The sequence below is a fragment of the Somniosus microcephalus genome, chromosome 13 (assembly GCF_052327205.1).
Source record: "Somniosus microcephalus isolate GS21.2 chromosome 13, FLI_Smic_1.0, whole genome shotgun sequence".
Taxonomy (NCBI): Eukaryota; Metazoa; Chordata; class Chondrichthyes; order Squaliformes; family Somniosidae; genus Somniosus; species Somniosus microcephalus.
The window spans coordinates 37,854,023-37,998,201 of record NC_140999.1 but is presented as its reverse complement, the minus strand read 5'-3'; the positions used below and the strand labels follow the sequence as shown (position 1 = coordinate 37,998,201).

Below are 144,179 nucleotides of genomic sequence, written 5' to 3'. Positions count from 1 at the left end.
TATTGATATTAAAACAGACACGTAGTTTGGATGAGAGAAAAAAATCAAGTTTTATTAACTAAAAGAAACTATAATCAAAATATCAAACTATCCCACACGAACACAGTAATTACAGTAAAACTATATAACAGGGGTTGCAGACGGCGAAAACGAGGGATACAATGGCTACAATGTTATTTAAACAATCTTAGCAATTCCCTTAAATCACCATCCCCCAAACTCCTTAACTAGGTTGCTATGCTGAGGAGTCAGAACACTCGGCTCACCTGTGGTCCAGCGAAGTAAGAGAGAGAGCTAGCTTCTCAGCCGCTATTTTTATACCTGGTGAGGTCCTGCCGTTCTGCCTTGCAAGGGCTGTGTGCAAAATTCCCCACCCAAAAGGGTCCAATACACAAGAGAAAGCTGTGATTGGCTAACTCAAAGTGGTTAGACTGGGTTAATGTGTCTTCCGGAGCTTCCTGGGCTGAAACAAAAGGGAGATACAACTGCTCTATTGTCCAGCGCTGGGTGATTGAAAACCCATTCAAATCTTAAACGTTTCCCATTCAAGGTGCAAAAGTCTCTTCTGCAGTTTAGATGTATTCACTCGATATACAAACAAATGCTAATAGCATTCAATTGCTTTGTAAACAAAGCATTGTCCTTTGTCTTCGGCCATGTGGTGACAGCCATTTTTATCCCTGGAAATTTAAAAGCACATCGCCCAGGGATTCTTTAATCAAAAAAAATGAATCTTCAGAACTGTAAATTATTGCGATTTCTTACAGTCCGCCCTTGGATACTTCCAGCTTGCTTGTAGTATCCTCTTGAAGAAATCAGCAATGATTTCTGACCCCCCACAAACAACCATCCCCTGTATTTACCTAATAGCTATCTGCCACTGATTCCCGTCCCGTCTAGTCCCCTTAAATTCAAGAAAAAAAAAGCATGGTACGGTAGGCATCTTACAGATACTTCAGTTTTCAATAAGGGGTCTCATACCCCTACACGCTTGTAAAATTATACAGTGTAAACCAAATTTACAATCACTTTTTTTTTACATCATAAGTTATTACAAAATGTTGCAATCTTAGTTACACAATGTACTCAAAAATTATCGCAAGCACAGAGAGGGTCCTACGCCTCTGCTCAACTTGGAGTTGTCACAAACTGGTCCCAAGCACGGAGAGGATCCGACGCCTCTGCTCAACTTGGGGCTGCAACACAAAATACAAAAAAAAAAATCATTAAACAACATGCTTAAATGAACCCCGATCACGTGCCGATGATGGGTCGCGAAATTCGAGTGGGTATTGCTCCTCCCACTCGGGCAGTGAAAGTACCTTCCACCCCCCTTTGATCGTCTTAAACTTTAAAACAGGCAGAATGGATTTACCGACCAGCCTGCTCTGCCAGCCCCGAACCGTTCCCTTGTCCCTTTGTGGAGGCGGGGTACCCCTCACGTTTAAAATTACCTTGGCACAGACCGAGACCGGGGAGTATGGGATCTCATGACTCCCAGTCCCTCCCCCTCCCGTCTTCCCTCGACTGGCTGCAGAAAATGATGGGTGCCTGTGTGGCGGCTCACCCTGGCCCCACACTGATCCGGCCACCCACTCATCCTTCCCAGCCACACTTATCCTCTTTGCCCGTGGGCCCCCGGGTGAGTTCCTCCCTCCCCCGACCGCACCCACGCGACTCTTGGGTCTCCCCCTCCTCTATACGATCTTTCCCGGGCCATCACCACCCACCCCCGGAGAACACGTCCCTATCACAAGGCGCCCGCGCTTCCCCATCGTGACTCCTCGACAGCGAGGTCTCCCGCAAGTGAACTTCGGTCAGGATAGTGCTGGGTTGGGGGCCGTGCCCCACCCAGCTGGAGCCATCTCCTCCCCGTAGGAGGAGTAGGCAAGTTCCTCCGGACTCTGTCCGGTTTTTCCCGAAGACCGCTGCGGGGTCTCTTGGATTCGTCCAGTGGCGAGGTGATCCCCAGCATTCCGTATCTTCATTCGATGTCCAGCTCGGGCTGGGCGAACATGGCTGCTTCATTTTCCAATCTCCTGCAAAAACTTAAAAGGGCATGCAGCCAGGTCTCACTGACCTGCTGCCTTAGGTGGAGACATAGTCGGGTCCCTTGACCTCGGACCAAAATACAAACATTCGGCACACATGTAAACTTAAAGGCCTAGAAATTGAGTAGCCTTAGCGCCGCATTTGAGGCGCTAGAGGGCCTAGCGCCGGAGTTATGGCCAGTTTAGAAATTCCCTGGGGCCCTAGAATCGGCGGTAGACCGGTTGCACTGCGCCGGCACCGATGACGTCATCGGTGTGCGCAGCGTCCCGGTTGCCATGCCGACGGGCCCCAGCGCCGAAATTCAGTTGCGGCCGCCTCGCCCGTGGCAGCCGCAACTAAGACTCTGGCAACAGAGTCTTACATCAGTTAGCGCCTGCGCCTTAAGGTCGCGCGGCGGCCGGCCGCTTTCCCGCTGGCCGCCTGCCCGCACCTCCCTCCCCGGACTCCTCCACCCCCCACCCCCCCGCGGAACAGATGCTTCCGGGCTGCGAGCCCGGCACTTCCCCGAGGTGCCGGGCTCATTTTTCTGATGAGTTTACCGGCCAGCGGGCGGGTGCAGGCAGCTCCTCCTTAACTGAAGGAGGAGGCCTGCACTTCCCGAGCCTGCCGCACCGCATCGGGCGCCGCAGCGCCGGAATAGCGCCGCAAAGCGGCAGGTTGCGCCCATTTTCAGGCGCAAACACCCTTCAGTAGCGCCGGCAGCCATTTGGGCGCGGCGCTACTGAATTTTTGGCGCGCGCAGGGGGACTTAGCGCCGGCGCTAACTTTCCGGCGCTAAAGCCCTGGCGCGGCGCCAACTGAATTTCTAGGCCAAACTCTTTGCACTTTAACTTGAAACTAGTTAAATCAACAAAACTTAAAATACACCTTTGGTACACGCTATATTCACACCCATAGCTTTAATACAAATGCCGCCCGTCTCCGGACGGCCAGGCTAATCTCTGGCACTGTCGCAGATTGCTGCTGGCTGCAGCGAAGCTGGATTGCCTCCTGTCTCTGGTCCCCCGCAGCTTATGGCTGTTGAGTGGGGGCCTCTGTTCTCTGGCTTCTCCCTGGCTTGGAAGACCGCCCTACTCCACTGTAAAGTGGGTGACCATGCTTTCTTAGGCTGGGGCACCCGCTGAGACCTCCTGAGGGGTGTCTCTATGGGGGAAACTTTGGCTGGCGGACCCTGAGCTTGGGTCACAGCCCCAGCTGGCTGGGAACCTTCTCCCCCATGTCCAAATAGCCCGCACTGTATAATGTACCTGGCAGCCTGCCGGTGCAAATCTCTCTCTGGGTTTGTCTGCTTTTCCCTGGAAACAAGTCACAGTTCCTGTTTTTGTAGGCTGTGAACTTGAACTTGCATGGACAGCAAACTCATGTTCCCTCACCCAGGTGGCTTTAACTGGGGAATCTTGGACCTGCCTTTTTCCTGGGGCCAAAACTATCCCCTGTGTGCCTCCCTTGTCCCGGATTTCTGCTACTGGACCTGCTCTACAGGGGTCCCAGAACTCTCCTTTCCTGTTCCCTGGCTTAAACAGCTTACTCTGAATATGAATGGCTCCTCCCCCCACACAAGCCACAGTGCTTGCCTGTGAACTCGAACATGCTGTGGGCTGAGGATTCCTATTCTCAGGCTCACTCCTCACGGGCGGACCGTACCTCCGTTGTTGGAGAGGGTACACTGGTCCTGGTCCCCGCCTGCCTAGCGGGACCTGCTGGTGATCTCCTACCACCCCATTGTCCACCCCTCCTCGCTGCCAGAGCTCCTCAAGACTCGGAGCTGTGGGCTGCGGTCTTGGAGTCTCTAATTCCCAATCCAGCACTGTTCTGGGTGCTGCCTGTGGGATGGTTCTACTTGGGCTGCCAGTAAAATCCGGCTGACCTGCCTTCGGGCTGATCATGCAAATCATTCCCTTTGATGCCTTTAAAGCCATGTTAAGGCTTTCTATCTCTGCCCTACAGAGGCCATGATCTGCTTCACCAAACCTGACATTCTCTTCCCGCAGTCTCATCTCATTTTCCCTGGCCTCAGTGATTTGGTACTTTAGGAATTCTATCTTGTTTCTCGCATGGCTCTCTCTCTCGCTAGCTTCTTGGGTGAGGTGTGCATTCTCCTCTTGTAGCCTCATCTCTCTGTCCCTCGCCTCTGTGACTTCCTGCACAAGGCGCTCTATAAATGCCTGGCATTTCGTGACCTCTAGTGTGAGGCATGCATTCTCTTCCCGCACCCTCATACCACTAGCTCTGGCCTCATACACCTCTCTGAGGCGTTCTACCTCCGCCTGGCATTTTTCAAGCTGGGACTCCCGATTCTTGGCCTCTTTAAACTCCTCCTGCTCTCCCATCTCACCCTTCCTAGCCCAGCCACCTATACCCCGATAGGTCAGCTTACACACTGCCACTACCTTCCGCAGGGCTGCCCACAGACTGAAAGCAAGAAAGACAATAACTGATGCTTTCTCTAGATCCAGACCACTTATCATATCAAAAACGGCCTGCAGTCCTGCCCACGGTCACCATTGTAAGGGTTTGGGGCTTCTTTAAACTGGTTTAAAGTAATTTTCCTGGTCTTGCAGCCTTTGCCTGCACATCAGACCAATTCCAATAAAACCAATTTTAAAACAGCAGTTTCGAATCGCTACCCCACCTTCCAGTTCTGACTGCAGGGCTTATAATTATTGATATTAAAACAGACACGTAGTTTGGATGAGAGAAAAAAATCAAGTTTTATTAACTAAAAGAAACTATAATCAAAATATCAAACTATCCCACACGAACACAGTAATTACAGTAAAACTATATAACAGGGGTTGCAGACGGCGAAAACGAGGGATACAATGGCTACAATGTTATTTAAACAATCTTAGCAATTCCCTTAAATCACCATCCCCCAAACTCCTTAACTAGGTTGCTATGCTGAGGAGTCAGAACACTCGGCTCACCTGTGGTCCAGCGAAGTAAGAGAGAGAGCTAGCTTCTCAGCCGCTATTTTTATACCTGGTGAGGTCCTGCCGTTCTGCCTTGCAAGGGCTGTGTGCAAAATTCCCCATCCAAAAGGGTCCAATACACAAGAGAAAGCTGTGATTGGCTAACTCAAAGTGGTTAGACTGGGTTAATGTGTCTTCCGGAGCTTCCTGGGCTGAAACAAAAGGGAGATACAACTGCTCTATTGTCCAGTACTGGGTGATTGAAAACCCATTCAAATCTTAAACGTTTCCCATTCAAGGTGCAAAAGTCTCTTCTGCAGTTTAGATGTATTCACTCGATATACAAACAAATGCTAATAGCATTCAATTGCTTTGTAAACAAAGCATTGTCCTTTGTCTTCGGCCATGTGGTGACAGCCATTTTTATCCCTGGAAATTTAAAAGCACATCGCCCAGGGATTCTTTAATCAAAAAAAATGAATCTTCAGAACTGTAAATTATTGCGAATTCTTACAGTGATAAGGAGTGAGAGCCATTCCTCAGTCCAACTTACAACCTCAGAGCCTGAGGTGGGATCCTGTGACACTCGAGAGCCCAACATATCGGCACCCCAGGACCAGATATCGTCATTACAATGCTCCACCTAACCCCATATTACTGTTTCTGTCAACGAGTGGCACTTCATTCAGTTTAACGCAGTTTAAATGTTTGAATTGCACAATGACACAGGGGGAGTTCCCACTGTTGGGCGGTGTCTACGGGTATCAGTGTTCAAAGGGGAAATGCAGCAAATGACAGAAATCCTAGGGGCCAGCACTGCAGTGGGGCAGCACCATCACCCTGCACAATGGTGGCTTTACTGCCACAGTTCCACCGCATGCAAAGTTCTTGACTAAACAATAGAGGAAAAGCAGTTCCATGCAGGAGATAAGGCACAATCCAATAGCAAATCTACCTTGGAGACCAACAGAAGGGTATCTCTGCCCACATCTCATTCAGGAAGGGAACTTAAATGAGGGTTAAAAGCAATTTTTGGAATATTTCAAACAAGGAACAGCTTTATAAAATAAATCAGCTCCGCACTACTGTCCTCGCTCAGAGCTCTTCATCCTGCAATGGCGCAGTTCTTTCCTGTATGGAAGACATGAGTAGGAGACGGTAGACACGAAGGCTGGCTAGATCTGGAGAATGATACGGGGCTGGTCAGCTCCAACAGAGTCACATCATAGTCAAGTGTAATCCGGTCAAATGAGGGATGAACAATGATCCTCTTAAATTTCCTTTTCAGGTTGTAGAACTTTGGTCATTTCTATAGATAGTTCCAAGCACTGCCTCCCAGATCATTAGGTCTTGAAAGTTGCAAAAAGCCAAATCAGAAAGATTATACTTGTGTCTTCATTCCTTTTTATTGAAGGTTTCCAATTTTTCTCCCCTCTTCTGAATCAAGTGACTCTCAATGGGGCACAGTTGTGTGGGTGGTGTTTGCCAATGGGGTACAGTTCCCTGGGTACTGAATCCCACTGGTGTACAGTTCCCCAGGCAATGACTCTCTCTGGGGTACAGTTCCCCGGGCATTGACTTTCTCTGGGCTACAGCTCCCTGGATACTGACTCCCACTGGGGTACAGTTCCCTGGGCACTGACCCTCTCTGGGTTACAGTTCCGTGGGACTAACTCCCACTGGGATACAGTTCCCCAGGTACTGACTCTCTCTGGGGTACAGTTCCCTGGGTACTGACTCCCACTGGGGTACAGTTCTCTGGGTACTGACTCCCATTGGGCTACAGCTCCCTGGGTACTGACTCCCACTGGGGTACAGTTCTCTGGGTACTGACTCCCATTGGGCTACAGCTCCCTGGGTACTGACTCCCACTGGGGTACAGTTCTCTGGGTACTGACTCCCATTGAGCTACAGCTCCCTGGGTACTGACTCCCACTGGGGTACAGTTCCCCAAGCATTAACTCCCACTGGGGTACAGTTCCCTGGGTACTGACTCCCATTGGGCTACAGCTCCCTGGGTACTGGCTCCCACTGGGGTACAGTTCTCTGGGTACTGACTCCTATTGGGCTACAGCTCCCTGGGTAGTGACTCCCACTGGGGTACAGGTCTCTGGGTATTGACTCCCATTGAGCTACAGCTCCCTGGGTACTGACTCCCACTGGGGTACAGTTCCCCAGGCATTAACTCCCACTGGGGTACAGTTCCCTGGGCACTGACTGCCACTGGGGTACAGTTCCCCAGGCATTCACTCCCACTGGGGTACAGTTCCCTGGGTACTGACTCCCATTGGGCTACAGCTCCCTGGGTACTGACTCCCACTGGGGTACAATTTCCTGGGCACTAACTCTTGCTGGGGTACAGTTCCTCAGGCACTAACTCTCACTGGGGTACAGTTCCCCAGACACTGACTCTCAGAGGTACAGTTCCACAGGTGCTAACTCCCACTGGTGTACAGTTCCCTGGGTACTGACTGCCACTGGGGTACATTTCCCTGGGTACTGACTCTCACTGGGGTATAGTTCCCTGGGTACTGACTCTCTCCGGGGTACAGTTCCCTGGGTACTGACTCCCACTGGGGTACAGTTCCCTGGGCACTGACTCCCACTGGGGTATAGTTCCCCAGACACTGACTCTCAGAGGTACAGTTCCACAGGTGCTAACTCCCACTGGTGTACAGTTCCCTGGGTACTGACTGCCACTGGGGTACATTTCCCTGGGTACTGACTCTCACTGGGGTACATTTCCCTGGGTACTGATTCTCACTGGGGTACAGTTCCCTGGGCACTGACTCCCACTGGGGTACAGTTCCCTGGGCACTGACTCCCACTGGGGTACAGTTCCCTGGGCACTGACTCCCACTGGGGTACAGTTCCCTAACCGCTCACTCTCTCTGGGGTATGGGTTCTACAGCTGCCACCCACCCTCTGGTCCCTCACCAAGTGGCCAATCTTGTGTGAGCCTCGATGGTGAGTGTCAGCCAGATATTCAAATGTAGGGGGCGGTACAGCCGACCTCAACACCTCCAGCAAGTGTCAGTGAACAGTAATCAGGATCAGGAGCCCAGGCTGATTTTCCCCTCCCTAGGCCAAGGTGATGAGGCCAATTGTAGTCTCTACAGCCCTCCTGGCTGAGATCAGCCAGCTCAGCACAGACCATGATTGGACCCAGGAACCCTCTGGCCTGTGTGGCTCGGTAATACACGGGGCTGCGATCAACTGAGCCAGCACAGATCAGGCATGGACCCAGAACCATCTGGTCCCTGTGGTTGTTACCTGAGAGCGTTACCAACTGAACCATTGGGAACTTGAGCATCAAACTACTCCGCAAAATGTCACTAAAAGAATCGAATGCACAGGACTGTTAGACATCCTGGAGAGATGTATGTTGGACATCTTGGGGAGTTAAAAGTTTAACAGTCGAACTTCTTTGTTAAACAGGATGACATTGAAGTGTCATAAAAGGAATGCATTGTCAGGCTCTCTGATATAAACAGGATGACTTTGAAGTGTTCTGAGAGACTGCATTGGTTGTTTGCTGATATGTGAAGTGCTTGTGTGAGGGAATAAGTGTTAGTAATGACATCACCCATGAATGGTTTAGTTTTAGTGTAATAAAACAGGGGTAACAAGTCCTTTTGTTAAAGATAACAGTAGGTAAAGGAAGTTTTGTTTAAGGGAATTGATTCTGAGGTAAACAATTGCAAACTGTTTCCACAGATAATCTGTTTAAAGAGGATTTGGGAAAGATACGTCATTTTGATATTTTCCTTTGATGTAGTTAAAATGTGGTGTATTAAGTATCTCAGAGTGTACTCGAAAGATACAGAAACCGGTAAAGTCACTCTCTGAATACAGTTAAAGGCCGATCTCCTTTCTGTGTATCAATAAAGTCTGTTCCGTATACTCCACTACGAAGTCTCCTGCTTACTCGAAACGTGTGGTTGTGAACCAGAGGAGAAAGGAGGTTGCTTAACAAGGACCCAAAGTCAGTAAAGTTAAAAGAACCAGATTCGGATTAGGTGGGTTTCGTGGTCTGGGATGCATGTCTGTACTTTAAAGTAACAATACCTCTACACCATGACCCCACTACCGAACATCAAACCACCGTTTCCAAGACTGTCACTGACCTCATCTCCTCTGGAGATCTTCCCCCCGCTGCCACCAACCTCATAGTTCCCCAACCCCGCACAGCCCGCTTCTACCTCCTTCCCAAGATCCACAAACAGGACTGCCCTGGTAGACCCATCGTTTCAGCCTGTTCTTGCCCCACGGAACTTATCTCTTCCTATCTTGACTCTATCTTTTCTCCCCTTGTCCAGTCTCTTCCCACCTACATCCGCGACTCTTCGGACGCCCTCCGCCACTTTAACAGTTTCCAGTTTCCTGGCCCCAACCGCTTCCTTTTCACCATGGACGTACAATCCCTCTACACCTCCATCCCCCACCAGGATGGCCTGAGGGCGCTTTGCTTCTTCCTTGAACAGAGGCCCGACCAGTCCTCATCCACCACCACCCTCCTCCGCCTGGCTGAACTTGTTCTCACATTGAACAACTTCTCCTTTAACTCCACTCATTTCCTCCAAATCAAAGGTGTTGCCATGGGTACCCGCATGGGACCTAGCTATGCCTGCCTTTTCGTGGGCTATGTGGAACAATCTTTGTTCCAGTCCTACTCGGGTCCCCTCCCTCACCTCTTTTTCTGATACATTGATGACTGTATCGGTGCCGTTTCCTGCTCTCGCCCCGAACTTGACAATTTCATTCACTTTGCCTCCAATTTCCACCCTTCCCTCACCTTCAAATGGTCCATCTCTGACTCTTCCCTTCCCTTCCTCGACTTCTCCATCTCCATCTCTGGGGATAGGTTATCGACCAATATTCACTACAAGCCCACTGACTCCCACAGCTACCTGGACTACACTTCCTCCCACCCCGCTTCCTGTAAGGACTCTATCCCATTCTCCCAGTTTCTCCATCTCCGCCGTATCTGCTCCGACGATGCCACCTTCCACACCAGTGCTTCAGACATGTCTTCCTTTTTCCGCAACCGAGGATTCCCCTCAACCATGGTTGACACTGCCCTCGACCGTGTCAGTTCTATCTCCCGCACTTCTGCCCTCACCCCTGCCCCTCCCTCCCGGAACCACGATAGGGTTCCCCTTGTCCTCACCTTTCACCCCACCAGCCTCCACATTCAACGGATCATCCTCCGGCATTTCCGCTACCTCCAAAGTGATCCCACCACCAAACGTATCTTCCCCTCCCCTCCCCTTTCAGCATTCCGTAGGGACCGCTCCCTCTGAGACACCCTAGTCCACTCCTCTATCACCCCAAACAGCCCTTCGCCTGGCACCTTCCCGTGCAAGCGGAGGAGATGTAACACCTGCCCCTATACCTCCCCCCTTCCCACTGTCCAGGGCCCCAAACACCCCTTCCACGTGAAACAGCGATTTACTTGTACTTCTCGCAATCTAGTATACTGTATTCGCTGCTCACGATGCGGTCTCCTCTACATTGGGGAGACCAAACGCAGATTGGGTGACCGCTTTGCAGAACACCTCCGTTCAGTCCATAAGGGTGACCCCGAGCTTCCGGTCGCCTGTCATTTTAATTCACCGCTCCATTCCCACTCGGACCTCACCGTCCTTGGCCTCTTGTATTGTTCCACAGAAGCTCAACGTAAACTCGAGGAACAGCACCTCATCTTCTGATTAGGCACTCTGCAGCCTTCCGGACTCAATATCGAGTTCAACAATTTCAGATCATAACCTCGGCCCCTATTACTTTTTTACTTATAACTTTTTCCACCCCTTTGTTTTGGGTCCTCCTTCCCCCCGCCCCCCCTCTTTTCCTTTTGTTTCTCTCTCTCACCTGGCAGCTGTCTCTTACCTGCCAGTACACTTCACACCTAATCTCAGCTGCCTTTTGCCTCCACGGGCCTATTACCAGCTCATCTGGCTTCGAATACCTTTTATTGTCTCTCTTCTTCTTTTGTTCGATCGCAGTCTTGCCTTCGATCTATTTTCTTTTCTTTCCAGTTTTGAGGAAGGGTTTCGACCCGAAACGTGGATTTCCAGCATCTGCAGTATTTTGCTATCATTATGCTGTACCTCACCTGGGAGTGTTTGATGCTGGCAATGGGTGCCTGAAATGGAAAGTGTTCCAATCCCAGCATTAACATCTCTCACCTCCATAAGCAGTAAACTCATGAAAACAATGATAAGCATTCAAGTCAGAAAGCTAATGATATCACAATTTATCCACTGTTACTGCAATTCCTGTAACCCAATGCACCAGCCATTTCAACAGAAGCGCTGAGTCATTCTGATATCTGTTATTAATGTAAATAATAATAATGATGGGGAAGGAAAGCCTCGATCCTTCACTTCAGAGTTCTACCACAATGTCTTTGTAAAAAACAAGTTATAAAAGTATGTGTTGCCTTTTTAAATATGGTGATAGGGAGCAACCAATTCAGATCTCCTCCTCTCAAAGCGGCTCTGGTGATATCCCTGACAGGGAGGCCCCCATCTACCCAGAGTATCTCTGTTCACTTTAATGGGGGCCACAGTTCTGAACGACAGCTGACCTCAAGCTGCCTGATCCCACATGGGGTGGTGCGGTTTCTCAGAGAGCCAGGAGGGAAGGATATGGTAAAGCTGATGACTAAGTGGAATTGTGGTTAAGGAGCCAGGAGGAGTGTCTCGTGCTGGGACCTGAATCTGGCAGCCTCACATAACTAATTTGGTTATAAATCGGGGTGGAGGAAAGCTGCGCTGCTAGACACATAGAACATAGTTACCATGTGACTAGGTTCTAGTTTATGGTGACGTATGGGTCTCTGAGATGCTGGTGATGAGTTGAATCTCCAATAGGCTTTAACCAAAAATATATTGAAGGGTTTGAAAGGTGTAATCTGAGCTGCCCTTGTGAGTCAGTTGGTTTATGTAGTAAGTAGCTGAGCCAAACATACACACCAGTAGATCATTGATCATTGAGATATTTCATAAATCTCAGCAAAGTTATATTCCAGTGAGAAAGAAAGGCTCTACAAGAAGAATGCACCATCCATGGCTAACTAAGGAAGTTAAGGATGGTATCAAATTGAAAACAAAGGCATACAATGTTGCGAAGATTAGTGGTAGGCCAGAGGATTGGGAAATTTTTAGAAACCAGCAAAGGATGACTAAAAAAATTATAAAGAGGGAGAAGATAGAGTATGAGAGTAAACTAGCAAATAATATAAAAACATACAGTAAGCGCTTCTACAGGTATATAAAAAGGAAGAGAGTAGCTAAAGTAAACATTGGTCCCTTAGAGGATGAGACTGGGGAATTAATAATGGGAAATAGAGAAGTAGCAGAGACTCTAAACAATTATTTTGGATCGGTCTTCATGATAGAAGACACTAAAAACATCCCAATAGTAATAGATAATCAAGGGGCTATAGGGAGGGAGGAACTTAAAACAATCTCTATCACTACAGAAAAAGTACTGGGCAAACTAATGGGGCTAAAGGCCGACAAGTCCCCTGGACCTGATGGCCTGCATCCTAGGGTCTTAAAAGAAGTGGCTGCAGAGATAGTGGATGTGTTGGTTGTAATCTACCAAAATTCCCTGGATTCTGGAGAGGTCCCAGCGGATTGGAAAACCGCAAATGTAACACCGCTATTCAAGAAAGGATGGAGACAGAAAGTAGGAAACTATAGGCCAGTTAGCCTAACATCAGTCATTGGGAAAATGCTGGGCTCCATTATTAAGGAGGTAATAGCTTGACATTTAGAAAATCATAAGACAATCAAGCAGAGTTAACATGGTTTTATGAAAGGGAAATCATGTTTCACAAATTTGCTAGAGTTCTTTGAGGATGTAACAAACAGGGTGGATAAAGGGGAACCAGTGGATGTGGTGTATTTGGATTTCCAGAAGGCATTCGATAAGGTGCCACGTAAAAGGTTACTGCACAAGATAAGAGCACACGGGGTTGGGGGTAATATTTTGGCATGGATAGGGGATTGGCTAACTAACAGAAAACAGAGAGTCAGGATAAATGTGTCATTTTCTGGTTGGCAATCAGTAACTAGTGGGGTGCCACAGGGATCAGTGCTGGGGCCTCAACTATTTACAATCTATATTAATGACTTTGATGAAGGGACCGAGTGTACTGTAGCCAAATTTGCTGATGATACAAAGATAGGTGGGTTAGCAAGTTGTGAGGATGACAAAAAGAGTCTGCAAAGGGATATAGATAGGTTAAGTGAGTGGGCAAAAATTTGGCAGATGGAGTATAATGTGGGAAAATGTGAGGTTCTCCACTTTGGAAGGAAGAATGAAAAAGCAAACTGTAATGTATGTACCTTTAAGGGGGGGGGAACTATGTTTTACAGCTCATGTATACTGCAGTACCGGCAGTGAACACACCTGTATATAACACTGAGTAGTAATAATCTGTACAGAGCAGTTGCAGTCTGAGCCACGTTGAGTAAACACCTGTTGTACCGTTCTCCGCAGTCTGTGTCTTATTATGCACGGACGTAACATTGGCGACGAGACAGGTTCGAACCTACCTGCAACTCTGCATCACCTCCCGGGGATTCATTCCTAGAGATCAGTGGATTGGAGGTCAAGGCCAGAGACTCGGGCGTCGACCACGGGCAACCGCCCAGTCATCCAGCAGAGACTCGAGAATTGCGGGGGAGGCTGTCGAGAGCCAGGCTTGGCTTTCTAGTCGAGGTGGTCCAGCGAAACGGGCTGGCAACAGGTAGTGCGCAGACCCTTCCCGGACAGCGGCGGGCTAGAGCCCAACCGAGCGGCACAGCAAAGGGCCGAGCAGCGTCGACGGGGGAGAGAGAGAGAGGGCAGAGCGCACAGGGCACAGCCGGTGTTCAGGGGCCGAGCAGCATCGGAGAGAGGGAGAGAGAGAAGCGCGCGAAACCTACAGGGCGCTGCCATTGCCACGAGAACCGCCGGGAGCGGCGTCGGCAACAGCGGGGGAGGAAGGAAAGCGCGGGAGACGCCATTTTAAGCCATTGGGAGATGCCATTTTAAACCACACCCAAAATGCCGAAGAGTGGCAGTATCACCGCATTTGACAATGAAGTCGGAAGATTGGACTACATATGTCGAACGAATAGATGTGTACTGCGAGGCAAATGAGGTGTCAGATGACAAGAAAGCGTCGGTATTGTTAAATTTAATGGGTGCAAAGACGTATGGTTTATTACGAAATCTAGTAACCCCAACAAAGCCAATGGAAAAGAGTTTTGAAGACATAGTAACGATACTAAAGGAACATTTAAACTCCACACCGCTGCTGATAGCAGAAAGATTCAAGTTTCACAAACGGAACCAGCATAAGGATGAAAGCAATGCTGATTATTTAACAGAACTGCGCAAACTATCGAAACACTGCCAGCTTGGAGCGGGACTGGCAGATACCTTAAGGGACAAGTTTGTGTGTGGACTTCAAAGTGAAGGAACCCAGAAACGGCTTTTATCTGAAAAGGACCTTACGCTGGAAAAGGCTTTCAGCATTGTGGTATCATATGAAGCAGCAGCACGGGGCGCTGCAGAGATACAACAGAGACCGCAAGAATATGGCACAAACGAAATGTCATATGGAACAGAGAAGTGCTATCGCTGCGGCAGAACAACACACGACCAGAATGATTGCTGGTTCAAAGACAAAGTGTGCAGACAGTGTGGAAAAGTAGGACACATAGCACGAGTCTGCAGGTCGGGAAAGAAAACCAGTAATAAGAAACCGACCAAAGGAAAGTACAAGAAGGTACATAAGATAACGGAGAATAGTTCAGATGAACAAAAGAGTGATAACGACTCCGAAAGCAGGGAACTGAGTTGTCTGAAACTACATAATGTGATCACAACGGAGGATCACCGAACCATTTGGGTCACTCTCAAGATAGCAGGAGTCCAGGTAAAGATGGAATTGGACACAGGATCAGCCCTAACAGTCATAAACCGACGGGACTACGAGCGGCTATTCTCACACATACCCTTGAGAGACACAAAAATTATTTTGAAGACGTACACGGGGCAAAAAGTCTACCCCAAAGGAAAAATAAGGGTGACCGTTATATATAACGGTAAGGAAACACCAAAACTAGACCTGTATGTATTGCAAGATGGAGGACCACCATTACTGGGACGTGAATTGTGGTGTATGTATCTTTAAGAGCCCCTGTGTACTGTAATGCCGGTAGTGGCCACTCGGGCTATATAAGCCTGTATAGTGTCTTGTATCTTTTAGTTCACCTCCAGACTTTGTTCAATAAACACCTGTAAACCAACTCCTGCATTCCGTGTCTCCATTAACACACGGATACAACAGTGGCGACGAATTGGAAACGGACTTACCTGCAATTCGGCAGCACCTCAAAGAGATCGATTCCTCAGACGAAGGTCGAAGAAAAAAAACCAAAAACAAAAAAACTGTGGTTTCACTAGCTAGCCGGGCTGGTGGCAGGTACTGCACTAATCCTTCCTGGATGGCGGGCTGGGGCTCGATCGGGTGGCTCTGCAGCGGGGCCAAGCAGCGAGTCGGAAGGCGGAGGCAAACAGAGACGGAGGGTGGAGCACTCGGGAGACGGCCGGCGCTGCAAAGCAGGTCAGCGTTTGGACCAAGCAGAGGGAGGGAAAAGTCCCAGAGAGTCCGGCGGGAACGAGTCTCCAACTATTAAAAATATCTGTGTAAATAAAAACCGTGGAGAACAGCGTTGGCAGCAGCGGCAGCGGCGGGAAAGCGCGGGAGGCGCCATTTTTTCTTGGCAGGGAAGAAAGGAAAGCGCGGGAGGCGCCATTTTTGATTTTCAGGATGCCTAAGACTGGCAATATTACTGCTTTCGATAGTGATATAGAGGATTGGACCACATATGTGGAAAGAGTGGAGGTATATTGCACAGCGAATGAAGTAGAGGATGATAAAAAGGCATCGGTACTTCTAAATCTGATGGGCGCAAGGACATACGGGCTGTTACGAAACTTAATCACTCCAGCCAAACCGATGGACAAGAATTTTAAGGAGATTGTTGATACCCTACACTGCCAATTCGGGGCAGGACTGGCAGATTCTCTGTGGTGTATGTGCCTTTAAGAGCAATTATGGTGTATGTGCCTTTAAGAGCCCCAGGTGTGCGTAATGCCGGTAATTGCCACTTGGGCTATATAAGCCTGTGTATTGTGTATATCCTTTAGAAACCCCCCCCCAGACTTGCTTAGTAAATACCTATGAACCAACTCCTGTCTTCAGTGTCTTTATCTACACACGGACACTACAGTGGCGACGAAGTGGAAACGGACTTACCTGCAATTCGGCAGCACCTCAAGGACATCGATTCCTCCAGCGTCCAGAAGACTCAAGGAAGTAAGAGAAACTGTGGTTTCACCAGCTGGCCAAGCTGGTGACAGGTACTGCGCTAATCCTTCCTGGGCGTCAGGCTGGAGCTCCAGCGGCGGGCTCTACAGCTGAGACAGGCAGCGAAATCGGAGGCAAGCAATAACGGACTGGGAGGGTGCACTCGAGAGACGGCCGGCGCGGCAAGCAGGTCAGCGTTTAGACCTCCGTCGGGAACGAGTCTCCAACAGTGAATAAACGGAAACCACAGTAAAACAGCGTTGTTATCGGTAGCAGCGGCGGGAAAGCGCGGGAAGCGCCATATCGTTGCTACAGAGAGAAAAAAAAAGCGCGGGAAGCGCCATATCTTTTCTGAAATGCCTAAATCTGGTAATATTGAGGCTTTTGATGGCGAAATAGAAGATTGGACCACATACGTGGAAGGAGTAGAGGTTTATTGCACTGCAAATGGAATAACAGATGAAAAAAAAGCTTCAGTACTTCTGAACTTAATGGGCGTGAAGACATACGGGCTGTTACGAAATTTAATCACTCCAGCCAAACCAAAGGACAAGACTTTTAAAGAAATTGTTGATACCCTGCAGGAGCATTTAAACCCAACACCGCTGCTGATAGCGGAACGATTCAAGTTCTTCAAGAGAAATCAACACAAGAATGAAAGTAACGCTGATTACCTAACCGAATTAAGAAAGCTATCAAAGTACTGCCAATTCGGAGCAGGACTATCGGATTATCTTCGAGACAAATTTGTTTGCGGTCTCTTAAGTGAAGGAACACAAAAAAGACTGCTTTCTGAAAAAGATTTAACATTGGACAAAGCTTTCAGTATGGCTGTATCATACGAAGCAGCAGCAAAAGGAGCTGCAGAGATACAACAAGAGACACAGGACTTCGGCACCCATAAAATGACACAGGAGTTCGGAAGATGTTATCGCTGCGGCAGATCCACCCATAACCAGAGGGACTGCTGGTTCAAGGGCAAAGCATGCAGGCAATGTGGTAAGATTGGACACATTGCACGGGTATGCCAATCTGGACAAAATAAATCCACTGACAGAAAACAAAAAATCAATAAAGAAAAGTACAGAATGGTACAAATGATGACGGACAATAGCTCCGAAGACCAGAATAGCGATAGCGACTCCGGAAACAAGAGACTAAGCTGTCTCAAATTACATAATGTACTTGCCAAAGAGGATTACCAAACCATTTGGGTTACCCTCACAATAGCAGGGTCCCCAGTTAAAATGGAGCTAGATACAAGATCAGCTCTAACCGTAATAAATCGACGAGATTACGAGAGGCTATTTTCGCATATACCTCTAAAAGACACATCCATTATCTTAAAAACATATACGGGGCAGAAAGTCTACCCCAAAGGAAAAATAAGGGTGCCTGTGGTATACAACGGCAAAGAAATACAAAAGTTGTATTTATACATTCTACAAGATGGTGGTCCACCGTTGTTGGGACGTGAATGGATAAGGAAGATACGTTTAGACTGGCACTCCATTCAGGCACTGACGGTGACCAGTAAGGAAAGAAACAATGATGACATCATACCTGAACGATTAAAAGACATCTTGGCCAACGCCAAAGAAGTGTTTCAAGAGAAACTAGGAACCTTGAAAGGCATCACCGCCTCAATAAAAGTGGAAGATACAGCAATTCCAAAATTTTTTAAGGCAAGACCGGTGCCATACGCAATACGTCCGGCAGTCGAGGCAGAGCTGAAGAATTTGGAAAAGGCAGGCGTATTATCCAAAATAGATTGGAGCGAATGGGCAACACCCATCGTTCCAGTCATGAAAAAAACATTGAAAAATAACTCTGAGGAACAGAAAAAAAATTCGCATCTGTGGGGACTTTAAGGTGACTGTAAACCCGGTCCTTCACATGGTACAGTATCCTCTTCCGAGGATAGAAGATATTTTCGCCTCACTATCCGGCGGGAAACGTTTCACAAAAATTGACTTGGCACAGGCATATCTACAGATGGAGGTTGAGGAGACCTCTAAAAAGTATCTCACAATAAACACACACAAAGGCCTGTACCAGTACAATCGACTGGTTTTTGGAATAGCATCAGCTCCAGCTATCTGGCAAAGAGCTATGGAGCAAGTCCTGCAAGGGATTCCGGGAACTCAATGCTACCTAGACGACATCCTTATAACAGGAGAAAACGACAACGAGCACCTTGCCAATTTGGAGCAGGTGCTCACTAGGCTGAAAGAACGGGGCCTACGAGCAAATCGCCCCAAGTGCGAATTTTTCCAAAATCAGATATCATATTGTGGCCACATAATTAATAAGGAAGGGTTGCATAAGTCACCTGAAAAAATTGAAGCAGTTATAAAAGCCCCAGCACTTGAAAATGTTTCACAATTAAGGTCATTCCTGGGATTAATAAATTACTATCATAAATTTTTACCGAACCTATCAACTATTCTACACCCTCTTAATGATCTTCTACAGACAGGAGTGATTTGGAAATGGAACGAAGACTGTAAACGTGCCTTCCATAAATGTAAAGACTTAATCACATCCGAGAAAATTTTGGCTCATTACAACCCATCACTACCAATCAGACTGGCGTGCGATGCATCCCCTTACGGCATAGGAGCGGTATTGTCCCATAGATTCCCTGATGGCTCGGAACGGCCGATAGCCTTTGCGTCACGCTCATTAAACTCAGCTGAGCGTAACTATGCCCAGATAGACAGGGAAGCACTCAGCCTGGTATGGGGAGTGAAGAAATTCAACCATTACCTACACGGACAAAAATTTACTTTGCTGACTGACCCTCAACCCCTCACCTCCATATTCAACCCTAAAAAAGGTGTCCCCATTATGACGGCATAAAGACTACAGAGGTGGTCCCTTTTTCTAGGGGCACACCAATACAACATTGAATACAAAGGGTCAAAACAACATGGGAATGCTGACGGTTTATCACGCCTACCGTTGCCAACGATAGAAGAGGCACCTACAGTAGACCCAGTAGAGATATTCCACTCTACCATAGTGGAATGTCTACCGGTGACAAATTCTGCCATTGAAAGGGAGACAAGAAATGACCCTACTCTCTCACGGGTCTACGATTTAACAGTGAAGGGATGGCCAGCACATGGCGAACCACTGTTGCCAGCATTCTCGCAAAGAAGAGAACAGCTGTCAGTGTGCCGAGGAACCTTGATGTGTGGATCCAGAGTGGTGATTCCACCCAAACTCCAGGATAAAGTGCTAAAGGAGCTTCATGAGGGGCATCTGGGTGGAGTGAAAATGAAGAACCTAGCTAGGGCGTTTGTATGGTGGCCAGGTATCGATGGAGACATCGAAGACATGACCAAGAGCTGCCTAGGATGCCAGAAGGTCCAAAATGCTCCGCCACAGGCCCCTCTACATCCATGGGAGTGGCCCTCATCTCCCTGGCAAAGGGTGCACATCGACTTTGCTGGTCCATTTATGGCCTCAATGTTCTTAATCGCAGTTGATGCACACTCCAAGTGGCCGGAGGTAATAAAGATGTCCTCCACCACCACGGAAAAAACCATCACAGTATTAAGGACCATATTTGCCAGGAATGGGCTGCCGGAGCAGATATGTTCTGATAATGGACCGCAATTTGTGTCCGAAGAATTCAGAAAGTTCTTAAAGAACAATGGGGTAAAGCACTACACGTCCGCCCCATACCATCCCGCCACCAATGGATTGGCTGAAAGGTTTGTCCAGACCTTCAAGATGGCCATCAAGGCCATGGGTAATGAAGACATAAAACTTCAGCACAAGGTGGATAACTTCTTATTTGCATATAGGAATGCAACGCATATGGTTACTAACCAAACTCCCGCCATGATGTTCTACAATAGAAACCTAAGATGCCGGCTGGATTTGGTCAAGCCCAACATCCGAAGGGACGTGGAGAACCGGCAGTTTCAGGGCATGAATAAAAGGCCAACTAGGGCCTTCCAGATAGGCCAACCGGTTTTGGCCCGGGACTACCGTACCGAGAAATGGCAGCCTGGAACTATCTGCACACGATTAGGACCACTGATGTATACCGTGGACATCGGAGACAGCATAATAAGGCGCCATGCTGACCAAATCATCAAGTCATCCGAAAAGGGACAACCTACACCACCACTCTATACATCTAACGATGAAGTAGAGATACCCATATCTACCTCCGATCCGGTGATACTGGAGCCCGATGAACCCGACACTGGCCTTCAAGCCGAATCAGCCTTTCCAGAAGAACCTACTACACCACCAGAAACTACTACACCCCCGAGGCGTTATCCGGACCGAGTCAGGAAGCCTCCTGAGAGACTAACTTATAATTAATTAATACAGCAATGTATATTATTTTGCATATAACATATAATTAATAATTACTTAAAATATGATGTACTAGTTAGCTAGAAGGGGAGGAATTGTGGTGTATGTGCCTTTAAGAGCAATTATGGTGTATGTGCCTTTAAGAACCCCAGGTGTGCGTAATGCCGGTAATTGCCACTTGGGCTATATAAGCCTGTGTATTGTGTATATCCTTTAGAAACCCCCCCCCAGACTTGCTTAGTAAATACCTATGAACCAACTCCTGTCTTCAGTGTCTTTATCTACACACGGACACTACATTCTCTACGAGACAAATTCGTCTGCGGTCTCCTAAGTGAAGGAACACAAAAAAGGCTACTTTCTGAGAAAGATTTGACACTGGACCAGGCTTTCAGTGTGGCTGTATCATACGAAGCAGCAGCAAGAGGAGCTGCAGAGATACAGCAAAAGCCACAGGACTTCGGCACCCATGAAATGACACGGGGTTTCGAGAGATGTTATCGCTGCGGCAGATCCACCCATGACCAGAGGGACTGCTGGTTCAAGGACAAAGCATGCAGGCAATGCGGAAAGATGGGACACATTACACATGTATGCTGATCTGGAAACAAAAAATCCACTGACAGAAAAAAAGTCAATAAGGAAAAGTACAGAAAGGTACAAATGATGACGGACAGTAGCTCCGAAGACCAGAAGAGCGATAGCGACTCTGGAAACAAGAGACTAAGCTGTCTCAAATTACATAATGTAATTGCCAAAGAAGATTACCAGACCATTTGGGTTACCCTCACGATAGCGGGGTCCCCAGTTAAAATGGAGCTAGATACAGGATCAGCTCTGACCGTCATAAGTCAACGGGATTACGAGCGGCTATTTCCGCATATACCTTTGAAAGACACATCCATTATCTTGAAGACATATACGGGGCAGAAAGTATACCCCAGAGGGAAAATAAGGGTGCCTGTTGTATACAACGGCAAGGAAATACAGAAGTTGTATTTATACGTTCTGCAAGATGGTGGTCCACCGCTGTTGGGACATGAATGGATCAGGAAGATACGTTTAGACTGGCACTCCATTCAGGCACTGACGGTGACCAGTGAGAAAAAAAATGATGATGACGTCAAACCTGAACGATTAAAAGACATCTTGGCCAACGCCAAAGAAATGTTTCAACAGGAACTAGGAACCTTGCAAGGCGTCACCGCCTCAATAAAAGTGGAAGATGCAACAATTCCCAAGTTTTTTAAGGCAAGGCCGGTGCCATACGCAATTCGTCCAGCAGTCGAAGCAGAGCTGGAGAATTTGGAAAAGGCAGGCGTGTTATCCAAGATAGATTGGAGCGAGTGGGCAACACCCATCGTCCCGGTCATGAAGAAAACGTTGAATAATGATAAATCGGAAGAACAGAAAAAAATTCGCATCTGTGGGGACTTCAAGGTGACTGTAAACCCGGTCCTTCACACGGTACAGTATCCTCTTCTGAGGATAGAAGATATTTTCGCCTCACTATCCGGAGGGAAACGTTTCACCAAAATTGACTTGGCACAGGCATATCTACAGATGGAGGTTGAGGAGGCCTCTAAAAAGTATCTCATGATAAACACACACAAAGGCCTGTACCAGTACAATCGACTGGTTTTCGGAGTAGCATCAGCTCCAGCTATCTGGCAAAGAGCTATGGAGCAAGTCCTGCAAGGGATTCCGGGGACTCAATGCTACCTAGACAACATCCTTGTAACAGGAGAAAATGACATCGAGCACCTTGCCAATTTGGAGCAGGTGCTCACTAGGCTGAGAGAACGGGGCCTACGAGCAAATCGCCCCAAGTGCGAATTTTTCCAGAAACAAATATCATATTGTGGCCATATAATTAACGAAGAAGGGTTGCATAAGTCACCTGAAAAAATTGAAGCGGTCATAAAAGCCCCAGCACCTGAAAATGTCTCACAATTAAGGGCGTTCCTGGGATTGATAAATTACTATCATAAATTTTTACCGAACTTGTCAACTGTTCTGCACCCTCTTAACACATTGTTACAAACGGGAGTAATTTGGAAATGGAGCGAAGACTGTAAACGTGCCTTCCATAAATGCAAAGGCTTGATCACGTCCAAGGAAGTGTTGGCTCATTACAACCCATCACTGCCAATCAGACTGGCATACGATGCATCCACTTACAGCGTAGGAGCGGTATTATCGCATAGATTCCCTGATGGCTCGGAGCGGCCGATAGCTTTTGCGTCACGCTCATTAAACTCAGCTGAGCGTAACTATGTCCAGATCGACAGGGAAGCACTCAGCCTGGTATGGGGAGTGAAGAAATTCAACCATTACCTACACGGACAAAAATTTACCTTGTTGACTGACCATCAACCCCTCGTCTCCATATTCAACCCTAAAAAGGGCGTTCCCATTATGACAGCGCAAAGGCTACAGAGGTGGTCCCTTTTCCTAGGGGCACACCAATATGACATAGAATACAAAAGATCAAAACAGCATGGGAATGCTGACGGTTTATCATGCCTACCGTTGCCAACGGTAGAAGAGACACCTACAGTGGACCCAGTGGAGATGTTCCACTCAACCATAGTGGAATGTCTACCAGTAACAAATTCTACCATTGAAAAGGAAACGAGAAATGACCCGACTCTCTCACGAGTCTACGATTTAACAGTGAAGGGATGGCCAGCACATGGCGAACCACTGTTGCCAGCATTCTCGCAAAGAAGAGAACAGCTGTCAGTGTGCCGAGGAACCTTGATGTGTGGATCCAGAGTGGTGATTCCACCCAAACTCCAGGATAAAGTGCTAAAGGAGCTTCACGAGGGGCATCTGGGTGGAGTGAAAATGAAGAACCTAGCCAGAGCATTTGTGTGGTGGCCAGGTATCGATGGAGACATCGAAGAAATGACCAAGAGCTGTCTAGGATGCCAGAAGGTCCAAAACGCCCCACCACAAGCCCCTCTACATCCATGGGAGTGGCCCTCATCTCCATGGCAAAGAGTACACATCGACTTTGCTGGTCCATTTATGGACTCAATGTTCTTAATCGCAGTTGATGCACACTCCAAATGGCCGGAGGTAATAAAGATGTCCTCCACCACCACGGAAAAAACCATCACAGTATTAAGGACCATATTTGCCAGGAATGGGCTGCCTGAACAGATCTGTTCTGATAATGGACTGCAATTTTTGTCCGAAGAATTCAGAAAGTTCTTAAAAAACAATGGGGTTAAGCACTACACGTCCGCCCCATACCATCCTGCCACCAATGGATTAGCTGAAAGGTTTGTCCAGACCTTCAAGAAGGCCATAAAGGCCATGGGTAATGAAGACATAAATCTACAACATAAGGTAGATAACTTCTTGTTTGAATACAGGAATGCAACACATGTGGTTACAAACCAAACTCCCGCCATGATGTTTTTCAATAGAAGACTAAGATGCCGGCTGGATTTGATCAAGCCAAACATCAGAAGGGACGTAGAGAACCGACAATTTCAAGGCATGAATGAAAGGCCAACTAGAACCTTCCAGATAGGTCAACAAGTTTTGGCCCGGGACTACCGTACCGAGAAATGGCAGCCTGGAACTATTTGCACATGACTAGGACCGCTGATGTATACCATGGACATTGGAGAAAGCATAATAAGGCGCCATGCTGACCAGATCATAGAGTCATCCGAAAAGGGACAACCTACACCACAACTCTATACGCCTAATGATGAAGTAGAGATACCCATAGTATCTACCTCCGATCCGGTGATACTGGAACCAGATGAACCCGACACTGGCATTCAAGCCGAATCGACCTTGCCAAAAGAACCTACTACACCACCGAAAACTACTACACCACCGAGGCGTTATCCGGACCGAGTCAGGAAGCCTCCAGAGAGACTGACTTATAATTGATTAACTGCAGCAAATGTGTAGATTATTGTTCTTGTAAACATGTTAATTAATGATTACTTAAAATGTTATGTACTGGTTGTCTAAAAGGGGAGGAATTGTGGTGTATGTACCTTTAAGAGCCCCTGTGTACTGTAATGCCGGTAGTGGCCACTTGGGCTATATAAGCCTGTATAGTGTCTTGTATCTTTTAGTTCACCTCCAGACTTTGTTCAATAAACACCTGTAAACGAACTCCTGCATTCCGTGTCTCCATTAACACACGGATACAACATGAATGGATCCGGAAAATACAACTGGATTGGCATTCCATACAGGCACTGACTGTGGCTGACAAAAAGGATGACGACGTCACACCTGGGCGACTGTCAAAGATCCTAACTGACGTGAAAGAAGTGTTCCAGCAAGGACTCGGAACACTAAAAGGCATGACAGCGACCGGGACCTTATGCGATCTGCCCAGCCGTCGAAGCAGAGCTGGAGAGTCTGGAACGTTCAGGTGTACTGTCCAAGGTAGACTGGAGCGAGTGGGCTACACCCATCGTCCCTGTGATGAAAAAGTCGTTGAGCAGCACGCCTGGGGAACCAAGGAAGGTTCGCATCTGTGGGGACTTTAAGGTAACAGTGAACCCGGTCCTTCACACCGTACAATATCCACTTCCGCGGATTGAAGATATTTTTGCCTCGCTATCTGGAGGGAAATGCTTCACTAAGATTGATCTTACCCAGGCGTATCTGCAAATGGAGGTAGAAGAAGCATCAAAAAAATACCTCACAATCAACACCCATAAAGGTCTCTACCAATACAACCGGCTGGTATTCGGGGTAGCATCAGCTCCAGCTATTTGGCAGAGGGCAATGGAACAAGTCCTGCAAGGGATCCCAGGGACCCAGTGTTATTTGGACAACATCTGGTCACGGGCGAAAATGACAGTGATCACCTTGCCAACCTGGAGCAGGTGCTCACTAGATTGCAGGAATATGGGCTCTAAGCTAACCGCCCCAAATGCGAGTTTTTTAGAAAACAGATCTCATATTGTGGCCACGTTATCGATAAAGAGGGGTTACATAAGTCCCCAGAGAAGATTGAGGCAGTAGTCAAGGCTCCAGCACCGGAAAATGTGTCACAACTGAGGTCGTTCTTCAGGCTGGTAAACTACTACCATAAGTTCTTGCCAAATTTGTCTACAATACTACACCCACTGAACACCCTACTGCAAACTGGGGTGCCATGGAAGTGGAGTGACGAATGTAGACAAGCTTTCCAGAAGAGCAAAACACTAATCACATCGAAAGAGGTATTGGCCCATTACAACCCGGCATTACCAATTCGGTTGGCATGTGATGCGTCACCCTACGGCATTGGAGCGGTGCTGTCGCACAAATTCTCGGACGGCTCAGAGGCCAATAGCCTTTGCGTCACGATCACTAACCTCAGCCGAGCGTAACTACGCCCAGATTGACAGGGAGGCCCTCAGCCTAGTGTGGGGAGTGAAAAGGTTCAATCACTATCTGCACGGGCAGAAATTCACCTTGCTGACTGATCACCAGCTTCTTGTCTCCATTTTTAATCCGAAGAAGGGCATTCCGGTGATGACTGCGCAACGACTACAAAGATGGTCACTTTTTCTAGGGGCGCACCACTATGAGATTGACTATAAGGGCACGAAACAGCATGGAAATGCTGATGGGCTATCACACCTGCCACTGCCTACTGCGGAGGAAGCACCAGCAGTGGATCCTCTCGAAATATTCCATTCGACTACAGTTGAATACCTACCGGTAACTAACGCTTGTATCGAAAAGGAAACCCGAAATGACCCGACACTGTCTCGGGTATATGATTTGACGGCGAAGGGATGGCCAGCACATGGCGACTCACTGTTGCCAGCATTCTCGACAAGGAGAGAACAGCTGTCAGTGTGCCGGGGGACCTTGATGTGTGGATCCCGAGTGGTAATTCCACCCAAGTTAAGGGATAGAGTGCTCAATGAGCTTCATGAGGGTCATCTAGGAGGGGTAAAAATGAAAAGCTTAGCCAGGGCTTATGTGTGGTGGCCGGGAATCGATAAACAAATCGAGGACCTGACCAAGAGTTGCTCAGGATGCCAGAAAGTCCAAAATGCACCACCACAGGCCCCTCTACACCCATGGGAGTGGCCCTCATCTCCATGGCAATGGGTGCATATTGATTTTGCTGGTCCATTCATGGACTCAATGTTTTTAATAGCCGTGGATGCGCACTCGAAATGGCCTGAGGTCATCAAAATGTCCTCCACCACCACGGAGAAAACTATTGCAGTCCTACGGACCATTTTTGCCAGGAATGGCTTGCCAGAACAGATTTGCTCCGACAAGGGACCACAGTTTGTGTCCGAAGAGTTCCGGAGGTTCTTGAAAAAGAATGGGGTAAGGCATTACACATCCGCCCCGTATCATCCAGCCACAAATGGATTGGCTGAGAGGTTTGTACAAACCTTTAAGAAGGCAATAAAGGCTATGTACAATGACAACATTCCGCTGCAGCACAAGCTGGACAATTTCCTGTTCGCCTACCGGAATGCGACACATGCAGTCACCAACCAGGCCCCAGCCATGATGTTCTTTAACCGAAGGTTAAGATCTCGCCTGGATTTGCTCAGACCAAACGTGCGAAGAGATGTTGAGAGTAAGCAATTCCAGCACATCCATGAGAAGCCAACAAGGAGCTTCAATGCAGGGCAACCAGTCTTGGCCCACGACTACCGAACAGAAAAATGGCAGCCAGGAACGATATGCACACGGCAGGGCCCACTAATGTACACAGTGGACGTTGGGGAGAGCATCGTGAGACGCCATGCTGACCAGATCCGAGAGTCACAGGAACAAGTCAACCCCATGCCTCGCCCATACGTACCTGGTGATGAACCCGATGTACAGGTCGCATCTACCCCAGAAACAGTAGCATCAGAAGCTGATGAACCAACAGACGACAGGGGGCCAGAATCGCCTCCGCACCAAGAGCAAGACACTCAGGAAAGGCGCTATCCAGAAAGGATCAGGAAGCCTCCCCAAAGACTGAATATATAAATAGACTATTTTCAGCTAATGTTGCATGTTAAAAGTGTTAATTGTAATTAGTTTGATATTTAATTGTTAAATGAGTGTTCTGGTACTGTTAATCTAAAAGGGGAGGAATTGTAATGTATGTACCTTTAAGGGGGGGAACTATGTTTTACAGCTCATGTATACTGCAGTACCGGCAGTGACCACACCTGTATATAACACTGAGTAGTAATCTGTACAGATCAGTTGCAGTCTGAGCCACGTTGAGTAAACACCTGTTGTACCGTTCTCCGCAGTCTGTGTCTTATTATACATGGACGTAACACAAACTATTATTTAAATGGAGTGAGATTACAAAATGCTGCGGTACAAAGGGATCTGGGGGTCCTAGTACATGAAACACAAAATGTTAGCATGCACAGCAAGTAATTAGGAAGGTTAATGGAATGTTGTCTTTATTGCAAGGGGTATGGAGTATAAAAGTAGGGAAGTTTTGATGCAACTTTACAGGGCGCTGGTGAGACCACACCTGGAGTACTGCATACAGTTGTGGCCTCCATATTTAAGGATGGATATGACGTAATAAAACTCACTACGCACTTGGTTTGAGCATAAAGCAAGGCTTTAATCAACTTGTTTCAGAACATGGAGGTCTAGTTGTACTTCACTAGTTCCTTGTCTTACAAAATGTCCCTGGCAAGCTGGGGCCGACGCCCGAGTATTTATACTCCTTGGACGGCGCCACCAGCTGGCCGTCCAGCGTTATTTCACGAGTAGTTTCTTGATGAATTATGAGATTTATCACAGGATATACTTGCATTGGAGGCAGTACAGAGAAGGTTCACTAGGTTGATTTCTGGGATGAAGGGGTTGACGTATGATGAAAGGTTGAGCAGGTTGGGCCTATACTCATTGGAGTTTAGAAGAATGAGAGGTGATCTTATTGAAACAGGTAAGATTCTGAGGGGGATTGACAGGGTGGATGCTGAGAGGATGTTTCCCCTCATGGGGGAATCTAGAACTAGGGGGCATAGTTTCAGAATAAGGGATCGTCCATTTAAGATGGAGATGAGGAGGAATTTCTTCTCTCAGAGGGTTGTGAATCTTTCGAATGCTCTACCCCAGAGAGCTGTGGAGGCGGAGTCATTGAATATATTCAAGGCAGAGATTGACAGACATTTGAAGTACAAGGGAGTCAAGGGGTATGGGGAGAGAGCGGGAAAGTGGTGTTGAGGCCAAGATTGGATCAGCCATGAATCGTGGAGCAGACGCGAGGGGCCGATTGGCCTTCTCCTGCTCCTATTTCTTATGTTCTTATGTTGATCCATCCCCAGTCTCTGCTGAGTTAGTTGATCACAGCTGGGGCAGCAGAGGGATGCTACAATTGGCCTTAGTGCTAGGGAGGAGGAAAAAAATTGGCCAAGGATCCCCTTCCTGATCACTCTTCAGTGAATCTTACTGGAAACCGTATGTGTGAACATCAGGTGAGTACAGGATCAGCTCATTTGTGAAGTTCACATGGTTGAATATCCTACCAACTCTCTGGCAGCAGGATGGGACCACCTCCATGACCCATCATATATTCTGGGCTCAGCCTCAGTTGTTCATTGCGGACGGGTTCCTGGTGGTAATATAGTCTGCCATTGGGAGCTTGCCACTGCAGCGGGTAGGAAATTGAAAGATGCTGCAGCATTGAAGTAGCTGTAGCAGGCCCGAACAACAATCCTAGTTTCTGCAATGGAATCTCTGACTTCTGCCACAGTTACCTGGGACACCACAGTGGAGGGAGTTCGCTCTTCCAGACTCCAAGTGTTTGTGGATGAGATAGAAGAAGCTTTTCTCAGGGTTTTAGCGATCTAATTGGTCTGCTTTCCCACAGGCCTTGCAGAGCTGCAGCCTGGTACCAGGGCATAACAGGCTTGGGCTCTGATGATGCTGTCTCTGAGGTCAGGAACACCTGTATGCACCCCTGGACAGCCTCTCAGATGCCTGCTAACGTGGAAGGAAATAGGCGGGACAGTCATAGGTGACATAAACAAAGACGTGCATTTATACAGCACTTTTCACAACCACCGAACATCCCAAAGAGCTTCACAGCCAATGAAATACTTTTGGAGTGTAGTCACTGTTGTAATGTCGGAAACACGGCAGCCAATTTGCACACAGCAAGCTCCCACAAATAATGACCAGATGATCTGTTTTTAGTGATGTTGATTGAGGGATAAATATTGACCAGGACACTGGGGATAACTCCCCTGCTCTTCTTCAAAATAGTGCTATGGGATCTTTTACATCCAACTGAGAGAACATACGGGGCCTCGGTTTAATGTCTCATCTGAAAGACGGCACCTCTGACAGTGCAGCACTCCCTCAATACTGCACTGGAGTGTCAGCCTAGATTTTTGTGCTCAAGTCTCATGGAGTGGGACTTGAACCCACAACCCGCTGACTCAGGCGAGGGTGCTACCCACTGAGCCACAGCTGACATGGATGGGAGATATGGAACATGGGAATGTATGTCACATGTGAAGATCTTTGCATTTCTAAGTGGGATGGGTAGGAGAAATAAGAAAGAATGACCTTGTATCTTTATAGCATCTTTCATGTCCTCAGTAGATCTCCAAATGCTTCACAGGCAATTCATTAATTTCAAATGTAGTCACTGTTATATAGGCAAACACAACAACTAATTTTGCATACACCAAGGTTCCAAAACAATGGCCAGTTAATCTCCTTTGATGCTGTTGATTGAGGTTAGAACATTGGGAGAATTCCTCTTCCCCTTTTCAAATGGTGCCATGGAATCTTTTACAGGCATCTGTCCAGGCAGCCAAGACCTTGGTTTAACATCCCATCCAAAAGATGGTACCTGCAACAATGCAGCACTCCCTCAGCACTGCAATGACGTTTCAGCCTAGATTTTCTGCTCAAGGCAATGCAGTCCCCATTGCTTATAGCTGGCACGTTCGTGTGAATGCGATTTGCCCCTTATACATGGCCAGTATAATGTGGTAGCACTATATAGTAAGAATGTTTTCAACTCCCTGAACCGCTACCTGAACAAACCTCCTTACTGCCGGACCCTAGACCTGACCAAGGATCCCGAGCTCCGCAGCGCCAGCCTCACCCTCTCCATGGTCATCAGGACATTGGAGGAGCAGGACCAGTCATTCAGAAACAAGCCATTACCAGGTAGAGCATCTCAGCAAGATCCAGAGAGAACATCCATTTAAACAACCCAAACACCTAATTAGACCACTAAATTTCAGCTTCTGGGATTATTGTGCATGAACCCTGTTATTTTTGTTAAATACAAATACATTTTAAAAAGCAGGCATTGGTTTTTCATGTTGACTTCACTCATACAATATCACAGGGATGATTCTGGAAACTGCTGGATTCTGTGCCAATAGCTGACCATGAACCCTTGTCACTGGCAGAAACCGCAGCACGAATCGCTACTTCGATAATAGTTCAAACCCTTTCATTTTTTGCTCTTTTACTGAAAACCATTCAATTTGTTATGTAATAAACACATGACCCTGAAAACCTGTGTAATTCGCAAGAATATAACAAGAATGTTGCAGATCAAGACTGTGAGTTGCGGCCCAGTGAGTAAGCGCAGCTGTTTCTGCCCGAAATAAACAGAAAACTTAAGACGCTACAACCGGCAACTTTGAGATTGACGTAATACAAATGGATAATGGTTACCGTTTTAAATGTGGACATTTTAAGTGGTGGGGACTGTACTTAAAAAAATATATCATTGTTACAACTAGAAAGACACACAACAGCTTTAACAGGCGAGTGGGCTTCCAGCTGCGTGCTCCCTGATCTGCCCTCACAGCGTGCAATCTCCACCTGTAGACATTCTAATATTAAAATAGGCTTTCAGCAGGAATGGATGCGCAGTCAGCAAGTTCAGCCAACTCACCGACATCAGCACCTGAAATTCCAAAGTGTCATCTACAAAGACCGGCTGAACTCAGTGAAAATGACAGTGCTTAAGGAAACAATTCACTAGTAATCAAATGCTATAGGAGTAATCTGGCGAAACATTGCGAAACAGCCCAACTTATGCAATAAGAGAAATTGTACTTACTAGCTTTCATGGCCAAGTGTTGCTGAGATGGGACTTTTTTTTGAGTTCCATGTATCCCTGTATTAAGGAAAAGGAGATGAATACAGTGAGTGTACAGTGAAAGCTTGACAACAGAAGCAGCACTTACAGGCTCTCTGGATGGCTCAGCGACTAAATTCACTGCCCACTATGGTATTCGGCAACACAAAGCAGGAAGGTCCCACATTCAATTCCTGGTTTGTGCTGATCTCAGTCAGAGCAGCAACGTGAGTACTGTAACAGGCCTCAGCATGCCTGGGTTAGGAGTAGGCCGAAAAGAAAGAAGACTTGCTTTTATATAGAGCTTTTCACGATCACCGGACGTCCCAAAGCGCTTTACAGCCAATGAAGTGCTTTGAAGTGTAGTCACTGTTGTAATGTAGGAAACGCTGCAGCCAATTAGCCAATTTGTGCACAGCAAGCTCCCACAAACAGCAATGTGATAATGACCAGATAATCTGTTTTAGTGATATTGATTGAGGGATAATATTCGCCAGGACTCCGGGGAGAACTCCCCTGCTCATCTTCGAATAGTGCCATGGGATCTTTTGCGTCCACCTGAGAGGGCAGACAGGGCCACAGTTTAATGTCTCATCCGAAAGATGGCACCTCCGACAGTGCAGCACTCCATCAGCACTGCACTGGAGTGTCAGCCTTGATTTTCTTTTGTGCCCAAGTCCCTGGAGTGGGACTTGAACTCACAACCTTCTAACTCAGAGGCGAGGGTGCCACCCACTGAGCCACGGCTGACAAAAGGAGTGCCTCCCTCTGTTATCCAGTGTCTCCTGGCCAAGATGCTGGGTGAGGACAGACTAGGCTCTGATACTCCCCATGATGGAATACTCTCTGATACTCCCCGTCTGTGCTCAGAGGTGAACAGTCCCTTGGGTGTGTTAGTTATCAGAGGGCAGCTAGCCCATGTGCAGCCTGTACATAAGCACATTCAGGGGAAGGGAAAAAACTAGACAAAAACATGAGATGGGGCAGGAACATAAAACCAAATGGAAGAGGAGAGGGTAGTTAATGAGAAATCAATGCACTGAATTCACAATCATCTTCAGAAAATAGGATTTTGTCAAACTCACCAAAATAAACCCCCAGGATGATGGCAGCTATGATGAGACACAAGGGCAGCACAGCCAAGAGTGCCTTAAAGTGAAGTGTATTCCTGAATTCTGTCTTCGGCTCTGTGATTGGCGATTTGTCAACTCTTTGTTTGGTTCCATGTTTGCACTGATAGTAGCAGCAGATACTCTGTAAAATAAACCGCCTTGTATTAAATGATAACCCAAGATTGGGAAGGAGATTGACAAACTGGGCAAATTGCTCATTGTGGTGAAAGGTCCAAATTCAAGGGGCACAAGTTGAAAATGAGGACATGAGTGAGAAGGAGAGTCAGGGAGAATTTTTTCACCCAAAGGGTAATAAGGTTGTGGGGATGGGCATTGAAGTGGATGGTATTATTGGATTTTTTAATAATTCGATCATGGGATGTGGGTGTCGCTGGCAAGGCCAGCATTTATTGCCCATCCCTAATTGCCCATCCCTAATTGCCCTTGGCAAGGTGATGGTGAGGAGCCTTCTTGAACCACTACAGTCCGTGTAGATTAATAGGCAATTAGACATATTTCTAGATTGAAGGGATTGAGGGATACATTGAAACATAGAAGAAACATAGACATAGAAGATAGGAGCAGGAGTAGGCCATTCGGCCGCTCGAGCCTGCTCCGCTATTCAATGAGATCATGGCTGATCATCCAAACTCAGTACCCTGTCCCTGCCTTCTCTCCATATCCCTTGATCCCTTTAGCCTTAAGAAATATATCTAACTTCTTCTTGAATATATTTAATGAATTGGCTTCAATTGCCTTAGAGTCATAGAGTCATAGAGTAATACAGCACGGATAGAGGCCCTTCGGCCCATCGTGTCCATGCCGGCCATCAAGCCCTGTCTAATCTAATCCCATATTCCAGCATTTGGCCCGTAGCCTTGTATGCTATGGCATTTCAAATGCTCATCCAAATGCTTCTTAAATGTTGTGAGGGTTTCTGCCTCCACAACCCTTTCAGGCAGTGAGTTCCAGACTCCAACCACCCTCTGGGTGAAAAAGTTCTTTCTCAAATCCCCTCTAAACCTCCCGCCCTTTACCTTGAATCTATGCCCCCTAGTTATTGACCCCTCTACTAAGGGGAAAAGCTCCTCAGCATCCATCCTATCTATGCCCCTCACAATTTTGTACACCTCAATCATGTCCCCCCTCAGCCTCCTCTGCTCCAAGGAAAACAAACCCAATCTGCCCAGTCTCTCTTCATAGCTGAAGCGCTCCAGCCCTGGTAACATCCTGGTGAACCTCCTCTGCACCCTCTCTAACGCGATCACATCTTTCCTGTAGTGTGGCGACCAGAACTGCACACAGTATTCCAGCTGTGGCCTAACCAGTGTTTTATACAGCTCCATCATAACCTCCTTGCTCTTATATTCTATGCCTCGGCTAATGAAGGCAAGTATCCCATATGCCTTTTTTACCACCTTATCCACCTGTTCCGCCGCCTTCAGGGATCTGTGTACCTGCACACCCAGATCCCTCTGACCCTCCGTCTTGCCTAGGGTCTTTCCCTTCATTGTGTATTCCCTTGCCTTGTTAGACCCCCCAAAGTGCATCACCTCGCACTTTTCCGGGTTAAATTCCATTTGCCACTGTTCCGCCCATCTGACCAACCCATCTATATCGTTCTGCAGACTGAGGCTACCCTCCTCGCTATTTACCACCCTACCAATTTTAGTATCATCCGCGAATTTACTGATCATACCCTTTACATTCATATCCAAGTCATTAATGTAGACCACAAACAGCAAGGGACCCAGCACCGATCCCTGTGGTACCCCACTGGCCACAGGTTTCCAGTCACAAAAACAGTGACTGTAGAGAATCCCACAGGTTCACCACTCTCTAGGTGAAGAAATTCCTCCTCATCCCTGTCCTAAATGGCTTACCCCTTATCTTTAGACTGTGACCCCTGGTTCTGGACTCCCCCGCCATCGAGAGCATCCTTCCTGCATCTAGTCTGTCTAGTTCTGTTAGAATTTTATAAGTTTCAATGAGATCCCCTCTCATTCTTCTAAACTCCAGCAAGTATAAGCCCAATCGACCCAATCTCTCCTCATATGTCATTCCTGCCATCCCAGGTATCAGCCTGGTGAATCTTCGCTGCACTCCCTCCATGGCAAGAACATACTTCCTCAGATAAGGCGACCAAAACTGCACACAATACTCAAGGTGTGGTCTCACCAAGGCCATGTACAACTGCAGCAAGACATCCTTGTTCCTGTACTCAAACCCTCTCGCTACGAAGGCCAACATACCATTTGCCTTCTTAACCGCCTGCTGCACCTGCATGCTTACCTTCAGCGACTGGTGCACAAGGACACCCAGGTCTCGTTGCACTGCCCCTTCTCCCAATCTATTGCTGTTCAGATAATAATGTGCCTTACTGATTTTGCCACCAAAGTGGATAACCTCGCATTTATCCACGTTATATTGCACCTGCCATGCTTCTGCCCAATCACCCAACCTGTCCAAATCATACTGGAGTTTCTCGGCATCCTCCTCACAGCACACACGCCCACCCAGCTTTGTGTCGTCTGCAAGCTTGGAGAAAAGGTGGAGTTGGTCTATCAGAAAGTGACTGACTAGTCAAGCCCCAGTCTTTCTCTGTCCCTTTTTTTAAAGTTTGAAGGAGCTGACTCTCGCTGGGATACGGCTCCTGGGCTTTGAATCTTGCCAGGATACAGTTCCCCAGGTGCTGACACCTACTGGGCAGAGCTGTTCTTAAAGAGGACAGACAGATTGCAAATTAAACCTATTCCTGTTGCGAATTGGAACCTTGTTATCAAAGATCCGGTACGGCAGTCCCACACACAACCTGAATTTCCAGATGTTGGGGAACGAAGCACTTTCTCTGTCCATGAGAAAAAACTACATCAGAGGAATAATTCGTTTCAGGCTAGTGTCATTCAGGTACATCACATTCACTGTACTCACTATGGCCTCTTTATCTCTGAGCCAGAGGCTGGTCAAAGGACTGTGCTGTTACTGGTAATTATGGAGAATTAGTCACCTTTTCTGATCCATTCCAAGTTTAAAGCCATGATGTTAATTGTATCAATTCTATGAATTTCTGTTGTAATTGAACTGATTTGGTACAAAATGACAAACTAGGATTAAATACAAGATGCGAAAGTGGGATAAAACACAAGATACTAAGGGGGATTTCTCCTCTTCATGCTGTTCAGGCAGGGTGTGACTTTCACTCATTTTCCTAGGTCAAGGCTCATTAGATAAGGTTGCGGGGTTGCAGCACCAGCAGTGTTAAAGAGGCAGATGTGCCCTGGAAATTAGAGGAGATGTCCCACTGAAGGCATTCAACGGTTAAGTATTGGGAGTGGAATGGAGGGACAGGAGGCCACTACAGGCCCTCTTCCTCCATTGGGGGCACCTCAGAGCCATTACCGCTCGCTGGGGCTGAAAGGAAACTTCCCCATGCCATAACCTCCTCCAGCCCTACAAACCACTGTGGTCTCTGTGCTCCTCCAATTCTGGCCTCTTGCGCATCCCCGATTATCTTTGCTACACCATTGAAGGTCGTGCCTTTAGCTGCCAAGGCCCTAAGCTCTGGAATGCTCTCCCTAAACCTCTCCATTTCTCTACATCTCTCTCTTCCTTTAAGACACTCTTTAAAACCTGCCTCTTTGACCAAGTCCTGTCCTAATAATTTGTTATGTGGCTCGGTGTCAAATTTTGTTTGATAATGTTTTGAATACTTTGGGACATTTTACTATGTTAAAGGTGCTATATAAATGCAAATTGTTGTTGTTGTAAAGGCCATTTCCCCATGGCAGCCCCAGGACGAAGGGGAGGAGATCCATAGTTTTGAGGCCTTGTGAAAGAATGAATTAGAGTAGGAGACTGTGTGAAGCGTGTTGATTTTAGCAGAGTGCTGATGCAGGGAGAAGGAAGAGTTGTGTGGAGCAGGGGATTTGGAGCTTCAGAGGAACAAGGGAGGAAAGTTCAGAGGACCACTGACTACAATTGCATCAACAAAATAGAGAGACATAAATGGAGCGAGAGAGAGGTTGGACACTAAAGGCGAGAGAGGTAGTGCCTCAGGTGACAGTCTTTTTTTGTATCCTGTGAAAGGGGGATTAGAAGAGTCTCCCAGATGTGGGAGCAGCAGTCAAGGCTTGGGATGGTTTAGAGTTAAGAGCTGTTGAGGAGAAAAATGTTACAGAGTGAAAGAAGTAACTGAGCTTCTTCGAGGCAGCTGTAATAACAAAGGAGATGTGGGAGGTCCATTAGAGATCAGTGGAGATAGTGAGGGCAGGAATGTGGACAGAAGAATGATTAAGGATGGAGCCGTCAAAGGTACAAATTACTCTACTCTGAAGAAGTGAAATTCCTCAAACATCACTGGCCATGGATATTCCCTGTAACATTCCCTGTATTCTCCGTGAGGAACGTTATCCTCCACATTCTCTGCTTTTGTTTCCTTCCTTCCACTGCTCCCCCCCCCCCCGCCCACCAATTTCCCCCCTCCCATCACCTGAAGGCATTGACTCTGGCTGGATACGAGGGTTGTGTGCAATGTTCCCTTTAAGCTGCACGTGTGCGCGGCCGCACAATAATCTACAAGGTCCCTGCGCAGGCCGCTCACAAACTTTTCCATTTGAAATACTGCGCAGAAATTTAAAGGGACAGGCCACGCACAACAAAGACAATTTAGCGGGACCATTGGTTGTGTGGCCTCTGGTACCCTGCCCAAGTGACCATTCACTCCATTTTGTTTCTCTCTCTCGCATGGCAGCTGTCGATCATTCTGCCAACGCCATTTACACTTCATCCAGAGCCATCTTTTGTTTCTTAACTTGTCCCATTACCATCTCCTTTTGCCTTGCACCATCATCCCTTTTGTCTCTTAATCCCTCCTGCCTTCCACCCTATCACAGACCTTTCCTTTTGTTCTTTCCTCCCCTGCCCCCTCTCCCTTCCCCTGCACTTGCTTAAAAACCTGTTCCATTTCCAGCTTTTTCCAGTTCTGACGAAGGGTCATTGACCGGAAATGTTAACTCTGTTTCTCTCTCCACAGATGCTGCCTGACCTGCTGAGTATTTCCAGCATTTTCTCTTTTTATTTCAGATTTCCAGCATCCGCAGTATTTTGCTTTTGTACTATATATTACCGAAACGGTCCTAACCAAAATCCAAAACAATATTCTCTTGTTTGCAGCGTAACCGATTTAGCATTTCTTTTTCAAAGCTGCAATGAAGCTGTTCTATCCAATAAAAAAAAACAAAGGTAAAGTTCACTCCATCGCAAATAGTTGCCCTGTTAACATTATATCTACAGCCCTATAATTTGCTGGTAACTGCAAAGTTATTATACCTTCCAGTGAACCGGCTGAGAGCATTATTTGGTGCTACAGGCACCACAATAGCCTCACAGTCCAGTATAATTTCTCTGCTGTTTTTTAACTGCTGTGATTGTGAGGAATGCTGATTTAATTTGAGATCAGGTTTATTATAAATAATGGCAGGGTGTGAGTGGGAGACGGGGCTGAGATACCATCACTGAACTACTCAAGCTTTATCTTCAGTTTATGATCCCCTCATGTTAAATTATACCATTAGAAATTCCAAATGACTTGAAATTCTTTCTTGTTAAATGAGGCTCCCAGTAGCTATGTTGCATTTGATTGTAAGTATCTTGTTAACGAGATTACAGCCTGGATATTAGCCGCTACAGTACCAGAAAGAGGAAAGTAATTCCAAGTGCGTTAAGTGCCTAATGTCACTGACAGTAATCTTTAGTATTGTACTTTTGAACAGTATTTCAAGAAAGACTTGCATTTATATAGCGCCTTTCACGACCACTGGATGTCCCAAAGCGCTTTACAGCCAATGAAGTACTTTTTGAAGTGTAGTCACTGTTGTAATGTAGGAAACGTGGCAGCCAATTTGTGCACAGCAAGCTCCCACAAACAGCAATGTGATAATCGCCAGATAAACTGTTTCAGTGATCTTGATTGAGGGATAGATATTGGCCAGGACACCAGGGATAACGCCCCTGCTCTTCTTCGAAATAGAGCCACGGGATCTTTTGCATCCACCTGAGGGAGCAGACGGGGCCTCAGTTTAACGTTTCATCTGAAAGGCGGCACCTCCGACAGTGCAGCACTCCCTCAGTACTGCACTGGAGTATCAGTCTAGGTTTTTGTGTTCAAGTCCCTGGAGTGGGACTTAAACCCACAACATTCTAACTCAGAGGCAAAGGTGCTACCCACTGAGCCATAGCTGACACACAAGGGCTCAATACCGATGGGAGTGTATGTCTAAGTCAGTGCGAGATCCTGGCGATCTATGACGCATCACTTGGCTCGACACCCTGTGGCGTGTACATCGAGGTCAGTGTGAATCCTGCTTTATAGCGTAATGAGACTTCCTCCTTGGTCTAACATTAGACAAAGACACAGATGCGCAGAGCTCTCAACTAGCAGACTGTTTGTGATTCGCAGCTCACAGCGTAATTCTGCTTGCCAGATGCATTTTGCACTCTTAGGCCAATAATGCAATATAGCCACAGCTAGATAGGAACATTGTACATCAGGTGCCAAGTGAGCAGCTGATAAACTTATTTTACAATGAAAGGGAATATGTTTAAATCTTGTGATTGGCAAACAAAACAAATTAAATATTGATTGACATGTTAGTCGGGTGGTTACAGAGGCTTCCACTGCACAAAGCACAAAAAATGTTTCCGATTTTAAAGTAACTTTAGTCAGAAGGTAATTAAAGCTGAAGGAACACAAAAGGAAAAAGAATGGCCCATTAATGAGATGACAGGAGTTGTCAAACCAGCTCCCTTCCACGTTACAATCTTTAACTTCTTTTTGCGGAGTTTTTCTTTGCAAACATTTAAACTTTTGTTTTAATTGCGAAATTAAGTTAGCCTGCAAGTATCTCTTACCCCCCACCCATCATAACCACCCTCTTCCCTCCCTCCCCCCATTATTGCCCCTCTTCTCTTCCCTCCTTTTCCACCTTCTTCCCCTTTCTCCATCATGCTCTCCTCCCTCACCCTCTCCCTCTCTCTCCATCATCCTCTCCTCTTTATCTCTCTCCACATAACCCTCTCTCCATCACCCTCTCCTCTCCCTCCCTCTCTCCCTCTCTCCCCATCACCCTCTCCCTCTCTCTCCATCACCCTCTCCTCCTTATCCCTCTCCCCATTACCCTCTCCTCCCTCTCCCTCTCTCTCCATCACCCTCTCCTCTCTATCTCTCATTCCTCCTCCCTTCCCACCATACTGCAATTACAAATTACTCAAGGTAGTAGATTGAAAACCCCTTAACTTGTTAAATTCATCGCAGTCCAAATGAACTGCCACACAACTGGAATCCAATTCTAGATTACTTCATTTCAATCCCTTTAATATGATTTCTAGTTTGTTTTTAATTACTCATTCAGCATGTCATACCCTCTCGCACACTGAATATTATCTGTAGATGTTTACTGTTGATGAACTATCCCGAGTAAAATTAAATTATAAAATTACTTTTCATTCACAAAAAATACAAAGTTGTGGCGGAGCCACCAGGGGGACTCTGATCTAATGTACATAATTATCTTTAACAAATTATTAGCTACAGAATGAATCTGTATCTTTGTTCATATCATTGCATGTACATAGCGCGGTCCCTTTAAGAATGAGACCAAACGCAATGACATCATCACGCTGATCACGTGATCCTCCAGCGGCGGGAAAACGTGATGACGTCAGGCTGGGGAGGCGCCCTAGCCAGTCCTCATGGAGCCAGCAAAGAGTACAGACCTGTAATGTAGTTCTCCTGTGATTTCGTTTTAAACTCTGTTGATTAGTATTAAATATCGTTTGTTTGATAGACTGACTCGACCTCAGTCCTTTAGTTAGGAATCTAGCCATTCCTACAAAGTTACAGTTTTTACAACTTGCTCTTAACTGGAGGAACTGAAAGAAATCAGTATTTGTAGGGAAATGGTGTTAGAGAAATTGATGGGATTGAAGGCCGATAAATCCCCACATCCTAGGGTACTTAAGGAAGTGGCCCTAGAAATAGTAGATGCATTGCTGGTCATCCTCCAAAATTATATAGACTCTGGAATAGTTCCCATGGATTGGAGGGTAGCTAATGTTACCCCACTATTCAAAAAAGGTGGTAGAGAGAAAACGGGGAATTACAGACCGGTAAGCCTGACATCGGTAGTGGGGAAAATGCTAGAGTCCATTATAAAAGATGTAATAGCAGAGCACTTGGAAAACAGTGACAGGATCGAACAAAGTCAACATGGATTTACAAAAGGTAAATCGTGCTTGACTAATCTACTGGAATTTTTTGAGGATGTAACTGGTAAGATAGATAAGGGAGAACCAGTGGATGTGGTGTATTTGGACTTTCAGAAGGTTTTCGATACGGTCCCGCATAAGAGATTAATGTGTAAAGTTAAGGCACATAGGATAGGGGGCAAGGTATTGACTTGGATAGAGAACTGGTTGGCAGACAGAAAGCAAAGAGTTGGAATAAACGGGTCTTTTTCCGAGTGGCAGGCAGTGACTAGTGGGGTACCGCAGGGATCGGTCCTTGGACCCCAGGTATTCACAATATATATTAATGATCTAGACAAGGGAACTAGATGTAATATCTCCAAGTTTGCAGATGACACAAAGCTGGGTGGGCGTGTGTGCTGTGAGGAGGATGCCGAGAAACTCCAGGATGATTTGGACAGGTTGGGTGATTGGGCAGAGGCATGGCAGATGCAATATAACGTGGATAAATGTGAGGTTATCCACTTTGGTGGCAAAAACAGGAAGGCAGATTATTATCTGAATGGCAATAGATTGGGAGAAGGGGAAGTGCAACGAGACCTGGGTGTCCTTGTGCACCAGTCGCTGAAGGTAAGCATGCAGGTGCAGCAGGTGGTTAAGAAGGCAAATGGTATGTTGGCCTTCGTAGCGAGAGGGTTTGAGTACAGGAACAAGGATGTCTTGCTGCAGTTGTACAGGGCTTTGGTGAGGCCACATCTTGAGTATTGTGTGCAGTTTTGGTCACCTTATCTGAGGAAGGATGTTCTTACCATGGAAGGTTCTACACTTGTACTGTGCTACACCTCAGTTGAGGGATCTAGGTAGTGAACTGGGTACTCTGTTTATGAACTCTGGGCCAGGCCAGAACGGACCAAAATGGCTTTTCCAGTCCTGTACATTCCTATTGTGTCTGTTCCATCAATATAACTTTCAGATGCAGAACGCCTGTCATTTGAAACCCAAATACTGACAGACACTTTGTTTATGTGATATCTAAAAGATCACCTCACCAATCACTAAATTCCAAGCTCTCCATCTACCGAACAAATGGCCCAGTGATGGTCACAGGAATCTTCTCCTCGCTGAGATGTCAGCTAGAAATGCACAACTTATGAGACGTTGCTATTTGATGAGACTTCCTTACCGTTTTAAGGATATCCTCAGTAAATGTACTCTTACAAAGGAGAGATTGTTCTGCCGTACAAACCTACGTATGGGTTCAGCAGTTTGTCATTTATGCCCAGTAGGAATCAAATTGGACAGTAGCTCTATAAATATTTGCGCAATGACTTACAGGCCTGCATGTTGCTGGTTGAAGTGATAATACCCAAAGGGTCCTGGAATGTGGCATTACAAGTTTTTCTAACAAATCATCCTTTACTACAAACATTTGGCTGTTTTAAGAACGGGGTCGTTGCATACCTGGCGCTGATAATTGGAGAGTGGAAGTAGTTTGAGTGAGGTCACTGTATAGCTGGCCCTGACAATGTGGAAGTGGGAATAGTTTGATAGACTGCGGGTCACTGTATAGCTGGCCCTGATAATTTGGATATAAGGATAGTTTGAGTGGGGTCACTGTATAGCTGGCCCTGATAATTTGGGTATAAGGATAGTTTGAGTGGGGTCACTGTATAGCTGGCCGTGATAGTTTGGGTGCAAGAATAATTTCAGTGGGGTCACTGCATAGCTGGCCATGATAGTTTGGTTGTAAGGATAATGAGAGTCCGGATAGTTGCATATGATAGTGTGGGGAGGTCACTGCATACCTGGCCTCGATAGTTTGGGAGTAACATAACAGGTAAAAGTGCACCCAATGCGGTTCAGTTAACACGTGCAGTACATCTATTCAGCTTTATATAAACCCACTATGAGAATAATTAAAAATTGCATCTAAGTACATTGTCAGCATTATGACTGGCTCGTCCCGTCTTTTGGCAGAAAGTTCTCACTAGATTCGACTTCATTTTTATTGGTGGATCCTGTGAATTCTGCTGATGGATTGGTCAGGGCTTCCTCCTCGTGGTGGGAAACAGTTGGAGTTGACTTATCACAAGGCTGTGGACAGCTGTCAGAGGCCAAAGACATTGGCTGCGGGGGGGAGCTCTTCCTGCAACATTCAAATGAATAAAAGTGATGGTTAGAACGGTACAGTCCTAATTGAACTAGCCATGATCAGATTCACCTAACTGTAATAGCTGTGGATCATTCTTCACAGGCAAACATTGCGCTCACACCAAACCAAAATTATATAAACAACTTTAACCTTCAAGCTCCTTGATGGTTCTGTGGGTAAATGCATTCTGAAGTACGGTGCGAAGCTGTACAGACCAGAAGGTCTCAGGCACCACTCCCTGATCTATGCTGAGTTAGCTGATGCCATCTAGGACAGTAGCTGGGGCACTGCAATTGGCTTCAGTGCATTACAACAGTGACTACACTTCCAAAAAAAAGTACTTCCTTGGCTGTAAAGCACATTGGGATGATGTGAGGTTGTGAAAGGTGCTTTCTTTCCTTGCAAGTCTTTCTTCTGGGTTAAGGAGAGGAAAATCGGCCAAAGTTTTCACTCCTGATCGCCATTAAGTGAGCCCTCCTGAAAAGTGCCTCTGTGTGGACATCAGGAGAGTACAGGATTGGGCTTTGTTCTGAAGTCTCCCTCAGTTAGATACTCTGCTGATACACATTGTCTGGGCTCATGTGTGAAGAATGGGCATTTGAGTGACAAGCCATAGCGTGGCCAGTATCCATGAAACTGTACCACAAGAATCAGCACCTTCAAGAGAGAAGGGGTGGGGGGAACTGGTGGAAAATTACTTTAAGAATGTGAAAAGAATAGCAGGTGTAGCATGTTGAAAGGCCAGAGAGCATGTCACCAATGTACCTATTATGTGGAGATGTGCAATGGTGTGCTGGAATTGGGCATTGGTAGAGCCAGGAATGCGGAATGGTGTGCTGGGATCTGGGATACTAAGAACTGGGAATAAGAGAGTTGAACCTGAGATGCATTACTCCCAGTTATGCTGAGCCATCAGGCCAGACTCTCTATAACTGAAGTCTACAACAGCCAGTGGAGCTCCAAGATAGCAGCTCAAAAGGTGCGTTTACATTGGTGCTCGTTTAGTTTGGATTGTTGTGTCCATGCGCCAGCTTCCCATGTTTACACTGCTCACACCGGCTCCCTTATCCTGGGGGCAGGCTCTTACTGTGGGTCTACGACTCTGGTGCTGGGATAAAAGCAGTTTCAGCAGTGAAAATGGGGGCAGCAAGTGGCATTGTTCGAGTGCCTCAAATAATCCAGCACTAAATTATGTTTCTAGAGCACGGATACCAAAAAACTTTGAAGTGGAATCCAACAAGGCAGCAGAGCCCCTCCCCCCCCAAACAGAACCAGGCTACGCTGCGTTATATAGCACTGAACATGCTGGGTTATATAGCACCAAGCCACAATGAGTTGTATACCACTGAACCCTACTGGATTAGACAGCACCAAGTTGTGCTGGAGTTGCACAACACTGGGTTACACAGCAGTGAGCTGCATTGCGTTATACAGCACTGAGCCCTGCTAAGTTATACCACACTGGGTTAGAGTACTGAACCCTGCTGGGCTATAGAGCATCAGAATGTGCTGGATTATACCACACTGAGCCACTTTGGGTTATGCAGCACTGGGTTATGCAGTACTAACAGAAGGGATATTACATAAGCTGCTTCCGCTTGAAGTGTATTCCACTGATCAGAAATTGTTTAAAATGAGAGTAAAGCGTTTACAGTTCCCTTGGCTTGCATGACTTCAGGCAGACTTACCAGCTTGGATGAAGTTGGAGGCGGTGAAGGAACACATAAGGCGACAGCAGGTGAACTGGTCTGAAATTTGGTTTGAAAGAAAGATAATGTTTTTATTGAACATGAGATGCAGTTTTAAAAAATGATTCCCTTTTCTCCATTCACCAAACACCACACACTACCTCAACTGAGATGGAGACTCACCGAGTGTATTGATTTGTATGTGGGTTCAATGACGACACATTCATGAAAGAGAATGTCTTTTAATCTAAAGCTTGTTCATCTATGTTAACAGCATTACAGGAGACACCATGTTAGAGATCCATCTAAAAACGAAACTAAAACTAAACTCTCTCTCTCACATGCCCTCTGCTGGTCAGGCATAAATAATCAAACAGGCAAATATGCTGGTAAGGCATAATAATCAAACAGGCAAATACCATCACTATTTGCTGATATCATTACATCTCCCTTTCTTAAAACAAAAGTATTTTACTTTTATCTAACAACATGTTTTCTTTGTATTATTCTGCATTTTAACTGTAACACTTAATGAACTTACATTATCATTATCAAGGTTTTTTAACCTTGTTTTGTGTGTTCACATGAAATATGAAAATCAACTAGAACTTGAAGAGAGAATAAGATAACATTACTTCCTTCTATAACAAGAGTCCTTAAACTTGCTCAATGAGTCTCTCAGGAGGCTTCACGTGTCTTGAGGATTTTCTGATTGATTGTCCTTGAATCTGAGTTGTTGCCTCAGATGATGATTTCTCAGCTGTGTGATCAGGTTGTTCAACAGTATCAGTCTTTTGACCTGCTGTGTGATCAGGTTGTTCAACAGTATCAGTCTTTTGACCTGCTGTGGCTGGTCCCATGAGAAGATCCCGATGATTTCTTCTCAGAACAGCACCCTCATCTGTCTGAATGGTGTATGATCTTGGTTGAACTTCACTCAGGACAGTTCCCTTCTGAGTCCATATGTTTGTTTTGTCTTTGAACCTTACTTGGTCACCAGTGTGGAGTTCAGGTAGGTTTTGTGTTCCTCTGTCATAGTAGTACTTTTGCTTTTCTTTCTGTTGTTCTTTGAACTTCCTCACTTTCTCCCCCTCTTTTGTTTTCAGGAGGTTCTCCGGGATGGGTAGGTTTGACCTTAGCAGACGTCCCATAAGGAGTTGGGCTGGTGACATACCACACTCGAGCGGCGTTGTGCGGTATACAAGCATGCTCTGGTAGAAGTCAGTTCCACTGTCTTTTGCCTTGTACATCAGTCTTTTCACTGTCTGGACCGATTTTTCCACTAGTCCATTGGACTGTGGAAAGTGAGGACTTGACGTTGTGTGGACAAAGTCCCACTCTTTGGCAAAGTGTCGGAAACTTGCATTGTAAAACTGGGGTCCGTTGTCTGTGAAGACCTCGCTTGCCACGCCATGTCTGGAGAATATGGCTTTCATACATGTTATCACAGCATCTGCAGTGGTGGTGTACAGTCTACACACCTCTGGATACAGGGAGTAATAGTCTGTGACTACAAGATAGTCCTTCCCTTGACATACGAATAGGTCAGCGCCTACCTTCTGGTAAGGTCTGTCTGGCGCTGGGTGTGGCTTTAGTGGTTCTACCGGATTGCTTGCTCGATATTTCAGGCATATTGTGCAGTTTGACACCTCATTTGTCACATCTTGGTTGATTCGTGGCCAGTACATCACCTCTCGTGCTCTTTTCTTACACTTTTCGATTCCCAGATGTCCTCCATGGATCCTTTTTAGCATCTCTTTTCTCAGACTCTTTGGGATAACTATTTTACTTCCTTTGTAGATGATGTCTTCGACCGCTGATAGTTCCGCCCTGCAGTTCCAGTACTCTGCCATGTCAGGTGAGCAGTCTTGCTTCATGTTGGGCCATCCATCCAAGATGCTTTTTCTCAGTCGTCTCATTGTTTCATCTTTGTTTGTCTCAGTCTTTATGAGCTCCATTTTTGCATCTGCTATGGGCAGTGCACTTGTGATCATGTCCACGTAGGCGTTCATTTTTTCATCCATTTTGGTGTTTGCGGGCTCTCTTGGGTCAACAGCTCTGGACAACGTGTCTGCTGTATACATCAGCTTACCCGGTGTGTACGCAACATTCAGTGTATAGCGTTGCAGCCTGATCATCATTCTTTGTATTCTAAGCAGACAGCTATTTAGTGGCTTTTGGAACAATGCAATCAAGGGCTTATGGTCAGTCTCTACACTGATTGCTTGTCCTGCCACAAACTGGTGAAATCTTTCACAGGCGTATGTGATGCTGAGCAGCTCCTTTTCTATTTGAGCATATCGCGTCTCCGCGTCTGTCATTGAGCGCGATGCATATGCAATAGGTTGCCAGTAGTCATATTTTTGCAGAAGAACGACACCGAGCCCACTCTGTGATGCATCTGATGATATCTTGATGGGTCTCGCTGGGTCATAAAACCTCAGAACTGGTTCCTCAGTGAGCAGTTTCTTTAGATCGCTCCATGACTTCTCATGCTCATGATTCCATTCCCATTCTATGTTCTTTTCAGTTAGTCATCTCAGTGGCGCCATCTTTTCTGAGAGGTTGGATATGAATTTACCCATGTAGTTGATCATTCCATTAAACCTCTGCACATCCTTTTTGCATTGTGGCTTTGGCATATTCTCAATGGTGGACACCTTTCTGGGATCTGGTCTGATGCCCTCACCGCTAAGGATATCTCCCACGAATGTCAGTTCTGTCACCCCGAGCTGGCATTTCTCTCTATTCAGCTTCAGGTTTGTTTTCCTTGTTGCTTCCAGCACTTTTTTCAGTCTCTCGTCATGCTCAGTTCTCGTGGTTCCCCATACCATGATGTCATCCATTGATGTATCAACTCCCTCCAGGTGCTCATAGATCATATGGATAGTTTTGTGATACACTTCAGGAGCTGAGGCAATGCCAAATGGTAACCTTAGGAATCTGTATCTGCCAAATGGACTGTTGAACGTGCACAGTCTTGAACTTGCCTCGTCCAGTTTCATCTGCCAAAATCCTGATGATGCATCTAACTTGCTGAAATACTTTGCATTTGCAAACTGTGACATGATTTCCTCACGTGTAGGAAGCTTGAAGTGCTCTCTCTTTATTGCTCTGTTTAGATCTCTTGGATCCAGGCAAATTCTGAGCTTTCCATTCTTTTTGTCCACAACGACGAGGGAACTCACCCACTCAGTTGGCTCATCTATCTTCTGAATCACGTTCAGGCTTTCCATCCTGTCCAACTCTGCCTTCAGTTGCTTTTGAAGAGCAAACAGAACTTTTCTGCATGGATGTATGACCGTTGGCATACTTTTATCTACTCTGATCGTGTGTTCTCCTGGAAGGCAGCCTAGACCCTGAAATAGGTTGTTGTACTCTTTCATGAGTTCATCATAGACTGTCTCTCCTTCGCTTTCCACAACGAGGACTCTCTTTACAAGGTTCAGTCTCTCACAGGCTTTTAAACCTAGTATGGCCTGCACATCCTTTGGCACCACGATGAGTGCTAGCGTGTGCTCTCTGTCCTTGTGTGTCACTTTGACAATGCATCTTCCTTTCACTGGTATATCAGTACCTGAGTATCCTGTCACTTTCACTTTTATTCCATGTATCTTTGGTCTGGGTCTAATTTTCTTAAAATCAGTCTCTGATATCACATTAACTTGTGCTCCAGTATCCAATTTAAATGGAATGTGTATGTCATTCACTTTTAGTGTCAACATCCAGTCTTTTTTTTCTTTTTTGTTTTCAGACACAACATCCACATTGAACTCCTCTATCTCGCTTTCATCTACTGCATGGACCTTGCTTTGTTGCGCTTGGTTCTTACAGCAACGGGCATAATGGTTGTTTTTGTTGCAACTATTGCATGTTTTACCATATGCTGGACACTTTTTTGGTGGATGCTGTGTACCGCATCGACTACATGACTTTCGATTGCCCCTTTCATTTTTGTTCGCTGGCCACGCCTCTTTTTTCACATTGGCGCTCTTTTTGTTAAACGGTTTGTGTCCATTCATTTTTACTGCATCCACATTGCAGCTACTGTCACTGAACAGCTCCTTTGCCTGCGACTTCACAGTCTCTGTGGCCCTACACAGTGCTATGGCTTTTCCCAGGTCTAGATCTTGCTCTCTCAGCAGTCTTTCCCTTAGACCATTATCTGGAATACCACACACCAGTTTGTCTTTTATCAGCGAGTCTGTCAGTCCCCCAAATTCACACGTTTTGCTTCTCTTTCTCAGTTCAGTCACATACTGATCAATATTCTCTCCCGTTTTCTGTACACATGTGAAAAATCTGTGCCTCTCAAACATCACGTACATTTAGGTATGCAGTAGGCCTCAAACTGTTCCATTATTTTATGCAGCTTCATTTTGTCTCCATCAGCAGCGAATGTGAAGTTATTATACACCTCCAGCGCTTCATCACCCACGACATGTAAGAACACTGACGCTTTCATTTTATCACTTTTCTCGTCAGCTCCGATTGCCACTAAATACAACTCCAAACGTTGTTTGAACATCCTCTAATTTTCAGCCACATTACCTGTCAACTGAAGCTTCGCCGGTGGGTGTAAACCTTCCATTTTTCACTTCGTTAGCTATTCTCCAATGGTAAGTAACGATGTTCTCTTTTGGCTTGCTAATATGTGGAGAGCTGATTTAACTTCAGATTTTTCCTCTTCATCTCTTTCAATCACTTCTGACACCATGTATTGATTTCTATGTGGGTTCAATGACGACACATTCATGAAAGAGAATGTCTTTTAATCTAAAGCTTGTTCATCTATGTTAACAGCATTACAGGAGACACCATGTTAGAGATCCATCTAAAAACGAAACTAAAACTAAACTCTCTCTCTCACATGCCCTCTGCTGGTCAGGCATAAATAATCAAACAGGCAAATATGCTGGTAAGGCATAATAATCAAACAGGCAAATACCATCACTATTTGCTGATATCATTACATCTCCCTTTCTTAAAACAAAAGTATTTTACTTTTATCTAACAACATGTTTTCTTTGTATTATTCTGCATTTTAACTGTAACACTTAATGAACTTACATTATCATTATCAAGGTTTTTTAACCTTGTTTTGTGTGTTCACATGAAATATGAAAATACACTAGAACTTGAAGAGAGAATAAGATAACATTACTTCCTTCTATAACAAGAGTCCTTAAACTTGCTCAATGAGTCTCTCAGGAGGCTTCACGTGTCTTGAGGATTTTCTGATTGATTGTCCTTGAATCTGAGTTGTTGCCTCAGATGATGATTTCTCAGCTGTGTGATCAGGTTGTTCAACAGTATCAGTCTTTTGACCTGCTGTGTGATCAGGTTGTTCAACAGTATCAGTCTTTTGACCTGCTGTGGCTGGTCCCATGAGAAGATCCCGATGATTTCTTCTCAGAACAGCACCCTCATCTGTCTGAATGGTGTATGATCTTGGTTGAACTTCACTCAGGACAGTTCCCTTCTGAGTCCATATGTTTGTTTTGTCTTTGAACCTTACTTGGTCACCAGTGTGGAGTTCAGGTAGGTTTTGTGTTCCTCTGTCATAGTAGTACTTTTGCTTTTCTTTCTGTTGTTCTTTGAACTTCCTCACTTTCTCCCCCTCTTTTGTTTTCAGGAGGTTCTCCGGGATGGGTAGGTTTGACCTTAGCAGACGTCCCATAAGGAGTTGGGCTGGTGACATACCACACTCGAGCGGCGTTGTGCGGTATACAAGCATGCTCTGGTAGAAGTCAGTTCCACTGTCTTTTGCCTTGTACATCAGTCTTTTCACTGTCTGGACCGATTTTTCCACTAGTCCATTGGACTGTGGAAAGTGAGGACTTGACGTTGTGTGGACAAAGTCCCACTCTTTGGCAAAGTGTCGGAAACTTGCATTGTAAAACTGGGGTCCGTTGTCTGTGAAGACCTCGCTTGCCACGCCATGTCTGGAGAATATGGCTTTCATACATGTTATCACAGCATCTGCAGTGGTGGTGTACAGTCTACACACCTCTGGATACAGGGAGTAATAGTCTGTGACTACAAGATAGTCCTTCCCTTGACATACGAATAGGTCAGCGCCTACCTTCTGGTAAGGTCTGTCTGGCGCTGGGTGTGGCTTTAGTGGTTCTACCGGATTGCTTGCTCGATATTTCAGGCATATTGTGCAGTTTGACACCTCATTTGTCACATCTTGGTTGATTCGTGGCCAGTACATCACCTCTCGTGCTCTTTTCTTACACTTTTCGATTCCCAGATGTCCTCCATGGATCCTTTTTAGCATCTCTTTTCTCAGACTCTTTGGGATAACTATTTTACTTCCTTTGTAGATGATGTCTTCGACCGCTGATAGTTCCGCCCTGCAGTTCCAGTACTCTGCCATGTCAGGTGAGCAGTCTTGCTTCATGTTGGGCCATCCATCCAAGATGCTTTTTCTCAGTCGTCTCATTGTTTCATCTTTGTTTGTCTCAGTCTTTATGAGCTCCATTTTTGCATCTGCTATGGGCAGTGCACTTGTGATCATGTCCACGTAGGCGTTCATTTTTTCATCCATTTTGGTGTTTGCGGGCTCTCTTGGGTCAACAGCTCTGGACAACGTGTCTGCTGTATACATCAGCTTACCCGGTGTGTACGCAACATTCAGTGTATAGCGTTGCAGCCTGATCATCATTCTTTGTATTCTAAGCAGACAGCTATTTAGTGGCTTTTGGAACAATGCAATCAAGGGCTTATGGTCAGTCTCTACACTGATTGCTTGTCCTGCCACAAACTGGTGAAATCTTTCACAGGCGTATGTGATGCTGAGCAGCTCCTTTTCTATTTGAGCATATCGCGTCTCCGCGTCTGTCATTGAGCGCGATGCATATGCAATAGGTTGCCAGTAGTCATATTTTTGCAGAAGAACGACACCGAGCCCACTCTGTGATGCATCTGATGATATCTTGATGGGTCTCGCTGGGTCATAAAACCTCAGAACTGGTTCCTCAGTGAGCAGTTTCTTTAGATCGCTCCATGACTTCTCATGCTCATGATTCCATTCCCAAACCCTGAGAAAGAGAGATACAGACAGTCCCAAGAATTAACAAACCGCATCGGCAAAACCAATAAGAATTCTCACATTTGTATTTTAAAAAAAATTAGACAAATTTAAATCAAATTAAACTATTTATAAAACAATTTACACATTAAACGACAACAAAAGTCTGTTCAACCAACACCATCTAATGTTGAAATAACGAGAAAATGTTGAAAAACTCAGCAGGGCAGGCAACATCTGTGGAGAGAGAAATAGAGTCAACGTTTCAGGTCGAAACCCTTTGTCAAGACTGAAAAAGCACAGGAAATGAAACAGATTAAAAGGCCAGTTTGGGGGCTGGGAGAGAACAAACGAGGTGAAGAGACATTAAGAGGTATTCAAAACGAGACGAGATGGTGATGGGACTAGTGGAGACAAAAGACGGCTCTAGATTAGGTGTGAAATGCGCTGGCAGAATGGGAGACAGCTGCCATGTGGGAGAGAAAAAAAGGGGGAGGGCCAAAATAAAGGTGTGGATAAAAGATATAAGTAAAAATGTAATGGGGGCCGAGGTTATGATCTGAAAGTGTTGAACTCGATATTGAGTCCGGAAGACTGTAAAGTGTCTAATCGGAAGATGAGGTGCTGTTCCTCGAGCTTCCATGGAACAATGCAAAAGCCCGAGTATGGTGAGGTCTGAGTGGGAATGGGGCGGTGAATTAAAATGACAGGCGACTGGAAGCTCGGGGTCATCCTTACGGACTGAATGGAGGTATTCCGCAAAGCGGTCACCCAATCTGCGTTTGGTCTCCCCAATGTAGAGGAGACCACATCGTGAGCAGCGAATACAGTATACTAGATTGCAAGAAGTACAAGTAAATCGCTGTTTCACCTGGAAGGGGTGTTTGGGGCCCTGGACAGTGGGAAGGGGGGAGGTATAAGGGCAGGTGTTGCATCTCCTGTGCTTGCACAAGAAGGTGCCGGGCGAAGGGGAAGGGGTGCTGGGAGTGATAGAGGAGTGGACTAGGGTGTCTCGGAGGGAGCGGTCCCTACGGAATGCTGAAAGGAGAGGGGAGGGGAAGATGCGTTTGGTGGTGGGATCACGTTGGAGGTGGCGGAAATGGCGGAGGATGATCCGTTGAATGTGGAGGCTGGTGGGGTGAAAGGTGAGGACAAGGGGAACTCTATCGTGGTTCCGGGAGGGAGGCGCAGGGGTGAGGGCAGAAGTGTGGGAGATAGAACGGACACGGTCGAGGGCCTTGTCAACCACAGTAGAGGGGAATCCTCGGTTGAGGAAAAAGGAAGACATGTCTGAAGCACTGGTATGGAAGGTGGCATCGTCGGACCAGATGCGGTGGAGACGGAGAAACTGCGAGAATGGAATAGAGTCCTTACAGGAGGCGGGGTGGGAGGAAGTGTAGTCTAGGTAGCTGTGGGAGTCAGTGGGCTTGTAGTGAATGTTAGTCAATAACCTATCCCCAGAAATAGAGACAGAGAAGTCAAGGAAGGGAAGGGAAGAGTCGGAGATGGGCCATGTGAAGGTGAGGGAAGGGTGGAAATTGGAAGCAAAGTGAATGAAATTTTCTAGTTCAGGGCAAGAGCAGGAGACAGCACCGATACAGTCATCAATGTACTGGAAAAAGAGGTGAGGGAGGGGACCCGAGTAGGACTGGAACAAAGAGTGTTCCACATATCCCACGAAAAGGCAGGCATAGCTGGAACCCATGTGGGTACACATAGCAACACCTTTGATTTGGAGGAAATGAGTGGAGTCAAAGGAGAAGTTGTCCAATGTGGGGTAGCATTGCTGGTTAATGAGGAGATTAACACAATAGTAAGGAAGGATATTAGCTCTGATGATGCAGAATCTGTATGGGTAGAGCTGAGACATACCAAGGGGCATAAAACGTTAGTGGGAGCAACAGGTGCAGGAACCCCGGTTACACGGCCACAGATCCAGGAACCCCGGTTACACGGCCACTAATATGAAGTTAAACTTGCCTGAACCTACTCCTGAATTTTGCCAGTTAAGAGAGATTTCCGGTTATTTAGGTGCCGGTTAAAAGAGACTTTCCTGTAGTTGACTCAGAGACTAGTCCTGAATTTAAATAAAGGAAACTACAATGGTATGAGGCGCAAGTTGGGTAGGATGGATTGGGGACTGTTACTTAAAGGGTTGACGGTGGATAGGCAATGGCAAACATTTAAAGATCGCATGGATGAACTACAGAATTTGTTCATCCCTGTTTGGCATAAAAATAAAACAAAAAAGGTGACTCAACCTAACAAGGGAAATTAGGGATAGCATAAGATCCAAGGAGAGGGCATATAAATTGGCCAGAAAAAGCAGCAAACCTGAGGATTGGGAGCAGTTTAGGATTCAGCAAAGGAGGACAAAGGGATTAATTAAGAGGGGGGAAATAGAGTATGAGAGTAAGCTTTCAGGGAACATAAAAACTGACTGTAAAAGCTTCTATGGATATGTGAAGAGAAAAAGATTGGTGAAGTCAAGCGTAGGTCCCTTGCAGTCAGAATCAGGGGAATTTATAATGGGGAACAAAGAAATGGAAGACCAATTAAATACATACTTTGGTTCTGTCTTCACAAAGGAGGACACAAATAACCTCCCAGAGATGTCGGGGAACATAGGGCCTAATGAGAGGGAGGAACTGAAAGAAATCAGTGTTTGTAGGGAAATGGTGTTAGGGAAATTGACAGGATTGAAGGCCAATAAATCCCCAGGGCTTGATAATCTACATCTTAGGGTACTTAAGGAAGTGGCCCTAGAAATAGTAGATGCATTGCTGGTCATCTTCCAAAATTCTATAGCTTCTGGCACAGTTCCCATGGATTGGAGGGTAGCTAATGTTACCCCACTATTCAAAAAAGGTGGTAGAGAGAAAACGGGGAATAATAGACCGGTAAGCCTGACGTCGATAGTGGGGAAAATGCTAGAGTCCATTATAAAAGATGTAATAGCAGAGCACTTGGAAAACAGTGACAGGATCGAACAAAGTCAACATGGATTTACAAAAGGTAAATCGTGCTTGACTAATCTACTGGAATTTTTTGAGGATGTAACTGGTAGAATAGATAACGGAGAACCAGTGGATGTGGTGTATTTGGACTTTCAGAAGGGTTTCGATAAGGTCCCGCATAAGAGATTAGCGTGTAAAGTTAAGGCACATGGGATTGGTGGCAAGGTACTGACTTGGATAAAGAACTGGTTGGCAGACAGGAAGCAAAGAGTTGGAATAAACGGCTCTTTTTCCGAGTGGCAGGCAGTGACTAGTGGGATACTGCAGGGATCGGTCCTAGGACCCCAGCTATTCACAATATATATAAATGATCTAGACGAGGGAACTAGACCAAGTTTGCAGATGACACAAAGCTGGGAGGGCGTGTGTGCTGTGAGGAGGATGCTGAGAAACTCCAGTATGATTTGGCAGGTTGGGTGATTGGGCAGAAGCATGGCAGATGCAGTATAATGTGGATAAATGCGAGGTTATCCACTTTGGTGGCAAAAACAGGAAGGCAGATTATTATCTGAACGGCAATAGATTGGGAGAAGGGGAAGTGCAACGAGACCTGGGTGTCCTTGTGCACCAGTCGCTGAAGGTAAGCATTCAGGTGCAGCAGGTGGTTAAGATGGCAAATGGTATGTTGGCCTTTGTAGCGAGAGGACTCGAGCACAGGAACAAGGATGTCTTGCTGCAGTTGTACAGGGCCTTGGTGAGGTCACACCTTGAGTATTGTGTGCAGTTTTGGTCGCCTTATCTGAGGAAGGATGTTCTTGCCATGGGAGGGAGTGCAGTGAAGATTCACCAGGCTGATACCTGGGATGGCAGGAATGATGTATGAAGAGAGATTGGGTCGATTGGGCTTATACTCGCTGGAGTTTAGAAGAATGAGAGGGGATCTCATTGAAACTTATAAAATTCTAACAGGAGTAGACAGACTAGATGCAGGAAGGATGTTCCCGATGGCGGGGGAGTCCAGAACCAGGGGTCACAGTCTAAAGATAAGGGGTAAGCCATTTAGGACAGAGATGAGGAGGAATTTCTTCACTCAGAGAGTGGTGAACCTGTGGAATTCTCTACCACAGAAGGCAGTTGAGGCCAATTCATTAAATATATTCAAGAAGGAGTTAGATATATTTCTTAAGGCTAAAGGGATCAAGGGATATGGGGAGAAAGCAGGGACAGGGTACTGAGTTTGGATGATCAGCCATGATCTCATTGAATAGCGGAGCAGGCTCGAGGGGCCAAATGGCCTACTCCTGCTCCTATCTTCTATGTTTCTAGAACAAGTTCAGCCAGGCGGAGGAGGGTGGTGGTGGATGGGGACTGGTTGGGACTCTGTTCAAGGCACCTTCAGTACCATTGGGAGCTGAGGATGAGAGGAAAAGCCTCACCAAGAATACAAATGTTTTCATTCCACTAAAGCAGAGAGGAAAGTTTGCTCTGCTTCGATTGTTTGCCATGTACCCAGTCCAATACATTTCACTCCATTTTTCAAGTACCCAATGACGTAAGAAAACTACTAGACACTTGGTCTGAGTATTAAACAAGGCTTTAATCAACTGCTTTTCAACATGGAGATGTAGTTGTGTCCTTCACTAGTTCCTGTTAAAGAATGTCCTGCACAAGCTGGGCCCATGCCCGAGTATTTATACTCTCCCTGGACAGCGCCACCAGCAGGCCGCCCAGTATTACTTCGTAAGTCATTTCCACATGGATGACAAGATTCAAGTCATTCTTCCCGCCTGAAAGATTGGTAGTCCGGCGGCATCCTTCTGCCTAATTAATCGGACTAAGAATAGACGCAGTCATTTGGATCTCCATTGGAGGCCGGAAGGCACTCCTCCTCGGACCGTGTTTTGGTCCCTGGGTCGCTTGGTTCGTACCGGCGGGCCGGCAGAGTCCGTGTTGCCTTGATCAACCTGAGGGGGACTGGGGAGATCGTGGCTCCCGGTGCAGACCCCCACAGGTGCAGAGCTGGCTTCACCCTGCTCAGTAGTCGGTGACTGACCGGCGTCCAGGCTTCGGGTGGCCGTCCCGCGGGGAGCACTCTGTTCCCCGGGTTGATCCGGCAGAATAGCTGGCAGATCCCTTGACATCCCAGGTACGGTGTCATCCTCAGAGGAGCGCAGGGTATCGGATCCCACTATCGATTGGGTCCGTGGGACCGGTTGGGCAGGGAGCCAGATCCCGAAGTGACACTGTGGATTCCCAGTCATCAGGGTATGGCACGTGCGCGTACATGGAATTGACATCCGTCAGTTCCACTTCATCGACAAGGGGATCACTCTTAGAGGAGCGGGAGAATGTTCGGAGCAGCACGGGGCCAGGAGCTGCCAAACATGATGGTAGGGACGTCCCATGAGTGGAGCAACGCTGGAACCTGAAGAATCGTTCGTGAGGAGTAGCGTTGGTGGATGTAGAAAGAAGAGACCTGATGGAATGCAACGTGTCAGGGAACATAGTTTCCCACTGCTGGTCTGATAGGTTGTGTGACCTCAGTGCAAGACAAACAGCATTCCAAGCGATGGCGTTGTATCTCTCAACCTGTCCATTTCCAATAGGATGATACGGTGTTGTTTTACTTGTGGCGATTCCCCGTTGGGAAAGATAACTTTTGAGTTTGCTTGACATGAAGGAGGGACCCCGATCAGAGAGGATGAAATTGGCCATACTGCAAAGGGAAAAGACCTGATTGAGGCATTTGATCACTGTGGACGTAAGCATATTGGGACAGGGGAAAGCAAAGGGAAAGCATGAATATTCGTCCACCATAGTCAGCAAGTAGGTGTTTCGCGTTGAGGAAGGCAATGGCCCTTTAAAGTCAATGCTGAGTCGCTGCATAGGCTGTGTAGCGTGTATGAGCGAGCCAACCGACGGACGGAAGAATTGCGGTTTTAATTCTGCGCAAATTCTACAAATGGAGCATGTTCTTTTCATGTCTTCTGTAGAATATGGGAGATTTTTAGATCGCACAAAGTGCAACATATGGGTAACGCCAGGATGGCACAAGTCAGTATGAAGATCCATAAGAGTCGAAGTTGACATGGAAGAGCAGAATGCACGCGTGAGGGTATCTGGGGCCACATTCTCTTTGCTGGTTCGATAATGTATGGTGTAGCCAAAGGCAGCCAATTCCATCCTCCGAAGCTGTATTTTGTTATTCTTGACCTTAGTGCATTTCCGGTTATCCAGCATAAAGGCCACAGAGCGCTGATCAGTTATGAGTGTGAAATGGCGACGAGTGAGAAAATGACTCCATTTACGTACTGCTTCGATGATAGCCGTAGCCTCCTTCTCAACAGGAGGATAATGGAGCTCGCTACCCTGTGCAAAGTTCTGGACAGAAATGCAACGGGTCAACCGCTTTGATTCAAGGTAGCCGAGATCGCCACCTCCGATGCATCGCTCTTGACACGAAAGAGAGATTTTCATCGATGGAATGAAGCGTGGCTTTTTTCAGTTGTTGCTTGAGGAGGTCGAAAGCTGAAATAGCCATCGCATCCAACGGAAATGACTTCGCGTGAAGCAGGGGCTGGATCTTGTCGGAAAAGTGGGGTATCCACTTTGCATAATAGGCAAACACGCCGAGGGCCCGACGAAGAGAGCCGAGATTCGTAGGAGAGAGCACCTGAAGCGGACGAAGTCGCGCCAGATCCGGTTTGATGACACCGTTGCCCACCCAGTAGCTGAGGATGTTGACTGATGGTGCTGATTTCACAGATTTGGACTCATTTAAGGTTAAGTTGCGATGACGGAGAATGTCAAGAAATTTCTGGAGGTTGGCATCATGCTCCTTCTGGTCATGACCAGCAATGGTGATATTATCCAGATGTGGAAAAGTGTCCGTTAAGTTCTCCTGTTTGACTAGGCTGTCCATTGCCCATTGAAAGACAGCCACCCCATTGGTGACCCCAAATGGAAGGCGACAAAACTGGTAAAGCCGATCATTGGCCTCAAAGGCCGTATACTTTTTGTCAGAGTCCTTTAACGGTACTTGATGGTATGCGCTCTTTAAGTCAAAAGTTGAAAATACCCTGTAGTTCGCAAGGTTATTGACCATGTCATCGATGCATGGTAGTGGGTAGGCATCCAGGTCGGTATACTGGTTAATAGTTTGTGAGTAATCGATGCAAAGACATTTTTTGTGTTGCTTCAGAGGATTTTTAATGACGACTTGAGCCCGCCAGGAAGATGAACATGGCTCAATGATACCGTCAGCTATAAGGCGAGAGAGTTCTGCCTCGATAAAGGATAGATCATCTTGGCTGAAACGTCGTGAGTTAGTGACTATGGGCTTACATCGGGGGGAAAGTTTGGGAAACAAGGAGTGCTCGTCGAGCGATGACGCCGAAAGTGCACAAAACATTACTTTGGAAATAGTAAGCTCCGGCTTTGGCCCTCCAAACTCGAAAGTGAGTCTTTTGTGTTGTTTCTGGAAATCCTGTCCCAGGAGCACATCACTGCATAGGTTTTTGAGCACCCCGAGCCGGGTGGAAAAATAAATGCGGTCATTGAGAATAAGGTCAACAAGACAAAAGTCGGAAAAGTTGGTGGTCAGTGTCATCAGAGCCATTACAATTTCCCTGTCCGAGGGGTAAATACGCAGTTTTAACTTATTGACAGCCCGCTCACTAATGAAGCTGTCAGAGCTACATGAGTCGACTAATGCACTCAAAATGTGTCCATTTACCGAAACCCTCGTGGCTGCATGGGACAGGCTTTGGGGAAAAACAGCAGTAACAATAGTAGTGGCTCTTGGGGGAGGAGCAGTTTTATAGATAGCAGCTGTAACACTAGTAGTGGCTCTTGGGGGAGGAGCAGTTTTATAGATAGCAGCTGCAACACTAGTAGAGGCTCTTGACTGGCATACTTTAGAAAAGTGACCTTTCTTACTGCAATGATTGCAGGTTGCATTACAAGCAGGAAAAAATTTCCTATAATGGAATGCAACTCCACAGAAGAAACACTTCTTTTTAGATTGCCAAGATGCCGCTAGGGTAGGGTCGTCATCAGTGAGGGCTTCCGCCTAAGGCTTACCGGGGGAGTCACTAAAAGTAGTAGCAGCAGTCCGTGCATATGGTAAAAAATAGGCATCTGAATTTTTTTGAGCGCAGTCCAGAGAATATGCCTGGTTATAGGCAGCTTGTAACCCAGGGTTTTATTCTCCAACAGATGCTGGCGTATGAGGGAGAAGCAATTCTGTTAATAAAAGAGTCACGAATTAATTCCTCCCGGTACTGCTCAGTTGAGACAGCTTTAAGGTTACAATCTTTGCTGAGCCTGCGAAGCTCTTGAAGGAATTCGTCAAGTGATACCCCGGGTTGTTGTCGAGTTGTGGCCAATAGGTGCTGAGCAAAAATTTCATTTGGGGCCTTAACATATAGTTGCTGTAGTGTTTGAATAGCGGAGTCATAGTCTACACAGTCTTCGATATAGTCAAACACATGAGGGGATACATAATTGGCAAGCATTCGTAACTTATTAGGAACATTCTCACCACACTCCTCGAGGAAGTTGCTGAAGGTACGATACCAGTGTTTCCATACCTTAGCAACTGTAAGTGAATTAGTGTCCAGGTCGAGACGGGCGGGTCCGAGTAGTTTCTCCATGATGGATTGATTACTAAGTCCGAGTTCCCTTCTACAGTTTGAATTGTAGCTGTCTGTTCCCAAATCACTCAAAGCGTGGAGCTCAAATTGACGTAAGAAAACTACTAGGCACTTGGTCTGAGTATTAAACAAGGCTTTAATCAACTGTTTTTCAACATGGAGATCTAGTTGTGTCCTTCACTAGTTCCTGTTAAAGAATGTCCTGCACAAGCTGGGCCAATGCCCGAGTATTTATACTCTCCCTGGACAGCACCACCAGCAGGCCGCCCAGTATTACTTCATAAGTCATTTCCACATGAATGACAAGATTCATGACACCCAATTTAATGCATTTTATTACAGTATTGGAAACATGCATCAACACAACTGTACACATTAGTACCTGACTTGGACAAACAGATTTAGGGTGAATTGAAATTGTTATAGAAGACTCCTGCTAAACGTGAACATCCCAGTGACTAGCAAAATGTCCCTTTCATCTATCCATTCCTATAAAACATCAATGAACTTATGGAGAGGAACCTGCTCCAGAGCAAATGCTCTTTAGAAACAGATTCTAATTAGTTGGCACGTATAAAATATTCAGCACAAAATTTTACAGACGCAAAACTAATGAACTATAAAAATCTTCCGAAGCGAGCTTGTTTATTCAGTCTGAACACAGAAACTCATTGTGAAATATGCTCAGCCCACAGGCTCGCCAATGGCTGAACAGGTTTATCCAGTGAGTAGTTGAGCCATTCAGACCCAGAAGCTCTCAAGTTTGATCATGGCCTGTGCTGTTAGCTGATCTTAGCTGGGGCAGCAGTTGATCTCAGCACCGCTGGGGGGTTAGAGGGGAACAGGTCACGACTCCTGACCCTGGTCGCTACGCAATGACGCCCTTCTGGAAGTGTGCGTGCGTGAACATTGAAGAACAGGATTGGGAGCTCAGCTGTGATACCTTGTGTGATCGAACAGCTTGCCAACACTCACTTCTAGGCTTATACATGAATAATGGCAATCTGGGTGAGCAACCAGAGGACTGGCAGCGCCCACGAAACCAACTCCAGTAAGGAGTCAGAAGAGGAGGATGGGGTAAAACTGCAGGGCAATTGAAGATCCAAGGATAGAAATACCAGCAGTGCCGGAGGTACATTGTCGTCCACTGCTTCAGCTTCTCCATGACCCCACATCAAATCCCAGGGTTGGGGGCCATTACTATATTAGAGATGGGTGCCTGAACCTGTAGCAGTGTAACGGGGTGCCCACCCAGCGATAGCATTGGAAAATCAGGGTGGCACCCTGCTGTTCAGAGGGCAAACCAGAGGGCTGGATGGCTAAATGTGGCAGATTAATTTTTTCCCTCCTCTTCTAATCCTATGCTGGCAGGCCCAGAATCAAATGGAAATCTATCACTCTGGGATCAATTATTATTCAAATCCTAATATAATTGCACAATACTGCGGATGCTGGAAATCAGAACCAAATGGTTCTGATGAAGGGTCCCAGACATGAAACGTTAACCCTGTTTCTCTCTCCACGGATGCTGCCTGGCCTGCTGAGTATTTCCAGCATTTTCTGTTGTTATTATTCAAATCCTGCTTGGTGGGGCCCACATGCAACCCAGAATGACATCTAGATCTGCTCCTCGGATTGCTGGGCCCATCAGTGGTGCATCTGGCAGGATTTCCAGTGTAGCCCGGGAATGCATCTAAACTGTAGTCGGGATATGGCAGGAAAAGTGTGTCCATGTACTGTGAAATAAAGCAGCTTAACAATTCATATTTCGCCTCGTTTCACCCAGTGATTCAGTCCATTTTCAAACAGACTGGAGATGTGCACGTGGTGGCACTTACAGAAAACACAATATCCAATTCAGATCACACCCCTGGCTAATGCCATTGTACAGTTAGATATCAGGCAGTATGGGCACACCGCTAAATGTAAGATATTCAAGCTCTTACAGGATTGTACCAGAGAGAATATCTAAGGCAGAGCCGAAACTTGTAACAATTTCCAAGATGCACCTTTATCACCAGATCTTTATTCCCTGTTCATTATTTGCAACTAAATAGAGGTTCGCTTGCTCCCTTGTTGGCTTGATGACACTCTACTTTACCAAACCATCCTGAATACTCTCAGTAAGTCAATTCCCTTTCTTGTGCTGTTATTTCTGTCCTAATCTCTATGAAGATTTAAATCTCCCATTATTACCAGTTTTCTTCTTACAGGCACCCTGATCTGCACATGCAGTTAACATCCTCTGCTAACTCCATTGAGGGCAGTGTTTAGACCCCTTTCCTGTCCCATACAGATTCCACTTCTATTACCATGGTGGTGTTCTTCACTAATGCTGCTCCAACCTTTCCTATTTTCCCCATCGTTACGAATCCTACATCCTGGTATATTTTGCTCTCATTCTAGCCTAGGCTGCAGCCAGGTCTCTGTAATCACTAACAGATCAATCCCGTCCAGCTTGTTTTGAGTTTTTAGTTCCTTCATTTTATTTGTAATATTCCTACTTATTGGTATAAAGACACCTTGTAAGTTTGGCTGCTTTGCCCTCAGCGATTGCTCTTTTTATTTCTGTTAATTTACCATCTTATTTGACTTCTGTAAAACTTCACACTTCTACTAGCCCCATGCTGTTTATTGATTAAACAAAGTTCTAGTTTCTGGCCTGGTGTTTAGGCTTCTGATAAAATATCCTGCACCAACGTATCGCAGCTTCCAAGAAGGGAGTGAAACAGAGTCTTTTGTCTGACCAAACCCCAGGATTTGCAAGAATTGTTGCCCTGTTTCAAACTCCAGCTTTTAACCTCTCGGTGTCAAAACCAACACTCCTGTTACCTCCTCTGAAGTAGTGGTTTCCAGACCCATTCGACAATACTTCTTTATACATACAATGAGCAATACTGAAGAAATGCACCAATACAAATACAATGTTAAACATCCTGGAACATACAAACACTTAGCTTGTGTCAATCATACAGAAATTTACAGAATGGAAAAAAAATACTTGTTTCAATTCAGCAGAATAATTAAATCAAGGTGATTAATATCATCTCTCAGTAAACTACCATTTGTCAATGTGTATCCTACACGTACAAGACAATGTACCAGACTATGCCTTATAAAACCCTCAGTGTGATTGTACTTTGTGATTATGAGCCTGAAAATACTGTCAGTGACGTATTGTACAAGTGCTTAATGTGCACAAACTCCTCTCTGCTATTTGATGGGTTAACAACTTGATACGAACACATTAAAAGTTCATCCGATAATATCACCAAAAGGTCGTTCTAGCTTTTAGTGTTTAAGAACTGGAATATAATATATTTTGTATCTTCCAATCTTGACATTACTGAATTCGGAGACTTGGAAAAGCAGTTTTAAGGAGATGTTAAAATTGGTGTTGTGCAGAGAATAGATTAAATATAAATTATCCTGTGTTCTACCTTCTGCAAACTGGGCCGTGCTCAGCCTCAAACCCTTGTGGATACTGTGGGTCAGACACTGACAATGGGCAGCACTGGGGTTATTATGCACTAGTTGATAACATAAGGTATGACATCAAGCATCTTGATTGGTTTGTTAGAATCAAGAAGCATAAACTCAGGATTAGTTTTAAAAATATCACTCATCAGATCAGGTTCATGTACATCTCATTTCATTAAAATATGTATCATCTTCACAAATAAAACAATTGTAGAAATTGTCTTGAAGGCTGAGAGAGCAGATCACAGGGTGTCTGAAACCAAGAGAATTGACGGAGTCCCACAGCCCCAGTGACACACGAACACATCCAGAGTTGAGTCCAACAGTGTTTGATTAAATCAGAAATAATGGCAGATCCTTTTAGTTTTCAGAAAACATAGTTTGCAATGAAGCTGCGAAGTGCTGTGACTCTGCTGTAGACCCCAGGCAAATTTGCCCTCGCACAGCCGACCCCCCAGCTCGTAATTCCAACGAGAAACCACTTTCCTGAGGACTCCCTGCAAACCAGTGGGCCACCAGAATCGCCCTGTAAAAACAAACCTTCCATTATTACACACAAGGCAGGAGGAAATGTTCCAAATTGAGTTACCGTCTCAGGACAGATCTGTCTACCACTGCTCCTGTGCTACGCTGTTAGCTCACTTTAACGCCTTCAGACAGGAGCTGCTTCAACAACTCGGTCATTTGTGCCCTGATCAAGTCACTAAGAGGCACGAGATAGTGGCCTGGAGACGAATTGTCTGTGGAATATTTTGTATAACACACACACTGACATTGAATGTGGCACCTTCTTCAGGCCTGTTAAAATTAATCATCTCTTGTGTTATGTTGCTGCAGAATACAAGACAATACTTTAATCATGTGACATTCAGTGAAAATAACCACACAGGATGCTTATCGGAGTCACCTGATTGATATTGTGCATCTGCTTACATCACAAAGTTCCAATTTGACTGACAACAAGGACTCAAATGAGGTCTGGAATCCGATGAGTTACCAGGATAGTTTCACCTAACTCTCTGTGGCCAGGCAGGAGTAGCACTTTGTGCTGGTGTAAGTGCACCAGTATTACCAGATCAGCTTATATGGCCATCCGAACGTCTCAGTTCTGTTACTTTTATAGCCGCATCCCCTGACTATTGCAATGTAAGATTTTTCAAGAAAAGTCTAATTAGGCCCAATAAGCCTACCCCCTTTTCACAGATCAGCCTCACCTACCCACCTTGTCACCATATTCATCAATACCACTTATTCACCATATCCATCAACCCCACCTACTCACCTTATCACTATGTCCTTCACCCCACATTCTCATCACATCCATCAACCCCACCCACACATTTTCCCACCATATCCCTCAACCACATCTACCCACCTTCTCATTATATCCCTCAACCCCATTGACACACGCTCTCACCATACCCATTAACCTCACCTACCCATCTCATCATATCTCAACCGATCCGTCCCTCACCAAATCCCTCAACTCCATCTACATGCCCTCTCAGCATATTCCTCATCCTAACCTTCCCACCTTTTCACCATATGCACCAAGCCACCTACTCGTGCATCACCATATCCATCAATCCCTTCTCTCTCCAGAAACACTCATTGTCTCTTGACCCCATTTCTACTCTTTGTTTCAATGTCATTCTCTGGCAATTGATTCCACAACTCAATTGCTCTTTAGATGAAAAAGCTCCCCCTGACTACTGAGATGCTAAACTGATGCCCTGTCTGCTTGTTCAGGTTGACGTAAAAAAAATTCCATGGCATTACTCGAAGGATTGCAGAGGAGTTCTTCTAGTGTTCAGGCTAACAGTTATTTCTTAACCAAAAACAGATGATCTGGTTTTTCATTCATTTGCCAATTGTGGGACATTGCTGTGCAAAATTCTTGCCACATTTGCCTACATAACAACAGTGACTACACTGCAAAAATAATTCATTAGCTGTGAAGTACTTTTGCGACATCCGGAGGACATGAATATATGTAAATGTAAGTTTGTTCTTTCTTTCTATTCCTTCTTACTCCCAACATCCTTATTTTTAATTTGCCCCCCTGGGATACTGCCTGTTATTTAAGCCTCGATTTTAACCTAACCTGCGCAGTGGGAATGGGGTAGGTTTGGGTTGGATTCCCATTTTGTGCTCCATTGATACGGGCAGGGTGTAAAACAGGTATCCAACCCGAACACGCCCCATTCCTGCCAGACTGGTAAGGTTAAAATCAGGGCTTCAGTGTACAGTCACCAGTTGGGTGAAAAGCTAAAGCAAAACGTAGAAACTTAGAAGATAGGAGCAGGAGTAGGCCATTCGGCCCCTCGAGCCTGCTCCGCCATTCAATGCGATCATGGCTGATCATCCAAATTCAGTACCCGGTCCCTGCTTTCTCCCCATACCCCTTGATCACTTTAGCCTTAAATATATCCAACTCCTTCTTGAATATATTTAATGTATTGGCCTCTACTGCCTTCTGTGGTAGAGAATTCCACAGGTTCACCACTCTCTGGGTGAAGAAATTCCTCCTCATTTCTGTCCTAAATGGCCTACCCCTTATCCTTAGACTGTGACTCCTGGTTCTGGACTCCCCGACCATCGGGAACATCCTTCCTGCATCTAGTCTGTCCAGTCCTGTCAGAATTTTATAAGTTTCAATGAGATCCCCTCTCATTCTTCTAAACTGCAGCGGGTACAAGCCCAATCGACCCAATCTCTCCTCATATGTCATTCCTGCCATCCCAGGTATCAGCCTGGTGAATCTTCACTGCACTCCCTCCCATGGCAAGAACATCCTTCCTCAGATAAGGTGACCAAAACTGCTCACAATACTCAAGATGTGGTCTCACCAAGGCCCTGTACAACTGCAGCAAGACATCCTTGTTCCTGTACTCAAACCCTCTCGCTACGAACGCCAACATACCATTTGCCTTCTTAACCGCCTGCTGCACCTGCATGCTTACCTTCAGCGACTGGTGCACAAGGACACCCAGGTCTCATTGCACTTCCCCTTCTCCCAATCTATTGCCGTTCAGATAATAATCTGCCTTCCTGTTTTTGCCACCAGAGTGGATAACCTCACATTTATCCACGTAATATTACATCTGCCATGCTTTTGCCCAATCAACCAACCTGTCCAAATCATCCTGTAGTTTCTCGGCATCCTCCTCACAGCACACACGCCCACCCAGCTTTGTGTCGTCTGCAAATTTGGAGATATTACATCTAGTTCCCTTGTCTAGATCATTAATATATATTGTGAATAGCTGGGGTCCAAGGACCGATCCCTGCGGTACCCCACTAGTCACTGCCTGCCACTCGGAAAAAGACCCATTTATTCCAACTCTTTGCTTTCTATCTGCCAACCAGTTCTCTATCCAAGTCAATACCTTGCCCCCAATCCCATGTGCCTTAACTTTACACGCTAATCTCTTACGCGGGACCTTATCGAAAGCCTTCTGAAAGTCCAAATACACCACATCCACTGGTTCTCCCTTATCTATTTTACCAGTTACATCCTCAAAAAATTCCAGTAGATTAGTCAATCCATGTTGACTTTGTCCGATCCTGTCACTGTTTTCCAAGTACTCTGCTCTTACATCTTTTATAATGGACTCTAGCATTTTCCCCACTACCGATGTCAGGCTTACCGGTCTGTAATTCCCCGTTTTCTCTCTACCACCTTTTTTGAATAGTGGAGTAACATTAGCTACCCTCCCATCCATGGGTACTGTTCCAGATTCCATTGAATGTTGGAAGATGATCAGCAATGCATCTATTATTTCTAGGGCCATGTCCTTAAGTACCCTAGGATGTAGATTATCAGGCCCTGGGGATTTATCGGCCTTCAATCCCATCAATTTCCCGAACACAATTTCCCTACAAATACTGATTTCTTTCAGTTCCTCGCTTTCATCAGACCCTATGTTCCCCGACATCTCTGGGAGGTTATTTGTGTCCTCCTTTGTGAAGACAGAACCAAAGTATGTATTTAATTGGTCAGCCATTTCTTTGTTCCCCATTATAAATTCCCCTGATTCTGACTGCAAGGGACCTACGCTTGACTTCCCCAATCTTTTTCTCTTCACATATCTATAAAAAGCTTTTACAGTCAGTTTTTATGTTCCCTGCAAGCTTACTCTCATATTCTATTTTCCCTTTCTTAATTAATCCCTTTGTCCTCCTTTGTTGAATCCTAAACTGCTCCCAATCGCCAGGTTTACTGCTTTTTCTGGCCAATTTATATGTCCTCTCCTTGGATCTTATGCTGTCCCTAATTTCCCTTGTTAGCCACAGTTGAGTCACCTTTTTTGTTTTATTTTTATGCCAAACAAGGATGAACAAATTCTGTAGTTCATCCATGCGGTCTTTGAATGTTTGCCATTGCCTATCCACCGTCAACCCTTTGAGTGACATTCCCCAATCAATCCTACCCAACTCGCGCCTCAGGCCTCAGACCATCGTAGTTTCCTTTATTTAAATTTAGGACCCTAGACTTTGAGTCGACTAATTCATTCTCCATTTTAATGAAAAATTCGATCATATTATGATTGCTCCGACCCAAGGGGCCTCGTACAACAAGATTGCTAATTAATCCTTTCTCCAGGACTGGTGATGCTCTTCTTTATTTTTGTCCTTGTTGCTCAGGTATCTCCTTACATTCATCATGCAGCTGGAGAGATAAGACGGCCAGTGCCCTCCCTCCATGCTGACACCTAGAGCTGATACAGTAGGACTGCACTGTCAAGGGATGCATCTTATAGGCACAGGGCTAGCCTCTGCAGCCCAGGCATTGAGAACAACCTCAAACATACACCGTTCAAGAATCTGCAATGTGAATAAAGTGCATCAGATTCGACACTAACAGAGACATGAAGCAACTAGGTCAGTCTCTACACCAACAGGATCCTGAAGCAAGTAGATTAGTCTCTACACTAACAGGATCGTGATGCAAGTGGATCATAGAATAGAATCATAGAATGGTTACAGCACAGAAGGCAGCCATTTGGCCTGGCGAGCCCGTGCCGGCTCTCTGCAAGAGCACTTCAGCTAGTCCCACTCTCCCGCCTTTTCTCCGTAGCCCTGCAAATTTTTTTCCTTCAGGTACTTATCCAACTCACTATTGAAAGCCATGATTGAATCTGCATCCACCATCCTTTCAGGGAGTGCATTCCAGATCCTAACCACTCGCTGCGAAAAAAAGTTTTTTTTCATGTCGTCTTTGGTTCTTCTGCCAATCACCTTAAATCTGTGTCCTCTGGTTCTTGACCTTCTGCCAATGGGAACAGTTTCTCTCTATCTACTCTGTCTAGACCCCTCATGATTTTGAACACCTCTATCAAATCTCCTCTCAACCTTCACTGCTCTAAGGAGAACAACCCCAGCTTCTCCAGTCTATTCACGTAACTGAAGTCCCTCATCCCTGGAACCATTCTTGTAAATCTTTTCTGCACCCTCTCTAAGGCCTTCACATCCTTCCTAAAGTGCGGTGCCCAGAATTGGACACAATAGTCCAGTTGAGGACGAACCAGTGTTTTATAAAGGTTCATCATAACTTCCTTGCTTTTGTATTCTATGCCACTATTTATGAAGCCCAGGATCCCATATGCTTTTTTAACTGCTTTCTCAACCTGCCCTGCCACCTTCAATGATTTGTGCACATATACCCCCATGTCTCTCTGTTCATGCACCCCCTTTAGAATTGTACCCTTTAGTTTATATAGCCTCTCCTCGTTCTGTGAAGGAATAAGCAATATACCTATTCAGAAAGATACACCATTCTATAAAAGAATTCTGACTTTATTAAAACATGACAAACTGGGCTTGAAAATCTAAAAACCTAACAATGGAGCAGCTGTAAACAGCATACAGGCTATTGAGATAAGATAAGTTGTTAACACTGAATCAATAACCTTATTGAAACAGGAGGTTGGAGGTTCCTGATAGTCTGAAGCCTGGGAAAGAAAACAATGGTATATCCTGTTAAGGTGTCTTAAACCAACACTTCGTAAAGAATCACATAAGATTAAGAAACATATGCATAAAAATGACATCAAATGAAACATGGGAGACACGAGTCTGTGTTACAACCAGTTGAGGTAACTAAGAAGACAATGGTGCACCCGTTTGAGGTGTTTTTAATTTACACATCGTAAAAAGACACAAACCTTGGTAAGAATGACATCAAATAGATGCACCTGCTCCACACCATTTTTTATGATAAGCTTTGAATACCTAAGGGTAGAGACATAATTCTTAATGCTACAAGCTGATCTAACTGTAAAAATAGCCGGGGTCAACAGAAAAATGACTAGAGATAATTAACTTACATCAGCAGAAAACTTCAAAGGAAATACCACTGAGAAAGGCTATAAAAATTGAACTTTCAAATGGGAAGACAGTCTCACTGTAAAGGGGCAAAGCAATTCTCAGGCTTCGGAGGCAAGCTCTGTAGGTCTTCAACTCTTTGTATCTCGGGGATCAAGGTATTGTATTTGATTTTGGTGGATATCCTGGAATAAACTAAGAACTGTAAAACTAGCGAAGTTAAGAATTGAGAATAAGGATCTCTGATAATAGAATTGTAAGTTTTTTGTATTTGGAACTGTTAATGTTGCGATTGAATCACCAACTGTAAATTACATGTCGGTGCTTTAATAAATCTATATATTTTTAGAATTGTCTCACATAATACTTCTGTAGCAAACTTATGAACTCAATCTCTGTACGCTTTTTGGTGAGGAGTTGCAGAATTCTGGGGGAGTTTTCCGGACCCTAATAATATCCGGAAGGTTACAGTCTAGCTGAACTTATTAAAAGTGCTATCTGGAGGACGGTAACATCTTCAGGTTGTTCCTTTCCTTTAGGGAGAGATAGTCTGGACCTTTAGACCCAATTAAGCGTCTTTAGGATTCGACTATCCCAAACTTTAGTTGAAAGTGAACGTCTGGGGAATATGCCTGATCCGGGGTAGCCCTAAAGGGGCTAGGACTAGTAATTATCCTTTCTGTTGGTGCCCAACGTGTGTGTTAACGAGTTGATACAGAACCTATACTTATATTTATATCTATATCCATCTTGTAGATTGTTAAGTAAAGAAGGAGTGTTTTACTGACAGTGGTACTAAGACCCAGATTTAAGTCTCTAGAGACGACAAGTCCCTGATCCGGCCTTGTAGAACTTAAATCAGAACTCCCTCAATATACCATTGAGGTCTAGAAATTCTTATAAAGTTCATATTAAACCCTAACCAAGGTTAGGTCCTGACAAAATGGCAAACCCTGTCGGAATTGGCCAAGTCTTTTTATTAGGAAATTCAAACGATTGCTTTATGAGGGGAAATAATCCTATCCCTGTACCTCCATAAAACGAAGTGATCATTTTCGAAATAGAAGGCTTTGATGCCGACGGAGCCGTTAGAACTCATGGCATGACTGATGTTGATCCCCAAAACCAGGGGATACAGAATATCCAGTGGGATAATCAAACAAATACTCCAAATCCACTAAATTCCTTAATGATAAGGTGCACACCTGCACAATTGGGAGGCTTAATGAACAGTGCCCAACAAGGTGGTGGCAACTATGGCCAAATAGTCAGACCCGGAGCAGCCTATGCTCCTGGGGGCCATGGATTCCGGTTAAGGTGGTAAGCTCATGATGAAATAAATGACCAGATTCTTCGAGAAAACTATAGACAGCTTAGAATCCATTATAATCAATGCCGACAGGTTCTAGCTCAATCTTATCTAAATGCTGGAGGCGCAAAGATTACTGATCCAGTAAGCCAACCCCAGCAACCACACATTGTGCCCCTAGGTCAAGTAAACCTGAGGTCTATCTACACAATGTGTGGTAGACCGGGAAACAACAGCCAGGAAAAAACCTGCTGGATTCTAACTAACCTTGATAAATTGGAAACCTGTTGCCAAGATTGGAATGCCCAACACCTGAGGCAACTACTGCAAATGGTACTAAGTTCAGACTTAATTCCCCCATTAAATCAGTGTAACAACTGAGTTCAAATATATGCCTATGTTCTCACGACAACTCAGGGAGGGCATGTAATGGGTTCCATCAAGGAAATACTCACTAACACAGCCACAACTAAAAGGCTGGTAGCTGCCTACAGATTAGGCAAAGTACTTACACAGGATAACTGGGACAATGTCCATGGTTGCCTGGCCAATCAATACCAAAATACAGCCCTCAAACTTGCCTGTGAGGGTGCTCTAAACGATTATCGAGATAACCAACAAAGATAGGTTAATGTCAATCGCATTATCCAATTAAATCATGACCTCTTAGGTCTACCCTAAACTAAACCTATAATGAGATCAGAAACTAGGGATAAAAAAACTGGAGAAGGTACCTTTGGTACTCAGAAACAAGGACTGTATATACCCAAGTCTCAAGTCCACCCTGCCCAGACACAAACTCGTGGCTCGGGAACCCCAAGAGGGTATTCCAGAAGGTTTACACTCCCAACTCGCCCACAATATGAGAAAGTTGGTACAAATGACGTAGATAGGACAAGGAAGAAGGTTCTGTTAAAGGAGTATGAGCAGCTAGGGGTCAAATTAAAAAATAGAACCTCAAGGGTAATAATCTTACCTGAGCCACGAGCGAATTTGGCTAGGATAAATAAAATTAAAGAGTTAAATGCGTGGCTCAAAGACTGGTGTGGGAGAAATGGGTTTTGCTTCTTGGGACACTGGCATCAGTACTGGGACAGGAGGGAGCTGTTCCGTTGGGACGGACTTCACTTGGCCAGTGCTGGGACTAGAATCCTGGCAAAATCATATAACTAGGGCTATAGAGAGGGCTTTAAACTAATTAGTGGGGGGGAGGTTTCTAGAGAGCAAATAATAAAAATGACAACGGAGAAGGTCATAGACCTAGGTAGTAGTAGGGGAATTAAAAACCAGAGCGTGTCAGGAAGGGACAGGAGGTATGGAGTAAAAGGTAAAGTAGTAAAAGGGGAAAAAGCAGGAACTAAGTGTCACAAAACGTATTTGAAAGTTCTTTATCTGAATGCACGTAGCATTCGTAACAAAATGGACGAGTTAAGGCACAAATAACTACATATGGGTATGATCTTGTGGCCATTACAGAAACATGGCTGCAGGGTGACCAGGACTGGGAATTAAACATACCAGGGTATTTAACAATCAGGAAGGACAGGCAGGAAGGAAGCGGAGGTGGGGTGGCTATGTTAATAAAGGAAGGAATCACTGTAATACAAGAGAAATGATATTGGGTCAAAGGATCAGGATAGTGAAACAGTTTGGGTGGAGATAAGGAATAATAAGGGGAAAAAAACACTAGTGGGCGTAGTCTATAGGCCTCCTAACAGTTGCAACGCTGTTGGACGGAGTATTAATCAGGAAATAGTTGGGGCTTGTAGTAAGGGAACAGCTATAATTATGGGGGATTTTAAGTATCATATTAACTGGACAAATCAAATTGGGCAGGGCAGCCTTGAGGAAGAGTTCATTGAGTGTATTAGGGATGGGTTTCTTGAGCAGTATGTAACTGAACCAACCAGGGGGCAAGCAACCTTAGATTTGGTCCTGTGTAATGAGTCAGGATTAATTAAAAATGTCCTAGTAAAGGATCCCCTTGGAATGAGTGACCATAACATGGTTGAATTCCATATTCAATTAGAGGGTGAGAAGGTTGGATCTCAAACAAGCGTACTGAGCTTGAATAAAGGAGACTATGAAGGTATGAGAGCGGAATTGATTAGAGTGGACTGGGAAAATAGATTAAAGGGTAAGGCGGTACATGAGCAGTGGTGTACATTTAAGGAGTTATTTTACAACTTTCAAAAAATATATATTCCACTGAGGAAAAAAGGGTGTAAAAGAAATGACAGCCATCTGTGGCTAAGTAAAGTAATTAAGGATAGTATCCGACTAAAAACAAGGGCATATAAAGAAGCCAAATCTAGTGGGAGGATAGAAGATTGGGAAGTCTTCAAAAGACAGCAAAAAATAACTAAAAGATTGATAGATTATGAAAGTAAATTAGCAAAAATATAAAAACAGATAGCAAGAGTTTCTATAGTTATATAAAAAGAAAAAGGGTGGCTAAAGTAAATGTTGGTCCCTTAGAGGATAAGACCAGGAAATTAATGGTGGGAAACATGGAGATGGCAAAAACGCTGAACAAATATTTTGTTGCAGTCTTTACGGTAGAGGACACTAAAAATATCCCAACACTGGACAAACAGGGGGCTCTGGGGGGGAGGAGCTAAATACGATTAAAATCACTAAGGAATTGGTAGTCAGTAAAATAATGGGACTCAAGGTGGATAAATCCCCTGGACCTGATGGCTTACATCCTAGGGTCTTGAGGGAAGTGGCGGTAGGGATTGTGGATGCATTGGTAATAATTTTCCAAAACTCCCTGGACTCAGCAAAGGTCCCGGCAGATTGGAAAACTGCTAATGTAACACCCTTATTTAAAAAGGGTAGTAGGCAGAAGGCTGGAAACTACAGACCAGTTAGCCTTACATCTGTGGTTGGTAAAATTTTGGAGTCCATTATTAAGGAGACAGTAACGGGACATTTGGATAAATATAATTTAATAGGACAAAGTCAGCATGGTTTCATGAAGGGGAAGTCATGTTTGACAAATTTGCTTGAGTTCTTTGAGGACGTAACATACAGGGTGGATAAAGGATAACCAGTGGACGTAGTGTATTTAGACTTCCAAAAGGCATTTGACAAGATGCCACACAAAAGGTTATTGCTCAAGATAAAAAAATCACAGGATTGGGGGTAATATTCTGGCATGGGTGGAGGATTGGTTATCTAACAGAAAGCAGAGAGTTGGGATAAATGGTTCATTCTCGGACTGGCAATCAGTAACTAGTGGTGTTCCGCAGGGGTCAGTGCTGGGTCCCCAACTCTTTATAATCTATATTAACGATTTGGAGGAGGGGACCGAGTGTAACATATCAAAGTTTGCAGATGATACAAAGATGGGAGGGAAAGTAGTGAGTGAGGAGGACATAAAAAACTTGCAAAGCGACATAGACAGGCTAAGTCAGTGGGCAGAGATTTGGCAGATGGAATACAATACTGGAAAGTGTGAGGTTATGCACTTTGGCAGGAAAAATCATAGAGCAAGTTATTATCTTAATGGCAAGAAACTGGAAAGTACTGCAGTACAAAGGGATCTGGGGGTCCTGGTGCACGAAACTCAAAAAGTTAGCATGCAGGTGCAGCAGGTGATCAAGAAGGCCAATGGAATGTTGGCTTTTATTGCTAGGGGGATAGAATATAAAAACAGGGAGGTATTGCTGCAGTTATACAAGGTATTGGTGAGACCGCACCTGGAATACTGCATACAGTTTTGGTGTCCATACTTAAGAAAAGACATACTTGCTCTCGAGGCAGTACAAAGAAGGTTCACTCGGTTAATCCCGGGGATGAGGGGGTGGACATATGAGGAGAGGTTGAGTAGATTGGGACTCTACTCATTGGAGTTCAGAAGAATGAGAGGCGACCTTATTGAAACATATAAGATTGTGAAGGGGCTTGATCGGGTGGATGCGGTGAGGATGTTCCCAATGATGGGTGAAACTAGAACTAGGGGGCATAATCTTAGAATAAGGGGCTGCTCTTTCAAAACTGAGAGGAGGAGAAACTTCTTCACTCAGAGGGTAGTAGGTCTGTGGAATTTGCTGCCCCAGAAAGCTGTGGAAGCTACATCATTAAATAAATTTAAAACAGAAATAGACAGTTTCTTAGAAGTAAAGGGAATTAGGGGTTACGGGGAGCGGGCAGGAAATTGGACATGAATCTAGGTTCAGATCGGTCATGGCCCTGTGGGTGGCGGAGCGGGACCAGGGGCCGTGTAGCCTGTTCCTGCTCCTACTTCTTGTGTTCTAATTCTGTGTTAGATTTCAGGAGATGGTTCTATTCACAGGGATTAGTGGAGACCTCAGGAACAGGCTGCCAGCTAGGAGTCCTTCAAGAGTAAATTGGGCCTGTTCCTGGCTGGGGTGGAGATCACCTTTTACAGAAGGTAAGTACTGCAGGAAATATAGGTACAGAGTGATCTCCTGGACGAGTTTCGATCGCCTAGATGGGTCAGAGAGGAATTTCCCAGATTTTTTCTCCCAAATTGGCCATTGGGTTTTTTATCTGGTTTTTCGCCTCTCCCGGGAGATCACATGGGTTTGGGTGGGATGGAGAGTGGAAGTAGATTTGAGGTTAGGATCAGATCAGCCATGATCTTATTGAATGGCGGAGCAGGCTCGAGGGGCCGATTGGCCTACTGCTGCTCCTATTTCTTATGTTCTTATATTCTTATGTAAAGATTTCTCCCTGGAAAGATGGGATAGATGAGGGGCTAGACCTCAAAAGGAAAGCGAAGGACAGTGGACTCCCTATGGGGACAGCTTTTACACTGGCCAAAACTATCAGAGAGTCATGGGAGGATACCGGGAAAACCGAAATGGGGATCAAAAAGATTCCCGGCAGAACCACCGTCCACCCCAACAGGAGGATCGTCAAGATAATAAACGGTCTGACAACCCCCCTAAGGGATCTGGAAAACATGATACCCCCATGAGGGAGGAACAAAAATCATTAAAAATAACTAAAGACAAAGCAGCAAATGAAACTCAGGATCCTGAGGATGAACAATCCCAAGATTGCAGGTCTGGCACCCAACTAGGGGCTCTTGAATTCCCCTATGCCTTGGCAACCTTGCCCACAAACACACAAGTGAAGGCCCTGTTTGATACGGGAGCTGATTACACTGTAATAGATCCTGCAATTATAAAAACGAAGTGGACAGAATTGGGGAGCCCAATTTGTAAAAGACGATTAGGGGGATTCACACAAGACAAAAGCAAAATAATTAATTTTTACAAAATACCTATTACCATATAAGGAATCACAGTGACCCTAGATGTAGGACTGGTACCACAATTGGCCTATTCCCTCATTATAGGACAGCCAGACATGAAACATTATCGTAAAATCTCAACCAGACCTATAGTAGCATCCACAGACCAGGATGACAGGAAAAAACATGTTCAGACACAGCTTGATCAAACTTGCCTAGAGGGGGGAGGCAAAGACCTCCTTGAGCAACTCATTAATAGATACTACCCTTATCTACAACGTCATCCAAATCAATGTGGAAAGATAGACATCAAACCCCACCCACTTGATGCTGGCTGGCACAAACCTAAAAAACAGTGGCCTATTCAAGACCACAAAGGAAAAATAGATCTCCTAACAATGCTCAAAGAACTAACAGAACAAGGTGTCTTAATCAAAATGGCATCTAGAACTAATTCACCATTGTTTGGTGTTGCTAAACCAGATGGGAGGTGGAGATTAGTGGTCGATTATACAGTCTTAAATAAGGTAACGGCCCCACATTCTGCACAACAGCAAAATTCCATAGCCCTTCTCTCTGGAATCACAAGGGGAAAAAATAAATCTTATATTGATCTAGCAAACGGCTTCTGGTCACATCCAATCGAAAAAGCTGATTGGCCACAAACAGCGATGACTGGACCCGATGGTTATCAGTACTGCTGGATCAGATTGCACCAGGGATTTCAAAACAGTCCCGTTCTCTTTTCAGCCCACATCATTGACCTTTTAAAAGACCTACCTAATGTCAATTCTTATGTGGACGATATATATCTGTCAGATGACAATCTCCAAGAGCACTTGAAAGCCATTGATAGTGTTTTATCCAGACTTACAACTGCTGGGTACTTAATCAACATAAAAAAGAGTCAACTAGTTAGGGAAGAGGTAGATTTTCTGGGCCTGCGAATAACTGGAAATGGTAGAGGATTAACTCAATCCTATAAAGAAAAATTAGCCACCATTCAATATCCTAAAACTCTGAAAAATCTGCAAGCAAGTTTAGGACTCTTGAATTTTGCTCGATCCTTTACGTCAACCTTTGCTGAGCTCTCAGCACCCTTGTATGCTAGAGTGGGCAAAGCAGCAAAAGGATCATTCATATTTTCACCAGACGATTACTCAAAACTGCAACAATTATGCCGAGAGGTACAAAAAGCCATAGACTTGGAACAGAGGGACCTACAAGTTCCCCTCAATATTCATCTCAGGTCATCACCTAAAGTGGCAGTTGCAGTTTTCTATATTGAAAAGAGCATAGTGCCCATTCAGTTCCATTCTTATAACTTTTCCAATGTCGAAAGGAGGTACATTAAAAAAGAAAGGGTCATGACTATGGTAGTCCAATGCCTCATCAAGGCACGAACCCTTTGACGTAATAAAACTCACTACGCACTTGGTTTGAGCATAAAGCAAGTCTTTAATCAACTTGTTTCAGAACATGGAGGTCTAGTTGTACTTCACTAGTTCCTTGTCTTACAAAATATCCCTGGCAAGCTGGGGCCGACGCCCGAGTATTTATACTCCTTGGACGGCGCCACCAGCTGGCCATCCAGCGTTATTTCATGAGCAGGTTCTTGATGAATGATGAGATTTATAACATTCTTCCTGCCTAAAAGATTTGGAAGTTCGACAACTTCCTCTTAGCAGATCAGGCAGACCACGAACAGCCGCAGTCTTTTAGATTTTTGTTTATGGCTAGAAGGCATCTCTCCCCGGACCGTGTCTTGGTCCCTGGGCTGCTTGATCTGTACCAGTGGATCGACAGGGGCCGTGTTGCTCTGATCGACCCGAGGGAGGCTGGGGAGATCGTGACTCCGGGTGTGGGTCCCCACAGGCACAGAACTGGCTTCATCCTGTTGGATAGCCGGGGATTGACCGGCGTCCTGGCCTCGGGTGGCCATCCCATGGGGAGCGCTCAGCTCCCCGAGTGGATCCGGTGAGGCAGCTCACAGATCTTTCGATGCCTCAGGTAGGGCGTCATCTTCGGGGGAGCGCAGAGTGTGGGCATCATCCCCGTGGGTCCCTCTATCGGTTGGGTCCGTGGAACGGGCTGGACAGGGAGCCAGGTCCGGAGCGAAACAGTGGACTCCCGGCCATCAGGGTACCGCACGTGTGTGTACGTGGGGTTGACGTCCGTGAGTTCTATCTCGTCGACGAGAGGATCGGTTTTAGATGATCGGACGAATCTTCGGAGCAGCACGGGGCCGGGAGCTGCCAACCATGACGGTAGAGACGTCCCATAGGTGGAGCGACGCTGGAAGCTGAAGAATCGCTCGTGAGGTGTGACATTGGTAGACGTAGAAAGGAGAGACCTGATGGAATGCAACACGTCGGGGAGCATAGTTTCCCACTGCTGGTCTGGTAGGTTGTGTGACCTCAGCGCAAGACAAACAGCGTTCCAAATGATAGCATTGTATCTCTCAACCTGTCCGTTACCGATGGGATGGTACGGTGTCGTTTTACTTGTGGTGATTCCCCGTTGGGAGAGATAACTTTTGAGTTCGCTTGACATGAAGGAGGGACCCCGATCAGAGTGGATGAAATTGGCCGTACCGCAAAGGAAAAAGACTTGATCAAGGCATTTGATCACTGTGGAAGTATGCATATTGGGACAGGGGAAAACAAAGGGAAAGCATGAATATTCGTCCACCATAGTCAGTAAGTAGGTGTTTCGTGTTGAGGAGGGCAATGGCCCTTTAAAGTCAATGCTGAGTCGCTGCATAGGCTGCATAGCGTGTATGAGTGAGCCATCCGATGGACGGAAGAATTGCGGTTTTAATTCCGCACAAATTCTACAGGAGGAGCACGTTCTTTTCACATCTTGCGTAGAAAATGGGAGATTTTTAGATCGCAAAAAGTGCAACATACAGGTAACGCCAGGATGGCATAAGTCAGTATGAAGATCCACCAGAGTCGAAGTTGACATAGAAAAGCAGAATGCCCACGTGAGGGTATCCGGGGCCACATTCTCTTTGCTGGGTTGATAATGTATGGTGTATCCAAAGGCGGCCAATTCCATCCTCCAGAGTTGTATTTTGTTATTCTTGATCTTAGTGTGTTTCCGGTTATCCAGCATAAAAGCCACGGAGCGCTGATCGGTTTTAAGTGTGAAATGGCGACGAGCGAGAAAATGACTCCATTTACGTACCGCTTCGATGATGGCCTCCTTCTCAACAGGAGGATAATGGAGCTCGCTACCCTGCAATGTTCTGGACAGAAATGCAACGGGTCGACCACCTTGATTCAAGGTAGCAGAGATCGCCACATCCGACGCATCGCACTCGACCACGAAAGGAAGATTTTCATCAATGGAACGAAGCGTGGCTTTTTCCAGTTGTCGCTTGAGGAGGTTGAAAGCTGAAATAGCCGTTGCCTCTAATGGAAATGACTTTGCTTGAAGCAGGGGCTGGATCTTATCGGAGAAGTGGGGTATCCATTTTGCATAATAGGCGAACATGCCGAGTTCCCGACAAAGAGAGCCGAGATTCATAGGGTGAGGAAGCTCCTGAAGCTGATGAAGTCACTCTGGATCCGGTTTGATGACACCGTTGCCCACCCAGTAGCCAAGGATGTTGACTGATGGTACTGATTTCACAGATTTGGACTCATTTAAGGTTAAGTTGCGACAACGGAGAATGTCAAAAAATTTCTGGAGGTTGGCATCATGCTCCTTCTGGTCATGACCAGCAATGGTGATATTATCCAGATATGGAAAAGTGTCCGTTAAGTTCTCCTGTTCGACTAGGCTATCCATTGGTGACCCCAAATGGAAGGCGACAAAACTGGTAAAGCCGACCATTGGCCTCAAAGGCCGTATACTTCTTGTCAGAGTCCTTTAACGGCACTTGATGATATGCACTCTTTAAATCAAAAGTTGAAAATACCTTGTAGTTGGCAAGGTTATTGACCATGTCATCGATGCCTGGTAGTGGGTAGGCATCCAGGTCGGTATACTGGTTAATAGTTTGCGAGTAATCGATGCAAAGATGTTTCTTGTGTTGCTTCAGAGGATTTTTAACAACAACGACTTGAACCCGCCAGGAAGATGAACATGGCTCAATGATACCATCAGCTAGAAGGCGAGAGATTTCTGTCTCGATAAAGGATCGATCATCTTGGCTGAAATGTCGTGATTTAGTGACTATGGGCTTACATCGGGGGGAAAGATTGGCAAACAAGGAGGGCTCGTCGAGCAAAGCCGCCGAAAGCACACAAAACGGTACTTTGGAAATAGTAAGCTCTGGCTTTGACCCTCCAAACTCGAAAGTGAGTCTTTTGTGTTGTTTCTGGAAATCCTGTCCCAGGAGCACACCACTGCATAGATTTTTGAGCACCCCGAGCCGGGTGGAGAAATAAGTCTGGCCATTGAGAATAAGGTCGACAAGACAAGCCGGAAAAATTGGTGGTCAGTGTCGTCAGAGCCATTGCAATTTCCCTGTCCGAGGGGTAAATACGCAGTTTTAACTTACTGACAGCCCGCTCACTAATGAAGCTGTCAGAGCTGCATGAGTCGATGAGTGCACTCAAAATGTGTCCATTTACCGAAACCTTCGTGGCTGCATGGGACAGACTTTAGAGAAAAACAGCTGTGATGGGAGGAGGGGCAGTTTTACCCTTGACAGCTGTAACCTTAGTAGTGGTTCTTGGGGGAGGAGCAGTTTTATAGATTGCAGCTGTAGCCTTAGTAGTGGCTCTTGGGGGAGGAGCAGTTTTATAGATAGTAGCTGCAAAACTAACAGGAGCTCTCGACCGGTATACCTTAGAAAAGTGGCCTTTCTTACTAACAGCGGCTCTTGACTGGCATACCTTAGAAAAGTGACCTTTCTTGCTGCAATGATTGCAGGTCGCATTACGAGCAGGACAAAATTTCCTATAATGGAACGCACCTCCACAGAAGAAACACTTCCTTCTAGATTGCCAAGATGCCGCTAGGGCAGGGTCATCATCAGTGTAGGTTTTGATGGGCCTTCAATAACCACAAAACTAGAAGTTATAGACTTAAACAAGTTGGCTTTTAATCACTAAGATCAGAGCTAACATCTCAACACGCCGACTGGTTCACAGGAATGAGTCATACAGATCCTGGGATCTTTATGTAAGAGAAGTCAGGGGCGGAGCCAAGAGCCAAGACCTGGAACCTCCCAGGTTAGTCGGGAAAGAGGAAGTGAAACTATAAACAGTGGGGGAGGGTAATATACATGAGTGCAAAACGAATACAGGATCAAGACAAACAGATTTCATTACATTCACCCCTTCTATAGATTTAGTCCATCGGGGTGATGTTTCTTAAAAGTTGGTATAAGTGAGTCTGTCAGGAGGTTTTGCAGTTCTCAGTGATCGGCGCAAAGCCGGTTGGGGTGCCTCTAGGGGAGTGGATTCTGGTTCCTCCGCTGTCCGGGCCTCCGCAGTGTCTTCCAGGTTATCTGCAGTGTCCTCCAGGTTAAAGTTGGGTATTGATACCTCTGGGCGTCCTGTCTCTTTGTAGTGTAGGTCTTCATCGGGTAGTCTCCCATCGTTCTCTCCGCTCCCCGAGGGAGCGAGGTCTTTTATGGAAACAGTGTCCTCTCGCCCGTCAGAGTATTCGATATAGGTGTACTGAGGGTTTGCATGGAGGAGCTGTACCTTTTCCACAAGGGGGTCCGTTTTATGGCCTCTCACGTGCTTCCGCAATAGTACTGTCCCCGGAGACGTCAGCCACGTGGGTAGAGATATGCCCGAGGTGGATTTCCGGGGGAAAACGAACATCTTTTCGTGAGGGGTAGCATTAGTGGCAGTACATAACAGAGACCTTATGGAGTGGAGCACGTCTGGGAGGACTTCCTGCCAGCGGGAGGTCGGAAGGCCTTTTGACTTTAAGGCCAACGCGACAGCCTTCCAAACAGTAGCATTCTCCCTTTCCACTTGCCCATTACCCCGGGGGTTGTAGCTAGTGGTTCTGCTAGTGGCTATCCCCTTCGAGAGCAAGAACTGGCGCAGCTCGTCACTCATGAATGACGTCCCCCTATCGCTGTGTATGTAGTTCAGCATGCCAAACATGCAGAATAGATTACAGAGACACTTGATGACCGTGGCATTGGTCATGTCTGGGCAGGGAATGGCGAAGGGGAAGCGGGAATATTCATCAATGATATTGAGGAAGTATACGTTACGGTCGGCAGAGGGAAGGGGTCCCTTGAAGTCCAGACTTAGGCGCTCGAATGGCCGTGTGGCTTTGATAAGGTGTGCACGGTCAGGCCTGTAGAAACGAGGCTTGCATTCCGCACAGATGCAGCAGGCTCTGGTCATTGCCCTGACCTCCTCGATGGAGTGGGGCAGATTGCGGGACTTTATGAAATGGTATAGTCGGGTGACCCCTGGGTGACAGAGGTCGTTGTGGAGACCCTGTAATTTGTCCGTATGAATGCTGGCACACATTCCCCGCGATAGGGCGTCTGGGGGTTCATTAAGGGCTCCCGGCCTGTACATAATATCATAGTCGAACGTGGATAGTTCGATCCTCCACCTGAGTATTTTGTCATTCTTGATTTTCCCCCTTTGTTTGTTATTAAACATGAAAGCCACCGACCGCTGGTCGGTGAGCAGGGTGAAACGTTTGCCGGCTAGGTAGTGTCTCCAGTGCCGCACTGCCTCCACTATAGCCTGTGCCTCCTTCTCGACAGAAGAGTGCCTGATTTCAGGTCCCTGAAGGGTTCGGGAGAAGAAGGCCACAGGTCTCCCAGCCTGATTGAGGGTCGCAGCTAAGGCAAAGTCTGACGCATCGCTTTCGACTTGAAAGGGAATGCATTCGTCCACTGCACACACTGCAGCCCTTTCAATGTCCTGTTTAATACTGGTGAAAGCCTCCCGAGCTTCAGCTGATAGTGGGAAGGATGTCGATTTAATGAGGGGTCGGGCCTTATCAGAGTAATTGGGCACCCATTGGGCATAATACGAAAAAAATCCCAGGCACCTTTTTAAAGCTTTGGGATTGTGTGGCAGGGGCAGTTCCTTTAGGGGGCGTAATCGGTCAGGGTCCGGTCCAATTACCCCATCTTCCACCACACAGCCGAGGATACAGAGACGGGTTGTGTTGAAGACACATTTGTCTTCGTTGTAGGTTAGATTCAGCTTTAGGGCAGTTTTTAAAAATCTTGCAAGATTTAGATCGTGGTCTTGCTGGTTGTGCCCGCAGATAGTGACATTGTCCAGATAGGGGTAGGTAGCTTGTAGTTTATTCTCGTCAACCATGCGGTCCATCTCACGTTGGAAAACCGAGACCCCATTTGTTACCCCGAAGGGCACTCTGAGAAAATGGTAGAGGCGCCCGTTCGCCTCGAAGGCGGTGTATGGGCGGTCCTCCGTTCTAATGGGGAGCTGGTGATACGCGGATTTGAGGTCGATAGTCGAGAAGACTCGGTATTGCACAATCTGGTTGACCATTTCTGATATGCGGGGTAAAGGGTAGGCGTCCAGCTGGGTATAAATATTAACAGTCTGGCTGTAGTCAATTACCATCCGTTTCTTTTCGCTATTTTTAACTATGACTACTTGGGCATGCCACGGGCTGGTACTGCATTCAATAATGCCTTCCCGCAGGAGTCTGTCCACTTCCGCCTTGATAAAGTGTCTGTCTTCCAGACTGTACCGTCTACTTTTGGTCGCTATGGGCCTACAGTTCGGAGCGAGATTAGCGAATAAAGAGGGCGGGCTGATTTTTAAGGTTGATAGGCCACGGACTGTGAGTGGCGGCTGGGACCCGCCATATGCTTGCGTGACACTTTCGTGGTGGCACTGGAAGTCCAGGCCCAAGATTACATTAACACAGAGTTCTGGCATCACGAGCAGTTTAAAATCCTTGTAGTCCGTGCCTTTTACAGTCAGTGTTACCACACAGTAGCCCAAAATGTCCGAAGTGTGGGGCTTAGCAGCCATAGCAATTCTGCTCCGTGTAGGGGTTACTGTTAATGAGTGCCGCCGTACCAGGCTAGGGTGGATAAAACTCTCGTTACTCCCACAGTCAATTAAACATTTCGTTAAATTCCCGTTTACCTGTATGTCCATCATGGATTTTGTCAACAGGTGTGGCCTGGATTGATCCACCGTGATCGAAGCCACTGTTGGGCCCTGAGTGGCCGTTGAGTCGGGAAAAGATGGCGGATCCCAAGATGGCGGCCCGCACAGCACGCACGAGGCGGTGACGGAGTTGGAAATCGAATTCCCCCTGCAGACTTTGCTAAAATGCCCCTTTTTCTTACATTTGAAGCATGTAGCGTCCTTCGCTGGGCATCGTTGTCTGGGGTGCTTGGCCTGGCCGCAGAAGTAGCATTTCGGGCCTCGAGACATTGCCGCTGTAGTAGGACTCCTGGGTGAACTTCTGTGTGGGGACTCCGGCGGCGTAGAGCTGGTCTGAGACCTGGATGGGGAAAATGGCTGATTCCAAGATGGCGGCCCCCTCGGTGCGCACGAGGCGGTGAGGGCCGCATGGCCGGAAGAATAAGAGTCAGAGTTTCTCTGGGCCACGTCCAGCGATCGCACAGTGGCCACTGCCTTTTTTAAGTCCAGGACCTCCTTCTCCAGCAGTCTCTGCCGGATATAATTCGATTTGAGGCCCGTGATGAAGGAATCACGGACCAATTCGTCAGAGTACGCGTTGGCCGTCACGGCCTTGCAGTTACAGTCCCGGACCAGGTCCTTTAGGCCCTGTAAGAAATCGTCCATTGATTCCTCTGGTTGCTGCCTGCGTGTAGCCAGCAGATGTCTGGCGTACACTTCGTTTACTGGCCTCTGGTATTGGGCCTTCAGGATAGTGATGGCCTCCGTGTAAGAGGTGGCGTCCCGGATGAACAAATAAATCCGATGACTTACGCGAGTAGTCAGTAGACTCAGTTTATCTACCTCGCTAGCGGATGAGGCCCCCGCGAAGAGTTCGAAGCATTTGAGCCAGTGTCCAAATTGATTTGATGCTTCAGCAGAATGTGGATCCAAGTCCAGACGCTCTGGTTTTAGGAATCGATCCATCCTAGTATTCTTTAGTGATTAAAATTGATGGGCCTTCAATAACCACAAAACTAGAAGTTATAGAGTTAAACAAGTTGGCTTTTAATCACTAAGATCAGAGCTAACATCTCAACACGCCGACTGGTTCACAGGAATGAGTCACACAGATCCTGGGATCTTTATGTAAGAGAAGTCAGGGGCGGAGCCAAGAGCCAAGACCTGGAACTTCCCAGGTTAGTCGGGAAAGAGGAAGTGAAACTATACACAGTGGGGGAGGGTAATATACATGAGTGCAAAACGAATACAGGATCAAGACAAACAGATTTCATTTCAGGTTTCTAGGGTAGGGTTGTCATCAGCCGGGTTGGAGTTGTCATCCGTGAGGGCTTCCGCCCGAGGCCTATCGAAAGAGTCACTAAAAGTGATAGCAGCAGCCCGTGCACGTGGTGAAAGATAGGTGTCTGCATTCCTCTTTGCTAATTCCAGAGAACATGCCGTCCAGCGTTATTTCACGAGCAGTTTCTTGATGAATGATGAGATTTATAACACCCTTCAAGGGAAATACCCCATTACCATCTATACTGAGATTCCCGATTTAAGATCAGTATTGAGAATGGCCTCTGATGAAAAAAGAGCCACCCAGATCCGATATGATAAATGGGCATTGTTCTTGAATGATCCTACACTCGTTTTTAAATTCCTCTCCCCGGAAATGGACTTAGAGCATCTTCCCATTCTGGAGGATGATGATACGGAGGAAGGAATCAGACAAATACCTATGAGACCGCTTACAGAGTACCATCAATTCATTTACTGTGATGGATCTTCGATGACGATTATAAAAGGGACATCCCAACAATCCTCAGCTGGGATGGGGATAGTAGTAGGGACTTTTTCGAGATTCCTATTCTTTTTATCCAGAAGAATTACTGTCCATATCCCTTGGCCATAAGACAGCACAATATGCTGAAGCCGTGCTTTAGAAAAGGCAGACCCTATTAAACCCACACTAATCTGTATGGATAGTGACCACTGTAAAAGAGGATATAACCAAGATTTAGTTTTCTGGGAACAAACAAATTTTACCAATCATAAGGGTAAACCCATAAAACATAAGTCATAGTGGGAAGACATTCTCCGTTCGAGAATGGAGAAACAGAATTGGTAGGTGATTCATGTAAATGGGCATACCACTGGGACAGTACACTCAAAATGAAACAGCCTTGCAGATGAACAACTGAAACATTCGGTCTGCATGACACCCCCTCGAGAGGGGCCTGCCAATATTAGTGTAATCAATAGGGCAGAATGGGCAGCTAATCAGGATGAGGAACTGATTCAGCTATTAGACCCAATAACAGAGAATCCCCCAGGATATCCATCAAAGTACTTTTACTTGGAAACCCCTATGGGTATTGTGCTAGTTAAGTTGCCCAAGGGAAACTGAGAAGTAACCCGAGACACAAACGAGAACAGCGTGTAAAAGAAGCTCACGAGGGCATAGGTCAAGCACATTGTGGTGCCAGAACAACATTCTGCAAATTGACCCCCTTATATTGGTGGCCAGGCATGCTTAAGGCCTGTAAAACATACATGGCAAATTGTGAGCCACGCTATTTAACCAATAAGTCATCACTAATTAAGCCACCACCATTGGCTCCTGTGAAAGCTGATGAGCCAATGGGAAAGTTCTTTATTGACTTTATTAGACCACTTCCCCCATCTTTGGGATACAGACATGTTCTCATTTGTGTAGATGGCTGGTCCCCACAAAAACTGTTTCGGAAAACGCAATCGCCAATGCTATTACTGACATAATTACTGTAGCTGGTGCACCCAAAATCTTACACGCCGATCAAGGCGGAGCCTTTGTATCCAAGGTCTTCAAAGACTACTGCAAACAAAGGGGGATTGGGTTAGAGCACAGCACGCCATGTCATCCGCAATCAGCAGGGCTGGTGGAACGTAAAAACCAGGAAGTAAAAAAGCTATTGGTCAAACTGTTAAGAATCAGGGGAAATAAGTGGACCACCATCATTCCGGAGATGCAGCTATCACTTAATAATGTGCCTGCATCTGCATCAGGGACAGTGTCCCCTAAAACTCCATATTATCTGATGTATGGGGTTGAGAGGCATACACCGCTGACCCATAGTTCTTTTATTGCCTCTACACTCTGAGTCCTTGACCCGACAGTGACAGTTAGATTTTAAAAAAGTAACAGAGGAGATTCATCAAATTGATCAGAGGATAAGGGAGGCAAATAGGCAGAAAAAATTGACAAACAAAGCATGGCAACCCCTAGTAGGAGAATGGGTACAGGAAAAGAAGTTCGAGCAAAAACCTGGTTTAAGACCAAAGTGGAAAAAACCTCTTCAAATACATTCTGTTATTAACGAAAGAACAGAAAAATACATATTAATCAGCCGAATGGCAAGCATATTCTTAAAACTGTCTCCATAGACAATCTCAAAAGATGTCCTGCGGGATACCGAAATGGAGGAACAATACAAGGTGCAGTCGTACACTGTCTTTCAAGACCCAGCTTGGAGCACGACACAGGAAATGGATGTGATCAAATTACTGACGACGGTCAGACGGTGTCGCCGACTCCTCCACACGATGCTTGGCATCGCCTCAGGAATTGGATTTGCGAAAAGCAACAACCGAAACAAGGAAAGATCAACGAGTTACTTCAACGAAGGAGGAAGACACCGCAGATGAAGACGGAATCAACTGAGCGCCTGGCAAGGCCTTTATGAAAACAAGAATCCGTCCACATGCCGGATCGAAGGAACAGCGTGTCAAGCTTCAGCGAGTTCCAAAGGACGTCTCCTTGACTCGTATAAATAACTCACCTCGGAACGTGCATCTGCCGATTGGACATTCTAAGTACATGTTGTTTCGCTAATTGCATGACAATGTACCTATCATGCTTTTAAATTGTGTTCAATTTAAAATAAGGCAAAACATTGTCCTAGGATGACTTAAAAGGAATTTTCATGTAGCACATGATTGTGAGTCTCGTGAAATTAATGTGCTATTGTAACCTTATTAGTAACATTGACCAAACTCTGTCTAGATGCTGCAGTTCATTTTTTGGTCAAGGGGGGGGGGGGGTGAACAAATAAGCAATATACCTGACATAAGAAAACTACTAGGCACTTGGTCTGAGTATTAAACAAGGTTTTAATCAACTGTTTTTCAACATGGAGATCTAGTTGTGTCCTTCACTAGTTCCTGTTAAAGAATGTCCTAAGCAAGCTGGGCCCATGCCCCAATATTTATACTCTCCCTGGACAGCACCACCAGCAGGCCCCCCCAGTATCATTTCATAAGTCATTTCCACATGAATGACAATATTCTTGTCAATGCCTATTCAGAAAAATACACCATTCAATAAAAGAATTCTGACGTTATTAAAATATGACAAACTGGGCTTCAAAATCTAGAAACCTAACAATGGAGAAGCTGTAAACAGCATACAGGCTATTGAGATAAGATAAGTTGTTGACACTGAATCAATAACCTTATTGAAACAGGAGGTTGGAGGTTCCTGATAGTCTGAAGCCTGGGAAAGAACGCAATGGTATACCCTGTTAAGGGTCTTAAACCAACACTTTGGAAAAAATCACATAAGATTAAGAAACATATGCCTTCGTAAAAATGACATCAAATAATACACGGGAGACACGAGTCTGTGTTACAACCAGTTGAGGTAACTAAGAAGACAATGGTGCACCCGTTTGAGGTGTTTTTAATTTACACGTCATAAAAAGACACAAATAGAAGACCTTGGTAAGAATGACATCAAATAGATGCACCTGCTCCACACCATTTTTTATGATAAGCTTTGAACACCTAAGGGTAGAGACATAATTCTTAATGCTACAAGCTGATCTAATTGTAAAAATAGCAGGGGTCAACAGAAAAATGACTAGAGATAATTAACTTACATCAGCAAAAAATTTCAAAGGAAATACCACTGAGAAAGGGTATAAAAATTGAACTTTCAAATGGGAAGACAGTCTTACTGTAAAGGGGCAAAGCAATTCTCAGGCTTCAGAGGCAAGCTCTGTAGGTCTTCAACTCTTTGTATCTCGGGGATCAAGGTATTGAATTTGATTTTGGTGGATATCCTGGAATAAACTAAGAACTGTAAAACTAGCAAAGTTAAGATTTGAGAATAAGGATCTCTGATAATAGAATTTTAAGTTTTTTGTATTTGGAACTGTTAATGTTGCGATTGAATCACCAACTGTAAATTACATGTCGGTTCTTTAATAAGTCTATATATTTTTAGAATTCTCTCACATAATACTTCTGTATCAAACTTGTGAACTCAATCTCTGTACGCTCTTTGGTGAGGAGTTGCAGAATTTTGGGGGAGTTTTCCGGACCCTCATAATATCCGGACAGTTACAGTCTAGCTAAACTTATTAAAAGTGCTATCTGGAGGACAGTAACATTTTCAGGTTGTTCCTTTCCTTTAGGGAGAGATAGTCTGGACCTTTAGACCCAATTAAGCGTCTTTAGGATTCGGCTACCTCAAACTTTAGTTGAAAGTGAACGTCTGGGGAATACGCCTGATCCGGGGTAGCCCTAAAGGGGCTAGGACTAGTAATGATCCCTTCAGTTCTTCCTACCAAAATGTATCACTTCGCACTTTTCTGCGTTAAATTTCATCTGCCACGTGTCTGCCCATCCACCAGCCTATCTATGTCCTCTTGAAGTATATCACTATCCTCCTCACTGTTCACTATACTTCCAAGTTTTGTGTCATCTGCAAATTTTGAAATTGTGCCCTGTACACCCAAGTCTAAGTCATTAATATATATCAAGAAAAGCAGTGGTCCAATACCGACCCCTGGTGAACCTCACTGTGTACCTTCCTCCAGTCCGATAAACAACCGTTCACCACTACTCTCTGTTTCCTGTCACTTAGCCAATTTCGTATCCATGCTGCCACTGTCCCTTTTATTCCATGGGCTTCACCTTTGCTGGCACTTTATCAAACGCCTTTTCGCAGTCCATGTACACCACAACCACCGCATTGCCCTCATCAACCCTCTCTGTTACCTCATCAGAAAACTCAATCAAGTTGGTTAAATACGATTTGCCTTTAACAAATCCGTACTGGCTTTCCTTAATTAATCCACACACATCCAAGTGACTGTTAATTTTGTCCCTGATTATCGTTTCTAAAAGCTTCCCCACTACCGAGGTTAAACTGACTGGCCTGTAGTTGCTGGGTTTATCCTTACACCCTTTTTTGAACAAGGGTGTAACATTTGCAATTCTCCAGTCCTCTGGCACCACCCCCGTATCCAAGGAGGATTGGAAGATTATGGCCAGTACTTCCGCAATTTCCACTTTTACTTCCCTCAGCATCCTAGGATGCATCTCATCTGGTCCTGGTGACTTATCTACTATAAGTACAGCCAGCCTTTCTAGTACCTCCTCTTTATCAATTTTCTCTTTCACTATGACTTTGGCAGCATCTTCTTCCTTGGTAAAGACAGATGCAAAGTATTCAATTAGTACCTCAGCCGTGGCCTCTGCCTCCATGTGTAAGTTTCCTTTTTGGTCCCTAATCGGCCCCACCCCTCCTCTTACTACCCGTTTACTATTTATATGCCTATAGAAGACTTTTGGATTCCCTTTCAGTCTCTACACTAACAGGATCCTGAAGCAAGCGGATCAGTCTCTACAGTAGAGGCTATTTCCTATTTTTCCCAGCTCTCTGAGAATTCTATCATTACCTTGTGCAACGATATGTTTCCCAAGTTCTGCAGATTGATCTTTGATAGCTTACCTGGCACGTGTCCAATCCTCCCTTCAGTCTCCCGGCACAGAACATTGTGGAAGAGATCTGGCTGCCATATATTTGCCGGCACTTACTGTCACTGATCAGGTCTATTTCAGCTTTCAGCAGATAATAAGACAAAAACCCTGCGTAGAGCAGAGAGTGCAGCAATTGGTCAACTCTATAAAATAAATAGTTACTGAAGCTATTTCTTCAGGACATCAGGCTGCAGCTTGTTTAAATCATGGAAATAGAAGGGCAAACACCAGATTTATTACAACCCTTCCCCAGCATTTAATAAAAGTGCCCGTTTGTGAAAATTATCACGCATATTTCATTTCCACCACAAGTCCTGTCCCAGTGAAGCAAAGGCCTTCCTGTCAATACAGCTCCTGAGATACAAACCCACCTGTCTGTCTATTTTAATTCCTTTTCAGGCGAATGATTTACACAACACAAATGGATTCCATTGCATCATGCAGTGTAAATCTTGGAACCAACTATTTGCATCTTCCGACCTATCGCTGTCTGCATCCTCTTCCTCCTGCCTGCAGAATGTTCACCCTATCTGCACCCATTCCTCCCGCTGTCTGCACCCTCCTCCCGCTGTCTGCACCCATTCCTCCCGCTGTCTGCGCTCTCCTCACCCTGTCTGTACCCATTCCTCCCGCTGTCTGCGCTCTCCTCACCCTGTCTGTACCCATTCCTCCCGCTGTCTGCGCTCTCCTCACCCTGTCTGCGCTCTCCTCACCCTGTCCGCGCACATTCCTCCCGATGTCCGCGCCCATTCCTCCCGATGTCCGCGCCCTCCTCCCGATGTCCGCGCCCTCCTCCCGATGTCCGCGCCCTCCTCCCGATGTCCGCGCCCTCCTCCCGATGTCCGCGCCCTCCTCCCGTTGTCCGCGCCCTCCTCCCGTTGTCCGCGCCCTCCTCCCGATGTCCGCGCCCTCCTCACCCTGTCTGCGCCCTCCTCACCCTGTCTGCGCCCTCCTCCCAATGTCCGCGCCCTCCTCACCCTGTCTGCGCCCTCCTCACCCTGTCTGCGCCCTCCTCACCCTGTCTGCACCCATTCCTCCCCTGTACTTTAGCATATTAGCTTCTCTTCAGGACCTGATCTTTTCTCTCTTTCTTGGTCTTGCCAGTTCTCTGTGTAACTCTTTCTTTCTCTCTCTCTCTTTGGTTGCCTCTCATTTTCGCCATTTCACTCTTGGTTCTCTGTCTCTCAGTCCTGCTCTTCTCTGTATGTTTCTCCCTCTCGTTGTCTCTGTTTTTCTCTTGGTCTCTTTATTTCCTCCTCTATTTTGAATCTCCTCTTTCTCTTTTTTTCATTGTTTCTGTTCTGTTTCCCTCGCTGTGTTTTGCTTCCTTTGAGTCTTGCTGTTTCCCTCTTTTGGTGCCTCTCTGTTTTCCTCTCTCTGTTTCTGTCTCTGTTTCTGTATCAGTTTCTCTCGCATTTGAGTTGCACGGTTTCTCTCTTTTGATCTCTCAGTTGCCCTCACTCAGCCATTTCACTGCATTTAAAGCAGACTACGAGCCAGTTGCAAAGGAATGACCATACACACACCCATATACACTACACTGCTCAGGCATACAAATACACACAATGAAGTGCTGCGTTGCTGCTTACCTGCTTCTGTTGTACTTCCCCAGCCTGTTACATAACATCTCATTCCCTCTGAGAATCTGTGGGAGGGCGAGGGTATACAGGCAGGCTGGATGATTTTGGAGAGGGTGACAGGCTTGGACAGTTCCAATAGGGCAATATCATAATCCAGATTGGCAAATTTGAAGGAGGGGTGTATGATGATGCGTTTGAAGGTTACTTTGGTGCCCTGCAATCCTGAGCGCTGCAGCGTTCCCAGGTAACCGAGCCAACGACTCAAACTCTTCCAACTGCAAAAGGAAAGGTCGATCAAACATCTGCTTGTGGTTCGGCAAACATTCACGGGTTAGCAAACTTCCTTATTTTAAATATATTGCACTTCCATTGTATTTATTTAATTTTCCCTCTCTCTCTGTATCCCCCCTGTTCTGTGCAGCACAACATTGCCCCTGGACTATCAGTTAATAAACGTTGCTCCTTAATATTGTCTTTGCTAATTTCCGCCCCTCTTTGCCTGTTGGTGCTGACTATTACTAGGGTGAAGTTCCACACTGACAGGCTGCCGGTGCCAGACTCGATTGACCATTCTTTTGTATGAGCCTAGACAGGATATTCAACCATGGGTGGCACTGCACCTGAGCCCGATCCTGTCCTTACCTAACGCCCACAGACATGACATTTCCAGTGGATAGTGAGCAAAAGTGGCTGATTTCCCCCTCCCTGGCACAGGGGCACTGAGGGCAATTGTAGTCCTTGTCCTGGTTCAGATTAGCTCACTCAGTATAGGCCAGGGTTGGAATATTTAACCTTCCTCATTGGAGAAATCAGAGAGCCTTACTGTGACCATATTTATAGCATTGGTGTTTGGTGCTTCCAATATTCACACTATAAAATGTGATTGTTATATAACTCGGCATTACCATAATCATGCACATGTTTTTGTGTGTGCATGCATGCAGATCAGTGCACACTTCTATGGGTGGCTGTGTACACTGCTGTGGGTGTGCGCACACTTCTATGGGTGGGTATGTACACTGGTTATGGATTGGTGTGTACACTGCTGTGAGTGTGTGGTCATGGCTATGGGTTGGTGTGGTCACGGCTATGGGTGGGTGTGCTCACGGCTATGGGTGGGTGTGCTCACGGCTATGGGTTGGTGTGCTCACGGCTATTTGTGAGTGCGCTCACGGCTATGGGTGAGTGCGCTCACGGCTATGGGTGGGTGCGCTCACGGCTATGGGTGGGTGCGCTCACGGCTATGGGTGGGTGCGCTCACGGCTATGGGTGGGTGCGCTCACGGCTATGGGTGGGTGTGCTCTGTTCATGTCTGGGAGCTGTTCACATACATTGAAAAACAATGAGCGGCAGAGACCACCCAGTTGGGAGATATCAGCGTTCCTCCACACACGTGCCCGCTGAACAATATCTGCAGACTGATTTGCCAGGGAAACTCTCCAAGAGTGCTGCTCACTCCGCCCACAATCTTCGTGCCGACCATCAGAGGCGTAGTTCCACAATCTGCAAACAAAATTGGTCTCGGTTACAGGATTCAATGCACTTGAAAATTCAACGGAAACATCTAACACCAGTCAGATTGAACAGAAGGAGGCAACAAGGAGCTCTAACCCCAGACTGCAGTGTTTACCAGTTCATTGTAGCTTTTGTTGGGTAATCGTATGTGAGGCTCTCTATTGCTGATGTGTGTCGTGATCTGTGCTGTGATGTGCCTGGTCATGTGTATGGGCAATGTGCCTGGTCATGGCCCCCAAACTGGCCTCTTAATCTGTTTCATTTCCTGTGCTTTTTCAGTCTTGACGAAGGGTTTCGACCTGAAACGTTGACTCTATTTCTCTCTCCATGGATGTTGCCTGGCCTGCTGAGTTTTTCCAGCATTTTCTGTTGTTATTTGTGCCTGGTCATGTGTCCGGTGGTGGGCGCAGTGGTGTGCATGAGAATATGCATCTGGAGATGTGTGTTGCAGTGCACTAGTGATGTGTGTGGTGGTACGCCCTATGATGTTCACGGTGGTGTGTGCAGTGGTGTGTCTGAGCGAGAACAACTGTCCTGTCTGAGGAACAGGAGCAGGTACGGCAGGGCAGGGCAGGGGAGCGGTAAGTGGAAATCCGATCAGATTAGATCACAAGCACACATCAGGGTGGAGAGTTTTTAAAAACATTAATCTGTCGTGTCTCAGGTGCTGACAGACTTGCTGTACACATCCAGGGTTTCCTCTTTTATTGTTCAAAGACTGGCTGGGTTTCCCTGTAATGCAACAGTGGGGAGTCGGTGCAGTCTTTCTCACACAAAGGGTAATGAAAATCTGGAACTCTCTCCCCCAAAGAGCTGTTGAGGCTGGGGGTCAATTGAAAATTTCAAAACTGAGATTGATAGGTTTTTGTTAGGCAAGGGTATTTACGGATACAGAACCAATGCGGGTAAATGGTGTTAAGTTACAGATCAGCCATGAGCTAACTGAATGGCGGCACAGGCTTGAGGGGCAGATGGGCCTACTCCTGTTCCTATTTTCCTATGAGTTCTCAGAAGGGTGCGATTTTACCCTCGGCCTTCGGTAGTTTAATATCAGAGCCATGCCAGCCATGGCTCAATTGGTAGCACCCTCGCCTCTGAGTCAGAAGGTTGTGGGTTCAAGTCCCACTTGAGCACAAAAATCTGGCCTGACACTTCAGTGCAGTACTGAGGGAGTGCTGCACTGTCAGAGGTGCCGTCTTTCAGATGTAGACGTTAAACCGAGGCCCTGTCTGCTCTCTCAGGTGGATGTCAAAGATCCCATGGCGCTATTTTTGTAGAAGAGTAGGGGACTTACCCCAGTGTCCTGGCCAATATTAATCCCTTAATCAGCATCACTAAAATAGATTACCTGGACAGTATGACATTGCTGTTTGTGGGAGCTTACTCTGCACAAATTGACTGCTGTTTCCTACATTACAACAGTAACTACACTTCAAAAAGTAGTTTGTTGGCTGTAAAGTGCTTTGGGACATCCGGTGGTCCTGAACGGCACTATATAAATGCAGGTCCTTCCAAGACCTGGGAGTGCAGGCCCGCATATTGCAGTCACTGTGCGGGATGTTCAGTGATGGGTCTTTGTTATTAGGAACAAACTATTGGCCCTAAACTATAAACCCTTGCCCTGTTAGGCAGTGAGATGAAGTGACTGTACTCACTGCAGTTTGTCTCGTCAGACCTTGTGGCACAGTCTGTGACGCCATCACACTCTGCGTTGTGTTTGTCGATACAACTGTTGTGAGAACACTTGAAAGTGGAGGCTGTACAGCGAACTTCTAAAAGATGGAACAACAACATTAATCTGAGGTTTTACGCAACCCCCAATAACTCAGTGAATCACGGCAGTCAGTCATTTTGTTCTTTCTCAGAACTCCGCCACCCCCCACAAGCCGGGGCGGGGTGGGGGGGGCCGGAGGGAGGGGGAATTGAGGGAGAGTGACTGCAGACTGTGTTCAGTCTTTGTCTGATTCTTTTCTGTGTGCCCAGTTCATTCTCTCCCCTCCTTTCCTGAAGGCACTGACTCTCACTGGGGTACGGTTCATTGGTCACCCCCACCCCCACCCCCCCCCTCCCCCTCACACGAGTGGCTATCCTCACACATGAGCCATAACAGTCAGTGTCATAAGCAATGTTCCCTCTTACTTTTTTTTTGGTGCGCAGGCCCTTTAACTGGCTGCGCGGTCCATTCACATTTTTGCGCATGCATGCACTGTTTTTCCCATATAAAAGCCGGTGAGCGGCCTGTGCGGGACCTCAGACAGCTGCGCGGCTGTGCAGCTTAACGGGAACATTGGTCGGGAGGGTATACCTTGGGGTATCACAGCTGAGCCCAATCTTATCCTCACCCAATGTGCACACTTTCCACTGGGGCTTGGGCAAGGGGGGAAATGGGAAACAGGGGACTGGGGGAAGAGAGGAATGGGGTGGAGGTGGGCGTGGGGTCCCAGCATTTCCTGCAGAGCCAGGAGGAACAGCAGCAACATGGTGAGTGGGAGCGGCGCTGAGAGAGGAGCAGTCAGTAAAGGGCCGAGGGAAACCTGGGGACTTTACTGCGGGTAAACGGTGAAGGATTGTCTCCACTGGTGGGTCAATGGAGAACAAGGGGGCAGAGACTGAAGATTCTCAGTGTGCTCAGGGAGCATGCCAAGCTCCGATACGTGGAGGAGATGAAGCAGAGCGGAGTACAGCTTTAAGGACCGCTGTCGAACTGGAAAAACTTGTCGGAGCTCACACGGCACACGTTCTGCCGAGTTTTTCAGACATTCTGCGGAAGGGTCCTGAATGCTGATTTCAGACAGCTGCCAGGGATGCCTAAAAATACTCGGCGTAAATTAGGTGCAGGATCTCACGCCCACTAATTGGGATACATTGCACCCGTTTTATGCCCAAAAAACAGGCAAAACAATTTCTACCCTAGTGTGTCCGAGTAACTTTTGCTGAATGTGACCCCAGCCAGGTGCCAGGATGTCGGATCAGGCCCACCGTGTAAATTGAATTTGACAGCCCTGTATTAGGCAGTGATCAGGAACAGGATTTCCTTCCACCCAGTGGATAATCAGGGAAGGGTGAGAAGGAGGAACTGCCCACTTGAAATCAGTAACTCACCATGTGGAGAAATGTGAACAGTAACCTGACCCCACCCCTCTCTGTACTGTAACACACACACACACAAAACGCTGTCACTGCCCAGAGTCTGACCCTGCTTCTCTCTACATCACACACATGAGCCTCCAGACTATGCACCGTGATCAACCTGATCTCCCCACCACTACAACCAGTGATCAGCGCGAACACCCACCTATTGGTAAATTGTTGCTTCCGTTTACTGAAGGGGTCTGTTTGGTGGTCTCCACAGGAGGAATAATTGCGTTGGACAGCGACATTGTGTGCTGGGCCCAGTTCTGGATTGTGGTCACTCTTGTGTAGACACCAGGTTTGTTTGGTCGAGCACAACCCTCTCCCCAGCTCACGATACCGGTCAAGAACCATCTGCCTGGTGACTCCTCACAAACCATCGGCCCACCAGAATCACCCTGAGAGAAAGGGGATACAGACCAGAAATCATTACACATCCTAAAAAGCATTTCCACTGTTTGGGGTTTGTTTCTGTGCAGGTGGGAATGAGCTGGCAAAGAACAATTTCCAGGCAGCAGGTAGAATTTGTGGACTGTTCACTCTTGGTGTTTTGTCAAAAATTAAAATTAATATGTAAAAATGTCTGGGGATGGGTTATAACAAACTCATGTGTCACTTGCTGTGTGTGTATAAAATCTTTTATTAATCTAGGCGAGTTTATAATACCAGTTTAGCGCAGGGAAACCTCCACTGCCACACAGAATTTTCAGGGGAGTCAGGGCCAATAGGATTTATTGAAGAAAAGTTTCATGACGTTCATTTAAATACTGTTGAAATAAGATTTGGCGACTCTTGACTATTGGACAACATCCATTATCCAGCTGGGAGAGGGGGGACGGGAGCAACAAGGTCTCTGGGGGTAGCGCCAGGAGCAAGGTGCTCTCCACTGCGCCTGGTACTGTGAGTTTCACTGCAAGAGAAATTTTCATTAACTTTATACACAGAATAAATCCCTGCCCCAGACATGGAAGAGATATTATGAGAGGTTACAAGTTGTTTGCTTCCTTCAGACCAGCCGCGCAGCACTGCAGCAGCAAACTCAAACAACACAGGACAAATAGATAAGTTGGTTAAGAAGACATACGGGATACTTTCCCTTATTAGTCGAGGCACAGAATATAAGAGCAGGGAGGTTATGTTTGAAGTGTATAAGACACTAGTTAGGCCACAGCTAGAGTACTGTGTACAGTTCTGGTCACCACATTACAGGATCGATGTGATTGCACTAGAGAGGGTGCAGAGGAGATTTACAAGGATGTTGCCAGGACTGGAGAATTTTAGCTATTGGGCTGTGGTCATTTTCATTGGAACAGAGGAAGCTGAGGGGAGACTTAATTGAGGTGTATAAAATTATGAGGGGCCTAGATAGAGTGGATAGGAAGGACCTATTTCGCCTAGCAGCGAGGTCAATAACCAGGGGGCATAGGTTTAAAGTAATTGGTAAAAGGATTAGAGGGGAGTTGAGGAGAACATTTTTCACCCAGAGGGTGGTGGGGGTCTGGAACTCACTGCCTGAAAGGGTGGTAGAGGCAGAAACCCTCATCACATTTAAAAAGTACTTGGATATGCACCTGAAGTGCTGTAATCTACAAGGCTATGGACCAAAAGTGGGATTAGGCTGGACAACTCTTTTTCGGTCGCAATAGGACGAATGGCCTCCTTGTGCGCCATAAATTTCTATGATTCTATGAAACCTGTCACAGGATCATTATGGATGAGGACAGCAATTTGGCCCATCTTAATTTTTTCCCAACTCACTTCTGATTGGAGTTCACGTTTTTGTTAAGTATAGAGTGTAATAGCCCAGCCCAAGTAATATATCACACCTGAAGGAAAGGAGAGGAGGAAGAGGTAGAGGAGAATGAGGAGAGGACAGGAGATGGAGAGGATGGGGAAAGGGAAGAACAGAGGAGAGAAAAGGAAAGGAGGGGAGTGGGAGGAGGAGCATGGAGAAGAGGCAAGGGAGAAGGGCGGAGATGGGAGGGGTGAGGGAGATGCAAGGGGAAAGAGGAGAGGAGCAGGGTGAGGCAGAGGGGGTTAGGGAGAGGAGTTAGGGCTTGCTACAGTTAATCAGCGAGGAGAGGAGGCACACTAAAACCATTCAGCGGGATGTGGCAGGGAAGGGAAGGAATTGATGGCACTGCGAATAGTTGATGGATCAAATGCTCAAAATGGGAAACAACAACAACCTGTCCAAGGGCTTGCCAATTTGCCTCAATAAACTTGCAATCAGGAGGAATTATAAACATGCTCCTATACAAGTACCCATTGGCTTTGATAATTGCATTTTCTGATGTGTTTTTGGACTAACGTGATCTTTGGTGATGCCCAACACAGCACCACCCAACGTTCCTGCTATGCTGCGCAACTGTGCAACGGTCTGGAGGTCCCGTGCAGGCCACTCACCAGCTTTTCAATGCAAGAAATCATGCAGATACAAAAATTTGATTGGGCCGTACAACCCATTAAAGGGACCGCGCACCAAGAAAAATTACAGGGATCATTGGCACCATCTACAGGCATATTCTGCACTGCATCCAAATGTTGGCATTTTTAAACAGGATTTGAAAGTATCGGCGCCGTCTCCTGCTCTCGCCCTGAACTAGAAAATTTCATTCACTTTGCTTCCAATTTCCACCCTTCCCTCACCTTCACATGGTCCATCTCCGACTCTTCCCTTCCCTTCCTCGACTTCTCCGTCTCCATCTCTGGGGATAGGTTATTGAGTAGCATTCACTACAAGCCCACTGACTCCCATTGCTACCTGAATTACACTTCCTCCCACGCTGCTTCCTGTAAGGACTCTATTCCATTTTCCCAGTTTCTCCGTCTCGGCCGCATCTGCTCCGACGATGCCACCTTCCATACCAGTGCATTTGACATGTCTTCCTTTTTCCTCAACCGAGGATTCCCCTCTACTGTGGTTGACACGGTCCTCGACCGTGTCTGTTCTATCTCCCTTACTTCTTGCTTCACCCCTGCCCCTCCCTCCCGGAACCACGATAGAGTTCTCCTTGTCCTCACCTTTCACCCCACCAGCCTCCACATTCAATGGTTCATCCTCCGCCATTTCCGCCACCTCCAGCGTGATCCCACCACCAAACGCACCTCCCCTTTCAGCATTCCGTAGGGACCGCTCCCTCCGCGACACCCTAGTCCACTGCTCTACCACCCCCAGCACCCCTTCCCCTCCGCCCGGCCCCTTCCCGTGCAAGCGCAGGAGCTGCAACACATGCCCTTATACCTCCCCACTTCCCACTGTCCAGGGCCTCAAACACCCCTTCCAGGTGAAACAGCGATTTACTTGTACTTCTTGCAATTTAGTATACTGTATTCGCTGCTCACGATGTGGTCTCTACATTGGGGAGACCAAACGCAGATTGGATGACTGCTTTGCAGAACACCTCCGTTCAGTCTGCAAGGGGGACCCCGAGCTCCCGGTGGCCTATCACTTTAATTCACTGCCCCATTCCCACTCAGACCTCACCGTCCTCGGCCTCTTGCATTGTTCCACGGAAGCTCAGCGTAAGCTCGAGGAACAACACCTCATCTTCCGATTAGGCACTCTACAGCCCTCTGGACTCAACTTGTTCAACAATTTCAGGTCATAACCTCGGCCCCCATCACATATACCTGTATATATTTTCTTCTTTTTTTATCCACACTTTTTGTTTTTTCTTCCCTCCCTTCAGCTGTCCTTCATTCTGCCAGCGCAATTCACACCCCATCTAGAGCCATCCTTTGTTCCTTAACCTGTCCCATTTCCACCTCAAGTTGCCTTGAATATCTCTTAATGGCCCAGTAATTTGGGTCCCAACGCGTGAGTACGGATGGGGTACTCACGCGTGGGCCCGATGGAAGTGCCGGTTTTCAGCATGCACAGCGCATGCATGGAAAACCGGCATTTCCTTTCCTCTGAACCAAGGGGTTCAGAGGTCGAACGCGTGTGCGCAGGAGTCTGCCCGTGCGCGCTGAAATTCCTTTTTTTTTAAAGGTTTGCCCGTGCGTGAAGGCCTCCAGTTTTTACGCGAGAAAAAAGCAGACGTAAGGACTTCGTTTTCAAAGGTAAGTGGTCTATTAATTAAAGTTAGAATTTTTTTTCCACAGGTTTATTATTTTTAAAGACTTTACAGTAAGGTAAGTGTATTTTTAGACCCGATTTTTAAAAAAAATATTTTTTTCAAAAATTTGAATAATTGTTTAAAATAGTTTTTTTACAGTTATTAATAGTTCATTTAATTAGTGGGAGTTTTTTAAACTTTTATTTGAAGTTTAAGTACTGTTTTGGACACCCGGAGTTTTCATGAGTTTGACAGTTCTTACTATCAAACTCATGAATGAACTTTTGCAACCTCCGATTGGTTGCCCAGTGCTCACGTGATCCCAGCCGGCTCATCGAACTAACTACGCCGCTGGATCACGCAAGCACAGCGCGCCGGGAGCTGAACCGGGTCACTGACAGGAAATCCACGCAGGGCCAGGCTTCAACTGTCGGCGCGCTATGTAAGTGTAGGTCGGGGGCTTGCACCCGCGGGAAGCCCCCCGACACCAATTTCTGGGCCAATGTCTCTCAATGTCTCAATCTCTCCTGCTTTCTATCCTATCACTGACCTTCCCTTTTGTTCTTTCATCCCCTCCCCCTTTTCCCAGCCCCCAAACTTTAATTTCCTGCTTTTTTTCCAGTTCTGACGAAACGTCATTGACCTGAAACGTTAACTCTGTTTCTCTCTCCACCGATGCTGCCTGGCCTGCTGAGTTTTTCCAGCAATTCCTGTTGTTATTTTGAAAGTGGCTGTTGTCCTGACATTGCCTCTGTCCGCTGATTTCTGTGGTGTTAATGCAGCACATTCCCATGAGCTGCATTACAAAACGTAGATCATCGTGGAGAACGTCTGCCACAGACACACCCCTCCTCCCCAGTGATCCAGTGAGGTAAATGTGAGAGAAGAGGCGCGATGGGAAGTGGGGCAAAGGAATGTACTTCACAAGAGGGAAACTCACTGGCAGAATCTCCACAAATGCAAACCCTCTTTTTTTTTTCCTCTCCCAGTTTTATGTTTCAAACTTTTACAACGTAAACAAACGTGAATCAGAAACATATCCGAAAACAGCATCAACCTTAAAACTAGTCGCATCAACAAGGTGTTAAAATGAACAAGGGGTCAGTCCTTGGAACAAACACCTGGCAATGAGTTACACTGAGGGCACTGGCTGCAATAACTTTGTGGTCGACACAGACAGTAACAAAGGAGTCGGACCTCAATTATCGACCAGCCACAAAAATTGTGTTTTTGTGTTTGAAATGTGTTTGAAGCTTTCAATGTTTTTCACCAAAACAAGCTTTTAAATTAAATTTCCTGTTTCAACCGCTGACTACAGCCATTCAAACCAGCTGAGGGAATCATTTCAGCAGACAATTATAATCCAGCTCACTGCTTCGGCCAGACCCAGAATCGGATTTTATTCTGTTTTAATATTTAGATGAAGATGATCAGTTTGATGTGCTCTGGAATCGTGGGTATTTCCAGGGTGGTTGCTAAGAGATCACATTCTCAGCCGCAGCAATGTCTGTACTTCAATCAGCTCTCATTTAAGTTTTATTTCCATGGAGTAGGTGATGGGATGAGAATTCTGGGAAAACTCTCAGTAGCAATCTTCAGCTTTTCTCTCTCATGGGGGTAATTGTGACTTTGGGTGACAGCGTAAAACGGGCCACACCGGTTCAGCCATCCGTTATACATCTCTCCCGATCTTCATGCCATCGCAGTCAACGGAAATTAAAATCGGGGGAGATGTACAACGGGCGGCTGAGTCGCTATCGCCCGTTTTACACTATCGGCCAAAAGTCACAATTACCCCCATGGTCTCAGGCTAAGAGTGGTGGGAGGGCACCAGTCGATCAGAGGGGACGGTCGGTGGGGGTGGAACGGATTGTGGGAGATGGAGGGTCGTTGGGGGGTGGGGGTGCGGTCGGTGCGAGAGCCTATTGCATTGTATAGTATTTGCCAAAATAATTTAAAGCAGTGATATTAAAGTTTAAGTAAGTTAGGTTTGTTGTAGTCTGGACAAACCTGATTTAGTGGACTAGTTACACAGGTATTGCATGTGATATTAAAGACAATCAAACTCATCATATTCAGGACCATTGCAACCAGAGAGAAATGTTCATCTCCTCAGCCTGGGCTGGATTTAGTTCCTGGTCCCAAAGGTGAAAGGCGATGTTTGAAGCCTGGTCATCTAAAAGGCCTCACTTTGGATAAACCAATCCACACATGCAAGTAATAAACAACTACAGTGGCTACCATCTGAACAAAATGAAGTAAGTTTGGGATGGGAGCTGAACTTGGGAGACAGCTTCTTCGACTGAGCCACATCACTGACCTGACAGGAATCCACTTTGCCATTAATGAATCCGGCACAGATCATTTGTGGAGTTACAGGGTCGCTGTAGAGTTTGGCACATTCGCTTTGATTGAGTATCTGAACGGTGGCTTTCTGCAGAATGTTGGGTAAAGAAGCTGTGACAGAAACAGAAGAATAAAGAAAAGGTTGAACTGTGAGACATCGCCAATTTAAACCGAAGCAGCAGCCATCTTGCTGCTGGTGTACAGCGTGAAATGTGAGGTCTGTAGCAGAATTTGGAGCACATTTCCAAGGTCAGTACAGTTCATTGACAAACTGTTCCGCATCATGTGCTGTAAACGCTACACTGCTATAGGGCAATGAAATCCAAATTATTACATTCGCTGCCATAGAGAGGTCATGTCTCATTCCTGCAGTGCTTTCCAGGTAGGAGCATGTCACATGGACCTGCCCATGCCCTATAGTTACTGTTTTACTTTTCACAAAGACAAAACAAATATTAAATTTTTTTAAAAGAAGGCTGCAAAGTGCTAATGAATGGAGGAAGTCTGTCGAGTGCAGTGACCGGTGGAGTTCCATGGGGATCTACTCTGTTCAGATACTAAGGAGGCGATTATTTCAATTGTTAAGCTCACAGGTGACAGCAAGGGATGAGAGCAGGTGAGCAGTACAAAGGACAATGGGCAGACTGTGGTGATAAGGAGTGAGAGCCATTCCTCAGTCCAACTCACAACCTCAGAGTCTGAGGTGGGGTCCTGTGGTACTCAAGAGCCCAAAATATCCGCACCCCAGAACCAGATATCGTCATTGGTCCACGTAGGTACCAATGACATAGGTAGAATGACATAATAATGTCTGCATTATTACCTGAGGCACGAGCAAATTGGCATTGGGTAAATAAAATCGGAGAGATGAATGCGTGGCTCAAAGGCTGGTGTGGGAGAAATGGGCTTCGATTCCTGGGGCACTGGCACCAGTACTGGGGAAAGTGAGATCTGTACCGTTGGGACGGTCTTCCCCTGAACCGTGCTGGGACCAGTGTTCTGGTGAATCATATAACTAGGGCGCTAGAGAGGGCTTTAAACTAAATAGTGTGGGCAAGGGATCAAATTTGGGAAGATGTGGTAAATCAAAGTATAGAGACAAGACAAGAGAGAAAGGTTTTAATATGGGAAATGATAAACAGACCATGATAGGAAGGGATAGAGAGTATAAATCTAAGAGTAAATCAAAAGATTACAAAAATAATAAAAGGAAAAAACTAAAGGCTCTGTATCTGAATAAACGTAGCATTCGAAACAAAACAGATGAACTGATAGCGCAAATAGAAATAAATAAGCACGATCTGATAGCCATTACAGAAACATGGCTGCAGGATGACATGGGACCTGAATATTGAAGGGTACATGACATTTAGGAAGAACAGGAAGCTAGGAAAAGGTGGAGGGGTGGCTCTGTTAATTAATGATGGTATTAGCACAATAAAGAGGGATGACCTAAGTTCAGGAAACCAGGATGTAGAAGCGGTGTGGGTAGAGATGAGAAATGATAAAGGCAAGAAGTCATTTGTGGGAGTGGTGTACAGGCCCGCTAACAGTAACCACACGGTAGGATGGAGTATAAAGGGAGAAATAATGGGAGCTTGTCAGAAAGGCATGGCAATAATCATGGGGGATTTTAATCTACATATAGACTGGAAAAATCAGATGGGCAAAGGTAGCCTAGATGAGGAGTTCATAGAATGTTTTCGGGATAGTTTCTTAGAACAGCACGTTCTGGAGCCAACCAAAGAGCAGGCTATACTAGGCCTGGTATTGTGCAATGAGATAGGATTAATTAATGACCTCATAGTGAAGGCGCCCCTAGGTAGCAGCGATCATAATATGATTGAATTTTATATTCAGTTTGAGGGAGAGAAGAGTGGGTCCAAGACTAGTATTTTAAACTTAAATAAGGGCAATTATGAGGGCATGAAAGCAGAGCTAGCTAAAGTGAACTGGCAAATTAGGTTAAGGGATAGGTCAATAGAGTTGCAGTGGCAGACATTTAAGGGGATATTTCAGAATACACAGAATAGATACATTCCAACGGGAAAGAAAAATTCCAAGGGGAGTACCCACTATCTGTGGTTAACTAAAAAAGTTAAAGATAGTATCAAACTTAAAGAAAAAGCATATAATTGCACAAAGATGGGTGGCAGGTCAGACGATTGGACAGAATATAAAAAACAGCAAAGAATGACTAAAAGGTTAATAAGGAGAGAAAATTTAGAGTATGAGAGAAAGCTAGCTAGAAATATAAAAAGATAGTAAGAGTTTCTATAGATATTTAAAAAAGAGTTAACAAAGTGAACATTGGTCCTATAGAAAGTGAGTCTGGGGTATTAATAATCTATATATATAAAGCGGCTCTTCTGTCTGTCCCGATGTCTGTCCGTTCTCTATACGTTTGAAAGTTACAGAGCGTACCGACGCGCGCGTCGCCTCAAAAGAAAGCTTGCGATTCCGGACCGGTCATAGGCGTATTTACGTTTCGGCCGGACAAAAATCCCGCCCGCGGTATCCCAAAAACGTTCAGCGTTCCGCTCATTAGCATCTCATTAGCGACCGTGTGACGTCGAGGTCCACCAATCGGACGGCGGGTTCCTTCCTACAGTTGAGTGTCGAGTGACTCGACGATTGACCAATCCTACGCTTCGGTGACCTGACCGGTCGACCAATCAGTGCGTGTGTGGGCGGGCCTTATCCTTCTGAACCGAGGTGAGTGGCCGCCATCTTGATTTTTCACAATTTTTTCCCCCACACTTTCTGTGTGTTAGGGAACTAAGGTAAATATTTTAATGATGTGTTAGGGAATTAAATAACAATTTAATAGGGGGGGGGGGGGAGAGCCTCGGGAAATCGCGGGGGGGGGGAGAGCCTCGGGAAATCGCGGGGGGGGGGGGCAAGCCTCGGGAAATCGCGGGGGGCTCGCGCCACCCGCACTGACCGCGCATGCGCCGCCCGCGAGAGCCCGCTCCCGGCGCCGGCCGCCGCTCAGCATTCCCGCTATCGGAACGGCACCGGACCTCAGGCGCTAGGCAGGGGGAGGGGCCGGAGAGAGGGACAGAGGGGAGCGGGGGAGTGAGACAGGGGAGGGGAGGGGGTGGGAGACAGGGGAGGGGAGGAGGGGAGGGGGGAGGGGAGGGAGATGAGGGAGGGACAGGGAGAGGACATGACAGGGAGAGGGGGGACACACAGGGGCAGGGCGACCAAGCGCCCCAAAATTGCCCTCACAACGCGGGGCTCCCCAGCTAGTGGAAAATAAAGAGATAGCAGTTGAATTGAACAGGTATTTTGCACTATAGAGGATACAAGTAACATCCCAGAAATAGCTGTAAATCAGGAAATGGAAGGGAGGGAGGAACTCAAGAAAATTACAATCACCAAGGACGTGGTACTGAGCAAATTGTTGGAGCTGCAGGCTGACAAGTCCCCGAGTCCTGATGGACTTCATGCTAGGGTCTTAAAAGAAGTGGCTCGTGAGATAGTTGATGCATTGGTGTTAATTTTCCAAAATTCCCTTGGTTCGGGGAAGGTTCCATTAAATTGGAAAATAGCGAATGTAACTCCTTTATTCAAAAAGGGGAGACAGAAAGCAGGAAACTACAGGCCAGTTAGCTTAACATCTGTCATAGGGAAGATGTTAGAAGCTATTATTAAAGACGTTATAGCAGGGCACTTAGAAAAGTTCAAGGTAATCAGGCAGAGTCAACATGGTTTTGTGAAAGGGAAATCATGTTTAACCAATTTATTGGAGTTCTTTGAGGAAGTAACATGTGCTGTGGATAAAGGGGAACTGGTGGATGTACTGTACTTGGGTTTCCAGAAATCATTTGATAAGGTGCCACATCAAAGGTTATTGCGGAAAATAAAAACTGATGGTGTAGGGGGTAACATATTGGCATGGATAGAAGATTGGCTAGCTAACAGAGCTATGAAACAGAGAGTAGGCATAAATGGATCATTTTCTGGTTGGCACGATGCAACGAGTGGTGTGCCACAGGAATCAGTGCTGGGGCCTCAACTTTTTACAATTTATATAAAGGACTTGGATGAAGGGACCGAAAGTATGATTGCTAAATATGCCGATGACAGAAAGATAGGTAGGAAAGTAAGTTGTGAAGAGGACATAAGGAGGCTACAAAGGGATATAGATAGGTTAAGTGAGTGGGCAAAGATCTGGCAAATGGAGTATAATGTGGGAAAATGTGAAATTGTCCATTTTGGCAGGAAGAATAAAAAAGCAGCATATTATCTAAATGGTGAGAGATTGCAGAGCTCTGAGATGCAGAGGGATCTGGGTGACCTAGTGCATGAATCGCAAAAGGTTAGTATGCAGGTACAGCAAGTAATTAGGAAACCTAATAGAATGTTATCATTTATTGTGAGGGGAATTGAATACAAAAGTAGGGAGGTTATGCTTTAGTTATAGAGGGCATTGGTGAGACCGCATCTGGAGTACTGTGTACTCCAGACGACGCTTGCGTCTGCGCTCACTCAGAGGTCGAACTCCAAACCATTGTCAACACCTTCACCGAAGCCTACGAGAGCATGGGCCTTACACTAAACATCCGTAAGACAAAGGTCCTCTACCAACCTGCCCCTGCCACACAGTACTGCCCCCTGATTATCAAAAGCCACGACAAGGCCTTGGACAACGTGGACCACTTTCCATACCTCGGGTGCCTACTGTCAACAAGGGCAGGTGTCAACGACAAAGTCCAACACCGCCTTCAGTGTGCCAGTGCAGCCTTCGGTCGCCTGAGGAAGAGAGTGTTTGAAGACCAGGACCTCAAACCCGGTACTAAGCTCATGGTCTACAGAGCAGCAGTGATACCCGCCCTGCTGTATGCCTCAGAGACATGGACCATGTACAGCAGGCACCTCAAAGCACTGGAGAGGTACCACCAACGCTGCCGCCACAAGATCCTGCAAATCCATTGGCAGGATCGGCGCACCGTCAGTGTTCTTGCTCAGGCCAACATCTCCAGCATCGAAGCTTTGACCACGCTCGATCAGCTCCGATGGACGGGTCACATTGTCCGCAAGCGCTCTACTCGGAGCTTCGGCACAGCAAGAGAGCCCCAGGTGGGCACAGGAAACGCTTCAAGGTCACCCTCAAAGCCTCCTTGAAAAAGTGTAACATCCCCACCGACACCTGGAATCCCTGACCCAAGACCGCACAAAGTGGAGGAGAAGCATCCGGGAAGGCGCCGAACACCTCGAGTCTCTTCGCCGGGAGCAAGCGGAAGCCAAGCGCAGGCAGCGCACGTCAACCCAAGCACCCCACCCACCCGCCCCTTCAACCACCGTCTGCCCCACCTGTGACAGAGACTGTAGGTCCCGCATTGGACTCATCAGTCACCTGAGAACTCATTTTTAATGTGGAAGCAAGTCATCCTCGGTTCCGAGGGACTGCCTAAGAAGAAGATTGGTCTCCTTATTTAAGGAAGGATGTAAATGCGTTGGAAGCAGTTCAGAGAAGGTTTACTAAACTAATATCTGGAATGGGCGGGTGGTCTTATGAGGAAAGGTTGGACAGGCTGGGCTGGGGTTTAGAACAGTAAGAGGTGACTTGATTGAAACATATAAGATCCTGAGGGGTCTTGACAGGGTGGATGTGGAGAGGATGTTTCCTCTTCTGGGAGAATTTAGAACTAGGGGTCACTGTTTAAAAATAAGGGGTCACCCATTTAAGACAGAGATGAGGAGAATTTTTTTCTCACAGAGGGTCGTGAGTCTTTGGAACTCTCTTCTTCAGAGGGCGGTGCGGAAGCAGAGTCTTTGAATATTTTTAAGGCGGGGTAGATTCTTGATAAGCAAGGGGGTGAAAGGGTATCGGGGGTAGGCGTGAATGTGGAGTAATCAGATCAGCCATGATCTTATTGAATGGCGGAGCAGGCTCGAGGGGCCGAGTGGCCTACTCCTGCTCCTGCTCCTAATTCGTATGTTCGTATTACAATGCTCCACCTCATCCCTTATTACTGTTTCTGTCAACAAGTGACACTTCATTCAATTTAATGCAGTTTAAATGTTTGAATTGCACAATGATACAGGGGGAGTTCCCACTGTTGGGCGGTGTCTACGGGTATCAGTGTTCAAAGGGGAAATGCAGCAAATGACAGAAATCCTAGGGGCCAGCACTGCAGTGGGGCAGCACCATCACCCTGCACAATGGTGGCTTTACTGCCACAGTTCCACCGCATGCAAAGTTCTTGACTAAACAATAGAGGAAAAGCAGTTCCATGCAGGAGATCAGGCACAATCCAATAGCAAGTCTACCTTGGAGACCAACTGAAGGGTATCTCTGCCTATATCTCATTCAGGAAGGGGACTTAGATGAGGGTTAATAGCAATTTTTGGAATATTTTAAACAGAAAGGAACAGCTTTATAAAATAAATCAGCTCCGCACCGTTGTGCTCGCTCAGAGCTCCCCATCCTGTAATGGTGCAGTTCTTTTCTGTATGGAAGACATGAGTAGGAGACGGTAGACACACAGGCTGGATAGATCTGGAGAATGATACGGGGCTGGTCAGCTCCACCAGAGCCACATCATAGTCAAGTGTAATCGGGTCAAATGAGGGATGAACAATGATCCTCTTAAATTTCCTTTTCACTGTTGAAGAACTTTGGTCATTTCTAGAGATAGTTCCAAGTGTCGCCTCCCAGCTCTTTGGGTCTCGAAAGCTGCAAAAAGCCAAATGAGAAAGATTATACTTGTGTCTTCATTCCTTTATATTGAAGGTTTCCAATTTTTCTCCCCTCTTCTGAATCCAGTGACTCTCAATGGGGCAGAGTTGTGTAGGTATTGTTTGCCAATGGGGTACGATTCCCTGAGTACTGACTCCCACTGGGTACAGTTCCCTGGGGACTGACTCTCTCTGGGGTACAGTTCCCAGGGCACTGACTCTCTCTGGGGTACAGTTCCCAGGGCACTGACCCTCTCTGGGGTACAGTTCCCAGGGCACTGACCCTCTCTGGGGTACAGCTCCCAGGGCACTGACTCTCTCTGGGGTACAGTTCCCAGGGCACTGACCCTCTCTGGGGTACAGTTCCCCAGGCGCTGACTCGCTCTGGGGTACAGCTCTCTGGGTACTGACTCCCACTGGGGTACAGTTCCCTGGGCACTGACTCTCTCTGGGGTACAGTTTCCAGGGCACTGACCCTCTCTGGGGTACAGTTCCCCGGGCGCTGACTCGCTCTGGGGTAAAGTTCCCCAGGCACTGACTCTCTCTGGGGTATAGTTCCCTGGGTACTGACTCCCACTGGGGTACTGTTCCCCAGGCACTGACTCGCACTGAGGTACAATTCCACAGGTGCTGACTCCCACTGGGGTACAGTTCCCCGGGCACTAGTTCCCTGGGTACTGACTCCCACTGGGGTACAGCTCTCTGGGTACTGACTCTCTCTGGGGTACAGTTTCCTGGGCACTAAGTCCCACTGGGGTACAATTCCCCAGGCAATAACTCCCACTGGGGTAAAGTTCCCCGGGCACTGACTCCCTCTGGGATATAGTTCCCCGGGCACTGACTCTCACTGGGGTACAGTTCCCTGAGCACTGACTCTCTCTGGGATATAGTTCCCTGGGCACTGACTCTCTCTGGGATATAGTTCCCTGGGCACTGACTCTCACTGAGGTACAGTTCCACAGATGCTGACTCCCACTGGGGTACAGTTCCCTGGGTACTGACTCCCACTTTGGTACAGTTCCCTGGGTACTGACTCCCACTGGGGTACAGTTCCCTAACCGCTCACTCTCTCTGGGGTATGGGTTCTACAGCTGCCACCCACCCTCTGGTACCTCACCAAGTGGCCAATCTTGTGTGAGCCTTGATGGTGAGTGCCAGCCAGATATTCAACTGTAGGGGGCGGTACAGCCGACCTCAACACCTCCAGCAACAGTCAGTGAACAGTATGCGATAGCAAAATACTGCGGATGCTGGAAATCCGAAATAAAAGCAGAAAACGCTGGAAAAACTCAGCAGGCCAGGGCAGCATCCATGGAGAGAGAAACAGAGTTAACATTTCAGGTCGAGAACTTTTCGTCAGAACTGGAAAAAAGCAGGAAAAGGAATAGATTTTAAAGCAAGTTAGGGAGAGGGAAAAGGGTGAGGGGATGAAAGAACAAAAGGGAAGGTCAGTGATAGGATAGGAAGCAGGAGAGATAAAGAGACATTGAGAGACATTAAGAGATATTCAAGCAAGAGGAGGTGGTAATGGGACAGGTTAAGGAACAAAGGATGGCTCTGGATGAAGTGAGAAGTGAACAGTAATCAGGATCAGGAACCCAGGCTGATTTTCCCCTCCCTAGGCCAAGGTGATGAGGCCAATTGTAGTCTCTACAGCCCTCCTGGCTGAGATGAGCCAGCTCAGCACAGACCATGATTGGACCCAGGAACCCTCTGGCCTGTGTGGCTCGGTAATACACGGGGCTACGATCAACTGAGCCAGCACAGATCAGGCATGGACCCAGAACCATCTGGTCCCTGTGGTTGTTACCTGAGAGCGTTACCAACTGAACCATTGGGAACTTGAGCATCAAACTACTCCGCAAAATGTCACTAAAAATCGAATGCACAGGACTGTTAGACATCCTGGAGAGATGTATGTTGGACATCTTGGGGAGTTAAAAGTTTAACAGTCGAACTTCTTTGTTAAACAGGATGACATTGAAGTGTCGTAAAAGGAATGCATTGTCAGGCTCTCTGATATAAACAGGATGACTTTGAAGTGTCCTGAGAGACTGCATTGGTTGTTTGCTGATATGTAAAGTGCTTGTGTGAGGGAATAAGTGTTAGTAATGACATCACCCATGAATGGTTTAGTTTTAGTGTAATAAAACAGGGGTAACGAGTCCTTTTGTTAAAGATAACAGTAGGTAAAGTAAGTTTTGTTTAAGGGGAGTGATTCTGAGGTAAACAATTGCAAACTGTTTCCACAGATAATCTGTTTTCAGAGGATTTGGGAAATAGAAACGTCATTTTGACATTTTCCTTTGATGTAGTTAAAATATGGTGTATTAAGTATCTCAGAGTGTACTCAAAAGATACAGAAAAAAGTCACTCTCTGTATACAGTTAAAGGCCGATCTCCTTTCTGTGTATCAATAAAGTCTGTTCCGTATACTCCACTACGAAGTCTCCTGCTTACTCGAAACGTGTTGTTGTGAACCAGAGGAGAAAGGAGGTTGCTTAACAAGGACCCAAAGTCAGTAAAGTTAAAAGAACCAGATTCGGATTTGGTGGGTTTCGTGGTCTGGGATGCATGTCTGTACTTTAAAGTAACAATATCTCTATAGATGGTCAGCCCAAAGAATGACTTACTACGCAAAACAATGAGCTGCTGATATCAGCCAGGTGTTCGCCAGCACTGCAGCCCCACAGTCATGGCCAATTCCAGATATAAGTAGACTGACTTGCCAGGGCCACTCCCCCACAGCAGCGTTCAAGCCCCCCACAATTCTATTCAATGTCAAGGGTGTACCACAGCCTATAAAAGAAAACACACAAGATGATCATAACCAAATATCATAGCTGTCCACGGCTCAATTAGAAGAAGTCTACACCCTGAGCATTCTTTCAAGCACAGACAATGACAGACTGGAGACAGGATGTTCCAGGTGCTTCACATGGATCCCCAGCATTGCCAGCATGGACTTGGGCAGGAAATACATCAGGAGCCAATCTGCTCATGCCCACCCCTTTCGGCTCTTTCCTGACAAAGTGATGGTGAATGTACAATACATGGTCTTTACTGTCCATCTAACCCTGTGATGTACCTGACCTGGGAGTGTTTCACTGGACAGTGTAGAAGGAGCTTTACTCTGTATCTAACCTATGCAGTACTTGACCTGGGAGTGTTTGATGCTGGCAATGGGTGCCTGAAATGGAAAGTGTTTCAATCTCAGCATTGACATCTCTCACCTCCATAAGTAAACTCATTAAAAAACGATAAGTATTCAAGTCAGAAAGCTAATGATATCACATTTTATCATCTCTTACCTCCATAAGTAAACTCATTAAAACAATGATAAGCATTCAAGTCAGAAAGCTAATGATATCACATTTTACCCACTGTTACTGCAATTCCTGTAACCCGATTGCGGTAATTACAGAGAAGTTTCCCTGCTGTCTGCCACAGGGAAAGTCATCGCAAAAATCCTCCTCAATCGCTTTCTCCCAGTGGCCGAAGAGCTCCTCCCAGAGTCGCAATGCAGATTCCGCCCACTAAGGGGCACAATGGACATGGTCTTCACCGCACGTCAATTACAAGAGAAATGCAGGGAACAGCACCAACCGCTGTACATGGCCTTCTTTCATCTCACAAAGGCCTTTGACACTGTCAACCGTGAGGGATTATGGAGTGTCCTCCTCAAATTCGGCTGCCCTCAAAAGTTTGTCACCATTCTCCGCCTGCTTCACGACGACATGCAAGCCGTGATCCTGACTAACGGTACCACCACAGACCCAATTCACGTACAAACCGGGGTAAAGCAAGGCTGTGTCATCGCAACAACGCTCTTCTCGATCTTCCTTGCTGCAATGCTCCATCTCACCCTCAGTAAGCTCCCCACTGGAGTGGAGCTAATTTACAGAACAAACGGGAAACTGTTTAACCTCCGTCGCCTCCAGTCCCAATCCAAGGTCGCCCCATCCTCTGTCGTCAAATTACAGTATGCAGACGACGCTTGCGTCTGCGCTCACTCGGAGGTCAAACTCCAAACCATCGTCAACACCTTCACAGAAGCGTATGAGAGCATGGGCCTTACACTAAACATCCATAAGACAAAGGTCCTCTACCAACCTGCCCCCGCCACACAGTACTGCCCCCCCGATTATCAAAATCCACTACAAGGCCTTGGACAACATGGACCACTTTCCATACCTCGGGAGTCTACTGTCAACAAGGGCAGACGTCGACGACGAAGTCCAACACCGCCTTCAGTGTGCCAGTGCAGCCTTCAGTCGCCTGAGGAAGAGAGTGTTTGAAGACCAAGACCTCAAACCCGGCACTAAGCTCATGGTCTACAGAGCAGCAGTGATACCCGCCCTGCTGTATGCCTCAGAGACATGGACCATGTACAGCAGGCACCTCAAAGCACTGGAGAGGTACCACCAACGCTGCCGCCACAAGATCCTGCAAATCCATTGGCAGGATAGGCGCACCAATGTCAATGTTCTTGCTCAGGCCAACATCCCCAGCATCGAAGCTTTGACCACGCTCGATCAGCTCCGATGGACGGGTCACATTGTCCGCATGCCCGATACGAGACTCCCAAAACAAGCGCTCTACTCGGAGCTCCGGCATGGCAAGAGAGCCCCAGGTGGGCAGAGGAAACGCTTCAAGGACACCCTCAAAGCCTCCTTGAAAAAGTGTAACATCCCCACCGACACCTGGGAATCCCTGGCCCAAGACCGCACAAAGTGGAGGAGAAGGCGCCGAACACCTCGAGTCTCTTCGCCGGGAGCAAGCGGAAGCCAAGCGCAGGCAGCGCAGGGAGCGCACGTCAACCCAAGCACCCCACCCACCCACCCCTTCAACCACCGTCTGCCCCACCTGTGACAGAGACTGTAGGTCCTGCATTGGACTCAGTCACCTGAGAACTCATTTTTAATGTGGAAGCAAGTCATCCTCGGTTCCGAGGGACTGCCTAAGAAGAAGAAACCCAATGCACCAGCCATTTCAACAGAAGAGCTGAGTCATTCTGATATCTGTTATTAATGTAAATAATAATAATGATGGGGAAGGAAAGTCTCGATCCTTCACTTCAAAGTTCTACCACAATGTCTTTGTAAAAAACAAGTTCTAAAATTATGTGTTGCCTACTTAAATATGCTGATAGGGAGCAACCAATTCAGATCTCCTCCTCTCAAAGCGGTGATATCCCCGACAGGGAGGCTCCCATCTACCCAGAGTATCTCTGTTCACTTTAATGGGGGCCACAGTTCTGGACGACAGCTGACCTCAAGCTGCCTGATCCCACATGGGGTGGTGCGGTTTCTCAGAGAGCCAGGAGGGAAGGATATGGTAAAGCTGATGACCAAGTGGAATTGTGGTTAAGGCAACTGATTTGGAGCCAGGAGGAGTGTCTCGTGCTGGGACCTGAATCTGGCAGCCTCACATAACTAATTTAGTTAGATCTCGGGGTGGAGGAAGGGCCCCAAGAGTCTTAGCGGTGCCACGTGAAGCACAACATGCGACAAAAGCATGCAGCTTTCGAAAAAGAAAGAGAGGGACAACGTTGATCATTCAGGACCAATGCATAGCATGGAGACAAATCAAAATTCCTGCAGTCAAAATGGATTGTTCATTGGAATGTTAAAGGGCTCAAGGAAAAGCATCTCAGCCTCCATTCAAGGCTGGGACTGATCTACACTGTTCCCATTGCATCCTGTTGGCTGATTGTACATGTGAGAACTAGTTAATAAAGGCTCCGTTATCAGATTTAAATGACAGAATTTCCCCGTTCTTGGATTAAAATTTTTCAAGGTGTAATCACCTGCAGTGTATGGTCTCCATGGAAACCTGACCTTCAATGTAAAACTTACCGCACTCCATCTCATCCGACTGGTCCAAGCAGTCATTTGTTTTGTCACACTCCGGGTTGGATTTTGTAAGGCACTGACCATTCCTACAGATGTAATTCCCAGCTGAGCAGCCTGCTGTTTTACAAAGAACAAAACATTAGTACCTTGTACATAATATCTTACACCTGGCGGGGATGAAATTTATATAGGAACAGGTCTTTAGAGGTCTTTTAGAGGCAGCAGAAACTAGAGAAAAAACAGAATTGGGAAATAAAAAGCAAAAGGGACATGTGCTTAAACATAGAAAGGCAGAAGTAGCCCTTATTTTTTTTTACATATAGTAGCAGAATAAAATAATTCTATACAACCTTCAAACAGCAGTGGGTGCTGGGACTAAATTACAAGTGCTATTGATTCCCTGATGTCACCATGCCAACTTCATAGACAATTAGCCAGATAATGCAGTCAATGCTTGTTTCAGTACCAGATAATGCTTGAACACAATAATTAATACATCATTATGACCATTAATTCAATGTTTGCTGGTGGTGAAGAAAGCAAACAAAGTGTTGGGATGTATGCCTGGAGAGGTGACATAAATCTAAGGAGGAGAGGCTGATGTTAGATTTGGCCTTAGTGAGGCCACATCTGGAATACTGTAATATGGAAAAGATGTAGAATTATTGGAGGGAGTCCAAAGCAGGGCTATGAGAATGATTCTTGAACTTAGGGGGCTGCGTTAAGAGGAAAGGTTGTCTACCCTGGGACTTTACTGTTTAGTGAGGAGGAGGAGGAGGGGAGGATTTGATGGAGGAAATTAAAATGTTCAGGGATTTGGACCAAGGAAAGTTTTTCTGTTGGACACAGATTCCAAGGACTGAGCGATACAGTTTAAAATGAAGGGTGTCAGAAGGAAATAGGGAATTTAGGTATTTCTTTTAGTAAGAGGGTGATAGAGTTATGCAACAGATTTCCAGCTGAGGTGATGTCACTATGTTCTATGCACTCTATTACTAAGTTCAACATTAATATATTCTCTGTTACTATGTTCAATATTGCTATATTTGTGAAGGAATAAGCCATATTTCAGAAAAATACACAATCCTATGATTTCTGACATTAATACATATAAAACTGGGTTTAAAAATCTAAAAAAACTCAGACACAAGCTGTAAACAGAAATACAGGCTTCTGAGATAAAGATCAGTTGATAACATAGTTGTAAACACCACAAGCTTTGAAATGGGAATTGATTGTTAATGCTAATACAAAGGCTCTATTGAAATAGCAGTTTGGCACTTTCGAAAGGTCTGCGGTTTGGAACCAACACAATGAAAAGACCCAGTTTAAAGTGTTAGAAACTAACACGTGAAACAGAATATTAAAAAACCATGTGCCTTTGAAAAGATGACATCAAGTAAAAGAAACGCCTGCTGATCAAATACTTTATAAAAACTTGGAAGACAGGAAACACACAATTAAATATGCAACCAATTGAGATAGCTAGAAAACAAGTAAAAACTCTGGTTAAAGTGGTTTTAATTTACATATTGTAAACATGATACCTGCAGAACACTTTGAAGATATGACTTCAATAGATGCACCAAGCAATTACATTGTGTTTGTATTGAACTTGGAACATCACGGAGTCACAGGGCAGGAATTTAACTCAGGAGTCGGGTTGGAGGGGGGACTACAACTTTCGGGGTTGTAGTCCCGCCTCTATCGAGATGCGGCCAATCCACGCGATTTTAACTTGATTGACCTTGTTGAGCCCACCCAGCGGACTCAGCAGGCCAATTAAGGGCCACTCGGCAACAGGTGACGTCACAGACTGAAATTTCATCTGTCAAGAGCTTTTGACAGATGAAATATCAGTGTTTCACAGCTGTTTGAAGCTGTCAAACACTGACAGTCTGACTTCTAACCCGAGTCCTTCTCCACAGACTCAGTTAGAAATCTCTCCTGCACAGAAAGCTGAAGGCTGTCACTTTTGACAGATCGCAGCCATTCTGCTTTCTGTGTCGGTGAGATGAGGGACTCCCGGAAGCTAAAGGATGGCTGAAAAGGTAAGAAAAGGTATGTAAAACTTATTTAATCACTTTAGACACACCAAACACACTTACCTTTGCACTCATGCACACATCACTCACCTGAACACTGACATCTCGACCCCTCCAAGTCCTTCAACCCGACGGCCTGCCTCCTCTAACTTGGCGTGGTTTGGAGCCTTCGGGAATCCCACACTTCAACATCAAAAATAGGGATTAGGCTAAAAACTGTCTGTTAACTACCTGTTAACAGGTAGTTAATTGGCACGAATCCCTTCCTGCCTCGGGTAGGTGGGTCCCAGTGCGGGGCGGGTACCCGCCTCCTTTGAAACTGGCATGGAGGCGGGTTTGGGTGCGGAAAGGGGTCGGGACCCCTGATTTTGGGATTTTAAACCCCCCACGCCTCCAATCCAGACTCCACGGCCCAATGAAAATCCTGCCCACAACGTCTGCTAAAACCAGTTAAGCCAATATTAAGAATTGAATGAAAGAATTTTGTAAAAATGGTATCAAACAGAAACCATTGCTGTCATAGGGCAGGACTTTCATTGGGCCGTGGAGGTGGGATTGGAGGTGTGTGGGGGTTAAAATTGCAAAAACTGGCGAGCGGGCCCAACCCCACCTCGATCCCGCCTCCAAGCAATTTTCATTAATTCGTGTCTAATGGTCCCGTCTCCGTCCTGCCTCCAAGAGGCGGGATAGGCCGTTAAGGCCCTTAACAAGCACTAAATTGCCTCTATAATGCCATTTTGGAAGGCCTTTGCGATTTTAACCCTTTTCCCATGTGAAACACACCTGTTCTGAAACACGACGGTGAAACCTGGCGGGAGCACAATTGGATTGCTGACTATCAGCTGCAGCTCAACCATTAAAGAGGAGATTTGATCAGCCATCATTTGCAGGTGGCAGGACTTTGTAGTCTCAGATCTGGGGGAACTTTTAAAAGGCATAACCACAGCTGTGGAAGTTTGGAGCCTGACACCCATCTCTAGTGTGACCTCCTGGGAAACCCCTCTCGCCACCCTCACTGAGCGCTTCCTCAATTGAGGCATATACCAAAAGCATGGGAGCCATTTATTTCCTTCCCTTCTGGACGTTAGATGAGGACAAACACCAGCCGCGGCACCAGCAGAACCAAGAACAACAGCAGCACCAACAGCAGCAGCAAGCGCCAAGCTGCTGCTCACCCACCTGGATCTGCACATGCCAGAAGGGGCCAGCGCATGGAAGCCTGTCGGCGCAGAAGATACCCCCAAACAGGGTCTACAGACACAGGGTCAGCTACCTCAACATGTCTGAGCAGCAGTGCCAAAGGCGGCTCCGACTTTTGCGAGAGGTAGTGGGTGACATCTGCGCAATGCTGCAACAACACCTGCAGACCAGAGGACCAGGTGGACAACCCTTACCAGTGGCCGTCAAAGTCACCACCGCACTCAACTTTTTTGCCTCAGGCTCATTGCAGGGATCAGCAGCAGACATCAGTGGCATCTCCCAGGCGGCCGCACACACTTGCATCATGCAGGTAACCGATGCCCTCTTTGCCATCGCGCACAATCACATCCATTTCACCAAGGATCAAGCAAGTGTCGTGGCGCGTGCGGTTGGATTAGCTCATCTGGCAGACTTTCCAAGGGTGCAGGGCGTCATTGACTGCACATATGTGGCCCTTAGGGCACCCCATCGCAATCCAGGTATTTTTGTCAACTGCAAGGGCTTCCACTCCCTTAACGTTCAGCTGGTGTGTGACTACAAGAAGGAAATTTTGCATGTTTGTGCCAAGTACCCTGGCAGTTGCCATGACTCCTTCATACTGCACCAGTCTAGTGTGCCTCCGCTATTAAGTCCGCCAGACGAACTTAACGGATGGCTACTTGGAGACAAGGGCTATCCCCTGAAGACGTGGCTAATGACGCCGTTGAGGAGACCATTCAACGAAGCTGAGGAGAGCTACAACTCCAGCCACATGTCCACCAGAGCCATAATCGAGCAAACCATCGGTTTGCTGAAGATGCGCTTCAGATGCCTGGATGGATCAGGTGGAGCCCTGCAGTACTCAGCAGCCAGGGTCTCCAGAATCGTCTTGGTTTACTGTGCACTTCACAACATGGCACAGCATCGTGGCTTGCAGATTCCTGAGGACCAGGTGGCTCGTCACATATCCTCCTCAGATGAGGAGGAGGAGGAGGAGAGCGAAAATGAACACCTTGCAGAGGCCCATCAACCAGCGGCAACAGTACGCGAGAACACTGCTGCCCGGGATGCAAGGAACGCACTCATCTTGGCCAGATTTGCTTAGCATAGCCAATCAAGCACTTTTGCCTCGCAGCTTCTTACCTGAGCATCGACAATGGCCAAGGACCAGTGGATTCCTAGCAATTTGACCACCATACTGACAATTGCAAGTAATCCTAAGCCCTCAATGTGTAAGTCCCATTCGCGAAATGACACACGCCACAACTACAGCAGTAGCCATCAGATTTTTTATTTACATTATTCATCTGATGGCTTTTTCACAGAAAACATCAAATTTCACCCAAGTGACTACCCTTGTGACTATTTGTGCAGTATCTTTCTCTTACGCGTGCTCCTATGTGGTGCTTCCCCTGTGGCTTCAGCAGATGTGGAGGCCCCTTGCTCACTTTCCTGCTGCTCCTGTCTCGACACCTTTGGCGGGCATCCTCTGGGGTTGCGAACCTGTGAGGGCTCGGCAACAGTCTGCGGCTCCTGCAGCTGTGCAGGGGTTGAGACACCGATCTCAGATGAGTGTGGGCTCTGGTGGGGCTCTGACCGAGGGCTCTGCAGTGGCATGGAAGTGTGAGCGCTTGGAGAGGAGCCCCCACTTCCTTGATGTCTGCCACCAACTTCCCTCTCATGGGTCAGGTCCCCCTCAGTGCTTGCAAGTGGCTTGAGAGCACCTTGCTGCACATCAGGGGGGCCGTATCTGCACTGGCAGTCCTACTCAGAAGGACTTCCATGAAGGTCTGGTTTCTCTGTTCAATAGATGTCCATCGCTCCTCCAGAGATGTCATTCTATTCTGAACACTCACCATGTTTTCTGCACTCTGGCGACTTATCACCTCCATGGAGGTTGCCATCCTTTCCATGGTGATGCGTTCATGTGCCAATGACTCCAAAGGCTCTGCTCATGTTCGCTATGGACTCCTCCATTCGCTCCACACTCGCAGCAACCCTGAAGACAAAACCTGTCAAGAGACTCCTGCATCTGTTCCTGGAGTTCCAGCACCGCTGATCTTGTGGATGGACCCAGAGGCAGAGGGTCGACATGCAGTTGAGCCGAGCTGGCAGAGTCCTGCGCCCTCCGACTAGGACTCTCCACTGCTGTCCCTGTCTCCACAATCTGTTGATGCTCACTTGTGAGCTGTGATACACCAGGTGACAACACTACTCTATGTCCTGAAGGTCCCACCAAGGTGTGAGTGTCTGCGCTGGTGCTGGGTGCGCTGAATTCTGCTGATGCTGTGCCCTCAGAGGTTGCAGCTTCCTCTGAGGAGTCTTGAGGCTCATGCTGTTCCACCTGGCTTGTGGGGACGGGTGCTTGCGATGGTCCTGTGGGGGAGTAAAGGAAAGAGTCAGAGATGTGATGCCAGGGTTACATGCACATTGCATATTGCAAATGATCATTAGTCCATCTGTTAGAGCTTCAGAATCATTATCAACGACTCATGCAATGTCAATGAGAGAGATGGAAAACTATTCTGTCACCAGCTTGCTGTGATGCACCCCTCTGTCTGTCCCCCACTTGCCCATCTTCCTCCACTCCTACGATCTCCAGGACCGCCTCCTCCCAGGCGGTGAGGTGGGCTACTGAGGGTGGCCCTCCTCCTGTCCTCGCTCTTTCTCGCTTATTGTGAGCTCTATTTTCCTGTAATGAGAGACAAGTGGAGGTTGAGTGACAATGAAGGAGTGAATGTAGAGATTCCATAGCATAGATACTTAGAAGGAGACAAAGATGGAGTGAGGTGACAAGACCAAGGGCCCTCCCTGTGTGTTGTCAGTTGTTTTCATAGCATCACAGTGATAGGGCATGCGAGGGCTGCATAGTCAAATAGTTAGGTGAATGTGACCAGAGAGAGAGAGGGAATGGGTAAAGATGCAAGGATGTTAGTGTCAAGTGGGATGTGGAGGAAGAGATTGCTAAAGCAGAGTGCTGGTGAGGAAAGGCAATGGGGATCAGATTGAGGGTGATGGGAAATTCATATTCACTTTTCCAGTGCGCAGAAGGTCATGAAATCTCTCCCTGCATTGAATCCAGGTTCTGCGGGTTACTGATAATGAGTTGACCTCCTCTGCCACCTGGACCCACACAGCCTTGGTCTGCTGAGGCTTCTTCCTCCCTGAAGAAGGGAAGAGCACCTCTTTATGAGCTCTTGCTCCCTCAACTAAAGCCTGCAAGGCAACATCCTCAAACCTCGGAGCAGCCCTAACATTCTGGCTGGCCATTCTTCCTCCAGGTCCCTGTAGCATGAAAGGCCAAACGGTTGGCAGTCTGCAGAAGCAAGGCTTGTTGCAGACCTTAAATGCAGCAGCAATGATGACGTCATCGGAGGCGACTTTCAGACTGGAAAAACTCATTTGCCATGGGTTCCCACTCATTGGAACTCAACTGGCCAATCAAGTTAAAATCGCATCAATCTAACACATCGATTTAGATTCGGGTGGATTAAAATCCAGCCCATATTGTTTTTATGATAACTATTGAACACCTAAAAAGGTAGAGACATAATTATGCATGCGGCAGCTAAATTGACAATAAGATCAGTAAGAATTCAACAGAGAGAATGAATAAGACAATTAGCTTACATCAGCAGGAAACTTCAAAGAATAAACCACTAAAAAATTATAAAAGATAGAGATTTTCAGATGAAAAGGCAGAAGTCGCTGAACGGGCAAGCGTTTCTCAACTTCACAGGCACGCTCTGTAAGTTTTTAACTTTGAGTCTCGGGTAATCAAGGTATTTGATTTTGGTGGATGTTCTGGATTTAGAAATAAGTAAGAAATGTAGAAATGTAACGAAGTAAAGATTTGAAAATAAGGATCTCTGAGAAATAAGAAATGTAAGCTATTTGTATTTTGAATTGTTAATGTTGCGACTGACTCAACAACTGTTAAAGGAATGTCGGCTTTTAAATAAATATATACTTTTAGAATTGTCTCACAGAGTATTTCTGTATAAACTCCCGAACCCAATTTATGTATACTCTTTTGTAAGGAGTTGCAGAATTCTGGGGGGGTATTCCAGACCCTCATAATATCCGAATGGTTACAGTCTAGTTAAACTTATTAAAAGTGCTATCCGGAGGATGGTAACATCTTCAGTCGTTCCTTTCTTTTAGGGAGAGATAGCCTGAACCTTTAGACCCATTTAAGCATCTTATAGAATTCGGCTATCTCTAACTTTAGTTGAAGGTGAACGTCTGCCCATTTTTGGGATATAGACATGTTCTCGTTTGTGTGGATGGATGCACTTCTTTCTGCTGGCTGGTCCCCACAAAAACTGTTTCAGAAAACACACTCGCCAGGGCTATTTCTGATATAATTACTGTAGCTGGTGCACCCAAAATCTTACACTCCAATCAAGGCGGAGTCTTTGTATCTAAGGTCTTCAAAGACTATTGCGAACAACGGGGGATTGGGTTAGAGCACAGCACGCCACGTCATCCACAATCAGCGGGGCTGGTGGAATGCAAAAATCGGGAAGTAGTAAAGTTATTGGTCAAACTGTTGAGAATCAAGGGAAATAAGTGGACCACCAGCATTCCGGAAGTACAGCTATCACTCAATAATGTGCCCACATCTGCATCAGGGACAGAGTTCCCTAAGAATCTCCATATTATTTGATGTATGGGGTTGAGATGCATGCACCGCTTACCCATAGTTCTTTTATTGCCTCTACACACTCTGAGTCCTTGACCCGACAGCGACAGTTAGATTTTTAAAAAGTAATAGAGGAGATTCATCAAACTGATCAGAGGATAAGGGAAGCAAATAGGCAGAAAAAATTGACAAATAAAGCATGGCAACCCATAGTAGGAGAATGGGTACAGGAAAAGAAGTTCGAGCAGAAACCTGGTTTAAGACTGAAGTGGAAAAAACCTGTTCAAATACATTCTGTTATTAATGAAAGAACAGTTCAAATACATATTAACCAGCCGAATGGCAAGCATATTTTTAAAACTGCCTCCATAGACAATATCAAAAGATGTCCTGCGGGATACCGAAAAGGAGGAACAATACAAGGTGCAGTCATACACTTGTCTTTCAAGACCCAGCTTGGAGCATGACACAGGAAATGGATGCGATCGAATTACAGGAAACTCTTTTTTATCCGGCACCGATGGGACCGGCGTGGTGCCAGTTGATCAAAAAGTCCGGATTACAGAGAGGTATACTTACTAAGGTACGAGAGCCCCATACACGGCCACAGTTCCAGGCGTCCCTGTTGCATGGCAACAGGTGCAGGAACCCCGGTTACACGGCCACAGATCCAGGAACCCTGGTTACACGGCCACTAATATGAAGTAAAACTTACCTGAACCTACTCCTGAATTTTGCCGGTTAAGAGAGATTTCCGGTTATTTAGGTGCTGGTAAAAAAGAGAGTTTCCTGTACTGACGACTGGAAGTTAGACGGTGTCGCCAGCTCTTCTACACGTTGCTTGGCAATGCATCAGGAATTGGATTTGCGAAAAGCAACAACCGAAACAAGGAAAGATCAACGAGTTACTTCAGCGAAGGAGGAAGACACCGTGGATAAAGAAGGAATCAACTGAGTGCCTGGTAAGGCCTTTACGACAACACGCATCTGTACACACGCCGGATCGAAGGAACAGCGTGTCAAGCTTCAACTAGTTTCAACTGACGTCTCCTTGACTCGTATGAATAACTCACCTCTACGGAACGTACATCTGCCGATGGACATTCTAAGTACATGTTGTTTCGCTCATAGCATGACTATGTACTTATCATCCTTTTAAATTGTGTACAATTTAAAATAAGACAAAACATAGTCATAGGATGACTTAAAAGGAATTTTCATGTAACACATGATTGTGCATCTCGTGAACTTAATATGATATTGTAACCTCATGAGTATCATTGACCAAACTCTGCCCTGATGTTATGAGCTCATCTTTTGGTCAAGAAGGGGGTGTGAAGGAATAAGCCATATTTCAGAAAAATACACAATCCTATGATTTCTGACATTATTAATACATAAAACTGGGTTTAAAATCTAAAAAACCTCAGAGACACAAGCTGCAAACAGAAATACAGGCTTCTGAGATAAAGATCAGTTGATAACAAAGTTGTAAACACCACAAGCTTTGAAATGGGAATTGATTGTTAATGCTAATACAAAGGCCCTATTGAAATAGCAGTTTGGCACTTCCGAAAGGTCTGCGGTTTGGAACCAACACAATGAAAAGACCCAGTTTAAAGTGTTAGAAATTAACACGTGAAACAGAAACAGAATATTAAAAAACCATGTGCCTTTGAAAAGATGATATCAAGTAAAAGAAACACCTGCTAGTCAAATAGTTTTTATGTTAAACTTGGAAGACAGGAAACACAATTAAATATGCAACCAATTGAGATAGCTAGAAAACAAGTAAAAACTCTGGTTAAAGTGGTTTTGATTTACATATTGTAAATATGATACCTGCAGAACACTTTGAAGATATGACTTCAATAGATGCACCAAGCAATTACATTGATTTTGTATTGAACTTGGAACACCACGGAGTCACAATGTCTGCTAAAACTAGTTAAGCCATTATTAAGAATTGAATGAAAGAATTTTGTTAAAATGGCATCAAACAGAAACCATTGCTGTCATATTGTTTTTATGATAACTATTGAACACCTAAAGGTAGAGACATAATTATGCATGCAGCAGCTAAATTGACAATAAGATCAGTAAGAATTCAACAGAGAGAATGAATAAGACAATTAGCTTACATCAGCAGGAAATTTCAAAGAATAAACCACTAAAAAAAAAGTATAAAAGATAGAGGCCTAGAAATTGGGGTGAGGCGCCAAACTGGCGCCAAGTTCGCCCGGGCGCAGATTTTGCGCGGCGTTTGGAGCAGTAGCGATCGTCAGATATTCAGCCTCAGTGCCCCTAGAGGGAGACGGGGGCGCGGCTCGAGGCGCTCTGCGTCCCTCTTAGGGCGCTGAAAGTGAATTTCACAGCGCAACGTGCCGCAGCGCCACACGCTGCGGCACGGCACGCTGCGGTACTGCAGGCCTTCCTCCCATTGTTAAGGGGGAGGGGCCTGCAGCAGCACGAACCCCGATCGCGAGTGCCGGCAAAAGAGCCCGGCACCGTGGAGAAGTGCCGGGCTCTCGGGAAACAGCCGGCAATGCCACGGGGGGGGGGGATCTGGAGGCTGGGGATGGAGGTGCTGGCAGGCGGCCGCCGAAAAAACCGGCCGCCCCGCACCTTCACCTTAATTTGCGCCTCTGCCGGCGCAGTAAGGCCCCGTGAACCGGGCGCGGGTAGCGAACGGCGCAACAGTGGCGTTCGCTACCAAATATCGCGAATGGGGCGCTGTGCACACCGATGACGTCATCGGTGGCGGCGCAGCGCAACAGGCTAACGACACCATTAGCGCCCCTGCTGAATATCGCGGGAGGCGCAGCCAGTGGCGCTACAGCCACTGGCTGCCTCTTTAGGTGCTAACAGGTGGCGCTACTCACCCAATTTCTCCCCCAGAGCTTTTCAGATGAAAAGGCAGAAGTCGCTGAATGGGCAAGCGTTTCTCAACTTCACAGGCACACTCTGTAAGTTTTTAACTTTGAGTCTCGGGTAATCAAGGTATTTGAGTTTGGTGGATGTTCTGGATTTAGAAATAAGTAAGAAATGTAGAAATGTAATGAAGTAAAGATTTAAAAATAAGGATCTCTGAGAAATAAGAAATGTAAGTTATTTGTATTTTGAATTGTTAATGTTGCGACTGACTCAACAACTGTTAAAGGAATGTCGGCTTTTAAATAAATATATATTTTTAGAATTGTCTCAGAATATTTCTGTATAAACTCACCAACCCAATTTATATACACTCTTTTGTGAGGAGTTGCAGAATTCTGGGGGGTATTCCAGACCCTCATAATATCCAGAAGGTTACAGTCTAGTTAAACTTATTAAAAGTGCTATCCGGAGGACGGTAACATCTTCAGTCGTTCCTTTCTTTTAGGGAGAGATAGCCTGAACCTTTAGACCCATTTAAGCGTCTTATACAATTCGGCTATCTCTAACTTTAGTTGAAGGTGAACGTCTGGGGAATACGCCTGATCTGGGGTAGCCCGAAAAGGGCTAGGACTTGTAATTATCCCTTCATATTATTATCGTCTGTGTTATTATGTTATATGTACTGTATTATTCTGTTCTGTGTACTGTATAACTATGTAACTATGTACTATTCGTTTTGTTGGGTTACGAGGATAGATTGTCTACCCTGTGACTGGACTCTCTGGTGACAAGGAGGATGAAGGGGAGATTTGATGGAGAAACGTATAATTTTCCTGGTATGGAGAATTTGGATTCAGGAAAGCTGTGCTGCTGGACACATAGAACATAGTTACCATGTGACTAGGTTCCAGTTTATGATGACGTATGGGTCTCTGAGATGCTGGTGATGAGTTGAATCTCCAATAGGCTTTAAGCAAAAATATATTTAAGGGTTTGAAAGGTGTAATCTGAGCTGCCCTTGTGAATCAGTTGGTTTATGTAGTAAGTAATTGAGCCAAACATACACACCAGTAGATCATTGATCCATCCCCAGTCTCTGCTGAGTTAGTTGATCACAGCTGGGGCAGCAAAGGGGTGGTACAATTGGCCTTAGTGCTGGTAAAAGAGGAAAAAAAATTGGCCAAGGATCCCCTTCCTGATCACTCTTCAGTGAATCTTACTGGAAACCGTATGTGTGAACATCAGGTGAGTACAGGATCAGCTCATTTGTGAAGTTCACATGGTTGAATATCCTACCAACTCTCTGGCAGCAGGATGGGACCACCTCCATGACCCATCATATATTCTGGGCTCAGCCTCAGTTGTTCATTGCGGATGGGTTCCTGGTGGTAATATAGTCTGCCTTTGGGAACTTGCCACTGCAGGGGCTAGGAAATTGAAAGATGCTGCAGCATTGAAGTAGCTGTAGCAGGCCCGAACAACAATCCTAGTTTCTGCAATGGAATCTCTGACTTCTGCCACAGTTACCTGGAACACCACAATGGAGGGAGTTCGCTCTTCCAAACTCCAAGTGTTTGTGGATGAGATAGAAGAAGCTTTTCTCAAGGTTTTAGCGATCTAATTGGTCTGCTTTCCCACAGGCCTTGCAGAGCTGCAGCCTGGTACCAGGGCATAACAGGCTTGGGCTCTGATGATGCTGTCGCTGAGGTCAGAAACACCTGTGTGCACCCCTGGACAGCCTCTCAGATGCCTGCTAACGTGGAAGGAAATAGGCGGGACAGACTTAGGTGACATAAAGACTTGCATTTATATAGCGCTTTTTACGACCACCGAACATCCCAAAGTGCTTCACAGCCAATGAAGTACTTTTGAAGTGTAGTCACTGTTGTAATGTCGGAAACACGGCAGCCAATTTGCACACAGCAAGTTTCCACAAATAATGACCAGATGATCTGTTTTTACTGATGTTGGTTGAGGAATAAATATTGACCAGGACACCGGGGATAACTCCCCTGCTCTTCTTCAAAATAGTACTATGGGATCTTTTACGTCCACCTGCGAGAGCAGACAAGGCCTTGGTTTAACGTCTCATCCGAAAGACAGCACCTCCAACAGTGCAGCACTCCTTCAGTACTGCACTGGAGTGTCAGCCTAATGTGCTCAAGTCCCTCGAGTGGGACTTGAACCCACAACCTTCTGACTCAGAGGCAAGAGTGCTACCAACTGAGACACGGCTGACATGGATGGGAGATATGGAACATGGGAATGTATGTCACATGTGAAGATCTTTGCATTTCTAAGTGGGACGGGTAGGGGAAGTAAGAAAGAATGACCTTGTATTTTTATAGCATCTTTCATGTCCTCAGTAGATCCCCAAATGCTTCACAGTCAATTCATTATTTTCAAATGTAGTCACTGTTATATAGGCAAACACAGCAACTAATTTTGCACACACCAAGGTTCCAAAACAATGGCCAGTTAATCCCTTTTGATGGTGTTGATTGAGGTTAGAACATTGGGAGAATTTCTCTTCCCCTTTTCAAATGGTGCCATGGAATCTTTTATAGGCATCTGTCCAGGCAGCCAAGACCTCAGTTTAACATCCGATCCAAAAGATGGTACCTGCGACAATGCAGCACTCCCTCAGCACTGCAATGACGTTTCAGCCTAGATTTTGTCACTGGCAGAAACTGCAGCGCGAATCGCTACTTCGATAATAGTTCAATCCCTTTCACTTTTTGCTCTTTTACCGAAAACCATTCAATTTGTTATGTAATAAACACATGACCCTGAAAACCTGTGTAATTCACAAGAATATAAGCAGAATGTTTCCTTTCTGATGCAAAAACACAAATGGAAAAGTGGCCCAACCATGGCTAACAAATGAAATTAAGGATAGTAAGAGATCCAAAGAGGAGTCATATAAAGTTGTCAGAAAAAGTAGCAAGCCTGAGGATTGGGAGCAGTTTAGAATTCAGCAAAAAAGGACCAAGAGATTGATTAAGAGGGGAAAAATAGTGTATGAGAGTAAACTTGCAAGGAACATAAAAGCGGACTGTAAAAGCTTCTACAAGTATGTAAAAAGAAAAAGATTATTGAAAACAAATGTAGGTCCCTTACAGTCAGAAACAGGAGAATTTATAATGGGGAACAAGGAAATGGCAGAGCAATTAAACAAATACTTTGGTTCTGTCTTCACGGAAGAGGAGACAAATAACTTCACAGAAATGCTCGGGAACCAAGGGTCTAGTGAGAAGGAGGAATTAAAGGAAATTAGTATTAGTAAAAAAAGTGCTGGAGAAATTAATGGGACTGAAAGCCGATAAATCCCCAGGGCCTGATAATCTGCATCCCAGAATACTAAAAGAGGTAGCCATGGAAATAGTGGATGCATTGGTTGTCATCTTCCAAAATTCTATAGTTTATGGAACAGTTCCTGCAGATTGGAAGGTGGCAAATGTAACCCCACTATTTAAAAAAGGAGGGAGAGAGAAAACAGGAACTACAGACAGGTTAGCCTAACATCAGTAGTAGGGAAAATACTAGAGTCTATTATAAAGGATGTGATAACAGGACACTTAGAAAATATCAACGGGATTAGACAAAGTCAACATGGATTTATGAAAGGGAAATCGTGTTTGACAAACCTACTGGAGTTTTTTGAGGATGTAACTGGTAGAATAGATAAGGGACAACCAGTGGATGTTGTGTATTTGGATTTTCAGAAGGCCTTTGATAAAATCCCACATAAGAGGTTAGTGTGCAAAATTAAAGCACATGGGATTGTGGGTAATATACTGGCATGGATTGAAAATTGGTTAACAGACAGGAAACAGAGAGTAGGAATAAATGGGTCTTTTTCAGGGTGGTAGGCAGTGACTAGTGGGGTACTGCAGGGATCAGTGCTTGGGCCCCAGCTATTCACAATATATATCAATGATTTGGATGAGGGAACCAAATGTAATATTTCCAAGTTTGCTGATGACATGAAACTAGGTGGGATTGTGAGTTGTGAGGAGGATACAAAGAGGCTTCAAGGCAATTTAGACAAGTTGAGTGAGTGGGCAAATACATGGCAGATGCAGTATAACGTGGATAAATGTGAAGTTATCCACTTCGGTAGGAAAAACAGAAAGGTAGAGTATTATTTAAATTGTGATAGATTGGGAAATGTTGATGTACAAAGGGACCTGGGTGTCCTTGTACACCAGTCACTGAAAGCAAACATGCAGGTGCAGTAGGCAGTTAGGAGGGCAAATGGTATGTTGGCCTTCAGTGCAAGAGGATTTGAGTGCAAGAGCAAGGATGTCTTACAACAGTTATACAGGGCCTTGGTGAGACCACACCTGGAGTTCTGTGTGCAGTTTTGGTCTCCTTACCTAAGAAAGGATATACTTACCATTGACGGAGTGCAGCGAAGGTTCACCAGACTGATTCTTGGGATGGCAGGACTGTCGTATGAGGAGAGATTGTGTCAACTAGGCCTGTATTCACTATAGTTTAGAAGAATGAGAGGGGATCTCATTGAAGCGTATAAAATTCTGACAGGGCTAGTCAGACTGGATGCAGGGAGGATGTTTCCCCTGGCTGGGGGGTCTAGAATGAGGGGTCAGTCTCAGGATACGGGGTAGGACATTTAGGACTGAAATGAGGAGAAATTTCTTCACTCAGAGGGTGGTGAACCTGTGGAATTCTCTACCACAGAAGGCTGTGGAGGCCAAGTCACTGAATATATTTAAGAAGGAGATAGATAGATTTCTAGATACAAAAGGTATCAAGGGGTATGGGGAGAGAGTGGGAATGTGGCATTGAGATAGAGTATCAGCCATGATTGTTTTGAATGGCGGAGCAGGCTTGAAGGGCCGAATGGCCTACTCCTGCTCCTATTTTTCTATGTTTCTATGTTGCAGATCAAGACTGTGAGTTGCGGCCTAGTGAGTAAGTGCAGCTGCTTCTGCCCGAAATAAACAGAAAACTTAAGATGCTATAACCGACAACTTTGAGATTGACGTAATATAAATGGATAATGGTTACCGTTTAAATGTGGACATTTTAAGTGGTGGGACTGTACTTAAAAAAAAATATCATTGTTACAACGAGAAAGACACACAGCAGCTTCAACAGGCGAGTGGGCTTCCAGCTGCGTGCTCCCTGATCTGCCCTCACAGCGTGCAATCTCCACCTGTAGACATTCTAATATTAAAATAGGCTTTCAGCAGGAATGGATGCGCAGTCAGCAAGTTCAGCCAACTCACCGACATCAGCACCTGAAATTGTAAAGTGTCATCTACAAAGACCGGCCGAACTCAGTGAAAATGACAGTGCTTAAGGACACAATTCACTAGTAATCAAATGCTATAGGAGTAATCTGGCAAAACATTGCGAAACAGCCCAACTTATCCAATAAGAGAAATTGTACTTACTAGCTTTCATGGCCAAGTGTTGCTGAGATGGGAATTTTTTTTGAGTTCCATGTATCCCTGTATTAAGGAAAAGGAGATGAATACAGTGAGTGTGCATAGGAAGCTTGACAACAGAAGCAGAACTTACAGGCTCTCTGGATGGCTCAGCGACTAAATTTACTGCCCACTATAGTTTTCGGCCACACAAAGCAGGAAGATCCCACATTCAATTCCTGGTTTGTGCTGGTCTCAGTCAGAGCAGCAACGTGAGTACTGTAACAGGTCTCAGCATGCCTGGGTTAGGGGTAGGCCGAAAAGAAAGAAGACTTGCTTTTATATAGAGCTTTTCATGATCACCGGACGTCCCAAAGTGCTTTACAGCCAATGAAGTGCTTTGAAGTGTAGTCACTGTTGTAATGTAGGAAACGTTGCAGCCAATTAGCCAATTTGTGCACAGCAAGCTCCCACAAACAGCAATGTGATAATGACCAAATAATCTGTTTTAGTGATGTTGATTGAGGGATAATATTCGCCAGGACTCCGGGGAGAACTCCCCTGCTCATCTTCGAATAGTGCCATGGGATCTTTTACGTCCACCTGAGAGGGCAGACAGGGCCACAGTTTAATGTCTCATCCGAAAGACGGCACCTCTGAAAGTGCAGCACTCCATCAGCACTGCACTGGAGTGTCAGCCTTGATTTTCTTTTGTGCCCAAGTCCCTGGTGTGGGACTTGAACTCACAACCTTCTAACTCAGAGGCGAGGGTGCCACCCACTGAGCCACGGCTGACAAAAGGAGTGCCTCCCTCGGTTATCCAGTGTCTCCTGGCCAAGATGCTGGGTGAGGACAGACTAGGCTCTGATATTCCCCATGATGGAATACTCTCTGATACTCCCCGTCTGTGCTCAGAGGTGAACAGTCCCTTGGGTGTGTTAGTTATCAGAGGGCAGCTAGCCCATGTGCAGCCTGTACATAAGCACATTCAGGGGAAGGGAAAAAACTAGACAAAAACATGAGATGGGGCAGGAACATAAAACCAAATGGAAGAGGAGAGGGTAGTTAATGAGAAATCAACGCACTGAATTCACAAACATCTTCAGAAAATAGGATTTTGTCAAACTCACCAAAATAAACCCCCAGGATGATGGCAGCTATGATGAGACACAAGGGCAGCACAGCCAAGAGTGCCTTAAAGTGAAGTGTATTCCTGAATTCTGTCTTCGGCTCTGTGATTGGCGATTTGTCCAACTCTTTGTTTGGTTCCATGTTTGCACTGATAGTAGCAGCAGATACTCTGTAAAATAAGCCGCCTTGTATTAAATGACAACCCAAGATGGGAAGGGGATTGACAAACTGGGCAAATTGCTCATGTGGTGAAAGGTCCAAATTCAAGGGGCACAAGTTGAAAATGAGGACATGAGTGAGAAGGAGAGTCAGGGAGAATTTTTTCACCCAAAGGGTAATAAGGTTGTGGGGATGGGCATTGAAGTGGATGGTATTTTTAGGATTTTAAAAAATTCAATCATGGGATGTGGGCGTCGCTGGCAAGGCCAGCATTTATTGCCCATCCCTAATTGCCCTTGGCAAGGTGATGGTGAGGTGCCTTCTTGAACCGCTACAGTCCGTGTGGATTAAGAGGCAATTAGACATATTTCTAGATTGAAGGGTGAAGTGGAACAGCGGCGCCCATCAGGAATTATGGGGTTAACAATGCAGCTTGCACACTAGAAATGGTTGAAACAGCGATCGGCGGAGATCGTACGGACATGCTGACCACAAGGTCTCGATGCTTTTGCAAGATTAGATGACATTAGCTCAGAGGCACCAACCACAAACTATGGAACCTAGAGATAAGTAAAACCACACGGGGCACAGCGAGACAGAAATGCAGACAGGTGGTTTTACTAAAAGTTACGAAAATATACGGCGAGATCATAAAGATCATGTGACAATAAGTAGAGGCAAAAGGTTGTGTGATGCGAGATAGGGAATTAGCCAATCAGCAACTGTGCACGCGGGCCTTAGGCCAATTAAAACAATGTAACGGGATTGTGCACAAGGCTACCACGACTTTTGAACGCATAAATATGTAACGCTTACTGTATCATTTCAGAGAAGTTTCCTGGTGCGCCAGTAGAGATTGTCTCTCCACCGGTGTAATAAAGACCATTTGAATAATGATCTAAAACCTTGTGTCGAGTGTTGGTTTAAAATACTCCACAACAATTGGCGTCACGAACAGGATTCCATACGGACGAGAGGCACGAGCGAGTGAAACCAAGCCAAAAACATGAGTACTTTAAAATTACCACGTTCAGCTAGGGCAAGGCTCCGTGTCCACCGCCCCCTAGGAATCAAAGAAATCTGAAGGTTTGATCGGTAGGTCAAACGGGCTTGAGGTTCGGGCAAAACGCATGGAAGTATAGACGTGGTATAAGTTGCAAGTAGTGCAGAAAGTTTAAGCATACCTCTGACAACAAATAACCCGAATAACAAAAAGTTGCAAGTAGTGCAGAAAGTTTAAGCATACCTCTAACAACAAATAACCCGAATAACAAAAAGTTTAAAGTACGGTCTCACTCTGCGGGAGTAAGTAAGAGACGTACCTCTGACAACACAGGTTGCAAGTACGGTCTCACTCTGCGGCAGTAAGAAAGAGGTACCTCTGACAACTCCAGTTGCAAGTGCCGTCTCACTCTGCGAGAGTAAAGTAAGGGACGTACCGCTGACAACAATTAATCATGGGAAGTGAAAACCTCGATTGGGGACCGGAAGGGTCTCTGACACGCTTTTTAGTGGACAAAAATATAAGATTAATTGACAAAATGGTTAAAAGTGATTGGCAACCAAACGACCCACCGAAAAGAAAAAAACCCAAAGAGAATGGTAGGCCAAGGAAATAAAATTGAAAGAGGAAAATGCCCTTATTTTAGTGATTTGCGCCTATTATGAGTTGAGTAGACGTACTCGAATATGGACCAAAAACGGGTGTCCACAATGTACCCGGGCACCAGTAATGGCAACAGCTCCTGTAAAGCCTACAGAGGTAAAAGGAGCAAATGACAACATAGACTGGGACAAAAGGCAGCAATTGCACCTCAGATAAAGACCACATGAGTATCTTTTTCTCCCGGAGATAAATTAAAACTGCTGCAATTACTGCTGGATTTAAAACCCCGACAGAGTAATGCAGAATTTTGGCAAAAACTAAGAGAAATGAGAATATGTCACAACTTCCACAATCGGGATGTTGCAGGACTAGTAAGAGCAAAATTGAGCGAAGACAACTGGGGTCAATTGGCTCCACAATACAAGGACAGGACATGGTGTCAGGATGTAGCACCCTAGAAACACTTAAGAAGGCGGGCTTTAAAATGAACCCCAAAAAGGCACAGGTCGGACTGTCCCAGGTAAAATACGAGGGATACAAAGCACTCCCCCAGGAAAGGAAAACAGCTATAAAGGATATGCCAAGGCTAGTAACCGTCAGGGGAGTAAGGAAAGTGTTGGGACTATCTAACTACTGCAGGAATTTTATACCAGATTTTGCAGGGAAAGTGGAGCCGATACAACGATTAGTTAAAGCGGGGAGACCCGCCACTGATAAGATAGAATGGGAATCAGAGCAGGACGAGGCTCACGCAAAATTAAAAGCAGCCCTGACGTCCGTACCCGCATTAGGATTACCGAATTTAGTCAAACCATTCCATATATACTACAGTATAGATGGAAATTTCTATAACGCCATCGTCACACAAGAATACGGGGGAGATATGAGGCCGATTGCCTATTACTCCACCCAACAAACCCCCGTAGTTAAAGGAATGGCGAGATGCGTGGCGGCCTTAGACTGTGCTGCATGGGCGGTATGGATCTGCGAGCCCGTCACTATGTCAGGACAGCCGATACTACACACACAACACACAGTGGTGGACCTACTAAACACAGGCAAAATGAAGGCTGTATCAGACAGAAGGAGGGCGGCTTGGGAAGCAGTATTAATACCCAAGGACAGCTCAGTCCAGATTATAAGGGAACATAGAGTCAATCCCGCGGATGGGATGTTATCGGAAGGTGAAGCACAAGTGCCAGTTAGTAATAGACGAGGAGATCAGAGGAACTATATCGGAGACACCCCTTGAGAGTCCCGAGAACACCTTTTATGTAGACGGATCACGCCGGTACATAAATGGAGGGCCACACACTGGTTGGGCAGAAGTATCTGAGAATGGAGAAACAGTTGCCAAGGGAGGATTAGAAGGAGGAGTCTCGGCACAAGTAGCAGAATTAGTAGCCCTCACTGAGGCATTAAAATTAGCAGAAGGAAAACGAGTAAATATCTATATGGACAGTAGATATGCATTTGGAGTGATACACGATTACATGACAGCCTGGAGCAGGAGAGGATATGTAACCTCTGGAGGGGGACATATAAGGCATGAAGAAATAAAGAATTCGTGGAAACAGCAAAAGGACCGAAGGAAGTAGCAGTGATTAAGATAAAAGCTCACCGCAAGATAGAGAATGAGCACCAGAAAGGGAACATGCTAGCCAATGAGGCAGCTAGAGCAGCGGCAGGCACCGAAACCCCGGTATCCGTAGCAACAGGCAGAATAGGAGAAGAGGAGGTGAACATTAAGGGAGTACAGGAAGAAACTTATATATAGGAGCAAGAACATTGGACAAAAAATGGAGCCGTTAGGGGAGTAGATGGAATATGGAGGAAAGATTTACGAGTAGTAGCTCCTCGCTGTATCCAAGAGAACTTGTTAAAAATCATGGAGGGCGGAACGGAATGATAAACAGATTAAGCAAAGATTGGTGGTGGAGTGGCATGGGCCAGGATGTAACAAGACATTGCCGACGTTGCATTATTTGTGGACAGCATAACCCTGGAAGGCACATAAAGGTTAGGATGGCACACCAGCCTCGACCCAAGGGTCCCTGGGAAAATATCCAGATAGACTTTACCGGACCCTTACCCAGTAGTCGAGGGAAGAAATACTGCTTGGTGATTATAGATCAGTTCACTAGGTGGGTAGAAGCATTCCCAACCCGAGACTGCAGTGCAAAGACAGTGGCCCAAATACTCGCATATGATGTAATCCCAAGTTGGGGGGTCCCGCTGCAGATCAACTCGGATCAGGGAACACACTTCACAGGAAAGGTCATGAAAGAAGCCTGTAGACAACTAGGAATAAGGCAGAGATTCCACATCCCATATCACCCACAAAGTTCAGGAATGGTAGAACACATGAACCGAATCCTAAAAATAGCATTAGCCAAAGCTATAACCGAAACAGGACGGGGATGGGTGGACGTCCTTCCATGTATCCTAATGAGACTAAGAGCAACCCCAAACAGAGTAACCGGATTAACACCGTATGAACTCATGACCGGACGAGCAATGCACTTACCGGAGGGAATAGCAGCCGGCAGCGAGGGACTGGGACCCATGAAGGATAGAATTAGGAGTTATGTTCAAACATTAGATAACCAGTTGAAAGAACTTAGACAACAGGTAAAGGCGCAACAGGACATTAGAGATAAGGATTACAAACTCCAAGGGGTATTAGAGCCCTTACCACAAGTGGGCGAACGAGTGTTTGTCAAAGTCGCACCAGAAAGGTCAGGATTCTCCCCTAGATGGACCGGACCATTTGAAGTCACCATGACCAGTGACACGTGCGCATGCGTAGGCATGAGAGGAAACATTGGACACAACGAAAACGATATTGCATTAACCCAAACGATCTTAAATCACACAGGAATGATGGACCAGACGCCAAAGATGTACTAACATCTGGTGACAACCAGATTTAATAAGAACATAAGAAACAGGAGCAGGAGTAGGCCAATCGGCCCCTCGAGCCTGCTCCGCCATTCAATAAGATCATGGCTGATCTGATCCTAACCGCCAATCTACTGTCACAGAACCATCTCCTGAATCTAACAGAATTAGACACACGAAATAGGAGCAGGATCAGGCTACACGGCCCCTGGGCCCGCTCCGCTACCCACAGGGCCATGACCGATCCGAACCTAGACTCATGTCCAAATTCCTGCCCGCTCCCCGTAACCCTAAATTCCCTTTACTTCTAGGAAACTGTCTATTTCTGTTTTAAATTTATGTAATGATGTAGCTTCTACAGCTTTTTGGGGCAGCATATTCCATGGACCTACCACCCTCTGAGTGAAGTAGTTCCTCCTCATCTCAGTTTTGAAAGAGCAGCCCCTTATTCTAAGACTATGCCCCCTAGTTCTAGTTTCACCCATCATCGGGAACACCCTCCCCGCATCCACCCGATCCAACCCCTTCACAATCTTATATGTTTCAATAAGATCGCCTCTCATTCTTCTGAACTCCAATGAGTAGAGTCCCAATCTACTCAACCTCTCCTCATATGTCCATCCCCTCATCCCCGGGATTAACCGAGTGAACCTTCTTTGTACTGACTCGAGAGCAAGTATGTCCTTTCTTAAGTATGGACACCAAAACTGTACGCAGTATTCCAGGTGCGGTCTCACCAATATCTTGTACAACTGAAGCAATACCTCCCTATTTTTATATTCTATCCCCCTAGCAATGAAAGCCAACATTCCATTGGCCTTCTTAATCACTTGCTGCACCTGCATACTAACCTTTTGAGTTTCGTGCACCAGGACCCCCAGATCCCTTTGTACTTCAGTACTTTCCAGTTTCTTGCCATTAAGATAATAACTTGCTCTACGATTTTCCCTGCCAAAGTGCATAACCTCACACTTTCCAGTATTGTATTCCATCTGCCAAATCTCTGCCCACTTACTTAGCCTGTCTATGTCCCCTTGCAGGTTTTTTATGTCCTCCTCACTCACTACTTTCCGTCCCATCTTAGCATCATCTGCAAACTTTGATATGTTACACCCGGTCCCCTCCTCCAAATCGTTAATATAGATTGTAAAGAGTTGGGGACCCAGCACTGACCCCTGCGGCACACCACTAGTTACTGATTGCCAGTCTGAGAATGAACCATTTATCCCAACTCTCTGCCTTCTGTTAGATAGCCAATCCTCTATCCATGCCAGAATATTACCCCCAATCCCATGATTTTTTATCTTGAGCAATAATCTTTTGTGTGGCACCTTGTCAAATGCCTTTTGGATGTCTAAATACACTATGTCCACTGGTTCCCCTTTATCCACACTATATGTTACTTCCTCAAAGAACTCCAGCAAATTTGTCAAACATGACTTCCCCTTCATAAAACCATGCTGACTTTGTCCTATTAAATTATGATTATCCAAATGTCCTGTTACTGTCTCCTTAATAATGGACTCCAAAATTTTACCTACCACAGATGTTAGGCTAACCGGTCTATAGTTTCCAGCCTTCTGTCTACTGCCCTTTTTAAATAAGGGTGTTACATTAGCAGTTTTCCAGTCTGCCGGGACCTTTGCCGAGTCCAGGGAGTTTTGGAAAATTATTACCAATGCATCCACAATCCCTATCGCCACTTCCCCCAAGACCCTAGGATGTAAGCCATCAGGTCCAGGTGATTTATCTGCCTCGAGTCCCATTATTTTACCGAGTACCACTTCCTTAGTGATTTTGATCGTGTTTAGCTCCCCCCCGCCTTTAGCCCCCTGTTTGTCCAGTGTTGGGATATTCTTAGTGTCTTCTACTGTAAAGACCGATACAAAATATTCATTCAGTGTTTTTGCCATCTCCATATTTCCCACCATTAATTTCCCGGTCTCATCCTCTAAGGGACCAACATTTACTTTAGCCACCCTTTTTCTTTTTATATAACTATAAAAACTCTTACTATCTGTTTTTATATTTTTTGCTAATTTACTTTCATAATCTATCTTCCCTTTCTTAATCAATCTTTTTGTTATTTTTTGCTGTCTTTTAAAGTTTTCCCAATCCTCTATCCTCCCACTAGATTTGGCTACCTTATATGCCCTTGTTTTTAGTCGAATACTATCCTTAATTTCTTTACTTAGCCACGGATGGCTGTCTTTTCTTTTACACCCTTTTCTTCTCAGTGGAATATATATTTTTTGGGAGTTGTAAAATAACTCCTTAAATGTACACCACTGATCATGTATCGTCTTACCCTTTAATCTATTTTCCCAATCCACTCTACTCAATTCCGCTCTCATACCTTCATAGTCTCCTTTATTCAAGCTTAGCACGCTTGTTTGAGATCCAACCTTCTCACCCTCTAATTGAATATGGAATTCAACCATGTTATGGTCACTCATTCCAAGGGGATCCTTTACTAGGACATTTTTAATTAATCCTGTCTCGTTACACAGGACCAGATCTAAGGTTGCTTGCCCCCTGGTCGGTTCAGTTACATACTGCTCAAGAAACCCATCCCTAATACACTCAATGAACTCATCCTCAAGGCAGCCCTGCCCAATTTGATTTGTCCAACTAATATGATTGTTAAAATCACCCATAATTATAGATGTTCCCTTATTACAAGCCTCAACTATTTCCTGATTGATACTCCGTCCAACAGAGTTGCAACTGTTCGGAGGCCTATAGACTACGCCCACTAGTGCTTTTTTCCCCTTATTATTCCTTATCTCCACCCAAACTGTTTCATTATCCTGATCTTTTGACCCAATATCATTTCTCTGTATTACAGTGATTCCTTCCTTTATTAACATAGCCACCCCACCTCCCCTTCCTTCCTGCCTGTCCTTCCTGATCGTTAAATAACCTGGTATGTTTAATTCCCAGGCATTGTCACCCTGCAGCCATGTTTCTGTAATGGCCACAAGATCATACCCATATGTAGTTATTTGTGCCATTAACTCGTCTATTTTGTTACGAATGCTACGTGCATTCAGATAGAGAACTTTCAAAGATGTTTTGTGACACTTAGTTCCTGCTTTTGCCCTTTTTATTACTTTACCTTTTACTCCATACCTTCTGCCCCTTCCTGACACGCTCTGGTTTTTAATTTCCCCACTGCTACCTAAGTCTATGACCTTCTCTGTTGTCATTTTTATTATTTGCTCTCTAGGAACCTCCCCCCCACTAGTTAGTTTAAAGCCCTCTCTACAGCCCTAGTTATATGATCCGCCAGGACTCTAGTCCCAGCACTGGCCAAGTGAAGCCCGTCCCAACGGAACAGCTCCCTCCTGCCCCAGTACTGGTGCCAGTGTCCCAGGAAGCAAAACCCATTTCTCCCACACCAGTCTTTGAGCCACGCATTTAACTCTCTAATTTTATTTGTCCTAGCCAAATTCGCTCGTGGCTCAGGTAATAATCCAGAGATTAAGTTCCAGGTAGCATGGGCCTCGTACAACGGACACTCGAGCCACCCATCCTAAGTTCTACCCACAGAATCTTGCCTCTCTACACCACGATCCTGATAGTACTAGGGACACTACTAGACGCCATAGGAGCAGAAAACCTTCTGAGAAATTGCAAACATCCAGAGGGCCAGGGAGACCAGAATTACCGACAGGTCCTCGTCGGAGAGAGAGTATATCTGACGGGTATATTCCGACGGAAGAGCAGCAGCTGGACCAATTTTCCCGGAGCGGGCCGAACATTTCGCGGGTGTAAGGGAACCCAACTCACGATATTGGGCGTTGAGTTAAAGTAGAATAGGACCTTGTGTATTGAATGTGGTAGTGATAGGGTATGGGCGAACCTACGGACATATCAGAGATGTATGTGGATTAAGTTTAGGGATCTACTAGGGGTGCCACAGATACTACATGCCTGTAGAAACATGTGGCCACGTGTTAACTATATGCGGTGCCTCGACACACAGGTTTCCGCCGTCATAAGCGAGGTTTAGTTAATGACGTACTGACTGGAATAAATACCGGCACGTCCCTTATAAATGCCCTGGATATCCAATCCATGAAAGCAAGCTCAGAGTCTTAAAGAGACTATGCAGATTTTGCTCCAGAGGCACACAGGTGACGTCCGGACGGGAGTAGACCTAGGACAGGAGACCGTGAAGGCATTATTACAGGGACTTGTGATAATGGAGGGGCATGCTACCACCATTAATCGCTTAATTGACCGAGAATACGAGGATGCCACCAAGGGGGTGAAGCGAAACACTTGTCACGCATATGGGGGATGGATGCTAGGACAATTCCGACACAACCTGGACCAGATGCAGACAGGCAGGGTCACCGACTGGATCAATAGTACCCACCTACTGCAGTTGGCACAGCACCCAGGATCACTGGATGACTGTACATGAAAGGGCATGACAAAGGTCTACCCTGTGATGGGTGGGTGCACTGACTCTCACACCTTGCTGATAGGGATGGTGCACGCGAAACCATACCCGTAGTACGAGGTAGAGAACATAGGATTGATCAGGGGAAGGGGCTACCTGCGGTATTACCCAATGGATCAATACGCGATCAAAAGAAACGGAACCATGAGAGGGGTCTCATTGATTGGGTGCTGCAGGGAAGGAAGCCTCACGAGCTGCCCACACCCGGTGGGGCAAGGTAGCAAGGATGGGTGTGGGTTCAATCAGACTGTCGGATGTGTGCTGGAAATAAGCCCAGCGGATTCTGAACCGACCCACTCTGCCTACCGGGGAAAGGGTGAGTACTGCGTAATGACAAACTAACGGACGTACAATTATGGCGGACTGACATGTAGTATCACTAACCCCAACTTCTGCTTCACCCCCAGCCTACCCGTGACAATCGGTCGTGCGCGGATGATGTACATTCACGCACGAAAAACGGTCACCCAGAATCTAACAGACAAGATAGGAGCGGACCTGGGGCTATACGAGGAACACCTCGCAGTGCCCATTCCGCATCTCCCAGAGGATCTAAAGAAGCTTAGGGACCCTCTACGCGAGAACATAAAACGATACCATCTCCTAAAACAAGAGTTACAGGAACTAGATAAGGAGATCGAAACCGAACTCCGTAAGATACCGTGGTATGAAACAGCCTGGAACTGGGGCTTGAACGTAGATAGCCACCCTTGGATCCGCATCATCTCTCATGTACTGGTAGCGCTACAATTAATATTAGCTTTAGGTTGGCTTGCAATAACTTGTGCTGCTTGCT

The 144,179-nt window shown here is 46.0% G+C and overlaps 1 protein-coding gene and 1 pseudogene across 1 annotated transcript; one reads left to right on the top strand and one right to left on the bottom strand.

The window, feature by feature from the left end:
- Positions 1 to 60,719: 60,719 nt before the first annotated feature.
- Positions 60,720 to 134,406, bottom strand: tmprss9 (transmembrane serine protease 9). The gene is made up of 12 exons (XM_086004774.1): positions 134,246 to 134,406; positions 133,143 to 133,199; positions 116,980 to 117,093; positions 113,755 to 113,920; positions 110,845 to 111,119; positions 104,409 to 104,545; positions 98,191 to 98,425; positions 96,551 to 96,667; positions 94,712 to 94,883; positions 93,390 to 93,655; positions 91,772 to 91,908; positions 60,720 to 64,602 (listed from the first exon to the last, which is right to left on the bottom strand). The coding sequence occupies exons 1-12, from the start codon at positions 134,385 to 134,387 to the stop codon at positions 64,444 to 64,446; spliced, it is 1,977 nt and encodes a 658-aa protein (XP_085860900.1). The 5' UTR covers positions 134,388 to 134,406; the 3' UTR covers positions 60,720 to 64,443.
- Positions 134,407 to 143,527: 9,121 nt separating this feature from the next.
- LOC147108237 (uncharacterized) overlaps positions 143,528 to 144,179 on the top strand; it is a 741-nt pseudogene continuing 89 nt past the window's right edge.

What these genes read in the sequence shown, in the direction of transcription:
- tmprss9 (XM_086004774.1), bottom strand. Translation starts at nt 134,387, where the DNA reads ATGGAACCAAACAAAGAGTTGGACAAATCGCCAATCACAGAGCCGAAG. An exon ending in CATCCTGGGGGTTTATTTTG is followed by an intron (nt 133,200 to 134,245) that starts GTGAGTTTGACA and finishes TCCTTAATACAG; the next exon opens with GGATACATGGAACTCAAAAA. An exon ending in ACACTTGGCCATGAAAGCTA is followed by an intron (nt 117,094 to 133,142) that starts GTAAGTACAATT and finishes TTTGTAAAACAG; the next exon opens with CAGGCTGCTCAGCTGGGAAT.